The sequence below is a fragment of the Rhineura floridana genome, chromosome 1 (assembly GCF_030035675.1).
Source record: "Rhineura floridana isolate rRhiFlo1 chromosome 1, rRhiFlo1.hap2, whole genome shotgun sequence".
Taxonomy (NCBI): domain Eukaryota; kingdom Metazoa; phylum Chordata; class Lepidosauria; order Squamata; family Rhineuridae; genus Rhineura; species Rhineura floridana.
In genome coordinates this window covers 27,062,698-27,206,876 of record NC_084480.1, presented here as the reverse complement: position 1 = coordinate 27,206,876, position 144,179 = coordinate 27,062,698, and the positions used below count along the sequence as shown (strand labels likewise).

The window sequence follows — 144,179 nt, the reverse complement described above, 5'->3', positions numbered from 1 at the left end:
TACATATGTGTATCATGTGATTTATGCACACCTGTCCTGGTTTGCACATGAATATATATAAATACTTGATATTACAACACTTCTTTACTGTGTACACTCGATCACTGGGAGCTGAACATGTGAACTGAATCCATTAAGAACGGCATAAAATACTATTTGTAGTGCCATATCTGCAACACAGGACGTTGAAGTCATCAAGTGATTGGCTGCCACTTGCAGAGGGTGAGGAAACACACAACACTATAATACCCAGAGCCAAGTAATCTATCTTAAATGGCATAAAGAGGAAAGAGGGAATTAAATGCAAGGCAGACATGTTTTGGAAAGGCTTTATGAGTTGGTTTTTATTTTATTAGTAGACGGCAACTAACACAAATGTATAAGGAGCTTTAAGCCCATTGCTCCTTCTAGCAGATACAATCTAGCCCTAGTTGGACCAGGTCTCCAAAGTCTATGAAAGCTTTTTAACTACAGATGCTAGGAACTAGACTTGTTGGGCCTTCTATATAGAACACATGGGTTCAGCCACAAGGCTATGGTTCTTCCCTGTGGCACAGTCCTGGGGACTGAACTGAAATAGTGCGGTGGAGGAATTACATGAGCCACTTCACTACACATGCAATGGTACCAGCAGCAGCACCAATACTTTGGAACTCTTGCTTGGCGGGGGGGAGGTTGATTGCTCTGTTAGAAATGTGACAAGAGCAATTCTCATTTGGTCCTCTTTGCTTGGGGAGAGAGATAGAAATATAGTCCTCCTGGCTGGCTAGACTGCCACTGACCTGTGCTCATCTTTTCTGTCTGTCCTTCTTCCATGTAAACAGATATGTCTTGGGGAGTGTTCTAACCTCTGACTCATCTTCCTGTTTTTCTCTTCTCTGTAGACCACCAGAGGAGAAGGAGCCATGCTTTCTTTGTCTTCTCTCCTCTAGCATGAGGGGCAATGCCCAAACTCTTTTTGGCTTTCCAATCTCAGTTTAAGGAAGTTTGATTTTAGAGGGCTTTGGGGGATTCTATGGGGCTGAAGGGGTTTTCTTCTGGAAATTTTGTTTGAGTTATGCCAAGCCAATATTTGTTCAAATATTCTATCACGTTTGTTTGTTTGTCCTTGTCTTTCTCCTATTGGCTTGCTCGCTTGTCATTTTAATTAAGGTGATTGGTTATTGATTTTATGTACTGTTTTTAATATTGGTTCTGTGGGGCATGGGCCAAAAGGGCAGGCTACAAATGTTTTAAATAAATAAGTCAGACACCCTGCATGAGCATCCCACTCACACGGCAACCAAGTTCACATTATCTTCCCTTGGGATGCATGAATCTGTCAATTTCCGTGTCTCTCAGTTTCTCATTCTTCCAGTTTCAAATTCAGTTCTCCACATTTCTGCATGGGTTTATGATTTTTTTAAAAACAAAGTCCTCATAAAAATTCATCAGCATTTTACTGCAAATAGATATTTTAGTACGCTATTTTGACTAATAGACACATTTTTGCAAGCAATTTTGCAATGTTATATTTCATATGATGCATTTTTCTATGTTATTTTCACTAATATATGCATTTTACGTATACCTTTCCCAAATATATGCATTTTTGTACATGTACATATTGTTTGGTTAGAGAACAGAATCTCAAAATTTGGAGGAGTGTGAATTTTTAAAGATAGCTGTGTTTCGGTTTATGGATTGATTTGAGAAGTGCAGATTAAGTTTCTCATTAAAATGCAAAAAATATATATTCTCACCCATCCCTGATCTTCCCCTCACATGGTAGTGGTGGGAATGATATGAAACTGGGCCTTTGTCCAATCGTTGCACTTAATGCACTTAATGTAACATTTAGTTCCAACCTCAGAAGAGTCTCTTCGGAGAACTAGAGAAACTAACTGAGAAATAACAAAGAAGACTGAAGTAGGAGGGACTCTAGTTCAGTGGTCAAGGGCATACTTTGCATACAGAAAGCCCAAGGTCAGTTCCTGGCATCTTCACTTCAACGATCAGGTAGCAAGTGATGGAGGAAGATCTTTTCCTGAGACTAGGAATGGAGAAGAAATTCCATTTGGTTCACATTTAAGAGTGAAATGACCTAATTTGCACTTTCTGAAGCAATACAAGAACCGAATCCCAGCCGTCCTTTGAAATTTGCACTTCTCCGAATATTGCAGTGCAGTTCTCCAGCCAAGTATGTATATAAAGATGCATATAGTGAGATATGACATACATACATACATATTATATTAGGGGAAATTGCTCTGCAAAAATGTGTATATTAGGCAATTCTTCATACAAATACATGTATATTAGGAGAAAATTGCACTAAAATGGACTTGTTTTTTAAAAATGCAAATTGTTGTGGAAATGTGGAGAAGAGAACTTAAGACTAGAAAAATTAAAAACCAAGATAACCAAAAATGGACAAATTTGCCCATCCGCTGATTCATAGGGTCGCCATAGGTCGTAATCGACTTGAAGGCACATAACACATACACACCTGGGAACCTTAAGAGCTGTTGCTTCTAATCAGAACAGACAACACTGGGGTAGATGGACAAATAATGTGACCTGCTATAGGGCAGCTTCCTACACTCCTATACATATGTCAACAGCAGAGGGAACCTTAGGATTTGAAGTGGATGAATTGGAAAGAAGAAGCCAAGCTACAACCTGCGATTCAAATTAAATTCCTTAGGGGTTTTTTATATATAAAGTCCACAATGTCTCATGTTGTTACTGAAATTCACTCTTCTTTGTCTCTTGACAGCATGGGTGAGTACCAAAAACAATGGCATTGGGATAAAGCTACACATTTCCCACATTTGTTTTAATGGAACTTTATATCCAGACCTCTAATGACAGCTGTAGCAATATCAACAATGTCAACAGTGTTGTTGGCTATTGAAAGTGCCATATTCTGCAGAGCCAAATAAGTGCACTTACTCAGTGCAACTAGATATACCCAGCTTGTCCTGACATCCCGTTCATTTGAATGGGGGCTTTGTGTGAAATTGCTACCTGAATGCACAGAGGATTCCGACAGCAGCAAAGACAGACAGACTACAGTCTGGGACAGCTGGATCTGGTTTTATCTCTGGGGAAAAGTTCCATTGCTTTACCTGAGGTCATGAGGCAAGGCAGAGCTAGAGCAGGAGAATGAAATTAAAAGAGTGATTATTCCTCCCTAGGCCTGCTTTCAACCTATCATGTCATGAAGTGAGCATATTTATGCATCACTTGACCACCTCAAATTACAGTCCTTAATTGGTGGAATTTTCCACCTAAATCTGTTTTTAATATTAATCAGCTCAGTGAGTTTTCACCTAGCTTCTGCTGAAACTGGCATGTAGATATTTATTTTTATCAATGTTATTATTAGAGACTAGATGCTTTTACTTCTACTGGTCTTTTTTGCTCCTCTTTTGTAAATACACATTTACTGTGGGCAGCAGACAAAAGTGAGACAGTGGCTGTGACTGGTATGACGATGGAACCATATATTTAAAAGTGCCTGACATATTTTTTATCTCCATATGTGGGAAATGCAAATAAATGAATTAGAGGCACCCGCTAATAGCAAACTAGGGTGGTTAAATGCCAACAGGACTGGAGCCAAACAGCACTACTTAGAAACAACAGAGAGGTATCAACATCCTCAGGTGATCCTGAGGGATGCAGAAGTATAAAAGTATTTATTTTAAAAACCTGAAAGGGGGCCAGCCCTCCTCCACAATTATTATTATTATTATTATTAGAGGAGGAGGAGGAGGAGGAGGAGGAGGAGGAGGAGTGTTATTAGAATTATTAATATTATTACCCACCCTTCATCTGAAGTTCCCAGGGCAGGTCACAACAAAGTAAAATACAACATTAAAAACAGTTTAAAACAAATTACAGTCACAACCAGAGTGGATCCTAAATATATATATATATATCTGAATTGTCAAAAGTGTCAAGAATGTGGATAAGGGTGACCCAGTATACATTGTGTACTTGGACTTTCAAAAAGCCTTTGCTAAAGTATCTCACCAAAGACTCCTGAGTAATTTCAGCAATCATGGGACAAGAGGTCCTCTTATGGATCAACAACTGGTTAGAGAACAGGAAAGAGAGGGTTGGAATAAATGGGCAGTTCTCACAATGGAGACATGTAACAAGAAGCTCTTGCTGCACTGAAAACTTGGATAAAGATTTCCTTCTGGCAGTTTCTGTTCCACAGAGTGTTGCAGCATTTACTTACGCCTTTGGGATGGAGCTGCCAAATGTATTCATTTGATTGTGCTTCATGTTCCAGCACATGGCAAGAGCCGTTTCTCTTGATACAAACTTCATACGAGTTCTACCTAGCGTTGCCCATTGCTGGTAGGGATGTTGGAGAATTCTGATGAAAACAGAAATGTAATAGAAATTACTACTGCTCACTTCTTCATCACATGTCCTAACAGAAATTAATCCAGTGTATATGAATGGTATTTGCAGTTGTTTCTTTCAGTCCACATACAATACATAATTGATTACATTTTCCCCTATTTGCATTGTGTTTCCTTTGAACTGAAATGAATCAGGTGGAACAGCATAATGACAGCTTAATTTACATAATTAATTACACAAATTACATAAATTACATAATTTCACCACAGCAGACAGTGGGACAAATTCTGTAGTTTTTGTCAAAAGACAAACTGCAGTGGAGTAGAAACAGCACTGCATGTGATGAATATGGCATGGAATGGAAAATGGTGCCTTCTTACATCCCTAATGACTGGTGCATAATCTGAGAACAGATTCAGCTACCAACCACTTCCACTGTTTGGGCCCCTCTAATGCTTCTGGCTTTATCATTTAAGGATAAATTGAACTTGCATTCTCGGGCATTTTTAGGACAATCTTTCTTCAGTTAATAATGTACTGCTCAAGGTCATTGATGACATTTTGCTGTCTTGGCAGTCTGTTTTGTAGAATGTTTTATGATTGACAATGTCCTTAACATTGGCCAGGGTAGCTCTGCTTGTAGTAAGCTTAATTATGCTCACTCAGAAATGGATGGTCAGCTCAAGAGTGAAAGTGACCTTATCCAAAGATGTGCTTGTGATCCTACTACAAAAGACAATAGCTGACTCAGGCTCTCCTGATGTTTTCCAGGTGATGTTCCATCTTGCAACATTTCATAGAATCATAGATTCATAGAGTTGGAAGGGGCCTATAAGGCCATTGAGTCTAACACCCTGCTCAATGCAGGAATCCAAATTAAAGCATACCTGACAGGTGGCTGTTCAGCTGCCTCTTCAATGCCTCCAGTGTTGGAGAGCTCACCATATCCCTAGGTAATTGGTCCCATTGTCATACCGCTCTAACAGTTAGGAAGTTTTTCCTGATGTTCAGTTGAAATCTGACTTCCTGCAACTTGAGCCCATTATTCTGTGTCCTGCAATCTGGGATGATCGAGAAGAATTTCCTTGGCTTTAAGCTGCCTTCCCCATTCCTGTGCCTTCTAGATATTTTGGATCACAATTTCCATCTTTCAACATCATTGGCTGGAGCTTGTAGGAGTTGCAGTCCAAAACATATGGAGGGTACCAGCTTGGGGAAGGCTGCCGTAGGGCAAGGATAACAAAAAGTCAGAAGGACTGAAGGTAGAGGGACTGAAGGTAGAGCCTGACACTGATTTTATGTCTTTTACATTAAATTTTACGTTTGTAGTCCCTTTAGTACCAATCCCTATATATATGTATATATGTGTGTGTGTATATATATATATTGTATTTTATGTATATATTGTATTTTATGTATGTTAATTTATTTTAATGTTTTTGTGATTTTGCTGCTTACAATTTTATTATGTACATGTCTGATTTTATTTTTGTAAGCCGCCCTGAGTGCCCCATTATACAGTAGAAGGGCGGGATAGAAATGTTTTAAATAAATAAATAAAATTTTTAAAAAGGTAAGGGTAGGGTGGGCAATAAGGGCCAAACCAGATATGATGGTAAACAAAACTACTTTAGGGTGTTTTAAAAATTTAATAGCAAGCATAGGGGGCAATTTTCATCAGGACTGCAAGGCACAAGGAGAGAAGTTTAACCCTAACTTCCCAGCCACAGTCCTAACAAAAATCCCCTCCCTGCACTGCTATTACCCTTAGGGGAAAGTTTCCATTGATAATGGAGATAACTTTTAGGAAAAAGTCACAAAGCTGTCCAGGGGCCAATTTCTTGCCAGGATCATGACCAGGAAGGGAAGGATTAAACCTCCTCTCCCTGCATGCTGATGTCCTGATGAAAATTAAATACACACATGCAAATGCTATTAAATTTTTAAAAAACTGATGTGATTTCTGATGATGTATTTAGTATCCTGTCCAGTTTGCCATAACTGGTCAGTGCCAAAGGTCTTGGCAGAAGCAGAAGTTATTCTAATGAACCTTGACACAGTAGCTGATTCACATCCACACGTATATATATTAGTTAGTATTTTATCACTCATTGACTTGTAAATGAATATATGAACTGCATTCCCTGGAAAGCATTACGTTGCAATGTTGTAGGGTGATATGAAAGCCTTGTTTGTTGTGTTTGTGCAACCCACTTTCTAATGGTGTGATCCATTTGGGTGTGAGTGTTGCAGGGCCAATCTAGTGTGTGCTCCAGGTTTGAGAGGGGCCTCTGCAAAGTGTCTTCTCGTAGGCTTCCTCTTACATCCCCAGGTGCCCTCCTATGTGGATGAGCCCTAGATGACCTAGTAGCAGTGGCCCTAGCATCTGTGTTTCAATTAGTGCTAGCTGGTGAGCTGCCATTTTGATTTCCCACAATGACCCAGAGTGATGGTACATTGCACTAAAACAGCTACTACAAGACCCAGACACCTGGTGCTGGTTGGGGTGCCTATTTCTTTTAAAGCGTGGGGGGAAGGACTAAGCTAGGCGTCAGCAATGAATACTGCTAGGACCATTTATGTGACTCTTTCCTACCTAATTATTGGTCTTTTTCCTGATAGAGCATTATACTCGTGTGTGTGTGTGTGTGTGTGTGTGTGTGTGTGTGTGTGTGTGTGTGTGTGTGTGTGTGTGTGTGTGTGTGTGTGTGTGTGTAAGACAGAGTGAGAATGGACCATTATATACATGTTCATGTGATACCAGTGAAGATATACTAGAGGTCTGTGGCCATCTTTTATGGTTATACAACAGCACCAATCCTCTTCTTGGGGCAATGATAATGGCATAGAAAGTTACCTCATGATCAAGTAACCCACAGCAATTGGATCTTGCATATGTTACCACTGCAATAGGGACCCCAACCATACAGAATCAGTTTTTCAGTGGCAACCATGTTGCTTAAGTAATGCATGAATTGGGCCAAAGTGTCAGGATAATGGTGATGTTCTGTAATTGGAAACATGATGTAAGGAGGTATAAAGCTGCTTGACTGAAAAGACAGCTCACATGCCTGCCCTGAGTTACAATCTGAAAAGCATAAAGAGAGGTGAGCAGCTGAAACATTATAAGGATACAGTAAAGGCCACCCTAAAGTCCACTAGAATTATCACCTTGCAAGGCATACTTACTGATGGGCTAAAGGCCTCATGCTTGTCGAGCTGCGAGGCGCCGGGCATATAAGATACCTTATGCCTTCCTCTCCTGTAGTTGCAACAGCATCTGCGACTGCACATATGCATCCAGAACTGGGGCTTTCTCTCATCTGCATGCCCATAAAAGCAAGTAGGATTCATCCATCACACTGACAGGAGGCACCATCAACATCACTGCTGAGTGAGAAGTTATTCCAAGGATGGTGCCATCATAGAACAGGAAGCTGCAGTACACATATTGGCTAAGGATTGCTGGTGAGTACTCATGCCAAGTTCAAATGTCTCTATTCGTACAATGAAAAGAAAGGTAGACTCAATGACAATTACCTAATCACATGTTTAATTTTACATAAGGTCTCCTCCTCTATTTTAGCCTTTTCCTACCAAAAGGACTTAGGGTTGTTTTCAGCATAGCACTAAGCAGATTGTTCCATCAGCACAAGGATTTCTCCTTGTGCAAATGAATAATTTCCCTCTCTCCTTCCCCAACACTTAAATCTGTTCTGGGGGTTCTCCCAAACCTCTAGAGCAGATTTGGGGATAAGGGAGGAGAGAGGAAACTCCTGTTGCACTAGTGCAAACTTTGGGTTAGCACAACGTTTTAGTTGAATACCACCCTTACATCACAGGCATGTATAAGGGAGAAAGAAAAGGGAGAAAATTAAGATAAATGAAGCTCTATCCTCAACTGCCCATCTACTGCCCATCTAAAGCCATCTATGGGAGGCTATTGTATGGCACCATGGGGACTGTTTAGCAGGCTTCAGTCTTGTCCCCCATGCTGTTTAACATCTATATGAAGCCACTGGGAGCTGTCATCAGTAGATTTCGAGAGAGGTGCCATCAATATGTGGATGACACCCAGCTCTGCCTGTCTGTTCCATCTGAATCAGGAGAGGCAATTGAGGTATTGAACCAGGGCTTGGAGGTGGTGATGGGCTGGATGTGGGCCAATAAATTGAGGCTGAATTCTGATATGTGTGATATGTGGTGATATGTGTCTAGAGGTGATATGTATCTAGAGTTCTCATGTCTGAGAGGAGGGGAAACAGCCTGTTCTGGATAGGATTGCTCTTGCCTGGAATGAGTAGGTCTGCAGTTTGAGACTCCTCCTGGATTTAGTTGGCCTCAGTGGCTAGGAGTGCCTTTTTCCAGCACTGGTTGGCTCACTAGCTTAGACCCCTTTTGGAGAGAGATTATTTGGCCACAGTACTCCATGCTCTGGTAACTTCCAGACTGGATTATTACAATGCGCTCTATGTGGGGCTGTCCTTGAAGATGACTCAGAAACTTCAACTGGTCCAAAACATAGCTGTCAGATTATTGACTGGGGTTCCCTTTAAAACGTATAAAACCCCTGTTTTAAAACAACTGCATTGGTTGCCAGTTCATTCCAAATGTAAGGTTCTCACGTTAGTGTTTAAAGCCCTAAATGACTTAGGTCCCAAATATCTGAAAGACTGCCTCCTTCCCTACAGACACTCTTGAGATCAGCAGAAGGGGCCCTTTTGGTAGTTCTAATACACTCAGAAGCTTGGGGGGGTTGCCCAGGAGAGGGCATTCTATGTGGCAGCCCTTAAGTTGTGGAACTCCCTCCCCACAGAGGTGTGTCTGGCACCATCACTGTACAGTTTTTGGTGAATGCTGGAGACACACCTCTTTCCCCATTAGGACCCACCCTAATTTTTGTAATGTGATTTTAGGTTGCTTTTAATTGTTTTTAATGATGTATTTTAAAACTGTTGTGATTTGCCCTGGGACCTTTGGGTGAAGGGTGGGCAATAATAATAATAATACATTCTGGAAAGATGTTTGTCTGTTGTCTATGTATTTGGGCACCTCTTAAGATATGACAACCAAATCTTACATGATGATTCCTGAGATCAAGGAGCAGATTTTTGTTTATGTTTGGTTACAATTGGATGCCATTTTGAATCAAGATGGAAGACTGAATCTTTTCAAAATTGCACTTTTAACCACTGATTTCTAAACTGCACTGCTTTTTTTATTTCTTAGAATTCCCAAGCAATGCCAGGTATGAGGCTTTTAGTCACAGATATGTTACTGATCCAAGAAAGAAAGATTTGGCTGAATGTGCATGTTAAAGGATGTTTATTTCTTGATGAAATTATTTATCAATACAGAACTTTCCCTAAGCACTTCACATATATTTTTTCACCAATCCTTACAGCAAAGATAGGCCAGTGCCAGAGCTTGGAAGTAACTCGTTATTTTTAATGAGTTACTTGTAATTCGTTACAATTTTAAATAACGAGTGGGTAATTCCATTACATTTGGCAAGTAACGGAACGACTAGTAATTTCCCTACTTTTCAGCTGCAACTTTAACGTTTCCACGTTAGGTTGGACGTTACTTGGGGGCGGGAACAAGGGGAAGTCAGCTCCTGGCTGTGATTGGTTAACACAAGACATGTGCCTCACACTGATTGGACCTCTGCACAGACTCTCTCTTCCCTCGTGATCTGTGTTAGGAGGCACGAGGGAAGAGGTGAATAGGCAGGGCCTGCTAGCATCTGAGAGGAAAAAATGGACACCGGAGGAAAAAGCCAGGGCAAGGACAACGGAGGAGAAGGCAGCAGCAGAATGGCGAAGAGCTGTGGAGGTGAGTGACAATGATTTGTGTGTGTGTGTGTGTGCCCCCCATGGCACCGTCTGCCCCCCCGCCCCCCCGGCACCTGCCCCCCCACTGCCTTTTTTGCCTCACTGCCACCCCCTCCATCAATCACAAGGCACTTCTGAAACTTCGGCCTACATCAGAGCTTGGAAAAGTTACTTTTTTGAACTACAACTCCCATCAGCCCTAGGCAACATGGCCACTGGATTAGGCTGATGGGAGCTGTAGTTCAAAAAAGTAACTTTTCCAAGCTCTGGCCTACTTCTCTTCCTCCCCCCCTTTTTGTACTCTTCCCCTTGTTCCCATGCATACCTGTGTGCTGTATTTATCCAGACAGAGCACTCCTGCCTTTTAAAATGCCGGCTAGCTTTTTATTGTATATTTATTTGAACTCCATCTTTCTTTTTATTTGTATTTTTGTCCTGTTTAATCACAAGACTGAATTGTATGTGGGACAAAAACTGTCTCAGTAATAATAATAATAATAATAATAATAATAATAATAATAATAATAATAAATCATTAGGCGTATAATAAATGGCTTAAGGCTGATTTTTTTGTTCTTGGCAGAGATGAGGTGAGAAGTAGGGTCCTCGCAGCTCCTCCTCTCAGTCCCCCAGCTCTCAAACTCATGTTCTGTGAGAAAGAGAGAGATTCCCAGTCCCAGAGAGAGACAACTCCTGTAAACCCCATTCTCTCCAACAGCATCCCCAGGCGGGGTACCTGTGAAGTTCACCTCTTGTTGAAAAAAATCCATTTATTGCAGCTGAATATCTGGGCAATGTAAAATTAAAATGTTTAACTGATTAATCCTCTCCCTTTCAATAAACTGATCAATTACATTTCAATTGATTTGCTTATCACCAAGACTTCAAATCTATGAGAATTTCCAGAATATAATAATTAAAAGGAGTGCAAGACAATGAAGAATTCAATACAGAAGCTCTAGGGCACACAGTTAAAAAAAAATCAAGGCTGATCTTTGTTATTGTTTCATGCATTCCCCAGTACAGTAACACACAAAATTACTCTAAAAACAACGTGTCTCATATTAAAACTCATTCTTACCAATAAAAATAGGCCCCACTGATTAATCAACTCTCCTTTTAGTTAATTAATCTGCTGAAAATTAAAGCTTGTAGCCCTAGAGTTGGGTTTTTTTAAAAAAAAAAATCATTTGACCAGGAAGACAAGTACCGTTCAGTTCGCATACAGTGAATTTCAGAGTTCAGATTAATCTGTTCTCATCACAGCCCAGGCTTGTGTATTTATGTGCAAGCCCTTTCTTGATGACATTGCCATGTGGTGACCAAAGCAAGGAGGAGAGAAGTCTCAGGCTGTGTGGTGCAGTCTCTGCAACACAATTGCTGTCTAGAAAAGAATGTGCAGGTGCAAAAAGCAGAAGCTCAAGTAAGCTTCAATAAGATGAACAGTGCCAAAGCTGCACAGGCTGCAATAGGCAATGTTGAGGGGTTTCATCATTACTGCTTTTTAGGAAGTGAAGGTCAACCACTGTCAGTGCCGCCCTGGGCTCCTACTGCGAGGAAGGGCAGGATATATATAAATATATATATATATACAGAAAGAAAGAAAGGAGAGATGTAAAGGGGAGTATTTCTTTAGATGTTACCCTACTTTCCATTTTTGCTTTCTATTTGCTTCTAGCCCTATTCTGTCACTCTCCAGTACACATGAAGAAGGGGCAGTGAGGGCAACTCCCAAACCTGGGTGTTGCGCCTCCAAGTTAGTTACTTAGAACTAGGTATGCCTTTCCTATCTACGATGTATTTCTATAAATGAAATAGCTTTTCTTATTTTCCTAAGTCTTAAGTCTCAGTGATCTCAGTGCAGGGTAAAAGCCTGCCACAAATACACACATTGGCACACACAAGCATCATAGACTGTTGACAATCTCTGCTAATATCTATACAAATGTACATAACATGCATCACCTGAACTCACATGATCTAGAGTTACCTTAGATCTTGCAAGATTTGCAAATGAGAAGCAATAGGGTTTTATATTAGTTCTGATTGTCTATTGGGCTATCATAGGTTATATGTTTTTTTCATTTTCTATGGCAAAAACTCCAACTTCAGTGGAATTTATGTGATGTGTTCTAATCATTTGAATTTGGCTAATGAATGCTTTATTCTTTCATCAGAACTTTAGCAGTAGTACTAAAATATTAATAAAAAAGAAAAGGGAAAGAAAAAATACTTTACATACATCATTCAGCTGTATTGCTAATTATAGATATAGATATAAAAGATAAACGGCATTTTGTCAAAAGTATTTTTGTCTACATTTTATACCTCATCCTTGGTTTTCCAAGCTTGGCATGGAATGCTTCTCATACAGAATTAATTTGAAATGCTGCATATTTATTATCATAATCATCATATTCAAAATAAAAAATATATGTACCGCCTTCAAGTTGATTCCAACTTATGGTGACCCTATGAATAGGGTTTTCATGAGGCTGAGAGGCAGTGACTGGCCCAAGGTCACTCAGTGAGCTTCATGGCTATGTGGGGATTTGAACCCTAGTCTCATTTTGTTCTCACAACAACCCTGTGAGATAGTAGGTTAGACTGGCCCAGGCAGGGTTATTCAGTGAGCAAAAATGAGGCAAATAGGATCTCTTTTAATTGTGCTATCGAACTGCTTACTTCCACTCTGACTGGGGGATCTTGCAGCATGGGGAAGAGATGGGGGCACATCACAGCTGAAGTTCACCCATATAGGAGCATTATCTCTTGTTTATTACAGAGACGCCTGTTGCAGGTTTTGCTGCTGAGAGCAGCAGTCAGTTAGTGCGGCCACTTGAGTCACAGCTTGTTGATCCTGAGGAGGCAAAACTAGAAAGTGAGGTTCAGAAAGGAGGCCCTGTGCACGAGGAGGAGGAGGGCATGAAGCAGTGCCAGTTGCCCACAGCCACATCTGCAAAACAGCAAGTACCATGGTTTGGCTTTGAGAAAGCTTGTACATTTGTGAGCCAGAGTGGGAAAAATGTTGTTGTACGATGCAATTACTGCCTTCCAAGGATCAAACATCTGAGATCAGCTGTTTCCTCCTCATCCAATGTGAAGAAACATTTTGAGGTAAGCCTTTGTCATGCTGGTCCTCAAAGAGTGTCCATTGTCTGTTTATGTTTAAATTGTGAAGTTCCTCTTCCATTTTTTCTTGGATTCATGCTTTGTTCTTCTTCCTCAGAGGGCACACCCTGAGAAGCTGAGAGCAATTGAAGAAGCAATAAAGGCAAGGAGACGTGGCCTTCCTGAACCAATGCATGACACCCCTCCTCCCAAAATGCTGAAGCAGCAGCAGGCAACCCTTGAGAGGTGGGGATCTGGCAGGGAGCCTGTCACCCAGAGCAATCTCGACAGGAGAATCATTGATTTACATAAGAACATAAGAACATAAGAAGAGCCTGCTGGATCAGGCCAGTGGCCCATCTAGTCCAGCATCCTGTTCTCACAGTGGCCAACCAGGTGCATGGGGAAAGCCCGCAAGCAGGACCCGAGTGCAAGAACACTCTCCCCTCCTGAGGCTTCCGGCAACTGGTTTTCAGAAGCATGCTGCCTCTGACTAGGGTGGCAGAGCACAGCCATCACGGCTAGTAGCCATTGATAGCCCTGTCCTCCATGAATTTGTCTAATCTTCTTTTAAAGCCATCCAAGCTGGTGGCCATTACTGCATCTTGTGGGAGCAAATTCCATAGTTTAACTATGCGCTGAGTAAAGAAGTACTTCCTTTTGTCTGTCCTGAATCTTCCAACATTCAGCTTCTTTGAATGTCCACGAGTTCTAGTATTATGAGAGAGGGAGAAGAACTTTTCTCTATCCACTTTCTCAATGCCATGCATAATTTTATACACTTCTATCATGTCTCCTCTGACCCGCCTTTTCTCTAAACTAAAAAGCCCCAAATGCTGCAACCTTTCCTCGTAAGGGAGTCGCTCCATCCCCTTGATCATTCTGGTTGCCCTCTTCTGAACCTTTTCCAACTCTATAATATCCTTTTTGAGATGAGGCGACCAGAACTGTACACAGTATTCCAAATGCGGCCGCACCATAGATTTATACAACGGCATTATGATATCGGCTGTTTTATTTTCAATACCTTTCCTAATTATCGCTAGCATGGAATTTGCCTTTTTCACAGCTGCTGCACACTGGGTCGACATTTTCATCATGCTGTCCACTACAACCCCGAGGTCTCTCTCCTGGTCGGTCACCGCCATTTCAGACCCCATGAGCGTATATGTGAAATTAAGATTTTTTGCTCCAATATGCATAATTTTACACTTGTTTATATTGAATTGCATTTGCCATTTTTCTGCCCATTCACTCAGTTTGGAGAGGTCTTTTTGGAGCTCTTCGCAATCCCTTTTTGTTTTAACAACTCTGAACAATTTAGTGTCGTCAGCAAACTTGGCCACTTCACTGCTCACTCCTAATTCTAGGTCATTAATGAACAAGTTGAAAAGTACAGGTCCCAATACCGATCCTTGAGGGACTCCACTTTCTACAGCCCTCCATTGGGAGAACTGTCCGTTTATTCCTACTCTCTGCTTTCTGCTTCTTAACCAATTTCTTATCCACAAGAGGACCTCTCCTCTTATTCCATGACTGCTAAGCTTCCTCAGAAGTCTTTGGTGAGGTACCTTGTCAAACGCTTTTTGAAAGTCTAAGTACACTATGTCCACTGGATCACCTCTATCTATATGCTTGTTGACACTCTCAAAGAATTCTAATAGGTTACCGAGACAGGACTTTCCCTTGCAGAAGCCATGCTGGCTCTGCTTCAGCAAGGCTTGTTCTTCTATGTGCTTAGTTAATCTAGCTTCAATAATACTTTCTACCAGTTTTCCAGGGACAGAAGTTAAGCTAACTGGCCTGTAATTTCCGGGATCCCCTCTGGATCCCTTTTTGAATATTGGCGTTACATTTGCCACTTTCCAGTCCTCAGGCACGGAGGAGGACCCGAGGGACAAGTTACATATTTTAGTTAGCAGATCAGCAATTTCACCTTTGAGTTCTTTGAGAACTCTCGGGTGGATGCCATCTGGGCCCGGTGATTTGTCAGTTTTTATATTGTCCATTAAGCCTAGAACTTCCTCTCTCGTTACCACTATTTGTCTCAGTTCCTCAGAATCCCTTCCTGCAAATGTTAGTTCAGGTTCAGGGATCTGCCCTAAATCTTCCACTGTGAAGACAGATGCAAAGAATTCATTTAGCTTCTCTGCAATCTCCTTATCGTTCTTTAGTACACCTTTGACTCCCTTATCATCCAAGGGTCCAATCGCCTCCCTAGATGGTCTCCTGCTTTGAATGTATTTATAGAATTTTTTGTTGTTGGTTTTTATGTTCTTAGCAATGTGCTCCTCAAATTCTTTTTTAGCATCCCTTATTGTCTTCTTGCATTTCTTTTGCCAGGGTTTGTGTTCTTTTTTATTTTCTTCATTCGGACAAGACTTCCATTTTCTGAAGGAAGACTTTTTGCCTCTAAGAGCTTCCTTGACTTTGCTCGTTAACCATGCTGGCATCTTCTTGGCCCTGGCGGTACCTTTTCTGATCTGCGGTATGCACTCCAGTTGAGCTTCTAATATAGTGTTTTTAAACAACTTCCAAGCATTTTCGAGTGATGTGACCCTCTGGACTTTGTTTTTCAGCTTTCTTTTTACCAATCCCCTCATTTTTGTGACGTTTCCTCTAGTCAAATGTGACCGTGTTGGATTTTCTTGGCAATTGGCCAGTTACATGTATGTTTAATTTAATAGCACTGTGATCACTGCTCCCAATCGGTTCGACAACACTTACATCTCGCACCAGGTCCCGGTCCCCACTGAGGATTAAGTCCAGGGTTGCCGTCCCTCTGGTCGGTTCCATGACCAACTGGTCTAGGGAATAGTCATTTAGAATATCTAGAAACTTTGCTTCTTTGTCATGACTGGAACACATATGCGGCCAGTCTATGTCCGGGTAGTTGAAGTCACCCATTACTACCACATTTCCTAGTTTGGATGCTTCCTCAATTTCATATCTCATCTCAAGGTCTCCCTGAGCATTTTGATCAGGGGGACGATAGATCGTTCCCAGTATTAAGTCCCTCCTGGGGCATGGTATCACCACCCACAACGATTCTGTGGAGGAGTCTGCCTCTTTTGGGGTTTCGAGCTTGCTGGATTCAATGCCTTCTTTCACGTATAGAGCGACTCCGCCACCAATACGTCCTTCCCTGTCCTTCCGATATAGTTTATATCCAGGGATAACCGTATCCCACTGGTTTTCTCCATTCCACCAGGTCTCCGTTATGCTCACTATATCAATGCTCTTCTCTAAGACCAAGCACTCCAGTTCTCCCATCTTGGTTCGGAGGCTCCTAGCATTAGCGTACAGGCACTTGTAAGCAGTGTCTCTCTTCAAGTGTCTTTGGCACTTGTGGTTAGGCCTGTGGTAATTTTGCTCTTCTGAATTTATATCCTGTGCCCCTGCTCTCACAATGCCTACTTCTAGGCCTACCCCTTTTAAAATTCCATCATTTCTTTGGTTTTTATCCCAGGGGGGAGGTTTATTCCGAACCGGACCTTTCTCAGCTCCTGTCGGGTTTCCCCCCTCAGTCAGTTTAAAAGCTGCTCTGCCACCTTTTTAATTTTAAGTGCCAGCAGTCTGGTTCCATTCTGGTTCAAGTGGAGCCCGTCCCTTTTGTACAGACCCGGCTTGTCCCAAAATGTTCCCCAGTGCCTAACAAATCCAAACCCTTCCACCCGACACCATCGTCTCATCCACGCATTGAGACTGCGAAGCTGGGCCTGTCTGGCTTGTCCTGCGTGTGGAACCGGTAGCATTTCAGAGAAAGCCACCTTGGAGGTCCTGACTTTCAGCATCCTACCTAGCAACCTAAATTTTGCTTCCAGGACCTCACGGCTGCATTTCCCCATGTCGTTGGTGCCAACGTGCACCACGACCACTGACTCCTTCCCAGCACTGTCTACCAAACTATCTAAACGACGGGCGATATCCGCAACCTTCGCACCAGGCAGGCAAAACACCTTGCGGTCTACACGCCCATCACACACCCCACTGTCTATGTTCCTAATGATCGAATCACCCACTACAAGGATCCCTCCACCCCCTGGAGATATATCCTCGGCACGAGAGGATAGCTGCTCATCCCCCAAGGAATGGGTCCCTTCTAAGGGATCGTTTCCCTCTTCCTCAGCTGGATGCTCTCCTTCCCCGAGACCATCGTTCTCCATGATAGCAGGAGAGCTATCATCGCTGGAGTGGGACACAGCTATAACGTCCCTGAAGGCCTCCTCCACACACCTCTCTGCCTCTCTCAGCTTTTCCAGGTCTGCCACCTTGGCCTCAAGGAAATGAAGTCGTTCCCGGATTTCATTGTAGAGGAGACATTACCACTTCAGACTGTGGACAAACCATCATTCATTAATCTGGTTCGCATTGGACTCCCCAAAGATCTCACCATCATATGTGCCAAGACTCTGAGAGACAGAATTGAGAAGAGAGCATGCCACATGAGAGAAACTCTTGCAAACCGAATGGGTGCTGTGGCATATATAGCAACCACTGCAGATTGTTGGACCAATGGCAAGAAGAGTTACTTTGGGGTAACAGCCCACTGGATCAACCCAACTACCCTGAAACGTGAGGTCGGGGCCTTGGCTTATAAGCGTCTGAAGGGGCGCCATAAATATGATGTCCTTTCAAAAGCACTGCATGATGTACATGTGCAGTACAGGATCCACAACAAAGTTATGTGCACTACTACAGACAATGGCTCCAACTTTGTGAAAGCGTTCAGAGTTTTCATGGCCAAAGAACCAGTGGAAGCTGCAGGCACCAGTGACGATGATGGTGATAACCAGGAGGAGGAGGAGGCTGAGGTGGAGTTTGTGCCTATCTGTGAGATCCTGGACACAGGACCTGAGGCAGAGGAAGAAGCTGCAGACTCAGGAGAGGATTTTGTTTTACCACCACACCAGAGATGTGCTAGCCACACCCTCAACCTTGTGGCAACACAAGACATAGAGGCCATGCTTTCTGACTCCTCCAAAAGTAGTCTTCTTGGTCCTTTCAAGAAACAGTTTCGTTCCTTGATGGGAAAGTGCAGCAAGTTGTGGTCCAAGCAGAACCAGTCAGCCCAGATTGCTGAGTATATCCGTGCGCAATGTGGTGTGTATCTGAAGGTACCGAATAAGACCGGGTGGAATTCCACCTTTGATGCGTTGAAGCAACTACATGAGCTCCTGTCAACTGTGCCACTAAAAATGCATGCCATAATGGACCGCTGCTCCTTGTCCAGGATCACAGCTGCTGAGATTGAAGTGGTACAGGAATACACAGAGATTATGGAGCCACTACCCCAGTCCCTAGATATCCTGCAATGGGAGAACGGCATGTTCATGGGGTATTTGCTACCAACGCTCTGCAATCTGGACCGCAAGTTAGAAGGACTGGAAAACAAACCTGAGAGGTACACATACTGTTTTCAGCTGCTGAGAGGTGTGCGCGAAGCCCTAAGAAAGCGGTTTGCAGCTATCTGGGAGGACAAGAGGCTTCTTCTGGCAGCCTGCCTACACCCTCGCTTCAAACTAGATTGGCTGGAATCGTGTCAGGCCACCACCCATACCAACAAGTAAGAACATTAGGGAAGCCCTTTGGGTGGATTACTCCAAGGGAAATGTTGTCCCAAGGGAGGCATCAGAGGGCTTAAGGTGGTAGGCCAGGGCTGGGCCTTTTCTTCCTGGGGCTCCTCATCACAACCTTGGGTTGCTGCAGGTAATCCTTAGGGGTCTGCTGTGCTGCCCCATGAGTGTGGTGACTTGGTCACCTTCCTACCTTCCATGTCATCATCCACAGGCTCAGGCTGGACCCTGAACCAGGGGACATGACAAGCATCAGGAAATGAAGAGCAGATGATGGTTTCCTAACATATATGTGTTAACATATCCTCTCTCTTTCTTAGATACACAATGGAAGCCTTGTTGAAAGCTGAAATAAAGATGGGTGTACTTAATGAGGACAGTGATCAGTCTTCAGATAAAGACCAGGAAGGAGATGACTTAGAAGATGACTTCTTTAACTTTCTGCCCCAGGGCAAGTAGTCAGCAGTGGACACTGCTGAGGAGGAACTGGTGAGGTACCTGAGGTCTCCCAGCAGGGAAGTGTCATCACTCCATGGCTTTCCACGTGTGCTGCGGTGTTTTTTGCAGCACAACACAGGCATGCCTTCAAGCGCCGCGGTAGAACGCCTGTTCAGTACTGGTGGCAACGTAATGACTGTAAAAAGACATTTCTTGTCTGACATGCTCTTTGAGCATCTTGTTCTTTTGAGACATAACAGAAACATATAATAAAAGCATTTCAAGTGTAAAATTTGATTTCAAGAGTTGGGATATCCTCATTGCTTGGGGGGATGTGAGATTCTGTTATGCCATTATGTTAATCTTATGGATATTTTTTTTATTCTACTACCCCCTGTGTGTGTGTGTTTATTTTTAATATTGTTTTAGGCTTCTTAGATGTGCAGCAGCCAAGGCCAGCACCTTGTAGGAATTTTTTTAAAAAAGTAACTGAAATGTAATTGTAGTGATTACTTTTGAGAAAAAGTAAAGTAATCAGTTACTTTCAGAGCAATTGTAATTGTAACGGTAATTACTACTTTTTGGGCCAAGTAATTGTAACTGGAATTTATTACTTTTTAAAAGTAATCTTCCAAGCTCTGGCCAGTGCCAGTATTTACATCCCTTCCAATAGTACACATTATTGAAGGCTCTTCACTACCTGATACATGCTGTTTCCATTTACTCTACAATTCTGGCACCAATTTAAAAGCCAAGAGAGCATTTGTTCTTTAGGTGAAAGATGCACTAGAAAATTATAACATATTATCAACAGTTCAAAATATACCTCAGCTGATGCAATGTTCAAAATGGCAAATTGTGTATTGTGTTCCTTGGGGTTCATATGCCTGTGCAGCATGCAGCACCCTTGGGCAACTACTGGGACTGAGCACCCTCAAAGGATTTACCACTGATGTCTGCCCTGGCACCCAGCACGCCTTAAAAAAATTGCTGGATCTAGGCAAGCCTTTCCCAACCTTTGTGTCCCCAAATGTTGCTGGGCTACATTTCCTATGATTCCTGACCATTGGACATGCTGGCTAGGGCTGATGGGAGTTGTAGTCCAGCAACATCTGGGGACCCAAGGTTTGGGAAGGTTGGTCTGGGAGACACTATTTTAATTTCTCATTATGCTCCTGATGTAGAGTTGCCCCAGGGTATTGTGGGGAATTAAAATGGTGGATACAAGGCCCAGTAGGCTGGCACTGGCAGAACATTAATGTGGTTTGTTGCTGCTACCACCAAGGCCCCTTAACAAAGACTGGGACACTTTGTTGAGTGCCCTTTTAAACCTGGCACTGGCCCTGCATTCACATGCATTAACCTACCTACCCATGCATTTCAGACAAGCTGCATCCATCCACCCACTTGGAGTTTTGACTTCTAAACACCTTGGGGTAAGGGATGCACCTTGCAGAAGGACAACTCTAGCAACTTACACTACCATTTTTTTATAGCAAGGAATCTCCAGAAAGCACAAACAGGGCTATATTAGGTGCAGCGATTAACCAGAGGCAGGGACCAGGCAGTTGGTACTGTCCCTGGCAGCTGGTACCCAGGAACTGTTGGTGCATAAGTCCTATTCGGTCATTCATTTCACCACAATTAATATCACAGAGGGGAGCCACGCATGCTGGCTCTAGGGATGGGGAAATCTGTCCGTTTTAGTTTGTCTGTGTTTCTCATATTTTCAATCTTGCATCCAGTTCTCCACATTTCCACATCAGTTTGCAATCTGTAAAAAAAAAATCCTTATGAAAATTCAACAGCATTTTAGTGTAAATTTCTCCTAATATACACATTCTGTACACAATTTTGCCTCATACACACATTTTTGCAGAGCATATTTTTCCCCAACATAATGCATGTTTGTGTTATTTCCAATAATACAGTATATACATACTTCACCTTAGTATATGCATTTTTGTACATATTACTTGGCTGAAGAACGGCATTGCAAAATTCAGAGGAGTGCAAATTTTGAAGGATGGCTGTGTTTCAGTTGGCATATTATCTTAGAAAGTGCAAATTAGGTAGATTCACCTTTAAATGCAAACTGAATTGGATTATTTCTCCCTCATTCCTAGCTGGCCCTGCCAAAGCTGTTATGTTCCTCTCTGTCAGCATACTTAAGGCATATCTGCAGAGCAGAAGCTTGCCAAACATGCAAAGGCTGTCCTTGTGAGCCAGAACCCTGCACGATCAAGGTCCCAGCTAGCCTACGTGTGGTTGCCAAATTTCCTCTCTGCAGACATGCCCTCAATGCAAGGATACCATGGAAGTGGCAGGAAAAACAGGGACAGGGACGGCACATGGGGCTCCCCTCTCTGTCTCCATGTGAGAGAAAGATGAAAGTCCAAAGAGAGCTACTGTGACTTAATGCCCCCAAAGCCATCCAGCCTGCACAGACAAGCTCAAATATGAACCACAAATAATCAGCTCATGCTCTCAAAGCAACAAATTACACCAGCAACAGCTGATTGTGTGAGTCTAACCGTGGTGGCTGGTGCCCACTGGATTTGATAGGGCAGAAGGCAGGGAGCCCAACAGTAGGTGGAGCCAGAGCCAATGGCAGGCAAACTAAACTAATTTTGCTGTTGTCCCCCTCCATCTCTGCTGAGTTCTACAGGGGCAACACTGAGACTAAGGAGGAAGCTGATATGCAGTCCCACCCCCTGGACTGGATGTAAGTAACAAGACAGGCTGGTAATGCTGACTGGGAGGCAGACTGAGATTGGTGGGGTTGCCCTAATGGACCAGTCTCCACTGGAATCGATATTTAACAGATAAACCTTTGCAGAGCCAGGCTTGGCATTGGTGGAAAATGATCCCTAAGAAGAACTGTTCCAAATACCCAGAGAGCTGAGCTATTATTTCCAAAACTACAGCTGCCACTCCCATGTAGGACATGGAAGACATGGCAGGCAGTGGAAGGGATTGAGCTGCAAAGGCCTAAAGAGCCAAACTACACATTATGTCAGACAAATCATTATCAGGATCCCATATGACCAGGACCCTGCAGAAACCTTGACAGAGTTAGAAGTGTGGGACCCTAAAGGTCCTGGGCCCAATCCCTAGCATCTCCAGGTAGGGCTAGGGGAAGACTTTCTGTCTGATACCCCAGAGAGCTGCTTCTAGTCAGTGCAGAGACAATACTGAGCTAGATGGATGAATGGTCTGGCTCAATATAAGGGAACTTCCTATATTTCTAACTGAATGAAAACTACCCATCAACAATGGTGTTAAGCAAGGATGGGAAGCTGCCTTAGACCATTAGTCCATCTAGCTCAGTATTGTCTACACTGACTGGCAGCGACTCTCTAGGATTCTAGACTGGGTACATTCCCAGCCCAACCTGCAGATGCCAGGGACTGAACCTGGGACCTTTTGCATGCAAAGCAGATGCTCTACCACTGAGCTATGATGTGGGAGCTGTCTCCAATCAGCTTCCCAGATCTCCAGGTTGGTGCAAAATGGGAAGTGTCCAAGCCAACCCTGAGGCAAATGATGAGATGATGCCTTCGGTTTGGCAGTTAGATCGTACTTCAACACTGGTGATAGGACAATATCCTCCACCATACCTGAGAGCAGCAAGCTAGGTTAGGGGGCAAAGTGTAGGTTGCATGGTGTACACAGCTCTCTCCCCAATGCCTTGCTCCCTGCCTTCCAGCATCTGCCACCTTAGGTGGCCACCTCATTCTCCCTAATGGTAAGATCGGCCAACGTGGGTTTTGATATGTCCTTCTGGAGTGTGGGTTGTGATAGATGTGCCATTGGTTTTATATCCCCTGGAACAATTAGGGTGCACAACACATGGAAGTGGATGTGCACTAAGGAGTGCGTCAGAGTGCCTCCCCAAAACTGTACACACACCCTTCATTTATTCCACAGGTTTTAGAGCTGCCAAATCATGAGCCAGACCTTTTTATGTGGACAAACATGCAGAGGGAGGGAAGGAGTCATCCATTCTAGAAGCAGGGGCAGAGACCTGCCAGTATCCTGTTATGTCTACCTCTCTCTATTTTTAATTTTAACGTCTGTGAGGAAACTGGCTGAGTATGAAGACAATGGCCTGACAGCCATTCTCCAGAGAGCCAGCAAAAGTAGCAAGTATGTCGAAGGCTCCTATGTCAAGGTTAATGGGTGCTAAGTGGAAAGTGCAGCCTCGTGAAATATGCCCATCCTTCATTTAGTAATTCAGAGACAAAAAAATATTGTAAAATGTTAAAATGGACTGAGCAGAGTACTAGAGTTTCAGTACAATAAGTGGAACTGGTCATTGCCGTATATAAAAAATAATTTAATGGAGGTGAATCAACAGAACACTATCAGAAACTTTTGGCTCTTTTTCTGAAAGTCAAAGGGAATCCTGGGGAATGGAGAAAAAAAGAGGTCTGGGGGAAAATGTTATTATAAGACAAGTTTCTTACATTTTAAATAATGAAATTCAGAATATGCTATCCAACATTTCATTTTAAAAACAACAGCAAATTACATGCAAATTACTCAGTTGACATTAAGAGAGCCATTTGATAACTAATTCCCTGGATAACCAGTGCAAGAGCATTAAGGGCTTCCCATAATGTGAAAGTTCTATGAGAGGCAATGTGATGTAGTGGTTAGGGTGACAGGCTAGTTGTACAGAACTTGAAATTCAAATCCCCATGGAACGATGAAACTGGGTACTCACTTGGTGACCTGGTTAGGCCTCATCTTGAGTACTGTGTCCAGTGCTGGACACCACACTTTAAGAAGGATGCAGACAAACTGGAACAGGTTCAGAGGAGGGCCACGAGAATGATCAGGGGACTGGAAACAAAGCCCTATGAGAAGAAACTGAAAGAACTGGGCATGTTTAACCTTGAGAAGAGAAGACTGAGGGGAGATATCATAGCACTCTTGAAGTACTTGAAAGGTTGTCACACAGAGGATCTCTTCTCAATCGTCCCAGAGTGCAGGACACAGAATAATGGACTCAACTTACAAGAAGCCATATTTCAACTGAACATCAGGAAAAACATCCTTACTGTTAGAGTAGTACGACACTGGAATCAATTACCTAGGGAGGTGGTGGGCTCTCCAACACTGCAGGCATTCAAGAGGCAGCTGGACAGCTACCTGTCAGGTATAGTTTAATTTGGATTCCTGCATTTAGCAGGAGGTTGGACTCAATGGCCATACAGGCCTCTTCCAACTCTATGATTCTGTTCTATGATTCTGTGACCTTGAGCCAATTACACTCACTCACTTTTAGTCTAACCCACCTTACAGGGCCCTTGTGAAGACGAAGGGGGAGAACCAGATACACCATCCTGAGCTCCTAAGACGAAAGGTGGGATCTTGGTGCAATAAAGAAACAAAAGTGGAGGAATAGGCAAGGCAAGTGTGTTGGCAAGGGGAATGGGGGTGCCTGCATGGGTGGCTAGGGTGGGGTGAAGAGGGGAGTTGGCAGAGGAGTTGGTGAGTTGGCAGAGGAGCGAGTGGGGGTTGGTGAGTGGAGTGAACAGGGCACAGCCCCTACTCCCACATATTGGTGGAAGAGAAGTGCAATCCCTTCCCTCAGTCACCAAACTTATTTTGTCACATTTTTTAAAAATCTCTTCGGTTAATATCCAACTTAGTAAACCCATTAAAATCAATGGAATTCTGAGTATGACTAATACTGGATATCACTGTTTGGAAATTTCTTCGGTAGACAAGAGGAATTGGCTGAAGTCTTGTTCGTATAAGAGCCCATGTCTCCATTAAAATCCCTTTCTATTAAAAGCCCACCTTTCCTGAATCCATCTAACACTTCTAATAAATGTGAAAAGAATGCTAGAGATTGATATAGAGTTAGGAGCATAAATGCATGCCATAATTGCTTTCTTCCTTTTCATCTCATTTACACGTAACAGGTATTATGGTCACCTGACGAATTTGTATACAAAAGGGATGGGGGAGAAATTTGATTCAGTTTGCATTTAAAGCCAAATTTATCAAATTCATATCTTCCGAAACAATAGAAGAGCTGAAACATTGCCATCCTTGGAAATTCGCACTTCTCCAAATTTTGTGATGCATTTCTCCAACCAAGCAATGTTTACAAAAATGCATATATCAGGAGGAAATGTGCACAAAATGAATATATTGGTAAAAATAACATACAAAAATGCATTATATTAGGATAATTGCTCATAAAAATGTACATTAGACAAAACTGCATACAAAAATGTATTTATTGGGAGAAATTTGCATTAAAATGCTGAAAATTTTTCATGAGCTTTTTTTTTTTTTACAAAAAATCACAAATTGCTGCAGAACTGAATGTAAGATCAGAAAAATTAGAAACTAAGAGAACCAAAATTGAGAGATCATTCCATCCCTAGTATACAATAACATTTATTCTGTTATGGGCTGAGAAATCCTAAACTGAGAGTAGCAGAAGATCCCATGGTGGAAGAACAAACACTTTCTTAGCCCTGCCAACTTGTCACACCCAAAGCAGGAGCGTGAGGGAGGACAGCATTTAGGGATAGGCAAATCTCTAATTTTGGTTTCACTCAGTTTCTCATTCTTCCAGTCTTAAATTCATTTCTCCACATTTCCAAATCTATTTGTGATTTTTTTTAAAAAGTCCTCATGAAAGTGCACAGCAAATTTCTCTAAATATACACATTTGTATGCACGTTTGCCTAATATACACATTTCTGCAAAGCACTCTCCCCTAGTATAATGCACTTTAATGTTATATATCTCCCATGCCTAAAATGTCCCACTTGCATATGACATTTTATGCACCACTCAAGACAGCCTTGGTGTGGGATGGTATAATAAATAAAATAGTGATAATCTTGCAAATAAACTGGTAAATTAAGATACAGATGCAAAAAGTCTTTTAAGCTTAATGTTTTTGGATTGGGCTGTCCATTTTGCAAGGCAGGGATCCAGACCTGGGGCTTTCAGTTGTCATTGGACAACAACTCAAATTATCCCTGACCATCAGCCATATTGGCTGGGGCTGATGGGAGCTGGAGTCCAACAACATCTGGAAGGCCACAGGTTCACCATCTCTGCTGTAGAGGAAGCTAATATATGAAGAAATCCACCAATCCAGGTAGGGGCCACACCAGGTTAGACGCATGTAATAGTGATCTCATGTTTCAGTGACAGTTCTAAGTTTTTGTTTGTTTGTTTAATATATTTATACCCCAGTTTCTTGCAAGGCAGCTTTAAAAAGTTCAAAGTGATTGAAACAGCACAGGAATCAATAAAATTGCAACCAAACATTAAATGTTTTGAAGCTGAAACATAAAACAGTGCAGCTAAAACATCTTCATAAAAATTACATTAGCACATCCAGATTAAAAAGTTTTCAGGTGGCATCCAACTAATCATACTCAGAATTAGACACATGGAAATCAATGGACTTAACTAATGTAAGTTCTCTGATTTCAGTGGGTCTACTCTATGGTATAGTAAGATACCACCCTCAGTAGATAAATGTACAAGATGTCTTTCCAGTAACTTAAAAGGGTCCAGTAACTTTTAAGTTTGTAGTAACTTAAAAATAATTCATGCAAAAGATGGGTTGGGTGAGGAGACTACTGGAATGAGATATAGTCCATCGGTCGGTCGGTCTATTTATCCTGTGTGTGTGTGTGTGTGTGTGTGTGTGTGTGTGTGTGTGTGTGTGTGTGTGTGTGTGTAATTTCCCTCCCAGAAGACAGATAAAAAGGGATAGAAGGAATGGGTGCTTCCACACTGGGACTTAATACTGTAAACAGGTATTGAGACATCACAAACGGGTCACTGGCAACAGGTTTGTTTTTTTAAAAAAGCTATGGATTTTCCTTGGAAAGGGCAAATCTGGATTATAGGGCAGGGAGGAATAGGTGCTGGCATTTTAATGACAATGACATTGTGTGGATACTGGAAAAAACTTGCATGGATGAGGTGCATCGATCCCACAACAAACTCTAGAAGCACCTCGAGGAAGCTCAAATGTTCTTGCATATCCCACTGGTTTATGAACAGAGATCCTGGTCAAGATATCAGAACTGAGGGTGGTTTTCAACTCTTATCCTATTCAGATTTGACCCACTGTTAATGGACAGGACTCACTTAGGTTTATTAATTTCAGTGGGTCTATTCTGAGTAGGGCTTAGTTGAATACAACCCTGAATGAAAAGCCACATATATAGTTTATACCATATGAAGGAGCAGGGCCAGTCTACCATTCAACTCGCCAATGCTGAAGTCCGATTCACCTGCCAGTCCAAAGCAACTGGAGAGGATTAAACCTTCTGCATGTCGAGGAGGAGGGAGGCACGGTTTTGTCCTTTGCCTGAGCACTAACTCCCACATTAAGGGAGACTTTCAGGAGAAATTGAAAAGTTAAGAGATACTGGTCATGGCAACCTTGAAATTAACAACTGTGAGAGTATGTGATTGCTTCAAATGTTTTTAGAGAGTTTTTAATTTTTGAATGTTTTAAATACATTTTCATTTTATTTTAAATTGTATTTTTAAAAAACATTGTGATGTTTCCTGCCTGGGGCTCCTTTGGAAGGAAGGGTGAGATAGAAATTGAATGAATAAATAAAATATTTTGTGACAAGAAAACAAAAATAAGATTCTGAAGGTTCCTTTTTCTGCCAGCTTGGCTTATTTAACCTCAGAGAAAACCGTTATAAGAAATTCTAGGCCTTTCCCAATCTGTCAAGCAAGCTTTTATATTCTGTCATGTGATGAGTTTTTAATTGTCTCAGTCAAATCTCATTCTATCTTCTCTTCTGAGGCTACCTTTAAAAATGGCAACAAACCTAGAAATATGTTTTCCACCAAGGTTCCATTAACATCTTGCCATTTCCTTATTGTTTAGTTATTTGTCTCCATCCCATCTTTCTATCTGCTGGGTTATGGAAGGCAGCTTACAACAGAAGTTACACCCAGAAAAGCAATGACCTCTAGACTTCACTATCAAACCCAAAACATACATATCCTAACCATAAAGGGTAGTACAGTTCAGTTAGTGCAAGAATAAGATGAGATTTTCTTTAGTTGAGGAAATAGCTGAATATGTTTCCTTCACTTGGGCATTGATGGCTAGAAGATGAGTGCTCCAAAAAGACTTGATGGCTGGTGGCTGCAAGTTGCTGAAACAGTGATACACCCCACCATCTTTGGCAACTGGAACATACTGGCTAGGACAAGCCTGAGTTTTGCAGCTGGCTGTCTGCAATGTGGTTTGCACCCGGCAAACTCTTGTTGCTTGCTCTTGGGGAACTGATGGTAGTGATTCTCTGGATCCTTGCTGGCTTCCCCTGTACTCAATTTGACAAACAATAAAACAGGTATTTTGAAACCACAATAAGTTTCCAGTACTCTCTTCTCTCAAGGAAACTGACCCCTTAAAATGTTTCTCTTGGAAATTCCTCCCTCTCCAGTAACTGGCAGAGCACAGGATAATATTTTTCTATTCAAGCCCAGACCTCAGCTTCTTGCTGTCTAGGTCCAGATAACCAGAATATCTTCTAGTTTATGGAGAAGCACATGTCTGTTATCAGGACGGCACACGGTTTAGTAATTTCTTTCACCAGCATTACAAAATTAATCCCAAGACCAGATAGGTCACCTTCAAAATGCAACAACAGAAACCCAGAGATCCTTTTGATGAGACGGTCATAAAGTTGGTGCCTCAAAGCTCTGACACGCCCAGCATCAGTTGGAATCCAGGAGGGCTGCCTGGGGCAGTCTGACAGGAGTCCAGCAGCTCTACAGCTATTAAACAGAGATATCTGTGGCATGGGGCAGGAGCTTAAGTTAAATCTGTTGCGTGTCACAACAGACATTTTTCTCTTTGGGGGTTTCCATCCGTAGGCCTAAATCAGTTTCTCCTCCTATCGTCCCATGCCAGAACAGTAGCCGTAGTAATCAGTGCTGGCCTTTTCATAGAGCACTGGAACAAACTGCTCTTTCTGGCAAATCTCTTGGCATCCAACTGCATAGTTTAAATATCCAGCAAGATATTAAGCAAAATGACAAACAAACTTTGACCTGAAGAGATATCATTTCTAATTCCACACCTCTCTTTTGCCTTCTTTGTCTCTGTCTAAGGCGCAGAGGTTAAATCCACATTGATTTCTTGTGTAGGCTGTTGACCTGTAGATGGTAGGGATGATGATGGTGGTGGTTTATAGATCAGCTTTACAGGCAATTATGTCTATTAAAGCCATTCACGATAATTAAAACATCCTGAACAAACTGAAATACTACAAAGTTAAAGCTCACATCAAACAATCCATGCCCTGAGTGCAAATAAAAATACAACATGCAGAGGAAAATTCCATTCCTAGTCTTTACTGGGTGTGAATTTGCTACACACCCCTTCTGGGGAGAAGACTTGAGTTGGTCTCTCCCAGGGAAGAGGGCCTTGGGAATCCAATGGGCTGGAGTGCACAATAGGAAGGGGGCAATCAAACTGCTATTTAAGCCTGCTCTGCCACCTCCACTTCCTCCTTCCCTTTAATTTTTATTTATTTCTTTGATTTATATCCCACTCTTTCTCCCAGTAGGAGCCCAGGGCTGCAAACAAAAGCACTAAAAACACTTTAAAAATCATAAAAACAGACTTTAAAATATATTAGAACAAAACATCTTTAAAAACATTTTTAAAAGCTTTAAAAACATCTTTTTTAAAAAAAGAAAAAAGGAAAAGGTTTCAAAACATATTTAAAAGCAATTCCAAAACAGATGCAAACTGGGATAAGGTTTCTACTTAAAAGACTTCTTGAAAGAGGAAGGTCTTCAGTAGACACCAAAAAGATAACGGAGATGGTGCCTGTCTAATATTTAAGGAGAAGGAATTCCAAATTGTAGGTACCACTACGTTAATGATCCGTTTCCTATGTCATACAGAATGGACCTCCTGATAACATGGTATCTGCAGGAGGCCCTCACTTGCAGAGCACAGTGATCACCTGGGTATATAAGGGGTCTTTCAGGTATCCTGGTCCCAAGCTGTATAAGGCATTGTACACCAAAACTAGAACCTTGAACTTAGCCCGATAGCTATTAGGTAGCCAGTGCAATTCTTTCAGCAGTGGGGTGACATGTTGGCAATACCCTGCCCCAGTGAGCAGTCTCGCTGCCACATTTTGCATCAGCAAGGGTAGCCCCACATAGAGCACATTACAGTAATCCAGCTTGGAGGTTACCAGTGCATGGACAACACTGGTCAGGCTATCCTGGTCCAGAAACGGCCACAGCTGTCTTACCAGCCAAAGCTGGTAAAAGCACTCCTAGCCACTGAGGTCACCTGGGCCTCTAGTGACAAAGATGGAGCACCCCCAGACTGCAGACGTGCTCTTTCAGAGGGAGTACGACCCCATCCAAAGCAGGCAACTGATCAATTATCTGAACTCAGGAACTACCAACCCACAGTATATCTGTCTTGCTAGGATTCAGACTCAGTTTATTGGCCCTCATCCAGCCCCATTACAGAGTCCAAGCAGTGGTCTAGGGCTTGCACAGCCTCTCCCAATTCAGATGTTACCGAGTAATAAAGCTGGGTAACATCAACGTGCTGCTGACACCTCGCCTCAAATCTCCTGATGACCTCTCCCAAGGGCTTCATAAAGATGTTAAACAGCATGAGGGACAAGATGGTACCCTGCAGCACCCCACAGCACAACTGTCAGGGGGCCGAAAGATAATCACCCAATGCTATTCTCTGAAAACAACCCTTGAAATAGGATTGGAACCACTGTAAAAATCAGTGCCTCCAATACTCATCTCACCAGGTCGGCCCAGAAGGATACCATGGCCAATGGTATCAAAAGCCACCAAGAGATCAAATAAGAATAACAGGGTCACACTCCCCCTGTCCTTCTCCTGTCTATTCAGAAGTAAGTCTCTTTGTGTTTGACAGTGTAGGCTTTGGTTTAGGATTGGCATTGGGGAAAACAGGGTTCTTGTGCCTTTAACAGCTGTATCTCAACAATCAGGACCAGTGAGACACAGCTGACTTCCCATGGTAAACATGAAGTTGTTGGGGGCGGGGCAATTACGGGACTCTTTCTAATTTTGTGTTATGCCACACACCCATGGCAGCCATTTTGTGCCTAGCGCCCTCAGTACTCTCTCAAAATTCAAAAGGTGTCCTCTGGTCAAAAAAGGTTGGTGATCACTGATATGGTCCCAGGCTATGGTCTGAAGGCGCATGAGGCCAGCACCCTGCTGAAGCTAAGCAGGATCAGGTCTGGTCAATGCCTAGATGGGAGACCGCTTGGGAACCATATGTAAGCCACCTTGGATTTCTATCATAAAAAGAAAGGCAGGGTATAAATGTATTAAATTAATAAACAAATAATACACTGTTCAGAAGTTATTCAGTGTTTTCATATGCAAAGTTAATAATTTCAGAAATAATCACAACATAGAATAGAATCAATATATCTACCATATTTAGTAATAGCAGTAGTAATAGTAAGTAGTATTTATTAAATATATGAGTTGCCTCACCTATGCTGAAGCCTCTAGGTGATTTAAAATAACAATTAATTAATTAAATCAAAACACAAATACCACCAATAAAGTAAATACCTCATGATCACTCTTAATAAACCAACAGACTAAAACAGTGGTCTCAGTCTTTTTGCTCAGGAATACATTGTGAAATCTAATAAACTCTTATGAACACCACAAAATATGAATTTCAGAGAATAAATATTGGCACTGCTCAGAAACCTGCTCCCCCCAAACAGGCAAACACCTACATCCTCCCCAAAAAACAAATAAAACATAGGCATAAAAAACCAGTAAACATCTCAACCAAACAACAAGAACAAAAGCCTCAAACCTCAATTTTAAAACATTGAGAAGGATTGGGGACTTTGTCAGGTGCTATGGGGATGCCTAAGGGTTCTGTGGTGCCAATAGGTGCCATGTTGGGATCCCCAGGATCTAAATAAAAGAATCCTCTCCTCAAGCTCAAGCACAAGCACCATCAATTGAACAAACCCAGTAGACAATGCTAAAAGCACTGACTCATAAAAGAATTTAACACTGGTGCAAAAAAGGTGGCCTACCAAGCTATTTATAATAGCATGACAGTCTGGGAAGAAGCTCACCATTATTTCCATTTTAAAGATAAGAAGCTGAAACTGAGAGACAGGCTCCAGCTCTTTATGGGACTTCCATGCAAAAGACCTGCTTTGGACCACAACTACCATCCAGACAAATGCCCTGAGTCTTGGAAAGCAGGACCGGAGTGTAACAGCATTTTCCCCACTTGTGATTCACAGAAACTGGCATTCAGAGCCATATTGCTGCTGACACTCTCTTTTAATTCCCCTCATCTCAGTGTCCTGAGCGGTGGGAGAGAAATAAGGAAGATGGGCCAGGGAACCATCAAGAGGCTGACCCAGTGGAACATTCACTCTTCCTGCTGCTCAAGGCAGCTCAAACTTGCCAGGATCTTCTGTTAGCCATGAAAAAGAGTGATTTGTTTCCACTGAATTAGGTCCTTTCGGTTCAAATATTAAGTTCCAGCTATGCTTTGGCACCTGTTCAGGCAAATAGTACACAAACTCCATGCAGGAAAGGAATGGAAAATAATGCATGTCAAAGTATCCAGTGCAGCCCTTGGTACTAAGAAGTCCCTTCTTCCAACTATTTGCTAGACAATTGCTGGTTTCCCTTCTTCCTTGCCTTCTCTGCTGAGATCACAATATACTAACATCCCAACATATCCTCATCCATGTTTGTTTCATCCTATGAATTATATTCTTCTGCGAGTGATGCCTGGTGGGCACATCAAAATTCCTAGTAGTACGTGCTGTGCATGTCACATATGTAGGCTGTTACATCCCATCCTGACTTGCCTCTAATTTTTTTAAAAAAATTCTCACTATCAAATAATACCAAAGCAATAACAAGCTTTGTTTCCCCTTAGTATCATCTTCAGTTGTTCACCCAGGAAACTTTTTCTACAGTTGAAGGATTTTCTTCAACTAGTAATAAAACCTTGAATGACAATATTACTAAAATGTGTGGTCAGGACACTTTACAGACACAACATAAGCAAGTTAACACAGGAGTGCCCTCTTCTGCCATTAGATTTGAGATACCATTAAGGACAATAGAGTGTTCCCCACCTACTCTGTCTCATACACACACAGCCACAAATATCCATCTATCCACACATAAACATCTGTGCACACTCATGCATGCATTCATGCACATACAGGTACACACCCACAGAATCTATTCTCACATCTGACACACACCATGCATGCACACATGCATTCTCACATATAAACACACCCATACCCATTCATTCACACTCACTCTCACTCACAACTCTAACACTAACAGTCCAATCTTACAACACTTATCTGGAGTAAATCCATGGGATTTATTCAGTGTATAGAATTGTGCCATAAATCTGCTTCAAATTCCTAATCACAAAAAACAGACTAATAAAAACACAAATATTAAGCATGCCGTCACATGTTTCTTGAATGTTTTCACACTTATGTTGAATAACATGGAGGAGGAAATGGAGCTGTGAGGGATTCCATCCAGTACAAGGGAGGATATACCGATTTATTTCCATCCAGTCATTTTGGTACAACTCAGACCACCTCAGAATCTCTCCAGAACCATATTGGCTTGGACAAAGGTTCCTTTCAGTTTCCCCTCTAATTATCACTTGATCTACTTGTCATGAAAAGCACCAGTACAGAATATAGACAAGAACTTTATTGTCTCTCTTAATCAAGAACATAGTAACAGTAAGATACTCCTGATGCCACCTAGACACAACAAAGTCCAGTGGCACCTACTGACTAAACCATAAAATGACATTATCCATACTATTCAACGTCCATACCAAAGGGTTCCAAGACTGGTTTTGACTCTGTCCTAAAAAGACATTAAATTGGTAGTGTCTTCAAACATATTTTGCCACTTCCATTATGATTGTCCAAGCCTTTTACCCATTCTTGCAAAGAGTGCCAAATAGTATCCTGCCATGTGTCCTTGCCATGTTCTAATTTATACATTGTTGCAGTCTCAACCCCAATCTGATCATCCCTTTTTGATAGGTCCAATTAAGGTCTATTTCAGGAATATTTTCTGTGCCCGACTGGGAGCCAGCCATACAATGCACACATATAGATGCTTTGGACCAATTTGGACAGAAGCACCATTTGTGTGAACTGGTACCACCAAATGGGGGTTGCCATATAATGTGTGTGATTGCAACTGCTCAAGAAACTTCCTTTTCAAAACGGTCAAGTGTTCAGGCCCAAAGACAGGCAGTAGGCAGGCAGAAACCAAGTGGAAAATGAAAAAAATGAAATGGACTGCCTTCAAGTCGATTCCGACTTATGGGCGACCCTATGAATAGGGTTTTCATGGTAAGCAGTATTCAGAGGTGGTTTATAATTGCCTTCCTCTGAGGCTAAGAGGCAGTAACTGGGCTAAGGTCACCCAGTGAGCTTCATGGCTGTGTGGGGATTCGAACCCTGGTCTCCCAGGTTGTAGTCCAACACCTTAACCACTACACCACACTGGAAAATAAGTAGGTGAAATACCAGAAATCTGGCAGCTCAGGGAGGACCTGGTAGCCTCCTTCAGCAAGAAGTTGTCCATTCTGAAAAAGGCAACAGATCAAAAAGTTCTGTTTCAGAGAATGGTACTGAGTTGGCCATCTAATGTCACCTGGACCAGGAGGATTCTGGGATTTTATGCAAATGTTCCAACTGGATCTGCCTGCAGTTGCCTCCTTCAACTAGACTTCATGTTTGCAGGAAAGAGCTGTTCCTGTTACTGTTCTCAGAGTTGTTTAACAATGGGTCCCTTTTTCTAGAGAACTGCCGCTCTATGAGGGGAATAGGGGTCTCTCCTAGCAACACTCAGTGACCTTAACATACTGCAGTTAAACTCACCCCATGTCAGGAGCTGCTGGATCTCTGTGCAGCTCCCCCTTTTGGTAAACTGCCAAATTGTGAATGGCGGCTTCTCAGAGCTGGCCTTTGGAGCTTCCTTAGCAAGGTGGAAAATAAAGAATTTTTTGTTACAGTGGGATCTTGCTTGAACAACGGAGCCTTCCTGAGCCCTAGCGAGTTCCTATATCTTTGGTTATTCTTCTGTCCAGCCTTCTGTTTGCCTTTTGGTCCTGATGGTTGGCTTGCTCTTTGAACCTGCCTCCTGCTTTGGCTTTTGGGCCCACGTGGGCTCTTCGGTCCTGGCTTCCGGCTTGTCCCATAGGTTCTGGTTCCTGGCTCCTGGGTGACCTCAGACTGCTACCCATAGCCCAGCACTCACACTGTGCCAGTGGTGGAAAGCTCCTTGAAAGTTCAGGCTAAAACCTGGAGCTAATTCCACTGCTGTACTGGCATGGAGCCACCAGCCTTCATTGCATTGTATCCTTTTGCAATTGTACTTGTCTCAGCATCAGTTCCATCAGACATTTGCCTTTTTTTTTAACTTCTGTTTGGAACTTCTGTTTTGTGGGGTTTTAACTGTTCTTCATTCTCACTTGACCTCTCTCTCTCTCTTTAACTCTTATTCAGTCTACTATAATTACAGCTAGAAGACTACTCCATCACTTCATGGGAAGTCATATAATTATCTATTATATTCACTTAGTGAAAATGATAGTTTGAGACTAAGAAATGGATTCTGATCTACATTAATCTGCTGTAAATTCCATTGCCTTCCAGGAAATTACTCTAGATTTATGCCGGCGTAACAGAAATAAAAGTCTAATAACCCAGAAAGTTCCTTTTCTTCACTCTGCCTTTCGACTCCCACACGGTTCTGGCTGCCAATAACTTGACTACTTCTAAAGTGCAGGGTTTTTAAACAAAGCCTTGAATTCCCTGTATGTTTTCAGCCACAGACCAATAGCTGGCTACCACAGGAAGCTTCTATTTATTAACAGAACAACAACTCTCAGGCCCACTGCCATTCAAAAAGTAAAAACATTTTGCTGCTACTTTGATTACTATCTCAGTCAAATCAGAAAAGTTCTATATGTGCACCAAAAGCTTTATATTCAGCAAAACACTGATCACATCATCGGGGCTGACAATTACAGCGGGGTGGTTTGGCCACCCTCTGATAGTATCAAGACAGACTTAAATGGAGGAAGCCACAAAATTGCAGCTGGAACTCTGCTGGCGGCTTTGTAGGGTGGCAATGTGTTCTGCTTTACAGAAGACAGTCCTCTGTTTGAGAGCTATCAGAGGACAGCCTTCTGTTTGAAGGCATTCTGTTTGAAGGGTTGTCTGGTCCAAGTCCAGTTGAAATATAAAGAATGCTAAGGTGAAGTTGTTCATCAATAGTGAGCACCTGGACAGCAGACTGAGCGGGCATACCTCTGATACAAGGGATGCAAAGGAGAAGGGGGGAGGTTTGAAAGGGCTTTGCAATCCTCCCTGTGCTTCTCCTTTGCATCTACAACATTGGAAGTGCAGGTTGAAAGGATCAGCGTGGGACAAACTTTGCAAGCTCCCCCTTTCAACCTCCAATGTCAGGATTTGGGCAGGTGGGCAGGGCAACCCAAATGTCAATCATACGACATCACAATGGCACTGTATGATTGACAGGTTAGGTTATCCCACCCACCTGTCAAAGTCGGCCCACAGGGTAGCCCTGATCCCCACTCCTGGTCTACACTAAGTGGCAGCAGCTTTTCAGGGTTTCAGACATTCCCAGCCCTATCTGGATCTGCCAGGGATTGAATCTGGGACCTTCTGATTGCAAAGCAGATATTCTACCAGTGAGCTACAGTCCTTCTTCATGGCTGGTGTGTGATAGCCAACAACTTCAGGAAAAAAATGAATTGCACCTAAGAATGGCTATACAGACATCACTACATAATATGCATTAAAGCACACTCCTTACCATTTGCCAGGATGCTAGAGACTGCCAGTGTGCCAAATAATAACATGCACACCATGAGAAAGTCGCCTTATGGGAAATGGTCATTCACATTCCCTTTCGCTTTATGTTCCAGTGAAATCCGTGGGACTTAATTGAACCTGAAGGAATGCTCTTGTATCCGTTTGCAGCTGGGCTGAGGTCAACTTCAGAGGCTCTGATCAAGGTACCCCCACCAGCTTAGGTAAGGTAGGAGGAATCAGAAAGAAAGCATCCTCAATAATGGCACAGCACTTACCATTACTTGCCTGGCACCAACCGTACTTTCTTTTTGGTGCAACAGAAAAACACTTTGATTCTCCCAGGACATTTAAAGTTCTAATGCTGGTTGTTGCTTTTTGCTGCTGCTAGTGTAATTTTTCATTATATTCTTGTTATTTGTATTTTCTACTTCATTTTCTTATTCTGTTTTCTTTCTATTTATTTGAAAGCATGGCCAAATGGTAGTATATCGATTTAAAAATACACACACACGCAAACGGGTTTAAAACAAATATTGCTCAAAAATTTACTTTCAGATGTGTATCTAAAACCTACATTGGTAAGAATACTCATTTGCCTTGTTTTCCACACTGTCAACAACCAGACGTCAACATTAATGTGCTGAACCGCTGCCTGGCCGCGATAATGGACTGGATGAGAGCTAATAAACTGAGGCTCAATCCTGACAAGACTGAGACACTGTTGGTGAGTGCCTTCTCTGACCAGATGGTGGATGTTCAACCTGTTCTAGATGGGGTTACACTCCCCCTGAAGGAACAGGTTCGTAGCTTGGGGGTTCTTTTCGATCCATTCCTGTCTCTTGAGGCGCAGGTGGCCTCAGTGGCACGGAGTGCGTTCTACCACCTTCGGTTGGTAGCCCAGCTACGTCCCTATCTGGAAAGCGACGACCTCGCCTCAGTTGTGCATGCTCTGGTAACCTATAGATTGGATTACTGCAATGCACTCTATGTGGGGCTGCCTTTGAAGACAGTTCGGAAACTACAGCTAGTGCAAAACGCAGCTGCTAGACTGCTGACGAGGACTAGGCGGTCTGCACATATAACACCTGTTCTGGCTCGTTTGCACTGGCTACCTATTTGTTTCCGGGCTAAATTCAAAGTGCTAGTTTTGACTTATAAAGCCTTACACGGAGCGGGACCACAATACCTAGCGGAACGCCTCTCCCGATATGAACCTACCCATTCTCTACGTTCAACATCTAAGGCCCTCCTCCGAGTTCCGACTCACAGAGAAGCTCGGAGGGTCGTAACAAGATCTAGGGCCTTTTCAGTGGCTGCCCCCGAATTATGGAACAGTCTGCCCGATGAGGTCCGTCTGGCGCCTACACTTTTATCTTTTCTGCGCCAGGTGAAAACCTTTTTATTCTCCCAGGCATTTTAATCTATTTTTTAAGCTTTTAATGTATATTAGGCTGTTTATTGTTTAATATTTATGCTCTACTGTTTTTGTGATTTTATTGTATTTTATCCTATGTTGCACACCGCCCTGAGAGCCTTCGGGCTGTGGGCGGTATATAAATCGAATAAAATAATAATAAAAATAATAAATAGCACACGAGATGTTCAGTATCAGTTAAAGCCTCATATGTAAAAACTGTCTAAACTCCATTCCAGTGCTCTGAAAGGGTCTCGGGCTGCAATCCTATTTCAGAGTAAGCCCTACTGAACTCTGGGTGGCGGTGGCCAGGGGTTTTTTGCTCACCTTCAGCTGTTGTACCAGCTGCAGCCCTATATTGGACGCTCAGATCTGACCACCCTCACCTTGCATTTGGATTACTGTAAGTGCTGTACATGGGGCTGCCTTTGAAGACTACTTGGAAACTTCAGCTGGTTCAAAATGTGGCTGCCAGGATAGTAGGCCAGGATAACTAGAAACAGCCTCTTTGAGCACGTTACACCTGTGCTAAAAGAGCTACACTGGCTCCCAATTTGCTTCCTAGTACAATTCAAGGTGCTGGTTTTGACCTTTAAAGCCCAAAACACTTTGGGACCTAGTTATCTGTCTGCCCCCCTTCCCCTCATTAGTCATGCCCATTGCACAAGAGACAGGGAAGAGGGCCTGTTATGAGTGCCTACTATATCTGAAGCCCGACTGGAGAGTACTCACAACAGAGCCTTCTCAGTTGTGGCCCCTAGACTATGGAATGTCCTTCCCTTTGAGGTAACATCAGTTCCCTCTCTTTCTGTGTTTGCACAGCTGCTGAAGACCCATCTTTTAAAGCAAGCATTTGGTTACATTTTTACTCTTTATGTTATTGTACTGATGTTTTTAAGGATTTTGTGGATTTGTTTATGTATGATATGTGGGGTTTTTTTGTATGTTATTGTATTTTTAAATCTCTGTATGGTTTTATTTTATGCTTTGTATTTTTAAGTCAATATAATCCGCCTTGGGACCTGCATTCCAGATAGGTGGTTAACAAAAGTAGTAGTAGTAGTAGTAGTAGTGCTACTATTTCCCAAGAAGACATACATAAGCTTGAGCTCTTACAAGTCCTGACCAACTACTGGCTCTTGCTTTTTCCATTTCATTAAAATAATGCTGTAATTCAATGCTTGTCAATTAAATGATCAGTTCCTACACATTGCAAAGCTTTATTTCATCTGTCCTTTACACGCTTTTTACAATCAAACCATTTTTACACTGTGAGAAATTAATCTTGTCTGTTGTTAATATGGGAAAGAAGGGAAGTGCTATAGTTTATAACAATGTAATTTACTCCAGCAGATGTGTTTGTCTGCAGCTAGATCAATCAGTGCATGGGTATCAAGTTTAATTTTTCAGTTTTTGCCTCGGGGCTCATAACTGACATTTGGTTACATGGGGTATTGTACTACAGCATATGCCAAAGTTTAAACCACAGGCAGAAAGGGCCAATAGATTACAAAAGAAGCTGCTTACAGACATTTAGAGTGCCTTATTATCTGGGTATGATCATGTTGACTAAAAATTAAGCACAGGCTTCACTCCATAATGAGGCCAATTGAGGACACAATGGAAGCCTTATGTCTTCTGGTTCACGGTGGGGGTCTTCCACACTCCAAAGGAAGCTTCTCAGCTGCTGTCTCTACAGCTCCAGCACCATCCCATGTTCCCAGTTCACCGAGGGTACATCTATGGAAGATTCTCACACTCCTGGTCTGGCACTTCAGTAGTAAACAGCATGGCAGGTTCACATGCATATGTATACATACATCACTTGATTGATCTACACAAGATGTCTGTGCATTTGAAGATTGGCTGATGAATGTATGAACTAATCCCATAGAAAAACATTCTGTTTGTAAAGATACAAGATATATTTATATTGTTGCGCGCCTCCCCAATCTCCGAGCGATGAGATTTCAGGGGTCCCTGCACTCGCCCTGGGCTTGGTTTCCTTGGGAAGAAGGTCAGCGGGGACTGTGGTGTCTTTACGAAATATGGTTTATTTAGTTACACACATTCCAACCTGAGCTTAGGATGGAGGGGTTCAAGGCATCAGCAGTCCAATATCCAGCTTTTCCAACAGGGTTGCAGGAGGCATCCTACAGCCATGGTGCAGAGAGCCAGCCTCTCTGCCTGCCTCCAGTTCCCAGGCATTCACAGACAACTCTAAACACACTCAAAGCACAAACCTCTGCTAGCCGCCGGGGGAGGGGGGAGGGGGAAGGCTCTCCTGAAGAGTTTCAGTGACAAAAGGATCTTCCTGGCCCATTCACCAGTTGCTGGGCACCTGAAAGACCCATTAGCAAACTGGCCACTCTATTAGCTTAACAAAAGAAACTCATCTGGCCAGCAGAGCCAGCCCCTCACCCCAGGCACAGGATTCCAAAACAGAGGGTGGAAGGGGACTCACAGGGATCATCCATTCCAACCCCCAAACTCACAACAATATTTTGGTTCCTTACATTTATATTCTTCCTTTCTTCCATCCTGGAACACAGGGCAGCATGCATGTGATTCCCCAGTGGTCACCCCTCAGGGCACTGACCAGACACAGAGCTGTTTACCGTCAGCAAGGTGCCATCCTCCAGTGCCTTCAGACCATATCTTGGGGCTAATATAAAAGTGCAAACTGTGGTGTTTGTTATTTGATGGTCAGTCTCAGGACTGGTACCAGACTTCAGCAGGCTCTTGGTATGGTGCTGCCAATGGGTCCCTGGCCAGTGACAACCTAGCCCTCAGAGCTCCCAGTGCCCCCAGCCCCATACTATTGCGGCAGGTGCTGCTACCCCCAGTCACTTCAATGTTCAGCTAATTGTAAATACATTCAGTGTGGGGAGGCTGGAGCTACAGACAGTGAGGGTGACACCCACACCCCTCACCTCCTCCACAGATACAATTTAAGTGACCATAGTGCTATTAAATTAAACATACATGTAAATGGCCAATTGCCAAGAAAATCCAACACGGTCACATTGACTTCAAAAGAGGAAACTTCACAAAAATGAGGGGATTTGTAAAAAGAAAGCTGAAAAACAAAGTCCAGAGGGTCACATCACTCGAAAATGCTTGGAAGTTGTTTAAAAACACTATATTAGAAGCTCAACTGGAGTGCATACCACAGATCAGAAAAGGTACCGCCAGGGCCAAGAAGATGCCAGCATGGTTAACGAGCAAAGTCAAGGAAGCTCTTAGAGGCAAAAAGTCTTCCTTCAGAAAATGGAAGTCTTGTCCGAATGAAGAAAATAAAAAAGAACACAAACCCTGGCAAAAGAAATGCAAGAAGACAATAAGGGATGCTAAAAAAGAATTTGAGGAGCACATTGCTAAGAACATAAAAACCAACAACAAAAAATTCTATAAATACATTCAAAGCAGGAGAACATCTAGGGAGACGATTGGACCCTTGGATGATAAGGGTGTCAAAGGTGTACTAAAGAACGATAAGGAGATTGCAGAGAAGCTAAATGAATTCTTTGCATCTGTCTTCACAGTGGAAGATATAGGGCAGATCCCTGAACCTGAACTAACATTTGCAGGAAGGGATTCTGAGGAACTGAGACAAATAGTGGTAACGAGAGAGGAAGTTCTAGGCTTAATGGACAATATAAAAACTGACAAATCACCGGGCCCAGATGGCATCCACCCGAGAGTTCTCAAAGAACTCAAAGGTGAAATTGCTGATCTGCTAACTAAAATATGTAACTTGTCCCTCAGGTCCTCCTCCGTGTCTGAGGACTGGAAAGTGGCAAATGTAACGCCAATCTTCAAAAAGGGATCCAGAGGGGATCCCGGAAATTACAGGCCAGTTAGCTTAACTTCTGTCCCTGGAAAACTGGTAGATAGTATTATTAAAGCTAGATTAACTAAGCACATAGAAGAACAAGCCTTGCTGAAGCAGAGCCAGCATGGCTTCTGCAAGGGAAAGTCCTGCCTCAGTAACCTATTAGAATTCTTTGAGAGTGTCAACAAGCATATAGATAGAGGTGATCCAGTGGACATAGTGTACTTAGACTTTCAAAAAGCATTTGACAAGGTACCTCACCAAAGACTTCTGAGGAAGCTTAGCAGTCATGGAATAAGAGGAGAGGTCCTCTTGTGGATAAGAAATTGGTTAAGAAGCAGAAAGCAGAGAGTAGGAATAAACGGACAGTTCTCCCAATGGAGGGCTGTAGAAAGTGGAGTCCCTCAAGGATCGGTATTGGGACCTGTACTTTTCAACTTGTTCATTAATGACCTAGAATTAGGAGTGAGCAGTGAAGTGGCCAAGTTTGCTGACGACACTAAATTGTTCAGAGTTGTTAAAACAAAAAGGGATTGCGAAGAGCTCCAAAAAGACCTCTCCAAACTGAGTGAATGGGCGGAAAAATGGCAAATGCAATTCAATATAAACAAGTGTAAAATTATGCATATTGGAGCAAAAAATCTGAATTTCACATATACGCTCATGGGGTCTGAACTGGCGGTGACCCACCAGGAGAGAGACCTTGGGGTTGTAGTGGACAGCACAATGAAAATGTCGACCCAGTGTGCGGCAGCTGTGAAAAAGGCAAATTCCATGCTAGCGATAATTAGGAAAGGTATTGAAAATAAAACAGCCGATATCATAATGCCGTTGTATAAATCTATGGTGAGACCGCATTTGGAATACTGTGCACAGTTCTGGTCGCCTCATCTCAAAAAGGATATTATAGAGTTGGAAAAGGTTCAGAAGAGGGCAACCAGAATGATCAAGGGGATGGAGCGACTCCCTTACGAGGAAAGGTTGCAGCATTTGGGGCTTTTTAGTTTAGAGAAAAGGCGGGTCAGAGGAGACATGATAGAAGTGTATAAAATTATGCATGGCATTGAGAAAGTGGATAGAGAAAAGTTCTTCTCCCTCTCTCATAATACTAGAACTCGTGGACATTCAAAGAAGCTGAATGTTGGAAGATTCAGGACAGACAAAAGGAAGTACTTCTTTACTCAGCGCATAGTTAAACTATGGAATTTGCTCCCACAAGATGCAGTAATGGCCACCAGCTTGGACGGCTTTAAAAGAAGATTAGACAAATTCATGGAGGACAGGGCTATCAATGGCTACTAGCCATGATGGCTGTGCTCTGCCACCCTAGTCAGAGGCAGCATGCTTCTGAAAACCAGTTGCTGGAAGCCTCAGGAGGGGAGAGTGTTCTTGCACTCGGGTCCTGCTTGCGGGCTTCCCCCAGGCACCTGGTTGGCCACTGTGAGAACAGGATGCTGGACTAGATGGGCCACTGGCCTGATCCAGCAGGCTCTTCTTATGTTCTTATGTTTGTTTGTTTGGGCGGGAAGTTCTAATATTTAGCTCTTCAAGGGTCATGTTGTCATACAGCCTGGCTTTTTTTGCAGGATCATTTAGGTAATTATAGGGTGATTGTGATCATGAAACGTCCACCCTCAGTCAGGGAAATCTTGAGTGAGCAGACTTTTGGGGGCTCTTCCAGATGAGGCTTTTGTTGTGCACTAGCCCTGCATTATTCACTTAAGGTCCTATTCTTAAATTGCTCCTGTTCTTAAAACAAACTGCCATTCTTTAAATGGAGACTATCATTATCTGTCATAAATTAAAAAGACTTTTTAAAAAAATCACTAGGTAGGAGTGAAGCACAGCTCTAGTGGGGGCAGTGCATCTATTTGCCCCACCTTGACAACTAGGCTGCTTTGAAAGTGCCAGGCGGGCTAAACCCTGCACACTACCTCCAAACGCTCAAAGAAATCTCTCCTTCCACCTTGAAGAAGGCCATAATTCCCTTCCCATTTTTTTTTTGCTGAGAGAAAGAGAGAGAGAGAGGCCTCACAAAATGGGGAAGTAGTTTTAGCCCATCTCTAGCATCAGAATGCTCAGGGAGCTTAAAAATTTGCAGAAGTCAGAGGCAGCATGCTTCTGAAAACCAGTTGCTGGAAGCCTCAGGAGGGGAGAGTGTTCCTGCACTCGGGTCCTGCTTGCGGGCTTCCCCCAGGCACCTGGTTGGCCACTGTGAGAACAGGATGCTGGACTAGATGGGCCACTGGCCTGATCCAGCAGGCTCTTCTTATGTTCTTATGTTCTTAAGAATGACTTAATAGAGTGCTTATATTAGTCTCCCTTTACTTCTGCTCTCTGCCTCAGAAGGAACATGTGTCTTCCACCTGATACTAAAGATGTGAGTAACTGCTTTTAAAAAACTGGAGGATCTGCCATCATTGTTTCTTTGTCCCAGCCAGCAGTCCTTGATGCAGTCTGAAATCAGTTTTGCCCCTAGTCGAATCTAATCCAGTCAAATCCACTTAACACCTCCCTCACTCCATTTTAAGACTATTACAAACTGCAAACATTTGGTTTTCAACATGGGGTATTGTTTTTTCTCTTCTCTTCTCCCCTTTTCCTCAATATCTAGCATGAAGAAAAGGTCTGGAAAATTCCCACGCTTGCTTATTATCTTATAAGGACATGAGCCATAGCTCAGTGGTAGAGCAGAGCACAAGTTTTGCATGCAGAAGGTTACAGGTTTAATTCCAGCATCTTCAGGTAGGGCTAGTAAAGACTCCTGTCGGAGATCCCTGAACAGCCACTGCCAGACAGTGTAGAATTGTAGATAATTCACTAATAGGCAAAAAATGTTGCGGCTTAGGAATGTACCTATAGCCAACAGATATTTCTATCAAACTTTAAAAAGCAGGGAGATTGGGCAGCCATAGTGAATGTACCAGGGGAGCAGGAGACCTGAACTCCTCTCTGAGATATTGGACTGCCCTACAAATTTGTCAAAATGCAAACACAATTTGGGTTGGTCTTTCACAGTCCAATCCACTTCCTGTGGAGCTTGAAAGAATTTGGTAACGTACCTCTGAGCATATGGTGAGTGGTGGCAACACCTGCAGTCAGCCCAAATAACAGAAACAAGACATGTGCTGTGATGATCTTGTTTTAGCAGGGAGGAAGCTCCCTGGTGCATTCACTATAGCTGCCCAATTTCCCTGCTTTTTAAAGTTTGATAGAAATATCTGTTGGCTATAGGTACATTCTTAAACCACAAGGGTTTTTTTGGCCTATTAATGAATTTCCCTGCTTTTTAGTCCAGGAGGTAAGAAATGGGATTCTGTGCAAGTTTGCTGAGAACACAGTGATCATTTGCATGTTTATTGACTCCCATGCAATAATGCTTAGGATTGGTAAAACTGACCATGCGGAGGGAAGCCTGGAGTGGGCAGGGGAGGAGGAAGAAATAAGAGGGGAGGAGATGAAGAAGGGAGAGGAAAGGGGAAGGAGGAGAAAGGTGGGTCTGATCATTTGCATGCTTATTGAATTCAATGGGATTTACTCCAGTGCAATCATGGCTTGGTTAGGTAAAACTGACCATGTAGGAGGAGGAGGGGGAGGGGAGAGTAGAAGGAAGGAAGAAGGAGGGAGAGGGGAGCAGGAGTGGGAGGGGGAAGGAGGGGAGTGGAAGGGTAGGGGAAGGGAGGGGAAGGGAGGTGGCAAAAGGGAGGTGATGGGGGGAGGAGGAGGGGAGGGCAGGTTTGATCATTTGCATACTCATTGAGTTCAATGGGATTTACTCCTGTGCAATCATGCTTGAAAATGAAATGCCTTCAAGGCAATTCCGACTTATGGTGACCCTATGAATAGGGTTTTCATGGTACGCAGTATTCAGAGGTGATTTACCATTGCCTTCCTCTGAGGCTGAGAGGCAGTGTCTGACTCAAGGTCACCCAGTGAGCTTCATGGCTGTGTGGGGATTTGAACCCTGGTCTCCCAGGTCATAGTCCTAGGATAGGTAAAAAAGACCATGGGGAAGGAGGGTGGGAGGGCGGGGGGATGATGTGGAGGAGAAGGAGGGGATTGGAAGGGGATGCGAGAGGGGAAGGGAGGGGTGAAGGAAGGGAGATGGAAGGGGCAGAAGGGAGGGGATAGGAGGGAAGAGGAGGGAAGAGGAGGGGAAGGCAGGTTTGATAATTTACATGCTTTCTGAGTTCAGTTGGATTTACTCCTGTGCAATCATGCTTAGGATAGGTAAAACTGACCTGGGGGAGGGGCAGGGGGGGAGGGCAGGAAGGGGGAGGGGGAGGGAGGGGAAGAGATTGGGTGGGTGGGCATTAAGTAGAGGGGAAGCCCCTTTCCTTTCCAAAAGGAAAACATTGTGAACAGTATCATTCTTTTTCAGGGTTTCCCCCAACTTTTTTTTTCTACAGCAGGCACATGTAGCTTCCCACCCAAATTTAAACCAAAGCTGTCCCTGGCCACATCAACACCAGACTGTTATTTCACTTTAGGCAGTCATGGCTTCTCCCAAAGAATCATGGGAAGTGTAGTTAATGAAGGGTGCTGAGAGTTGCTAGAAGATGCCCTGTTCCACTCACAGAGCTTCAGTCAGACTGGCTGCCTGTTAAACCACTCTGGCCACTGGAGCTCTGTCAGGGGAATAGGAGTCTCCTCTCAGCACCCTTCACAAACTACACTTCCCATAATTCTTTGGGGGAAGCCATGACTGTCTCAAGTGAAATAAAGGTCTGGCGTGGGTGTGGCCCCCTGATTAGCCAAGCCAAGCCGCTGTGAGTCTGGCTTTTAGAACACTGACAGTTGGTTCTTACTGAGCATGCCTGAGCTTATCATTTACTTTAGTGCTAAATTTCTTAAATTAATTAAATATCAACCAGGCATTTTTTTTTAACTTTTAAACTCCAGAAGATGAAGGTCAGAGTATGGGGAAAGGTCAGTAATAGGATTACAGGTACTCTGTGAACATGGCTGATTTTTAATTAATTTCAACAGATTATGAGAACTCTGACAAAAAAAAGTCCAAAAGGGGTCTGGTTTTTTTCTCTTTTTACATTTTGAACTGTCTATTCTCTCTGACTGTTTTGTGTATCACCATGAAAATGTAGAGGGTTGTTAAGCAAGCGTTTTTGAGTTCAGGACTATAAGTTTTGTAAGCTTTTGTTTTGAAATGAGCTTATGGGAAGCTTCAGAACGGTCTGGGGGTATTTTCCATTTAACATTGCGGAATGCGAAAAATCCACGAGGGTGGCTGTATAATAGTAAGTCAGATGGACCAACAAGTCTGACTTAGTGGCCTTTTTAACATGTCACATTAAACCATAGTTTAAAATAAACAATGGTTTATTGTGAAACATTCCGGTGATGCTCCTCTACTGCTCCTGCTGCCGCCGAGCCACAAACAACATAAGCCAGAGTCAGACTTGTCATGTCATCCAATCCCAGGGTCATGGTTTGTGTCTTCCAAACAAACCACAAGCAGTAACCAAGGTTTGTTCTTGGCTTACCACTCAAGGTTTGTTTGGAGGAAACAAACCAAGAGCCCAGATTTGGATGACATGACAAGCCAAACTCTGCACAGCAGCAGTGGGGGTGGGGGAGTGCCATAGGAACTTGTTCACATTAAACTATAGTTTAATATGATGTGCAAATGGGCCATTATAAGACCCTAGTGCAGGTTTTAAGGAATTTGGATTGTTTTCTAATAGACCAGCACAGCTGCCTATGTATTTTATGTATTTTGGAGAATGTATGCAATCAGGAAACCTAAATTAGCAAAGCACACTGAGATGCTTCTTTTCATTTTTGTTATACTGCATCCTTCCACAATACGCACACACACACACACACACACACCTAGAACATTCCTTGACACTTACTGTAATCCCTGTTTCTCATGCTTTACAATACAGATGTAGCAGAAACTATATCACGAGTGATCGCCAAACCATGGACACTGTCATCAGAGCTTCCCACTGTCTAATTTCCATATTATGGTTAGTCTCACAGCAGTTTACTTGTAATCAGTAAAATATAGGGTTTATAAAGTCACGGAAGAGAGTGCTTCTTCTTTTTCCTCTTATTGTTCAAAATTATGCTCCTTGTTTATTGCTTGCTAAATCTTGTATATAAGTACTCCTTTTTTTGCCTACATTAAGGTCAGCTTGAGGTTAAATGGTTGGCATGTAAGGAAATAAAAATGGCTCAACTGCATGACCAAAACTATGTAGTCTTGTGATTTGGATCTTTCTCTCTTCCTTTATTAATTCTAGGATTGAGGAAGAGCAGCTCCAAATTTAGAAGGTAAGTCCAAACTCTGCCCAAACATTGGTGGGGAATACAGTACAGGCAAAAGCACTTCTGCCTTTTACCATCATTAGCAGTCAAGCCTCTGTGTACCAAATGAAAGTCCATGTTTAATGCCAAAGAAGTTCACATTTTGGACTCAGCACTAATTATGCAGATTTTCCTCAGCAGCGGTCTGATTTTCCTTTCTGCCAAATGCAGCTGTTTATAAGCTGACTTGGTCCTCTTGAGCAGGTTAATGTTAACAATGTCTGTGCAGAGCTAGCCATCCCATGAAGCGACATGAAGGAGCAGAGGCCTGACTCAGTAAAATAACCCAACCACAATGTAATATATAAATGGGCTGTTTTGGATCAACCATTGCTTAGAATTATAGACGAAGAAATTAAATACACAATCAGTGGCTTCATGTGGTATATCTGTTGCTGGACTGGACAATTTCAGACAGCAGCTAAGGAGAATCAAATGTTTGAACACTCCCCTCAGAACAATAAGCCACCCTCAGAACATGTTGAAGGACAGGGTATGAATCCCTTAAATCAAGAGTGGAGAACCAATGGCCTTCCAGATGTTGCTGGACTACAGCTCACATCATTCCTAACCATTGGGCATGCTAGCTAAGGCTGATGGAATCTAACAACATCTGGAGAGCAGTGCTTGGAATGAACTAATTCAGTTTAACAAAGTTCACTGAATTAGTTTAAAAGCCTCTGAACTATGCCTGACAATAGTTCTCATCATTGCTGGGTGAACGGAATGTGAATTACATTCACTTTGGGGTAGAACTTTGAATGTTATGTAGTTCACCTTCATTCTCTTTCATGAGTTGTTTACTCTTTAGACTCTTTGCTCCTTTCAGCTGAAAGGTCATAATTGTTTGTTTGTTTTTTCAATTAATTTTTATTCAAATTTTCAAAACCAAAACAATACAAAAAGAAAAAACACAAATCAATAACTAATACAATAAAAAAAGAAAAAAATATATAAAAATATTGACTTCCGATTTGTCGTAGTTCAGCTATAAATCTATAATATATAACAAGCCTGTCTCTTAATAGATTATAAAATCACCTTCCTCCAGCGATCTTAATTGGTTTCAAATCTCATTAACATCATATCATTTTATTCTTCCACAAAAAGTCAAAGAGAGTTTCCAATCCTTGAGATATATGTCCATCAATTTTTTTTCTAGATAAACATGTCAATTAATCCAACTCATCAAGTCTATTAAGTCCAGTAATTTCAAATCGCTCTTCTTCCATTATCCGTATTGGTTCCATCTTCCATCTTTACGCACCCAATAATCTTGCTGTCATAGAGTCTGATAGGAATTTCCTTTATCACAGATATTTTCTTGCCATCAATTCCGAACGTATCACTGAAGTATTGTTGCAAAGCCGCATCTCTGTTCCTCTTTTTTATATGATACACTAGCACATCTCTTGAAGATTTTTCCATTGACACAAAACAGGGATTAATTCTGTTAACTTTCTCCATTTCAAGTTCCATCAAATCCTTCCAGTCCAGGAATTTTTTTGAACCAATAATATCTTTATCTCCAATCTCTTCAATTCCTTCAGGGACAGCGCTGAGTTCCAAACCGTAATATTTGTCTCCAGGATCCATCACAGCCAGGAAATCCAAATCTTTTTCCATATCCATATTTAATCCAATCTCCATAGTTTGAACCTTGCCTTTAATTTCTCTTTCATCCTTTTTTGGTTTTCCAGATCTATCTTTATTCTCCTTTCTCATAGAATCCTGAATTTCTTTCAGCTCCTGTCTCATTTCGTCAAATTCAATTCTCAACGCTTGACTATTATTTCTCAGTTCTTGTTTTATTGACTTAATCCCATTCATTATTTTCTGAAACATGTCTAAAGATAAAGTCCCTTCTTGTACATCCATGATCTTCTTAATTGTCATTCTTAAAGCCAAAGGAACAAAACTCCTTCAATTTTCAATGTCCCAAGCAAAGAGCAGTTTATTTCTTTATCCAGTTACAAAGGAGTTAATCTTTCAAACCAACTGGCGTCACACTCTAGACAGCCCTTATCTCTTATATGCCCAGAAGTGCAAAAACAGCTTTAGTTCACAGCGTCCAAATAACTAGTAGCAGAAAGAATGAGCAGATTCGTCAAAAAAAAGTAGATCAGAAAAAATAGTCCCAGACATATATTACACAAAAGTCTTATAAATCAAAAAGATTTTTCTTTTCTCTTCCAATCAGAAACCCCTCATCCGTTGTAATCTTTATAATGCTATTTTCCATGTCAGCTTTTTGCAATAAAAAAAAGATAGGCTATTTTTAGTTCCATGAGTAAAAAACAAGGAAAGTTTTGACTCACCCAGGTTTTCTTAATTGCTGGTTCTTTGACAAATCTCTTTAGCTGTATAGATAAGAAAGTAATAAGCGTAGACAGGAGAATGCTTGCCTGTTAGTCCGTTTTTCTTTAAAGAAAAAAAAAAGGGTCACTTATTCAGCTGAGCTAGCTAGAAATCCTCGCTCCATCCGAGCTGCTGGAAGACCTTCTTTCACAGACAATTCTGACGAATTCCAGTCTCCAACAATCACAACAAAGCTGTGTGGGAAATCTCACGTTTCTTCCTTATCCGGAAGAAATTATCCCCAGTCAAAAAAGACCCTTCTGACTGGATTTAAAACTGAAAAAGTTTCATCCAAGACAGGAGCCCGTCTCAGAGACTGCACAGGCGGAGGGATCCTCCTGGGAAGTCCATAATTGTTTGGAAAAATAAATCAGACAATTCACATTCCACCATGTGTGTGTTTTGATGTTTTTTTTAGTCCTCTTAAGTACACTTATAGTTTAGCACAGCAGCCGGTAACAATCTGAATGCTGGAAAAAAATTGCCGAAGATCATTTAGATGAACTTGAACTGTGAACTGAATGTGAACCAAACTAGTTCATTTTGTAAAGGGGTGAACATGATCTGGAAAGAGCTGCCAATTTGCATGGCTTTAAAAGAGATTTAGACAGATTCATAAAGAATAAGGCTATCAGCGGCTACTAACACTGATGGATATGTTCCATCTCCATTGTCGAAGGCAGCATGCTTCTGAATACCAGTTGCTGGAAACCACAGAGAGGAGAGAGCACTGTCATACTCAGGTCCTGCTTTCAGGCTTTCCGAGGCATCTAGTTGGTCACTGTAATAACAGGGTATAGGACTAGATAGACCAGTGGCCTGACCCAGCAGGTTCTTCTTCTGTTCTTAACTAGAACAAGTTTCTTTTAAAAATGAACTTTCCAAGCGTTGCTGGAAGGCCACAGGTTCCTCCCACCCCTGCCTTAAATAAGTCAATACTTACACCTACATCAATATCCCATCTTCCATGGGAAACCCACAAGCTAGACCTGAGCACAACAGCACTCTCTTCTCTTGTGAGTCTGACTGGTATTGCTCTAACAATGCCTCTAACAATGGAGGGAGAACACAGCCATTGTGGCTCGTAGCTATTCCTATCCTTTTCCTCCATGAATGTGTCTAATTCTCTTTCAAAGCCATCCAAGTTGACAACCATCACCATCTTTTACAGGAGCAAACTAGAGAATTCTGTGCACTGTGTGAAGAAATGTTTCCTCTTGTCTGTCCCGATTGTGAATCTTCCAACATACAACTTAATTGGCCCTCAGTTTAAAATTATGAGAGAGGGTGAAAACCTCTCCCAACCCCCTTTCTCCATGCCAAGCATAATTTTATATACCTCTATCCATCCCTACTTACTTTTTTCCTAAACTAAAAAGCCTCAAATGTTGTAACCTTTCTTCATAGGGAAGTTGCTCCAACCCTTGATTATTTTGGTTGCTCCTTTCTGAATGTGTATACAAGGTTAGCAGGTTTGTTGGACTATTGACCATTTTTGCTGTTTTTGGGTTCTTATTGTGATACTTCAAGTCTTGTGGCAAACCCCAGGTTTCAAATACACGAGAGGAAAGAACAGATGCAAGCAGATTGTCCAATGTTTGCGCTTGGCCTGCTGTGTTAGATGAACCAAGCAACACGGCAAATTGCTGAAAGCTTTCATACATAGAAAAACAGAAGGTGGATCTTGGTGTTTTAGCAAAGGAGACAAGAAGTCTGCTGATGGAGGCTGCCATAACAGCAGACAGAAAAACAGAGAATTTCAAAAGATCAGGAACTTTGCCACAAAGAGCAACAGTTGTTGAACAATAGAGTAAACTCTCTTCTAGTGATTATTAGAAGAACCTCTGAAGAACATGTATGAGCAGCTCAGGAATGTGATAGACACACCATGACCAGTATGATCAGTAATGACAAGAATTCCACAACAGTTCAGTGCCAAATGAGAGAGACATGATTGCCAAGAGTAGCAAAGAGTTATGGGAAATGCACTGACATCTTTGTTTTCAAACAGTATGGCTTCTGATAAAGGATGTATCATCCAAGAAACAAGGACACAAGAAGGACCCTACTGGATCAGACCAAAGGCCTGTCCAGTCTGGCATCCTGTTCTGCACAGAGACCAACCAGATGCCCAAATGATAAACCTCAAAGCAGGCCAGGTGCTCAGTAGCCCATTCCTTCTGTTGTTCCCCAACAACAGTTCCTATGTATGAAATTGTTATGATTGTTTTTATATACAAACTTATTTTATATATGTTTTAATAGTTTGTATTGATAAATTCCTTTGAGATACTACATAAGAAGCAATTCGTAAATGGAAACAAACAATTGGTATTCAGAGGCATAGTACCTTTGATCCTGGAGGTAGCATGTTGTAACTATGACTAGTAGTCCTTGTTAGTCTTATCCTCCATAAATTTGTCTAATCTGGTTTGAAAGCAATCCAAGCTAGTGGGCACTACATTTGTGGTGCAGAAGTCCATAGTTTAACTATGTGCTGTCTCTATGTGAAGTCATCTGTCCTCTTGTCTGTCCTGAATCTCCCACCATTCATCTTCATTGGATGACCTCACATTCTAGTGTTATGAGAGAGTGAGCAACACTCTCTATCCATTTTCTCCACACCATGCAAATCGTCTATGTAAAAATAACTGATGGAAAGGGATAGGGGAGACATTTGTCTCAGTTTGCATTTATAGCCAAACTGACCAAATTTGCGCTTTTTGAAACAATATGAGAACCAAAACACAGTCATCCTTCAAAAGTCACACATTAGAATTTTGTGATACAGTTCTCCAGGTATTGTTTACAAAAATGCATGTATTAGGGAGAAATGTGCATTAAAAATGAATATATTAGTGAAAATAACATACAAGAATGCATTCTATTAGGAGAAACTGCATACAAAAATGTGTTTATTAGGAGAAATTTGCACTAAAATGCTGAGGAATTTTCATAAGGCTTTTTATTTAAAAATAGTGAAAATTCACAGAAATGTGGAGAATTGAATATAAGATTGGAAAAATGAGAAACAGAGAGAACTGAAATGGAAAGAGCCTTCCATCCCTACTCATGGGCACTATGGAGCTGTAAGGGAAAGATTTCAGAGAGTTGTAGAATCATTGGCTATTAAGCAACATCTAAGGAAAGGCCCATCAGTGCAAGCAGTTCTCTTTAGGGGTTATTTATTACATTTGTATCCAGCCTTTCCTCCAAGGAGCTCAAAGCAGCACACATAGTTCTTCCCCTCTTTTTATTCTTATAACAATCCCTGTGAAGTAGGTTAGGCTGAGAGATACTGAATGGCCCAACATCACCAATGAGCTTCATAGCCAGCTGGGAATTTAAACCAGTCCTAATCAAACGCTAACTGCTACACCACACTGGATATTAAATTGGTTCTATCAGAAATAGAGCTAAGAATTCACCTAATTATTATGGGCAAAAAGACTCAAACCAATGGGTTTTTTATTATTATTAGAGGCCCCTCCAACCTGTTTTATTGAGGGTATATTCTGGAACATATCCTTGATGTTATAATAGAGGATTCATAGTGGATTTATTCCGCTTCAGTTTGTTCTGCTGTTATAGTTCTACTTGTTCTGTTTCTTCCTCTTGTTCTGCTGTTATTGCTGGACAGAGGGGCTATAGTGAACAAAGGCAGGACAAAAATAAACCAGAACACCTGTGGTATAAAAAGTTATAGGATTTCAGCAAGAAGTTATGGGATGTGCACTGATTGGAAAGGAATCAGTGTGACCAGCCCAAAGTATTTGCAGTGGGATCGTGTATGACTGTCCCAATAGCATCATGAGCACAAATCATTGTGAATGCACAATAAAAAGGAGATCTGGAAGGGCCCATGGTGAAATGTATAAAATCAACAATCCAGCAAAGAGTTAAACACATTTGTCGCAACAGGAATTAAACACACACACACTTATATATGCTATATAGTATTTCCCAAGGCACTCTGTTTCACCATTAAACAACCCTTACTGTTAAAAAGTTTCTCCTAATGTTAATAATATTTTATTACTAGGTAAATAATAATAAATATATATCTTGTGTGTGTGGTATTTAAAGATATAGCAGCTTGAGATATATATTGCTTTAGCTAAATGCATTAAAATCAAGATCAAGGGTGGTATTCAACATTAGTCCTACTCAGAGTAGACCCATAGAAGTTAATGGATATGACTAACTTTGATTCATTCATGTCAATGGGTCTATTCTGAGTGGGACTTAGTTGAATACAACCCTATCATTGTGTTTATCCAAATGAAGAGCTGTGCACTCAATTTCTGTTACATTATACTTCTGTATAAAGTAAAGGTCCAACTTCTGTATAAAGGTCCTTCTTTTGTCCACAGCTACTGTTTTTCTGCTTGACAGGTCTAAATCAGGCTCACAAATAGGCAATATTGAAGGTCATTTTTTACACCTGTGTTTTTAAGCCAGGGAATGATCATATGACAAATCCTATCACTGACTATTCTGAATGAAGATGCTTTAATAGGCCAGCTATTTAGAACCAGCTATTTCTGTTTAACCAGCATCACCTCATTCTGGCTTAAAGACCATGCATGAGGAGATGCTCCCGAGGCCAAGCAGTCGCATGTTATGGTGTGATAGGTCATTAAAGACCCTCTGACGCCCCATGGGCTGGAGAATTTGGAAAGCCAGCTTCCTCAGATGACACATTGCTTATGGGAGCATGTACTCAAACCACACGGCCACATAAATGGTTTTTCAAATTTTCTTTTAGTATGCAAGAATCATTTCTCATTATACATTTCTGTTCAGGCAAATCTAAATTCATTTACAAGGAACAATCCATTTCTGCAATGTTTCTGCTTCATTAGAAAACCGCACTGCCTGTGGTTGCAAACCACATCCAACATTTATATACTGCTCTATAGAGGCCTCAGAGTGCTTCACATACATGATCACCGTAATGGTTATAACAATCATGGACGTACTGTAGGTCAGTGTTACCAGTACGCTGATGATACCCAACTCTATTTCTCCATTACATCTGAGTCAGGAGAGGCTGTGCAAGCCCTGAACTGGTGCCTGGATGCAGTGCTGGACTGGATGAGGGTCAATAAACTGAGCTGGAAAACTGGAAAGACCAAGGGTATGTGGGTGGATGGTTCCCGTGTCCAGGATATAGGTCAGTTCAGTTGCCTGTTCTTGACAAGATTGCACTCCCTCTGAAGGAGTAGGTATGCAGTCTGGTGCTACTCCTTGACCTATCTCTATCACTAGAGACCAAGTGACCTCTGTGGCCAGGAGTGCTTTACACCAGCTCTGGCTGGTATGCCAACTGTGACCTTTCATGGACTGCAACACCCTAACCATAGTGGTCCATACATTAGTAACCTCAAGTTTTGATTACTGTAATGTGCTTTATGTGGGACTGCCCTTGTATCTGGTCCAGAGGAGTCAACTAGTGTAGAATGCAGCAGCCAGACTGCTCACAGGAGCAGTTTACTGGCAACATGTCACTCCACTGCTGAGAGAGATGCTCTGGTTACCAATTTACTCCCAGGCCAGGTTCAAGGTACTTGTGTTAATTCACAAAGTCCTAAACAACTTGGACCCAAAGTGCCTTAAAGCAGGAGTGTAGTAATCCAGGGTCGGGGGGAGGCTCTTAGACGGCTTACTTTTTTGGGGGCCTGGTCCTGGCAGGGTCTCTATGTCTCCAGCATCCTATGAGCCAATCAGCATGAAAGGGGAGTGTGTTAGCCACTGAAAAGAGTCTTCTGACTTGCTTCCTTGTCCTTCCCTGCTGACTGGAGTCAACCAGAGTGAACAGAGGTGATTCAGTGGCTAACACACTACCTTTCATGCTGATTTGCTTATAGGGACATCTGTTGTTGTGGGAGAAGGTGCACACAGGAAGGACTGACGAATATGGAGATGATAATGGAGAGCAAGCGGTGACAGAATTTGCAGAGGAGAAGGGTGGATGCAACTAGGACGATGGGAGACAAGAGAAAGTGGGAAAGGTGGTGCGGGGGAAAACTTGGGCTGAAGAAGTCTCTTTGCTCTACATCCTCCAGTTTGTTTGTTATCAAGGACCTCATTCTCAACTCAGCAGCAAAAAAGTAGGGTGGGAAAGATGTATTGTTTTGTTCCAGCCCAAAGCCAGGAATAGAAGAGGAAGAAAAGAAAGAAAAAATACATTCAAGGATGTGCGTGTGTGTGTGTGTGTGTGTGTGTGTGAGTGTGAGAGAGAGAGGGGGGGATGGTGTTTCAGCTTTTATTTATGTTGTATATATCTGTGGCATGTTGTATATATTTATGGTGAAATGCAAATGAATATGGCTAAGAATATGTGTGTATGTGGTGCAGCCAATACCCCAAGACAGGATCAGGAATATCCAGGCTTAAGTTTCCTCCTAAAACTCATAAGCTCGCCAAAATACAGTTACTCTGAGTCTTAGTATGGCACCCAAGAAGAGAAAGCAAAGGAAATTCCTTACTTTACAACATGATTATGATGATAACAATGATGATGATGATGATGAAAAATTGCCTGAATGCGCTAAAGCACTCTAGGGGCTCATCCAGACGACTGTAATATGTGTGACATGATCGCTTTGTGTTTTCATTATTTTTCGGTCGTCCATATAACACCATGCGCTTTTGTGCATTTTCACATGGTTAAATCCGCTCCTGCAATACCGCAAATCGTGTGATTTGCTTCTTTAAACCAGGAATCATCCGCTGTACCTTCAGGCGCTCGGATGCAATACCACGGACTTTACAGCTGTGGGCATTTGTTGGGAAGTTCTTGAGCAGTTCCCCATATCCCTTCCCTCATTCTCAGCCAATCACGTATTTCCACTGTTGCGCATGTGCGCGAATGTCTGGGGAAAGCCAGGGAAAAAGGAACCTATCAGAGCAATGGTGTGGTGTTGGCCCCCCCCCTGCAACTTCTACTGCACAGATGTAAAAAAGCGCATTTGCACAGAAGCAGCAACAGCGGTTAATTTTTAGCCAGCCTGCAAACTGGGCAGCCGCTCAGGGTGAGATCTGCAATTGTGGTTGTTTGTAACTTTTTCAAGGGAGAAAATATTTATCTTTGCCTAACCTCCACCTCCCACCCCTCACCCCCCGCATCAAATGCCCTTCTTGAACGTATTGGTCTTTGCTTCCAGGCATCCAGAGTCGAGGGAGAGGGAGGGAGAAGAGAAATAGAGGCTTTCCTCTTGGATTACAGACACTCATGCACCCTTAGTCAATTTCGCTTTCCTGCCTGCAAGGCTACTCTCTTTGAGTCTTGTCAATTTCAACCACAGTCTGGAGGTTCTCTGCAGCCCAGCTGAGCTGAAAAGCATACAGTGGCTTTTGCGAAATATCGCAAATACAAGCAAAAAACCCACAGGAATGATTGGCATATAAGTGGTTTGCTAGAGCGTCTCAGCCACCCGCAACCATAGAGACTGGTGATCTACCTTCCTAGACGTGACACATCATTACTTGCTGTTCTGGAGAAATAAGTGGAATTGCAATCATGTGTATCTCCAGAAACGTTAAAGGTAGAAAAGCATGCAGTCAGTTTTGCGAAATATCGCAAATACAAACAAACAAAAATACAGGAATTATAGGCATATAAGTGGTTTGCATGTTTATCAGAGGGAACACTGCAAAGCCTGTGCTGGTCACTTCAGCACAGATTAACACAGCAGCACGTGGGGCTGTTTGCCTGCATTCCCTGCCCAAGCCAAGAGCGGCCACCCATGGGGGGGGCTGTTTGCTTCCCTCAGGGGCAGCATTCCTGCCGCCGAGCTGCAGTGAATGAGCCCAAGGATTATGGGGGGGGGATTCGCCCGGTGATTACAAGCGCTGATCCCTTGCACTGCCCACAATCCCCCTGGATGGTCAGGAGCACCTGGAGACACACACCCCGGCCGGCACTGCTCCAGAGTGGTGAACGACAAGGAACTACATTACCATCAGGAAATTCAAACTTTTGTGCTCGTACGTTCAAGCGCATGTGCCTTGTTGTGCTTTGTTGCAAAGGGGGAGAGGAGCATACGTCATATTTTTGCGGACCAATTGACCAATTGGGTGGAGTTGGGAAAAAGTGAGAAGAAGTACGGGTCCTCTCGCTGCGTGTGTGGGCGCAAAAAAAGCAGGATTTTTTATTGGAAAAGAGTGAACAAACAGGCAAAGTGAGGACTGTCAGATGATGAACTGGATATGGAAAACGTGGATTATCCCGCTCCGTTTGGAGGAGCCCTAGGTATGTGTGGAAGGATGAGGGGTGACACAGGGTGATAGGAGAAGGGGATGGGGAACTTTCTTCCTGCCTTCTAGAAGATGGCAAAGATCAAAAGGTCACAAATTCCTATTCAAAATAAGTGGCCTGCTTAGAGAGTATGATTTCTTTCATTTAGGAAAAATAGCCTTTTTCTTAACCCAGCAGCAAAAAAGCCCCCAAAGAAAGAGAGTGAGGGTGTGCTTTATTGCTGTAGGGCTCTCTGAGTCAGTTATGCAGGCCCCAATGAGTGTCAACTGCAAGCAAGCCTTTATTAGTTCCTACTGTTGTGGAGAGTGAGAGTTCTGTAACTGCAGAAGAGACAGTGAATCCTGATTATAGCATCCCATCTTCATCATCAAGCAATTTGATACCAGCAGAAGATAAACATGTAGACACTGAATTCAGTAATTCAAGCAAAACCTCTGACAGTGAGACAGGACGGTCAAATGATGACAGTGATAGAGAAGCAGAAAACAGCATTCAAACCTGGGCAGATTATTCTATAATCTTAGAAGGTTATATAATCTTAGAAGGGGGCATGGCTGTGAAGGGCATGGCTGTGACTATTATGAAGGGACCCTGCACTTCTGAATTTGCCACTACACTACCACTTAAGAGCTGTCTGATTCCTTATGTTCCAACTTGATCGCTGAGATCTTCTGATGGGGCACTCTTGGTGGTTCCCAATGCCCGTGAGATTTGGTTTGCCTTCATCAGGGACTGAGCCTTTAGTGTGGCAGGCCCTGCCTTGTGGAACTCCCTGTCAGTAGAGGTTCAGCAGGAACCATCTCTCCTTTCTTTCAGATGCCTTGTGAAAACTCTATTGTTTTGACAGGCCTTTGCAATTTGATTTTTTCTTCTTCTTAGCCTATCTTCATTTATTGATGATTTTATGGTTGTTTTTATGGGAGTTCCAAAACCTAGGCATAACCATGGAGGACCGAACTACATGTCTGTGATGTTTATCTCATAGTTTGCTCTCCAGTGCAAGCTTCTTCTTTCTTAAATTGCTGCGGGGAGGGAGGAGGTGAACCAGATTGAGCTTCTGATGTGGTGGGTAGTGGGGTCTTAATTCTTTGCCCTCCCTGCTATGGCCCCAGTCCAGGTTGTGGCTCTGAACCTTCAATGTGCATGGGGGGCGGAACGCCATCTGCAGGAGGATAACTTTAAACATACAAGAGAAATGTAATATGTGACTCAGGAGGAACAAACTAGACAACTTGCAAGTGTCTGTTATTTCATTATTCAGCTACGTCCCTACCTGAGTAAGGAGGATCTTACATCAGTAGTACATGCTCTGGTAACCTCACGTTTGGATTACTGTAATGCGCTCTACGTAGGGCTACCTCTGAAGACGGTTCGGAAGCTACAGCTGGTGCAAAATGCGGCGGCCAGACTGCTAACAAGAACGAAGCGGTCTGACCATATAACACCTGTTTTGGCCCACTTGCACTGGTTTCCAATACGCTTCCGGGCCAAATTCAAAGTGTTGGTATTAACCTATAAAGCCTTATACGGTGCGGGACCTCAATATCTGTCGGAACGCCTCTCCCGCTATGAACCGGCTCGTACACTACGGTCTGCTACGAAGGCCCTCCTCCGGGTCCCGACTCATAGGGAGGCCCGGAGGGCAGTGACAAGATCAAGGGCCTTCTCAGTGGTGGCCCCCGAACTATGGAATAGTCTCCCCGAGGAGGTTCGCCTGGCGCCAACACTATCATCCTTTCAGCGCCAGGTTAAAACCTTTCTCTACTCCGAGGCATTTTAATTTTTTGTTAATGATTGTAATGTTTGTAATTTGATTTTAGCCTTTGCTGTTTTTAGATTGTGAAATTTGATTTTAGACTGATGTTTTTGTATTATATTGTATTTTATTGTATCTATGTTCACCGCCCAGAGAGCCATTGCTAGTCGGGCGGTATATAAGTTTTAAAAAATAAATAAAATAAAAATAAAAATTTAAAAATCAATGGGGGGCATCAGGATTGGAACCACACTGCATGAGGGGCTAACTCTTTCCCCCTCCACCCACTTCCAATAAAAATTGCACCCTGAATTTAGCACAGGGGGACAGGATTGCTGAGAAGGAGGTACATCTGAACCTGGCCCAGATAACACGGCACAGGTTTCCCATTCCTGATCTCATCCAATACTGTCTAGTAGTCCAACTGACAGCATCTTTCAACTGGAGATGCTAAGGACTGAACCTGGGTCCTTCTGCGTCCAAAGCAAGTGCTCTACCACTGGGTTATGTCCTTTCAAATGAACTTTGATGCAGCTAATAGAATGTCTTGTCCATTCCAAGTGAAGAAGCCTCACCTCATTTTATTCTACATGCTCATCCCTTCTGGCATCTCATCATTTCAGCTGCTACCACAGAAGTGTAAAATTTGTTTTCTGAATACACACAGGAAAATATCTCAGAGCCAAAGGTCAAACTCCTCACAGTAAAAAGAAGACTCCACAAATAAGTCACTAGTATGTAGTACAATAATGCTTTCTACTCAGTGGGGGAAATACCACACACACTTACCACACACACACACGCCAGAGATCAAACAGCATTTTAAAGAATTCCATGCAAAGTTGTTCACATTAATTTAATTGTAAGTTTCATTCTACCTAAGCCATGTAGGCCACCTGGACTAGGGATAGGTGAGAATTTCAATTCAGTTCACATTTCAAGCAGAATTTATCAAATTTGCAATTTCTGAAATAATATGAGAACCAAAACACAGCCATCCTTCAAAATTCGCATTTATTAGAATTTTGGGATGCAGTTCGCCAACTAAACAACTTTTACAAAAATGCATATATTAGGGGAAAGTGTGTATAAAAATGAATGAGTGAAAATAACATGCAAAACAGCATGAAATGATGAGAAATGGCTTGCAAAAATGTGTACCTTTGTCAAAACTGCCTACAAAGATGTGTTTGTTTGGAGAAATTCACACAAAAATGGTGGAGAATTTTCATCAGGATTTTTTTTTTTAAAAAAATTGCAGATCGCTGTAGAAATGTAACTGAATTTAACATAGCAAAAATAAGAAACTGAAAGAACTGAAACAGACAGATCTTTCCATCCCTACCACAGGGCTGGGAAATTGGTCAACTTTGGTTTCTCTAAGTTTCTCATTTTTCCAATCTTTAATTCAGTTTTCCACAAACCTGTATCAGTTTGCAATTTTATAAAAAAAATCTCCTTATGAAAATTCATCAATGAATTAATTTCTCCTAATATACACATTTATATGTTATTTTGCCTAAGTTACACATTTTTGTAAACCAATTCCCTCTAGTATAATGTATTTTAATGTTATTTTCACTAATATGCATTTTTGTGCACACTTTCCTCTAATATATGCATTTTGTGCCCCCTTTTTAGCCAGAGAACTGCATCACAAAATTCAGAAACATGCAAATTTCAAAAGATAGCTGTGTTTTGATTCACATATTGTTTTGGACAGTGCAAATCTGCTAGGTTTGCCTTTAAATGTGAACTAAATTGAATTTCTCCCACATTCCTACTCCCACAGGCAAAGGTTACACTTCTTTATAATATCTTGCAAATGTAATAAAATAGATAATAGTAAAACAATTTTAAAAAGACCACACAGGTAGTAGATAAAGCAAATAAATTGATGAGAGATTAAAAATTAAGAACTCAGTAGGCTAAACACCTGCCAGAAAATACCATCTTTGCATAACAGCAGAAGGCCATGAAAAATGGGCTGTATTTGTAATCATGTGTGTTTGTAAGGAATATTTATTGATAAATGTAATATCCCACCTTTCAGTCCCATTTGTAATTCTCAGGAGAGCTAACACTTACGGAATGACGTGCTTATATATTGTAAGATACTAAACACCACTCCTTGTCAGCTATAAAATCCTGCCAAATGTGGAAATTAGCAGTGCTATCCAATCCATGTCTACTTTAATGGAAGTTGCATCAAGGTCAATGGTTCTTATTCCCAGGTATGTGAGTCTAGGATTGCATAGTGTATTATGTAAAATACAGGCATCAAATGGTCAACATATTTTTCTACAAATATTAGAGCACTCAGAGAACATCGGGAAAATCTTTAACATTAAAATGTACAGAGGAGGAGGCTTTTTGGGAGCTCTAGGCCTGAGTGACATGGGAGATTACCTGTATTCCATGGAATGGTGCTTCAGAGGCACTTTTCTTTGGCTTTGCCTGATCAGTCAAACTGCAAATTTCTGACCGTTTCCATAGGATGAGAACAGTATAAAAATGATTTCATATCTTGCGAGGGGTCTTTTGTTTGGTTTATCTGTCTGCAACCACTGTGCTCTCCTGAACAGCTCAAATTATCTTTCAGCTTCCTTGATTCAAATGCCATTTAAACTTTTCCCCAGGGCCAGAAATGAATCACCTCTACTGTCTTATGGCAGCCTTGTAATTAAGCACTAGCCTGGTAGCCACAGGTAGCAAGTGCAGGCGAATGAGTGGACATGATGGACAGATTGCTGTCCCTTCTCTGTGCCCAACACAGAAAGCAAGCAGGCTACCAGAGGAGAGAAGCTTCCTCCTCCACACTCAGCACAGAAATGCAACAGGCTGCTGAAGGAGGAAGGGCACTCTCTGTCCCTCCTGTGCCAACTCCAAGCAGATTGGTGCACTTTTTGCAGACTGGTGATTGAGCTTCTTTACAAGGCTTCCTTTCAGTACCCCATCTCTATATGTTGAGCTGTATCCAGACAATTATCATTCTGAAGATTGGGTGGGCCTTTCCAGTGCTTCCATTCTCTATAGATTTGAAAGGCTGTTCATTCTCACATTATTACTGTACCCCATATTTTCTCCAGGAATTTCAGAGCAGATTACCTGGGGGTTTCCCCATTTAATCCTCCCAATATGCCTGGGAGGCAGGTTAAGCTGGGAGACTGTGAATGGCCCAAGAGTACCCAATGAATGCCATGAATGGGCAGGGTTTAGAGTACATGTGTCTCCAGTCAGCCTAACAACCCAATGTACCACAAAATCTAACATTCTCGTACACCACAGACTGGCCCTCAAGAATGCTTCAGCATGTCTCCACTAGTTCAGTCACACACTGCTGTTTTCCTTGAAATATTTTTACACCACACTGCATCACCAAGCAATCCCATAGCAGTGTACAATAATGTGGATTTGACAGAGACTTGCTCTGTACCAGAGTTATCAAGTATAATTGCCTGCTCCCCACAGTGAGGTCACAGAATGCTACCTACCTTTCTTTGAAACATTCCCACATTTTGGGCTGAGCACTGGGGACTCAGTAGGGAACACAATTATTAGCTGCCATCAGGACACCATGGGCACAGTCTATTCGTTTTGTTTGTTTATATACCACCTTTCCTCCAAGGAGCTCAAGATGGCATACATAGTTTGCCCCCTCTCCATTTTATCCTCACAACAATCCTGTGAGACAGTTCAAAGTAAGACACAGTAACTGGCATGAGGTCACACAGTGAGTTCCTGGCTGAGTGGAGATTTGAACCCTGCTCTCCCAAGTCCGAGTCCAACACTCTAATCACTACACCATGCTGACTCTCTGCTAAATTTAGGGATAACAGAAGGTCCATCTTCCTCCTGTCCCACGGTGCTGATCACATGACCAGCTCACTCAGAGTGGCTATTGTTCTAAATAGTTGCTAGTTACTGGGAGTGCATACCAAACCCACACATCCCTTTGCATTAGAAAGATTAATATTTGATCTTCATTGACAATATTGCTAAAGATATTATAAGATATAAAAATAACGTCAAGAAACATTCATAAACACACTGGTTATTTACAAATGAATATTGCCAAAAGGAGGCCTTTAAACTGCTGAGAATCTCCCTTTTCTCCCCCAAATCCCTTTGCCGCCACCCCCTTCCACTGAAATCTGTCATTGTGTACCCCTTCTGGACACATCCGCATTCATGGACAGAAAACTTGGCTAGACAGACTTCTAGTTGTTCTTAGGCAAACCAGCAACAATACCTCACATTTATCCTAAGCAAGCAAAGGAAGCTCCATGTGTGCAACTGTTATATGTATGCACTCAGCTGTGCATGCCATAGCACGAAATATGAGCACTGTAGGATTGCCAGGTTTGACCCAAAGTTACACATTTCAACCTCCTTTCATTCTCAGGGTCTACAGGAGTGAGGGCTGCCATCTCCCACACTCACTCATTCACTCACTCATACATATACATACCATGCCTCTGCCCTGGAATGCCACTACACCCTGACATAGTATCATTTATTTATTTTATTTATATCCCACCTTTCCTCCAATGAGCTCAAGATGGTGTCAAACATGGTTCTCCCCCTCCCAGTTTTATCCTCACAACAACCCAATGAGGTAGGTTAGGCTGAGAGATTGTGACTTGCCCAAGGTCATCCAACAGGCTTCATGCCTGAGTCGAGATTTGAACCCTGGTCTCCCAGGTCCCAGTCCAGCACTCTAACCACTACACCACACTGGCTCTGGTTTAAACCAGGGGCGTGGAAACTTTTTCAGCCTGAGGGCCACATTTCCTTCTGAGCAAACTTCCAAGGACCACGTGCCAGTGATGGGCAGGGCCAGAGACAAAAGTGGGTGGAGCAACGAATGTAAATTTTAACTTTCTACACTAGACTACTTTCTATGGGTGCTTACATGCCTCTTTCTATGCTCTATCCAGACAAGCACAAGGCATTATCATAGGTCAAAGAGACATTCCAGTCAGGCAAAAACACCTGGAGTTCGCAGCAAGGCCAAGAAGGAGTGTGGTCTGGAGACGGGGTGTGGTCTGGGGAGAGTTGCAAGAGCCAGATAGTGAGGCCTGGGAGGCCGCATTTGGTCCCCAGGCCTGAGGTTCCCCACACCTGGTTTAAACAGAAGCCATGTGAGGAAAATATGCTGTCCCACAGGTCTGGACCCCGAACACACACACACACACACTTTTTCTTCTTACAGTTGTGTTCAGAGGGCCTCGGTATTCATAAAATAGTAACCTGGACACAAACTAAACTTAACAGATGCAGAGTTGAACGTTCTGGTTCCTTCCTCACATACGGCCACAAGAAGTCTTTGTTTGATTGTTTGTTGACTTATTTATAAGACCTCTTAATTGCCTGTCACCACAAGGTCCCAGGGTAGGTTACAACGACAATATACAACAGATAAAATTTTACAATTTTAAAACATGTAAAACCCTTCCAAATGGAATAGAACAGTATACATTCAGTGAAAGAGGTGGTTCCCACAAAACAAAGGGTTGCATCCTATGTTAGTTCTGCTCAGAGTGACCCACTGAAATTAATGTACCTTATGTACCAAGAGTAATACTGGACCAGGTTCAAGGTGTTACAATTCTTATAATCAAGCCCTTAACAGCTTGAGACCAGTTCACTTGTGGGATGCCCTTATCTCATATCTCAACTACTTCGATCGGTGGAACTGGCCCTGTTACAGGTGCCGCATAATACTTGTTCCACGCTTGCAAGAAATTATTCTTTAGTGTGTCAGCATCTACACTTTAGAACTTCGCTGTATTCTTTTTGCCATCTGCTTAAAACATTTCTGTTTAGGCAAGCCTATCCTGACACGCAGATGTTGATGTGTTTTAATCTCTTTTTAGTTTACTGCTGATTTGAATGGTCTTTTAAATGTTTTTAAATATGTGTTTTTTATCTGTTTTTATTGATAATTTTAATATTTCTTGTAAACTGCTTAGAGGTTTTGTTGCAATCAAGCAGTATATACACTTTGTTAAATAAATAAATAATTTAGTCATATCTATTGATTTCAGTGAGTCTACATTGAGGATGATACAACCCAAAATACCTTAAGGCCAGGGTAAAGAGGTCTTCTTCTGTTCAGTCTTGTATAGGTCCAGGGACTGACTAGCCTGGGCTTAAACCAATAATTCTGAAATATTTGCCTGGATCCCAGGCATACATCAGCCTGCGATGGCCAGATGCAAAAGAGGTCAGTGCTCTTGCGCCTTTAATAGTCATGAAGGGATGAGGAAATCTGTCAGTGTTGGTTTCTGTTAATTTCTCATTTTCCCAATCTTAAGTTTTGTTGTTGTTATATGCCTCCAAGTCGACTACGACTTATGGTGACCCTATGAATCAGCAACCTCCAAGAGCATCTGTCATGAACCACCCTGCTCAGATCTTGTCAGTTCAGGTCTGTGGCTTCCTTTATGAAATCAATCCATCTCTTGTTTGGCCTTCCTCTTTTTCTACTTCCTTCTGTTTTTCCAAGCATTATTATCTTTTCTAATGAATCATGTCTTCTCATGATGTGTCCAAAGTATGATAACCTCAGTTTCATCATTTTAGCTTCTAGTGATAGTTCTGGTTTAATTTGTTCTAACACCCAATTATTTGTCTTTTTTGCAGTCCATGGTATCTGCAAAGCTCTTCTCCAACACCACATTTCAAATGCGTTGATTTTTCTCTTATCAGCTTTATTCACTGTCCAACGTTCACATCCATACATAGAGATCGGAAATACCATGGTCTGAATGATCCTGACTTTAGTGTTCAGTGAAACATCTTTACATTTGAGGACCTTTTCTAGTTCTCTCACAGCTGCCCTCCCCCATCCTAGCCTTTTTCTGATTTCTTGACTATTGTCTCCATTTTGGTTAATGATTGTGCCAAGGTACTGATAATCCTTGACAAGTTCAATGTCCTCATTGTCAACTGTAAAGTTGCATAAATCTTCTGTTGTCATTACTTTAGTCTTTTTGACGTTCAGCTGTAGTCCTGCTTTTGTGCTTTCCTCTTTAACTTTCATCAGCATTTGTTTCAAATCATTAGTGGTTTCTGCTAGTAGTATGGTATCATCTGCATATCTTAAATTATTGATATTTCTCCCTCCAATTTTCACACCTTCATTTTGGTCCAATCCCACTTTCCGTATGATATGTTCTGTGTATAGATTAAACAAATAGGGTGATAAAATACACCCCTGTCTCATACCCTTTCTGATTGGGAACCAATCAGTTTTTAAATATTCTGTCCTTACAGTTGCCTCTTGTCCAGAGTATAGGTTGTGCATCAGGACCAATCTTCTTGGTCCAATCCTGCTTCCGTATGATATGTTCTGCATATAAGTTAAATAAATAGGCTGATAAAATACGCCCCTGTCTCACATCCTTTCCGATGGGGAACCAATCGGTTTCTCCATATTCTGTCCTTATAGTAGCCTTATAGATGCGGTGGCACCCCCATATCTTTTAAACCATTCCATAGTTTTTCATGATCTACACAGTCAAAGGCTTTGCTGTAATCTATAAAGCACAGGGTGATTTTCTTCTGAAGTTCTTTGGTCCATTCCATTATCCAACACATGTTTGCGATATGATCTCTGGTACTTCTTCCCTTTCTAAATCCAGCTTGGATGCCTGGCATTTCTCGCTCCATATATGGCAACAGCCTTTGTTGTAGAATCTTGAGCATTACTTTACTTGCATGGGATATTAAGGCAATAGTTCGATACTGCATTCCCTGGGATCCCCTTTCTTTGGAATTGGCATGTATATGGAACGCTTCCAGTCTGTGGGCCATTGTTTAGTTTTCCATATTTGTTGACAGATTTTAGTCAAAATTTGGACTGATTCAGTCTCCGTAGCTTGTTGCAACTCTATTGGTATGCCATCTATTCCTGGTGATTTGTTTCATCATATGGTTCCTCCGTGAATGACTCTGTCATCCTTGCATCTCTTTTATAGAGTTCTTCAGTGTATTGCTTCCATCTTCCTTTTATTTCATCTTGGTCAGTCAGTGTGTTCCCCTATTGATTATTCAACATTCCTTGTGGGTTAAATTTCCCTTTCACTTCTCTAATCTTTTGAACAGGGCTCTTGTTCTACCCTTTTTTTTGTCCTCTTCTATTTCTATACAGTAACTATTGAAATAGTTCTCTTTGTCCCTATGTACTAGTCGCTGTATTGTTGCATTTAGGGTTCTGACTGTGTTTCTATCTCCTTTTGCTTTTGCTTTCCTTCTCTCTTTAACCATTTGAAGAGTTTCTTCAGTCATCCATTGGGGTCTTTCTCTCTTTTTAACTAGAGGTATTGTCTTGTTGCATTCTTCCCTGATAATGTCTCTGACTTCATTCCATAGTTCTTCTGGTTCTCTGTCAACTAAGTTTAAAGTCTCAAACCTGTTTCTTATTTGAACTTTATATGCTTCTGGGATATTATTTCAATTGTATTTTGGCATTATGATTGTTTTGTTGGTCTTCTTTAGCTTTACTCTGATTTTCGATACAACCAGTTCATGATCTGTACCGCAGTCTGCTCCTAGTCTTGTTTTTGCAGAAAGTATGGAACTTCTCCATCTTCTGCTACCAATTATATAATCAATTTGATTCCTATATTGACCATTTGGTGATGTCCATGTGTATAGTCATCTTTTTGGTTGTTCAAAAAATTGGTTCGCAAGAAACAAATTATTGGCTTCACAGAATTCAATAAGTCTTTCTCCTGCTTCGTTTCGGTCTCCTAGGCCCCATTTCCCCACAATTCCTAATTTTTCTCTGTTCCCTACTTTTGCATTCCAATCCCCCATGATTATCAGCACATCTTGTTTTGGTGTGTGACCAATTTCTTCCTGTATTTCTGCGTAAAATCTCTCCAATTCCTCTTCTTCTGCGTTTGCCATCGGAGCATAGACTTGGATGATGGTTATGTTGATAGGTTTCCCATTTAATCTCATTGATATCACTCGCTCAGACCTTGCGTTGTAGCTCCTAATTGCTCTTGCTACATCACTTCTCACTATTAAAGCAACCCCATTTCTTCTTAATTTCTCATTTCCTGCATAAAATATTTTGTAGTTGCCTGATTGGAAATGTCCCATTCCCATCCATTTTAGTTCGCTCACACCAAGTATTGTAATGTTAATGCGTTCCATTTCTTGCTTGACAATTTCTAACTTTCCCTGGTTCATGCTTCTCCCATTCCATGTTCCTATTGTGTGCGTCGTACAACTCTGGACTCTCCTTTCACATCTGTGTGTATCAGCCTCTGGGCTTCCTTTCGGCTTTGACCCAGCTGCGTCATTAGTCACAGTGCTACTCGTACTTGTCCTTTGTTCTTCCCCAGTAGCTTGGTGAGTGCCTTCTGACCTGGGGGACTCATCTTCCAGCACTATCTTGTGTTGCATTTTGGATACTCTGTTCATAGGGTTTTCGTGGTAAGAGATATTCAGAGGTGGTTTACCATTGCCTTCCTCTGAGTTTGGATGCATCTTAGTCTGGTGTTTCAGCTTTGACTATTCCACCTTGGGTGCCCCTGCTAGGAGTCTAGCCTCTTGATCTAGACTCCTGACGGCATTGCTCTCGGCTTCTTCAACCCACTCAACCCCCCTCACCACGTTAAGGTGTGCATCCGAAGAGGAGGAATCTTAAGTTTAGCTCTTTGCATTTCTGCAGCAGTTTTTGATTGTTATTTGTTTTACAGTCCAAAACTTAATCAGCATTTTAGGGGCAAATTTCTCCTAACATATACATTTGTATATTCAATTTTGCCTAATGTACACATTTTTGCAAGCACCATTCTGTAACATAATGCAGTTTTGTATGCTATTTTCACTAACATATGCATTTGTATGCGCACTTTCCCCTAATATATGCACTTTCATACACTTTTTTTGTGCTGAAATACTTTTATCACAAAATTCAGAAATGAGCGCATTTCAAAGGTTAGCAGCATTTTGATTTACATCTTGTTTGGGGCAGTGCAAATTAGGTATGTGTCTGCATTAAAATCCAAACCAGACCAATTTCCCCCCACATAAGTTGTGACAGCAAGTGTAGCTCATCTACACAAGCATTAAAAGAGCCCTCTTGCATCTGGTCACTCTAGATCTGCCACAAACATTACACTTACCATTCCATCTCACCCCGTGTCAGGCCCAGGATGTGACTCAGGAACCAGACCAGAGGTTGTAGTTAATTCGTGTTTTATTAGAGTAATGTCCAACAAAGACTGCGCTTTCTCATGAAGCAATACAGGGATACAGGTCCTGCGACATTGGGAGAAAGTTGACAGAGCAAGGGGCTGCTTCCCGCCTGTTCTTTAAGAAGGGGCTAAATGGGCGCGCAACCTTTCGCTCCTCCTTAACTCCCCCTCAGGTACTGCCCGCCTTCCCCCCCTTCTCTCCTGTCTTTTCAACCGTCTGCGTGTGCGTGGTGAGGGGGGAGGCATCACCTCCTCCTCTTCTGAAGTGTCCGATTCCCCTATGGGTGATAAAGGAGGAGCTGAGGGTAAACCATCTCTCCGCCTTTCTGCTGTGATCAGCCCTCCCTCTTGCTCTGAGCTGCGGAGAAGGGAGGGCCTGGGAATGTCTGGGGGGGATTCTAAAACTTCAAGGCTCTCAGGCTCCCCGTTGCTAGGCGACCCTATCTCTGGCATGTCCTCTGTTTCGGCTTCGCTCCACAGAGGGTAAGTTCCTCCCTCCTCCCTCTGCCAGCCATTTGAATCCTCTTCTGACAACCCCCCAGGAGCCCAGCTCATCCTCCCGACACCATCCCCCTTCTCAAGCTGTGCCCCCCTCCCCCTGTCTGGCTTGGGGCGGTGAGGAAAACGTTGATGGAAAAGTTTTACTAACTCTGGAGCATGCACATCATCTGCATTTTCCCATGATCTGTCAGACACTCCATAGCCCTTCCAGTGAATCAAATACTGCAGCTTGTGGCGTCTGATCCTGGAATCCAAGATTTCCTCGACTTCAAACTCAAGCTGCTCATTTATCAGGAGTGGGGACCCAGGAGGCTCCTCCGGCCGCAGCTCACTGGGAGGGGCAGCTTTCGTCAAGAGGGATCGATGAAACACAGGATGTATTTTAAACGTGTCAGGTAGCTTCAGCCGGTACGCCACGGGATTAATTTGAGTTTCTATTTCAAAAGGACCCACCCTTTTGTCTTGTAATTTTCTACATTTGCCCGGCATCTGGAGGAAACGGGTGGACAGCCATACCTGGTCTCCTGGTTGAAGGGGGGGGCCCTCCTTCCTGTGCAGGTCAGCAACTCGCTTGTACTCTGTTTTGGCTTCGTTTAACTGCTGTTTCAGTGTTTGTTGCGCCGCTTGCAATTCTTTTAGGAAGTCCTCAGCTGCCGGTACCAGCATTCCTTCTGAGCTGCTTGGAAAGACTTTAGGATGGAATCCATAATTCGCGAAGAATGGGGTTTGTTGAGTGCTGGAGTGTAGAGAATTGTTGTAGGCAAACTCTGCAAAATGCAAATATGATACCCAGTCAGTCTGTTGATAGGACACATAACTTCTTAAATATCTTTCCAAAATGGCGTTCAAGCGTTCCGTTTGCCCATCTGTCTGGGGGTGATGGGCGGAGGAGAGTTTTAATTCCGTCTGCAACTGTCTGCTCTCCAAAATTTGGCTGTGAACTGAGTTCCTCGGTCTGAGACTACACTGTTTGGCAACCCATGCAGTCGGTAGACTTCTTTGATGAATAACTTGGCCGTTTCCTTAGCCTCTAAGGCCCCTGCACAAGGGAGGAAATGCGCCATTTTGGTGAGTAGATCTACCACGACTAAAACGGCTGTCATTCCTTGGGATTTGGGTAGATCAGTTATAAAATCCATGGAGAGATCCTTCCAGGGTTCATGTGGGACAGGTAGCGGTTGTAACAGTCCTGCTGGTTTTCCTGTTTGTGTTTTTGTCCGCAGACAGACAGAACAGGACTTTACATAGCTTTCAATATCCCTACGCATTTTAGGCCACCAGAAGTCCTTGGCCACGTTCTGAATGGTCTTGTAAATCCCAAAGTGTCCCACTGTGATGGAATCATGGCACTGGCGTAGGATTCTGAGCCTTAATTCTCCTTCTGGCACATATCTGGCTGTTTTGAACCATAATAGTCCATTCCTCCAGTGAAAGGTTACTTCTGAGTCTTGACTTTGTCCCGTCTCCTGCCCATATTTTAGTACGTCTGCATCTTCTTGTTGTGCCTTTTTGAGTTCCTCTTCCCACGAAGACTGGCATGATCCCAACATTAATTTCTCTGACGGGATCACGTACTGAGGCTGGTCCTCGGATTCACTTTCTTTGTACTGTGGCTGTCTGGATAAGGCATCAGCTCTCTGGTTTTTGGCTTGGGCTTGGTAAGTGATCTTGAAGTTAAACCTGGTGAAGAACTGGGACCATCTTATTTGTCTCTGGTTCAGCTTTCTGGCAGTTTGGAGGCTTTCCGGGTTCTTGTGGTCGGAGCGCACTTCGATCTGATGAGGGGCCCCCTCTAGGTATTGTCTCCAGTTTTCAAAAGAGTCCTTGATGGCCAGCAGCTCCTTCTCCCAAACTGTGTAATTCTTCTCTGCAGGCTTTAACTTCCGAGAGAAGTACGCACAGGGGTGCAGCTCCTTCCCTTCTTGGTCTAATTGCAGAAGGACCCCCCCGATAGCAAAATCTGAAGCATCTGCTTCCACAATGAAAGGGCGGGTCGGGTCAGCAAAGTGCAGAATGGGCTCGGAAGCGAACCTTCTCTTCAGTTCCTCAAAGGCTTGGGTGGCATTCTCTGTCCATTGAAACTTCTTCTTTCCCCTTAAACAGTCAGTCAGAGGAGCTGTCAATTTGGAAAACCCTGGAATGAACTTTCTGTAATAATTGGCAAACCCCAAAAACCGTTGTATATCCTTTTTGGTGACAGGTTGGCCCCAGTCCAATATACAGCTTACTTTCCCTGGGTCCATCTCCACGCCTTCCGCTGAGATTCGATATCCAAGGAAGTCTAGAGACTTGAGGTCAAATCCACATTTCTCTAATTTAGCATACAGGTGATTTTCTCTCAGTCTCTTCAACACCGTCTTCACATGCTGGTCGTGGTCTTCCTGGTTCTTTGAGAACACCAGGATATCATCTAAGTAACAGATTACATATGTGTCCAACAAGTCTCTAAACACGTCGTTCATGAATTTTTGAAAAATTCCTGGACTTCCACAAAGTCCGAACGGCATGACCAGGTATTCATACTGTCCGTAAGCGGTCAAGAACCCTGTTTTCCATTCATCTCCCTGCTTCATCCTGATCAGATTGTACGCTCCTCTCAAATCCAACTTCGTGAAGATTTTTGCAGAGCGCAGTCGGTCCAACAACTCTGAGATCAGGGGCAGCGGGTAGCTGTTGGGGATGGTGATCTGGTTCAATGCGCGATAGTCGTTACAGGGTCTGAGTTCCCCCCCTTCTTTTTCACAAACAATAGTGGCGCTCCAGCAGGGGATTGTGAGGGGCGTATGAATCCTCGTCTCAGGTTTTTATCCAGGAATTCCTTCAGGGCCTCCCTCTCAATCTCTGTGAGAGAGTAGATTCTCCCTGATGGAATGCTGGCTCCTGGCACTAGATCAATCGCACAGTCGTAAGGGCGGTGGGGGGGTAAAGTCTCTGCCTCCTTTTCATCAAACACATCTTTGAATTCTTCATACTTTGGCGGCAGGGTCACTTGCTCGATCTCTTGCACTGCCCCCGCTAAGGTGTTCTTGATTCCTTCAGGTTGACAGTTCTCCTGGCAATACTGTGAGGTGAACCACACCACCGCCTCCTTCCAACTTATTTTGGGTTCATGCTTTGCTAGCCAGGGCATTCCCAGAATCACCTCAAAGTTCGAGAGATCTGACACGTATAGCGAAATGAACTCTTCGTGCCCGGGGATGTGAAGTTTCACTTCCTCCGTGGCTTGTGTCACCCCTCCTGACTTCAGGGGTCTCCCATCGATAGTCTCCACAGCTAGGGGAGCGTTCAGTTTCCACCGGGAAATTCCATGACACTTGACTAACTTTACATCAATAAAATTTGTGGAGGCTCCACTGTCAATTAAGGCAGTGGAATTAAACACCACTCCTCTGGAAGTTGTAATCCGAATAGGCAAGACCAACACCCCCTTTGAGGGAGGTTGGATCGTTGGGGGGCCTTTATACAACGCTGCCCCCAGTCCACCGGCCTGCACGTGGACTGGGTGTTCTAGTTTCCCGACGGCTCAGCTTTCCCCCCTTTCAGTCCACAGTCTCTGGCCACGTGGCCCGGCTTTGAACAATAAAAGCATAAACGTTCCCGGCGGCGTCTTTCCTTTTCTTCTTCCGACAGTCTTGGCCTAGCCCCTCCCTGTCCCTCAGCTGCATTACCTGCCATTCCTGCAGAGGGAAGGGTCTTGCTGCGAGATGCCGAGGCTGAGTATCTCAGGACCTCCTGCTTCCTTTCCAGGCGCCTTCCTTCCATCCGGTGATCTATCTGTAGGCATAGCCGGATGAGCCCTGGTAGGTCAGCGGGGGGGGAGGTCCTGGCCAACTCATCCAGGATTTCAGCATTTAATCCACTCCGGTACATAAACATCAGGGCGGCGTCATTGTAACCAGTTTCCTGGGACAGAATTTTAAAAGCGTTAGTGTACTCGGAAACAGTCCCTTTAGCTTGCTTCAGAGCGCCTAGTTGCCGCGCTACTGTTTCAGCTCTTTGCGGGTCTTGGAACATCTCGGTCATCTCCTGTATAAATCCTCTGTACCTTCTTAAGACAGTATCTTTTCTCACGAGATACGGAGTCACCCATTTTGCAGCTTCTCCCTCCAGGAGGCTAATCACGAAGGCCACTTTAGCCCCATCATCTGGAAACTCCATGTGCCTGACATCCAGATATAACTCACATTGAGCCACGAAAGTTGCCAACTGATCACTTTGTCCCGCGTATTTTGGGGGCAATCCAATGGGAACCTTTACTGCGGCAGCTGGAGGGGCTGTTTGCATCTGGTCTATCGTGGCCTTCAAGGTTTGATTATCCGTCTTCAGCGCCTTGACTGCTGCTAGCAGGGCTTGGACATCCGTCTGCAATTCAGCTACCTTAGTCCTCAAGAGTTTCACTTCTTCCGTCTCAGAAGTGGGGTTCGTCCCCCCCGCTGCTCCCTTTGACATCTTGTCCCAGTCAAGTGAAGAGAGCGTTGAGGGTGATTTAGGTGGCTCTGTCAAGCTGTCAGGCCCAGGATGCGACTCAGGAACCAGACCAGAGGTTGTAGTTAATTCGTGTTTTATTAGAGTAATGTCCAACAAAGACTGCGCTTTCTCATGAAGCAATACAGGGATACAGGTCCTGCGACATTGGGAGAAAGTTGACAGAGCAAGGGGCTGCTTCCCGCCTGTTCTTTAAGAAGGGGCTAAACGGGCGCGCAACCTTTCGCTCCTCCTTAACTCCCCCTCAGGTACTGCCCGCCTTCCCCCCCTTCTCTCCTGTCTTTTCAACCGTCTGCGTGTGCGTGGTGAGGGGGGAGGCATCACCTCCTCCTCTTCTGAAGTGTCCGATTCCCCTATGGGTGATAAAGGAGGAGCTGAGGGTAAACCATCTCTCCGCCTTTCTGCTGTGATCAGCCCTCCCTCTTGCTCTGAGCTGCGGAGAAGGGAGGGCCTGGGAATGTCTGGGGGGGATTCTAAAACTTCAAGGCTCTCAGGCTCCCCGTTGCTAGGCGACCCTATCTCTGGCATGTCCTCTGTTTCGGCTTCGCTCCACAGAGGGTAAGTTCCTCCCTCCTCCCTCTGCCAGCCATTTGAATCCTCTTCTGACAACCCCCCAGGAGCCCAGCTCATCCTCCCGACACCCCGTGAAACAGTATGTGTGGGTGTGTGAACGTTTCAGTTCAATTCCAGTTGTAACCCTAAGCATACTAAACTGGAAGTAAATTTCACTGCAAGAAATGGAATGCGCTGCACTCACTGAAGTAGCCTCTGGGCTGCAGATTGAGAAGGAAACCAAGTTGACCTGAGTTGTGGGTGATTTACAGACAAGTAAGAACTGCCAACTCATTTTTTAAAAAATGTCATGATGGTGTATAATAAAATCAAAACACCATAAAACTCTGAAATCATAAAATACAGAACAAAGGACCAACACTGAATCAAATTAATTCTCTAAAACATTTGGCTAAAAAAAAGTTTTCAGCAGGCGACAAAATGACAACAATGTTGGTGGCTTTCTGATTTCAGGAACAGTGTTCCATGGTATTGGTGCCACTATGGTAAAAGCTTTAATTCGCATGGAAGCTTAACAAATATGTGATAACTCTGGGATAGTCAGGAGTACTTCTCCAGATGACCACATTGATCTGGCTAGCATAAAAGGAGCAAGGAGATCCTTCATGAAATTAACTCCCTAAATGACCTAGGAACAGATTTCATTTCACCTTGTTCCTTTTATACTAGCCAAATCAATGTGGTCATCTGGAGTTATCTCATATTTATTTAGTTTCTATGTGAACACCTTGATTTTAGGATCAGTTTGATCTGGTTCCCCATCCCTGCCTTAGTGGCTTTAATTTTACATGTTCATCTGTGCTAATCAGTGCTCCCATTTTAACCTGAGTTTGAAGTGAGTTTGGAACCTTGGGCCATTTCAGGCTGATAAGAAAATGAGGAAGGAATTCACGCTGGGCTTGGAGAGGAGGATGGAGTGGAGACGGAAGCCCCTAGCCCACTCCCAGACTTGCCACCATGATTCATATCAGAATTATGCCTGCACAAGACTCTACAATTATACAAGATCATGAATGAGAGTAAATGTCTTTTTCTTTATTGTCTGTGAGGATACTGGGGGCTTGTGCTAGAGGTCTTTCAAAGAAACCAAATGCCATTTTTTACATGACTGTGGTTGACACTTGCATAACAAGACTGCTGATTATTTCACAATTCAGACAGCATTGTTTGCTGTCTTCCTCTTTAAAAATAGCAGGGGATCTTTCAGCTGAAGTAGGACTTGGGAACCTCTGACACCTCCAAATGTCATTGCCTCCAACTCCCATCAGCTCCAACTAACATGGCTCATGGTCAGGGATGATGGGAATTGTAATCCAGCTTCATCTGGAGGTCCACCGGTTCCTCATCCCCGACTTACATTTTCCATACAAAATACAGCATGTATTAGAAAGAGTATGAACTCCTTTCTTTGCTGCTTCCTTTTGTTTCCATCTTGGTTGATGGCAGGCATGCGCGCACAGTGCACATGTCATTTACAGGGATGATAAAGGTAGATGGGGTGTGCAGACATGTTTATTAGCCCTGCACCGCTTGTATGGAGGGGTTGGGCTATGGCACTGTGGGCCTGGGGCAGGCTGTGGTCCCAGCCATGCCTGGTGCCAGCCCTGTTGCTGGACTCCATCTTCTGTCAGCTCCAGCCAGCATAGCCAATTATCAAGGATGATGTGAGTTGTAGTCCAGCAATATCTAGAGGGCCACAAGTTTTCCCACCCTTGAATTAGGAACTAGGTATTCTGCCCTGTTTAAGATAGGCTTGGATAGCTGGAAGCAAGGGATAGATTTTTAGTACAATCCTGTGTATGTCTACTCAGAAGAAAGTCCTATTGAGTTAAACTGAGTTTATTCCCAGGTAAGTGTGCATAGGACTGCAGCCTTAAAAGGCTCCTGTAAGCACATGAAAAAGAAGAAATCTACAGCTGATGACTACTTCAAGGGTGGGGAACTAGTGGCCCTCCAGATGTTACTGTTGAACCATAAACCTCAGCCAACATGGGTAATTGTGAATGATGATGGGAATTGGAGATCAGGAGCATCTGGTAAGCTACAGGTTCCCCACCTCTGGACTATGTGACTAAACTAAGCATTACCACCTCTGCTTTTCCAAATTTCCAAATGGTTGTAGAGGACTTGCGCAGGAGTGTTGGACTGAAAACAACAGAATGAAATTTAACAGAGATAAATACAAAGTTCTACAACTTGGAAAAAGAAACCAAATGCACAGTTTTAAGATGGGAGATACTTGGCTCAGCAATACTACATGTGAGAAGGATCTTGGAATTGTTGTTGATCACAAGCTGAATATGAGCCAACAGTGCGATGCGGCTGCAAAAAAAGGTAAATGCTATTTTAGGCTGCATTAACAGAAGTATGGTTTCCAAACTGGGTAAAATACTAGTTCCCCTCTATTCGCCACTAGTTAGGCCTCATCTTGAGTAATGTGTCCAGTTCTGGACACCACACTTTAAGAAGGCTGCAGACAAACTGAAACAGTTTCAGAGTTGGGCAAAGAGGATGATCAGGGGACTGGAAACAAAGCCTTATGAGGAGAGACTGACAGAACAAGGCATATTTAGCCTGGAGAAGACTGAGGGGAGATATGATAGCACTCTTCGAGTATTTGAAAGGTTGTCACACAGAGGAGGAACAGGATCTCTTCTTGATCATCCCAGAGTGCAGGACACGGAATAATGGGCTCAATTTCTAGGAAGCTAGATTTTGACTGAACATCAGGAAAAACTTCCTAACTGTTAGTACAACAATGGAACCAATTACCTAGGGAGGTATTGGGCTCTCCAACACTGGAGGCATTCAAGAGGCAGCTGGACAGCCACCTGTCAGGTATGCTTTAAGCTGGATTCTTGCATTGAGCAGGGGGTTAGACTCAATAGCCTTATAGGCCCTTTCTAACTCTGCTATTCTGTGATACTATGACTTAACATCACCAGGCACTTACCAGGCATTAAACCTTCCAATCCAACCTTAGTAATGACCTGGAGAAGGTTCTGTTCATTCACACTCCATGTCCCTCAAAACTTCACTCCATTCAGGGTCTGTCTGGATAATAGGTTTTTTTTCCAGAGAATTGAAAGTGGTATGGTAGAGGCATCATTGCTCATAAGTGTGTACAGTCATATATTTTGTCTCACTCTTGTTTGTCTCTAGTCACATCAAGTGCCCTAGTTTAAGATCTACATTCCCTGATGCTTTTTCCTCTGGTGCCATTTGGGACAGTACAATTTTTAGGAGTAGACATGGATAGACCTAAAAGTGTCAAGAATGAATTCTGGCCACGTACACACCATACATTTATTCCACTATTCTTCCACTTTATTATTCCCTCAAAGAATCCCGGGAAGGGTAGTTTGTGAAGGGTGGTGAGAGTTTTTAGAAGACTCCTATTCCCCTCACAGAGCTGCAATTCTCAGTGTGGTTTAACAGTTAATCTCTCTTCCCAGAGAACTCTGACAATTGTAGGGGATCTCCTAACAAGTCTCACCACTCTTCACAAACTACCCTTCCCGGGATTCTTTGGGGGAATAATAAAGTGGAAGAATAGTGGAATAAATGTATGGTGTGTATGTGGCCTCTGTCAAACAAACAAGTACACTAACCAAGCAGTAGCTGACCAGGGTTAGATTCCTGTAATGTGTGAAATAGCTCATACTCAATAGAACAATCTTCCCACTTGGTGCCCTCCAGCTGTTGTTGGACTACAACTCCCAGCATGGCCAATGGTTAAGGATTATAGGAGTTGCTGCCCAAAGCATCTGGAGGGCTCCAGGCTGGGGAAGGCTGCAGCAGAGTGACTCTGCCTGACAAAGCTTAAGTCTTTGTAATCAACTTCTGAGCAGCATCCTTTAAGTGATATTACGATATAATAATCACCCAAATCATGGATTCTAGTGAAACATGAGCTGATTCCATGCATTTCCATTGTCCCTTTGTATACTTCCTACTCTCTTTGGGCCCATCCAAACCTAACCTCAAAACCCACATTTTCCATATTTGGTTAGTGGCCTCGAGATCCTTGCATATTCTGTTTGTGCTTGGATTTATTTTTTAAAATCTGAATTTTCACATCTATGTCAGTGGGTGTTAATTTTTTTTGTCTAATTTGCTCCTGCATTAGTCACACCCCTAAGTCCACCCCTTTATGGTGATTCATCTAGAACTGTACTTTGTTTTTCCTGTGCTTTTCTGGAAGAGCGCAAAAACGTATATCTGGTGCAAAAACGTATATCTGACTTTTTGAATTAACACCCATGTGCAGGTTTGCTATCCTTTCAATGAAGTCTATTGGCCTTTGTTTGCTTAATATCTGAATTAGGATACCTAAAAGATCATCTTACCCCTTATATATACTCACTACACTCTGCAGGCGAGGGCCTCCTGCAGGCGTCATCTTATCAGGAGGTCCATTCCACACAACATAGGAAGTGGACCTTTAGTGTAGTGGCACCTGCCCTTTGGAATTCCCTCCCCTTAAATATTAGACAAGCACCATCTCTGTTGAATGAATGAACTGTAAGAAAGAAGGATGAGGCATGGACAGAGGGTGGGATCTAACATCATCCACCCATAATACAAAAAAGCGGGGAAAGTCGTCCTCACTACAAAGGTTAGAGCTGTCAATAACTGGGACAGAAAAAATAATCAGTTTATAGCAGGGTAGGAGAAGTACAGATTTAACTAGGAGAAAGTCCAAAATGGTGGGGAATGTCATATGGATGCCAGCGAATTAATGGACACACAAGGGGGTTAGATCGCAGATGAAAAGGAGGTATGGATGGGCCCTTTGTGAACTGTGTGTAGTAACAAATATCCCCCAAGCTTCTGTGCGATGGGATCATTACAGCTACCCTGTGGGAGGGGTTGTGATGAATTCTGAGTTTACAGCAAATGTGCCAAAATCCCCATGAAGTTCGAGGCAGCATCAAAAAGGCAAGGATGTGGCAGAGGCAAATGTCAATCACAACAGTAGCAACATGTGGCAGCTGTTCACAATTACATTCAATTAGCCGCTTTTAAACATCCTTTGAGTAAGAAGCACTTTGAAGTGTGTGACTGGAATAAGCAGCCTGCTTCTCCAAACGTTTTATTCACAGCATGGCATAATGATTTACGGTGCAATCCTAAGCATGTCAACAAGGCTTACTCCCAGGTAAGTGCTATAGGATTAAGCTTTAGGTAGTTTAAAAAGACAAAACTGTGCAGATGCTCAGTGGTAGAGCATCATGCAGAAGGTTCCAGGGTTCAATTCCTGGCATTTCCAGGTAGGGTTACAAATGCCCCCTGTCTGGAACTTTTGTGAACTGCTGCCAGTCAGCAGAGACAATACTGAACTAGGTAGACTAATGGTCTGACTCAGTATAAAGCGGCTTCTTCTGTTCCTCAGAACATGCAATGTCCTCAGTGGGCTGAAGGTTATTTCAGAAGTGATCCAAGTTTTTAAATGATGATGAAGAGTCTTGTGGCTCCCTAAAGACTGGCAGATTTATTGTGATTTATTTATTGTGATTGGCAGACTTATTAGCCGTTTGTGGGCTAGAGCCTGTTTCTTTGGATGTATGATGCATGCCTTCATTCGGTAGACTGTATATGGGCAAATATATGCAAAACAGGCATGTGCTCTCAGGTAAGTGGGGGTGGGTGGGGAACAAACAGTGGAGGCAACAGGCCATGAAATTGTTAGGAGACTCCTATTTCCCTCACAGAGATACAATTTCCCGAGTGGTTTAACAATAAATCCCTCTTGCAGGAACGCTGAAAATTGTTGCTCTGTGAGGAGATGAGGAGTCTCCTAACAGCTCTTAGCACCCTTAACAAACCTCAGTTCCTAGGATTCTTTCGGGGAATCCATGCCTGTATAAAGGGGTAGGATGCTGCTTTAAATCAGGAAAAACTTCCTAACTGTTAGAGCCATACGACAATGGAACCAATTACCATTGGGAGGTGGTGGGCTCTCTGACACTGGAGGCATTCAAGAGGCAGCTGGCCAGCCATCTGTTGGGAATGCTTTGATTTGGATTCCTGCATTGAGCAGGGGGTTGGATTCGATGGCCTTATAGGCCCCTTCCAACTCTACTGTTCTATGATTCTATGAAATGTATGTTGCAGATAGAATTGAACCATTGGTCCATCTATTATTCTTGGCACTGACAGAGAGCAGCTCCCCAAGATGTCAGGCAGAAGTTTTTTCTCATCCCTACCTGGAGAAATTGGAGCAAGGCCCTTCAGTATGCAAAGCATGTGCTCTGCCACCATGCTATAGCCCTTTCCCTCGACTCCTCTTGCCAGCATGGTGGCGCTGGGGTGGAAATGTGTCACATGATGAGGAAGTACAAAGTGGGTTGTTGGGACCAAGAGCTACAACAACAATGAACATCAGACTCCTTTGTCTGCTTATACACTGTTTTTTGTGCTTCATGATCAAGGGATGCAGCCCTATTGTTTCACCATAGGCTGTCAGAGCAGTGGTGGCTGGTGGCTCCATGTCAGTGGGGCAGTGGAATCTGCTCTGAGTTTTAGTCTGAACTTTCAAGGAGCTGCCCAAGGTGCTGAAGCTACTTGAAAGCTCAGACTAAAACCTGGAGCAGAATCCATTGCTCCACTGACATGGAGCCACTAGCTGCCACTGCACCAGGGCAATAGCAGTTTATAGGACAGATGCCAGGTAACTTTGCAAGTAATAGCCAGGTGTTTGATCTGATTGAGCGAGACTTGTCCTTCCTTCCCAGTCATCTCCCCAATGTAAACATGAATGGGTTAGCCTCTTCATTTAGTTTCAGATTATCTCAATCTATGCTTAGCTGTGCACACAAAACAGTGTGCAAATCCAAAGGTGCTTTCAAACATCCTGGGTAGAAGCGCTCAAAATCTCCCACGGGATGGGGCTAAATGGACTTTTCTTTTTCCTTAGCCCACAGGCTAGCTGTAATGCCTCTGAGCACGTGCAGACAGCAACTCGCCCAGAGGTTTACCATCTGCGGTTGGGGGCGGGACTTCCTGCCCTTGGGCGGGGCTTTGCAGAGAAATTTAAGCCTGGACACTTTCTCGTTTTACAACTTCACCTGTCTCGCCTGTTCTCTCTGTTTATCTCTGTGTTAACTCATGCAACGAACAATAACATTTTCAAGTGGGCGAGGAGCCGCAATTTTGGAAAGGAAGGGGCACCGCTCCGGGTGGAACGGCTGCTGAAAGTGATCGCAGCTGGGCCACAGCCTCCTGTGACCTGTCCCTTTAGAAATGATGCGAGCGCTTTGGAATTGGGGACAGAGCCGCGCTGGGCAGGGAGGGAGGGGAGCGTTTCAACATGCCCTGCGGGCGGCTTCCACCAAAGTGTGGTATTAGGTTACATCAGCAAGAAAATCTGAGCCGAAGACGCCGGGCCAACTTCAGAAGCCTTCTTCGTTGCTTGCCATGTAATACGCACGATATGTCGAGCCGCTGACTTCAGCCAAGAGATATTTGCTGGATCTTATAGTGTTGTTTGATGGTGAAGGAGGAGGAGAGAGCGAGCGAAAGAAAGGAGAAGCGCTCGTGTGTGTGTGTGTGTGTGTGTGTGCCTGTGCGCGCGTGTATTTAGGTCTGCAAGCGAATCAGCGGCAGCGACCGAGGGCGCGTCACCGAGCGCCCACCCTATAAAGGCATCTCCAGCGCCCTTTCCCCCTGGCAAAGAAACCGCCGGGCGTGTGGTTTGGACAGCTTGAGTGCGCCCAACTCTGCCCCCTGGTGTGATAGCTTAGCTATACCTCCTGCGGCAGGAGTCTTTCGTCGTGTTCTCCCTTTGCCCTCCCCACGTCGACTCCTGAGGATTTTACAGTTACCTGGTGGGGGAGGAGGAGGAGGCGGCGGCAGAGCGGGTAGGGCGGGAAAGACTCGATCGCCCTCCTAGCGGCCTTTGGGATTTTGCTGGAGCCGCCGATCGCCTCTTGTGGCGCGTCGCATCATTCCACCTGGATCTATCTCTCCCCTCTGACTTGCCCTCGGGGCTCCCCTCTGCTGGAGCGAGCGGCGCTGCGCCGGCTTCCAAGGTCCCAGCAGCCTCCCTCCCCCTTTCATCCCTTGGGGGGGTGCGTCCCGCGCCCCGCCCCCTTCTTCCTTGGCCAGCTGGCGTCGCAGGAGACCCCCGATGTCTTCGCTGGACTCCCCGCTGCCGTTGATTGGGTGTCTCTCTCCGGCGTCCAGCCAGGGACTTCAGAACGGTAGGATCCAGGGTCAGTGCCTACTGACGGGCGGCGCACTCTGCGACCAGGCGAGCTTCTCCCGCCCTCTCCCTTGAAGCTCGGGAGTGTGGATCGGCCGCTGGGGCGCCCAGGGACGGCACAGAGCCCCCCCCCCGGCTGCACCTGCGGGGCCGCTGCTGGGGGAGGGCGCGGAGCAGCGGCGGCGGCTGCGGCAGCTCCCTCCCCCGCCTGGATTGTGAACTCCAAACTCTGCCAAAGCTCTCTCTCTCTTGCACCCGCTCCCCAGCCACCCGGTCCCGCGCGCCTTCAGCCGCAATCGCCCACCCACTTCGAGGATCTCTGCGCCCCGGGCTCAGTATGCATCTTTGAGCCGGAGAAGTGGGGGGTTGGGGTTGGCGTTCATGTCCCCCTTGGGTCTGAAGAGACCAAATCAAAGGTAAGGAGGAGAGGAGGAGGAGGAGGTCTCGACGAAGAAACCGCCCCTCTGGGCTCGCGCAGGCGGCGGGAGACGCGGAGAGGTGGACTGGGCATCTGGGTGGTTCAGTGTCAATGGGGGGGGGGCTAGGCTAATCTGCCTACAGGACAGGAGTTTTGGGGTGGGCGATAAATGCCGCCGCCTTCCCCACCACCACCACCACCGGTGGTGAAAACTCTGCCCTTGCTGTTCTGGATCCGCAGCTTGTAGTCGTGGAAAGCCAGCGGAGTTGGGGGGTAAAACTTCAGGCGTACCGCCAGCGAATCGGGCTGGGTGTTGCAAAAGGCGAGGGGGCTTCTTTCTCTCCAGTAGTCGCGCGTTAATTAAGCGGGATACTTTGTTGGGGGTGAAGGGGGAATCCCCAGGGAGGTTTATGGAATGAGCTAGTTTTGGAAGTACAGAATCATCACCGCGAGTCTCCGATCTTTGAAAAGGGCTTCTCGGAGGGGGGAGGGGAGTTCAAGGTGATGAGCGACTAACCGCCCGGGAGGCCGAGGGAGGCAGGTACTTCGGATCGAGCAGTCTTGAGATAAAAGGCTTGCGTGTCCTAAACGGGAACGAACACGCACACCCCCTGCACTCCGTGACTCCCTATCTCTCCAAAGGCGCTCCTCCGGCTCGCAGTCTTTGCTATGAGCCGCAACCCCGTCCCAGATCGAAATTGCTGTGGCTGGATTCATCTGAACCCCGATCCTATGCGTGTTGACCCCAAAGGAAGCCCCAGTATGTTCAGTGGGGCTTACTTCCCCAGGTCAGTGTATACAGGACTGCAACTTGACCCCTCCTCTGAACATTGTGCCCACAGCCTGTCCACCTGCCAAGAGGGTTCTTCTGGAAAGCGTCAAATGGGAGAATTATTGGTTTGTGGCGTTATCCTCCGGTGAGCCCAGGCGACATGCACGGTTTCCCCCCTCCCATTTCATCCTCACAACAGCCTCCTGTGGGGAAGGATAGGCTGAGAGATGGTGACTGGCCCAGGGAGAGCTTCATGGCTGAGTGGGGATTTGACCTCTGGTCTCCCACGTCCTAGACCTAGTCGGATACCCTCTCCGTTAGGCCCAAGGTTTGATTCAGGTTCAAGAGTGGAAAGCGATTCTCCCATCGACCTCTGTCCTCGCATCCCGGATTAATAGCGCAAGCCTGTGCATTTTTACTCAGAAGTAAGACCCGCTGAATTCAATGGGAGTTACTCCCAGGTAAATCTGCCTAAGACTGCAGCCTAAGCTGTTCATGCGCCAGGTTCTTCCATCCTTGCTCTCTGGAGATTTTCTAGGGTTTTGCTCCTATGTAAGGGGTGTAAAGTGACCCGCTTAAGGGCATGGGTCCTGGAGACCCGTAAAACGGGACTTTTAAAGTAACTAAGGTGATTAAACGAGACTTTTAAAGTGAAGGGTTGCGGAAAGGCGAGTGGAAAAACCGTGCGATCCGCAAAGCCCTTAAACCGCAGACCAGTTTAGTCTGGCCGGTCAAGAGGGCTAGAAGCTTATAAGGTCCGTGGAAGGGCGCCTAAACTTTCCCTTAGATGTCAGAGCCGCAGTCTCGCCGTGGACTGCCTTTCCCCTTAAACTAGCGGCCTCCGCCGATACAGAGAAAGGAAACGAGAGCGCTTAGAAAAGTCAGTTTGACGGGTTTTCCCAAGGCGTGACTTAACCGCGTGGACTGCGAATCAAGAACCAAACTTCTTTCCCTCCCTTCTGTTCTCCGGAGACCCAGAGCTTCCTTGCCCTTCTATACTCGGACTGGGACGGCAACGCCAGCCCTGCTGAGCAAGGGCCAAATATTCCGCCTAGAGACGTGTCGGAACAAGCCCTTTTCGGTCGCGCTGGCTTCGATCACTCTCTTCTCCAAATAATTATGGGGAACACACCCACTGCCGCGTTACATCAATACAGGGTCCCGCTCACATGTCCCCGGAGGAGCCACATGCAAAGTTTGTTGCGTGAAAATGTGGACCGGCCCTGTGAGCGTCAAAATCCGAAGGGAAAGGGGACTTCGGCTGCAATTGACGATTGCAATGGACGAGCCCCTTGCTTCCCTAAACACTTCCCTGGGTTTCGTAGGTGGTAGCAGGAACCTTCGCGACCGACACAGACGCGACAAGCATTTCGGGGAGGTGTGACCCTGCGCAGCTGATCTTGCGCGGAATGGGTGGCGGCTATAAGAAGGGGCAGGATTCTCTTTCAGAATAAAAAGTGGTTTATTAGATGGATCAATCCGGAGAGGAGTTCATGCATCTCCGAAGCAGTTTGGCGAGGATCTTGCCGAGGCCCGGGAATAACCACGATACGGCTGGCGGGTAGGGAAAGTCCAATTTGAACCAGCAGGCAACTGGGCCCCATCGGCTTCAGGGACTTCGCACTGATTTCAGCCAGGGATGGTCTAGGGGAGAGCCAGTGACAGGTGGGGGGTTCCATTTCGGTTTCAGGCTTGGTGGGGTGGGGAGAGACCTAAAGCTCGCACGCATGTTTACTCGGAAGTAAGTTTCTCTGAATTCAACAGCGGTGACTCCCTGTTAAATACAAGCCTAATATTATTATTTATTTATTGAGAGCCAGTGTGGTGTAGGGGTTAGAGTGTTGGACTAGGTCCTGGGAGACCAGGGTTCGAATGCCCACACAGCCATGAAGCTCACTGGGTGACCTTGGGCCAGTCACTGCCTCTCAGCCTCAGAGGAAGGCAATGGTAAACCACTTACCATGAAACCCCTATTCATAGAGTCACCATAAGTCGGATCGACTTGAAGGCAGTCGGTTTGCATTTTTCATTTATTTATTACATTTATACCCTGCCTTTATTTTCATGTTAGAAAACCCACGGCAGCTTGCATATAGTTCCCAGGTGGTCTCCCATCCAGGCACTGACCAGACCTGACCCTGCTTAGCTTGAGCAGGGTGCTGGCCTCATGTGCCTTCAGACCATAGCCTGGGACCTACGAGAATACAAACAAACCAAAAACAAGGTCTGCTGGCATCTTAGAGACTGAATATATTTTAATATGGCATAAGCTTTCGTGGACTTGCCTCCACTTCACCAGATGCACCTGATGGACGACAGAAACTTATGTTTATACATGAAATTCATCTCTAAGGTGCCACACAAGACTTTCTAGACTCCTTTTTCCTGCATCAGACTCACACGGCTACCTGTCTGGAAAATGCATAAGACAGCAGCATTGGCCTGACCGATATGTTGGCTGGAAAGAAGAGCCATTTATAAAAATGGGTTTCTGTGAGATGATTGCATGGGTTTTATTTATTAATTTATGACCTGCTTGTCATTTGAGTTCAGAAGTGGCCGAGAGCATCTCTCCCCTCCCGCACACACACCCATGTTGAAATATTTGCATGTGCAAAACAGCCTTGTAATAATTTGGGTAGGATTTTTTTTTATTAAAAGGTGGTATCCATGGTGATGAGGCAGCCTGGCTTCTCAAAGTGGTATTAGGGGAGGGGCAGGGACATCCCTGTGAAAATAAGGAAGAAAGGGAAGGGGCCGGATGCTGTAACAGAAGCAAGCTGTTTGCACTGCCCTCTAGCAACAGGTTCATAATTGGAACTTCGCTTAAAGTACTAACCGAAATGCTAAAACAATTTGTGACCCATCCAAGGAGAACACAGACAGTTCATGTATGGTGGCCCACCAGGGACTCCATAAATCTCTTGACTGTGCTGCCTGTCTGAGGCTGGACAAACAGGGGAGTTATCAAGCACGTTGTAGCTACAGGAGACAGCTGCATTTGGTTTGGTGGGTTACAAGGTTACAAGGCCTGTTCTGAGAGTTATTGAGTTACCCAGCATGAGCAAATGCAATTCAGTGTAAACAAGTGTAAAGTTGGGGCAAAAAAAATCTTAATTTCACATATACGCTCATGGGATCTGAACTGGCGGTGGCTGACCAGGAATGAGATCTTGGGGTGGTAGTTGATAGTTTGATGAAGATGTCAACCCAGTGTGCGGCAGCTGTGAAAAAAGCAAATCCATGGTAGGGATCATTAGGAAAGGTATTGAAAATAAAACTGCCAATATCATGATGCCATTATATACATCTATGCTGCAGCCATATTTGGAATAGTGTGCACAGTTCTGGTTGCCTCACCTCAAAAAGGATATTGTAGAGCTGGAAAAGGTTCAGAAAAGGGCAACCAAAATGATCAAGGTGATGGAGCGACTCCCCAACCCCTATGAGGAAAGGTTGCAGCATTTGGGGCTTTTTAGTTTAGAGAAAGATGAGGAAGAGGTGACATACTAGAAGCGCATAAAATCATGCATGGCATAGAGAAAGTGGACAGAGAAAAACTTTTCTCCCTCTCAGTACTAGAACTTGTGAATATTTAATGAAGCTGAACATTGGAAGATTCAGGACAGACAAAAGAAAGTACTTCTTCACTCAAACTATGGAATTCACTCCCACAAGAGGCTGTGATGGCACCTACCCTTTGGAATTCCTTCTCCTTAAATATTAGACAGGCGCCATCTCTGTTATCTTTTCAGTGCTTACTGAAGACCTTCCTCTTTCAACAAGCCTTTTAAATGGTGACCTTATCCCAGTCTGTGTTGGAATCGCTTTTTAAGATGTTTTTTAACCTTTTTTTAAAAAATGGTTTTAAATATGTTTTGTTTCAATGTTTTTAATGATGTTTTTGTTTTAATATATTTTAAAGTCTTTTTTATGATGGTTTAAAGTGTTTTAGTGCTTTTGGTTGCCGCCCTAGGCTCCTACTGGGAGGAAAGGTGGGATATAAATTTAATAAATAAATAATAATAAATAAGCAACTTGGATGGATTTAAAAGAGAATTAGACAAATTCATGGAGGAAAAGGCTAACAATGGCTGGAAACAGCAGGAGGGGAGAATGTTTTTATTTTTATTTATTTATTTATTTATGAGATTTGTTAGACGCCCATCTGGCAGAGGTTAATCTGCCACTCTGGGCGACTTACAACCAAACACAAGTACATTCCATATAGACATAATTAAAATCCTAAAAATTAGAGATTAAAAATTAAAAGCTTTAACTATAAATTTCTACAAAACAGTCTATGATTGGATATTAGTAATGGTGAGAAATGTCTGAAAGAGAAAGGGAAATAGAACAAAATCACATTATCATCTTTTCACAAATCAGTTACAAACACAGAATACAAAAGGATAATAAATTAAAGGGTATAAACTGTAATGCTAACATCTGTATCCTCAAATACTTCATCAAGCATTGTTGAAACTTTACTCCAATTCAGGAGGTCAAGTCCACACCCAATCTTCGGCATAGAAATACAAGTTACAGCATTATTAAGGAATGTTCTTTGTACTCAGATCCTGCTTGCAGGTTACCCATGGGCAACTGGTTGGCCACTGTGAGAACATGATGCTGGACTAGGTGGGCCATTGGCCTGATACAGCAGGCTTTTCTAATGTTCTTTTGCTAGCCCTGCCATTATGAACAGTTAATGCGATGGATGTGCTGTCTCCCATCACCAACCATGAAGCCACAGACACACTGTGGACCACTTGAATGAAGCTGGTGGACCACCATTTGGGAACTCCTGCTTTGGCAAATGGTTGCTGCTGCCTCTGTGGTTGCTTACAATGAAATTGTGGGGAACTGAAGAGCAGTTCACATGTCATGCACTGAGGAAATGTTGCATATGTGAGCCTATGCTCACACTCAAGGTACACAGTACATTTCTTGAACACATCATGTTTCAAACCAAACGTCTTAAAAATGTAATGTGCCAAGAAGTGGCATTTGAACTTCTCTTAGAAGAACTTCTCTTAGAAGTTCTTCATTCCTTGACCAACGGACTCTTCCATCCAATATCTACTGACAGCCTTGTCCTCTGACATATGTTTATTTTCAGATGACTCTTTGTTCCTTTTTTTGAAACAATTTAGGGAACCAACTAAATAATTTGCTTTCCAAATAAAAATAGTAGGGGGGAGGATACCAGGGAAAATGGCAGAGGACACACTTTCCTAGGAAGGTCTCCTCTGCGAGACTGTGCCAGAGAGCATTGGTCAAATGCTAGCCATGTCAACATTTCATCAGTGGGCTTCATGGGAGGATTGGACTGGGTATCCTAACTATGCAAACTATTGAATAATGGGACCAGTTGCCCAGGAAAGTTATGGCATTGCATTCTGTTGACATTTCAGGCTGAGAAATCCTGAACAATGCAAAGAACTAAACTAGCTTATTGGTGAGTTTTATGGTGTAGCATTCTAATGACATATCAGGCTACACAATCCTGAACAATGCAAAGAAGTAGACTAGCTCATCACTGAGTTTTCTGCTACTTTTTTGCACGAACCAGTTAAATACAAGTACTTTGATTTAAACTGTTATAGGCTCTTGTCCTAAAGGTTTGTTTCCACAAAATTATTTTAGGGCAGAGCAGCCCTCTTATTAGGCAGGATGAGGCCTCTACTTCAGGCTGCAGACACTTAGGGGCAGCAACCAGTTGCTATTGGACAGAGTCATGTGTAGGAACATAAGACCATAAGGATCAGGCCAGTGGCCCATCTAGTCCAGCATCCTGTTCTCATAGTGGCCAACCAGATGCCTATGGAAAGCCTACAAGCAGGACCTGAACGAAATAGCACTTTCCCCACTTATGACTTCCAGCAACTGACATTGTGCCACATGCCCTGCCCTTCACTCTCTTAAGCTAGCCTCCTACTCTCAAGTGCAGTGGAGGACACTGCCCCATCACCAGCACTGAAGTAAAATGCAAGTGCCAGTCCAATCAGCTTCTGTCCATGGAATGGGGAGCACCATCTTGTCCTTCACCTGCAGTAATGAAATGTTTTGGGCCTGCCCTGTTTTAGGGTTCAGATGCAGTCAATTAAACGTATGGGCTTATCCTAAGACATTTATACTTAGAATGGCTATATGTACCTTCCTCTGATTCACCAGCACTCCTAAAATGCATGCCCTTGCCGTTTTTTCATTATAGTTTAATCCACGGTGGTGATTGTGAGTATAAAGATCAAGGGATCGGTTGTTATTCCAGATTAAATAATGTGAAATGCAAAAAAGTGATGTTAGGCATGCACCGTGAAGTGATTCTCCAGGTCATTTACTCCCAAGTAGATTCACTGATTTCAACAGGATTTCGCATGTAATGGGTTAAAAGATGTCCCTTTCTTGTTTTTGGATCCTAAACACATCACTTGGAAATGGAGGACTTCTTCCTAATGGTGTGTTGGTAAGGATGTCTGGCATCTTAATCCAAGCAGATTAAGGCAATACAATAGAAAGGGTGGGGGAATCTTTAAAAATGCAGGAATTTTTATCAGGGGAAAGGCCAAGCTATACCCCATTACAGAAGGTCCCAAGTGCAATTGGTGACACCCCCAAATAAATGCACAAGTAGCAGGTAGTGGAAAGAGCCTCTACCAGTCAGAGCAAACAAAACTGAGCTAGATAGACTAATGATCTGATCTGATATAAGGCAGCATCCCATGTTTATCAGTATGTGCACTTTGGCCTCCATTATACTATCATTGGAGCTGCTTAAGCATTGCCACCTGCTGGGTAACAAGTCAACTGCATCATTGGTGAAGAGTCAACAAGTGCAGCTTCCATCATCACTGTCTTGAAACTAAGTAAAGCTGCAATTTGCTGGGGGGGTATCTGTCCTTGCAGAACTTTTTTAGGAAACACATGATCTCATTGACTTTGGTAGGGCAGATGGCTTTTTTATAATAATTCCTACAAACTGCAGTTTGGCGAGTGAGGATTAAGGAATGTTAATGAAGAATTCTCAGCAATCCACCAGACTACAGGATTCTTGGGTGCAGACATGATGGTTAAATGGGTATAAGGCAGATATTATATTTTAGGAGTGTACATGTATCAAACAACCCATTTCACTAACCACGTAAGAAAAAATGAAAACGTAACTTAATTTTGAACAGGTTTAGGGCTTAATTAATTAATTAATTAATTAATTAAAAATATTTCTATCCCACCCTTCTACCCTACAATAGGGCACTCAGGGCAGCTACAATAAAATTCCAATTCCAGTTCCAGCTATGGCCTGGAAATAGACTGCATTCAAGTCGATCCCGACTTATGGCAACCCTATGAATAGGATTTTCATGGTAAGCGGTATTCAGAGGTGGTTTACCATTGCCTCCCTCTGAGGCTGAGAGGCAATGACTGGCCCAAGGTCACCCACTGGCTGTGTGGGGATTCAAACCCTGGTCTCCCAGGTCATAGTCCAACACTCTAACCACTATGCCACACTGGCTCTCACAATAAAATAGCACACATATATAATAAAATACACAATAAAAACACAAACATTATAGTAAATTAGAATGCATAAAATACTATTAAAATACATAAAATGCATTATGCATACACATACCAACATACATACATGTGTATATGTGCATACACATATAAACGAGTGAGAATAAAAGAACTTAAAAGATAAAAATATCAGGATCATTTGTCCAGGGTGGGCCAGTCCTACCATTGGAGAGAGTGAAACAGCTATCTCTAGTAGCTTGAGTGTCCTGAAAGAGCAACAGATTGTTGGTGATATCGTTTATAATTGTAGTTTTGTTCCCAGGGAGAGGTGTTTGTGGGGATTTTCTGTGTCAGGTGCCAAAATAATTGGGCCAGTCTTGGGTACTCTTCACCTTGACTTGTGGGGCATGGGGTGTGTGCTGTTCTGCATCAGGCAGCTATATTACTTGGGTTGGTCCTGAATGTATGAGAGTCTCTCAGATCATGGTTCAAAGGTAATAGCATAATGTTTGCTTTCTGCCTAACCAATGGGGTGTGTGGAGAAATAGCCCTCTTGCTGCTAAATAATGTACATTTCAAGAAACATGAGAGAGAAGCAGAAGTGATCCTAGTGAGAGTCAAACCTGACTAGTCTCCCTCGTTCTCAAAAACAGCAGAAGGCATGGCAGACCTGTTTTTGGACTGCACTGTTTTAGACTGCAGAAGGCTATATGCTCACCTGTTCAAAAACATAAAGAAATCCTTGCACTTAGCAAAGTCGCACATCAGGGAGAGTGCTAGATTAGAATGCTTCTCCCTCATATGCTAGTTTTCTAGGTGCAGGGATGTTTCGCTTAATTGTGTGGAGGAGTCTTAAATGGGTTTGTAGTACATGACTTTACCTATTTATTTATTTCAACAGTTTATATACTGCTTAACAGTGTGGTCTACAATGAGTGGAATGTAGTTATGATCTTGGCTAGACTATATGCTGTTTATTTTCTGTATTCTGTTTCATATTCCTTAATCGCAAATAGCATGAAAGGGATGCAAATACTCTTTTTAAAGCATGACACATGTGAAAATGGCATTTGTGCTGAGAACCCCCTTGTCCTGGGATCGCCAATGTGTTGCCTGTGCAGAATTCGCTTGACCTGAAAAGCCTCTGAGCGAATCCACCTCCTACCCACTGCACTCTTTGTAAAAAGATGGCAACAGTGGTTACCTCCTTTGCCTCAAAAAGCACATAAAACTGCAAGCCATGAAAAGCACATAGAAGTAGGAAATGTGCTGCTCTATCACACTTCCTTTTTCAGCTCTTTCAAACTCAGGTCCTGTATGCTGTTTATGCTGTTCATATATTATTTATTTATTTATTTATTAAATTTATATCCCACCCTTCTTCCAAGAAGGAGCCCAGGGCGGCAAACAAAATACTAAAAACCAGAGCTTGGAAAAGTTACTTTTTTTGAACTACAACTCCCATCAGCCCCAGCCAGCATGGCTACTGGATTGGGCTGATGGGAGTTGTAGTTCAAAAAAGTAACTTTTCCAGGCTCTGCTAAAAACAGACTTATATATAATGTATTAAAACAAGACATCTTTAACAACATATTAACAGCTCTGCATTTTATCTCCTAATTGGTACTTTTTGAAGGCCAAACATCTATTCCACTTGGTTATTTATTCGCCCTTATCTCCCCTAGAGGCTTTTGAGATATTTTTTATTTATTTATAGACTTTTTTGAGACGCTGCTGATCTTAGGAGTGTAGGGGGTCAAAAGGAACTTACCGGAAGAGAGAACTGCCGTTACTGACAACATATTTTGTGAGTAGGCAAATTATTCTCTAAGCGAAATTCTACTTTCAGACGGAGGGAGAAGTTATTTATTTTTGCAAGTTCATTATCTTAACCTTGCTGGAACTTTGCTGGAATCCTGGCCTTGAAAAGTAGATGAGAATGGCTGAGAGCTAGAAATTTAAAGTGACGGCACCAACTATATGGAGAACTGCAGCAATTTAATATTAAAATTAATAGTTAAAACTAAAGAAAGATGAATAAGACTATTTTCTAATTAAAATATAACAGCTGTCTTCCCTCTAACTGTGGTCTACCTATTGACTAAAGGAGTTTCAAATATAACACTTAATGATGCTAACTAGAAAGAAGTGCAAAGAATTGGGCATAACACCATATGGAGGAGACGAGCCTCTTAGCTCACAACAAATGAAGATTACTCAGTTCTTCCCACCCAAGCAAGATGGTCTTTACACCTCAGAGATATCACAAGAGCCTGTAGTACATCCTGAATCTCCCCTGGACTGGTCATTGGATTATAAATCAGGAATATATTGCTTGTGTGAAAATCCCTTATCCCAAAATTTAGCTAGGGAATTACAAGAAGTGGATTTTCACACCCCATCATATCCAGTTGGGGATATACTACCACAAGCGATGGAGACCTTGGGGGAAATGCAAGTGCCAGAACCATCACATCCTGAACACGGACTCTTTGCAGATAATCAGCCTATAAATGATGTGTCTAATTCCTCTTCTACCCCCGGAAATTATGTCCATCCCTTGGGCTGGACTCTTTTAATACTTGAAGAACTTGATTTGGTGAAAAAGTTTATCTCCGAATGCAATAATTTACTGCATACCTTGGTGAGCGCTGTCAATTCGATCATTCAGAGTAAGGAGGATAAAACTAGGGAGATGAGTCCCCCCTCCAGTGATGGGAGACAGTTGATTACATCGGTTCCCAAATGTAAAAGAAAGAAGGCTGTTAGAAGGATATAAGTAAAAAAATCTAAAAACTTCAAAAATCAAAAACCACTTCGATATAAAAAAATGAACTATAAACCCCTTTTTAAAATTTTGGATACACTTGTCCGCCTGCAGACTGCTCCTTCGTCTACTGCGGGACCTTCTAAGATGATCCAAAGGGGCGGGTCGGAGTTGGAACTAGAACCTTCTTCAATGTTTTCCACCGTTCCATCATTGTGTGAGCCTGAATTAACTCCCTCAGCATCTGACCTTTCTCCAAGACAACTCCAAACTGACTGTCATTGTGATACTGGTGACTTCTCAGAAATACTAACACAGCGTCCCTATGAGACTGGTGGCCCAGCTGAAATACAATCACAGCCTCATCTGGTTGCACATAAGGAGGAGAGGACTTTTAAGAAGACATCTAATAAAGCCTCTAGTTTGCTTCCTATTGCTTTTGAGACACCTATAACACCTCTTATAGCTTCGCCTCCCGTGGGTGCTAACAATCAGCTGGTTTCTCCCACCAGGACCTCCTTAAGAAAGGATGATGCAGAGTACTACTCCCTACGACTTAGTTGGAATAAGATAGTTCTATCCCATTTCCCATGCTATAATAACAGTGGTCAATATCTCAATTGGAAAATTTATATTTTCGAGGCTTTACGATCCCTGAATGTAGTCCCAATTAAATTTGAAGATATAGTTAAGGCAGTTATTCTTACCAAGAATTCTTTTGATATGGTGGTATTATTAACTTTTAGATCTTATGGAATGGTTAATACTTTTTTGGCAAATAGACCTTTTTTGTTGACGTTTGGAATCCAAGTGCGAAGACATTTTGTTAATTTAGGAAGACCACGCCCTCTTTGTGTAAATTGGCATCGGCCTGACCTAATAGCCCAAACTCAATTATCAGTTATGGGGAAGTATCCTCAGGATAATTATACATCTATGGCATACCCCCATTTTAACCTCACGAGTAGCGACTTTGTTGTGCTGGATAGTTATAACGATTCCACCAGCTCCTTACTTATGAGTAGTCCAGTTCAATCTCTATTACAGTCACCCATTCAGGGAGACCATGAGGATAAACTGACTGCCTCCTTCTGTGATGGATCAGATGAGCTATTATCCAACTTTACTAGTTTCTCTGACAATGCCCAACAGGATATTATTAATAACTTACAGAAACTTCTTCAAAACTTACTGAGCAAGAGATTATCCTCTAGATCCTGTAAGGATCTTGATTTGGATGCGCGCTATAAAGCTCAGACCTTAAAAATACCGTTCAACTCTTGTTCTGCCAGTCTTACCAGAATTGGATGCTATGTGTGACACTTTACAAAGTATAGCCTTAGTCCCGCAAGAGGAATCAAAATTCCCTTGATGCCATACGACTCAGCCAACTAATCTATCCTTCTTACCTGCTACGATACCACTTAATGTTGAGGTGGGTACGCTAAAGCCCTTAAAGGACCTTATTTTCGGAGAACCTATAACAACTCTATGTGGGAGGGGGAGATATGATATGAAGAAATTCTCCTATCACATCAAGAGAAGTCGACCTCATCGTTGGTTATCAACTCCTATACGACGACCTCGGCCAAATAGACAGGTGTACTTGGATGACAATTCTCCCGGTTTACTAGTCATGCTTTTTAACGCCTGGTCGGTAAATCAGAAAACCACGATCATTCAGGACCTTATCCTGGATGAACATGCCGACTTGACGTGTATTAGAGAAACCTGGTTGGATGAATTAGGCGGGGTTAACCTCGCTGGTCTTTGTCCTCCAGGTTTCTGTGTACATCAGCAGGCTAGACCGGGGGGACGGGGTGGGGGAGTTGCAGTGGTCTATCATGATTCCATCTCTATGACCAGGTGCCCTCTACCGCAATTTGCTGGATTTGAGTGTCTTTACTTAAAACTCTGTGGGCGGGACAAAATAGCGATTCTGCTGGTGTATCGTCCTCCCCGCTGTCCAGCAGTCCCCTTATCCGGGCTCTCCAAGCTGATCTCCGGGCTGATGTTGGAGTCTCCCAGGGTGTTAGTTTTGGGTGACTTCAATATCCACGCGGAGTCCCCACTTCATGGAGATGCCCGAGACTTTATGGCAGCCATGACAACTATGGGAATGTCTCAACTAATAACAGGCCCTACTCATACAGCTGGTCACACCCTCGATCTTGCTTTCTATGCGGGATAGGATGATAATGATCCAGGAGTGGTAGATTTTTCTATAGCTCCATTGTCATGGACGGATCATTACCTGGTCAGCTTTAGACTAACTGCAACTCATACCCACCGTGGGGAGAAGGGACCCATTAGAATGGTCCGCCCCAGGAGACTGATGGATCCGGTTGGTTTCCTATCAGCTCTTGGGGAATTCCCTGTCTCCCAAGTAAGTGATTCTGTAGACACCCTGGTCAAATTCTGGAACAGTTCAATGACCAGGGCTGTTGACACAATCGCTCCTGAGCGTCCCCTTGTGCGTTCCAGAGCAAAACCGGCCCCATGGTTTTCCAACAAGCTGATGGCGATGAAACGCACTCGTCGGGGTCTAGAGCGACGGTGGCGGAAAACTCAGAACGAATCTGACCGACTTGTTAAAGAATTTTCGAAAACCTATTCGATTACAAGACGATCTACGCAAAAGGCCTTTTTTACGGCTTCTATTTCATCAGCCGTTAATCAGCCGGCTGAACTATTCCGAGTGGTTAAAAATTTGCTTAACCCTATTCATCCTGAGGACAACATGGATTTGTCTCCAACCCGTTGTCAAGAATTTGCCTTTTATTTTGCGAATAAGGTCGATCAGGAAGCCAATTTTGATGCAGTCTCTAAGGATGTACCTTTGGCCTCTGTCTGTTCAATTAAGATGGATTCCTTTCAACTTGCTCAACCTGGAGATATAGACAGCCTCCTTGGAGGAATGAGACCTACCACCTGTCCGCTTGATCCTTGTCCCTCCTGGATCATTAAACAAGAGGGGGCCTGGCTGAATGGGTCTGTGGAGTAGTCAATGCCTCTCTTCAACAAGGCTTCCTGCCGGGATGCCTGAAAGAGGCGTTTGTGAGACCATTACTGAAAAAACCCTCCTTAGACCCATTATGTTTGGGTAATTATCGACCAGTATCCAACTTACCTTTCTTAAGTAAAATAGTGGAGCGGGTGGTGACTAGTCAACTTCAACGGTTCCTAGTGGAAACGGATTATCTCGATCCATTCCAATCTGGTTTCAGACCTGGCCACGGGACTGAAACAGCTTTGGTCGCCTTGGTGGATGACCTTCGAAGGGAATTAGACAGGGGGAGTGTGTCCCTGTTGGTTCTCCTAGATCTCTCGGCGGCCTTTGATACCATCGACCATGGTATCCTTCTGGATCGCCTATCTAGGATGGGGCTTCAGGGTACTGTTTTATGTTGGCTCCGCTCCTTCCTGGAGGGTCGAACCCAGAAGGTAATACTCGGAGACTGCTGCTCAGCCCCCTGGCCTTTGACCTGCAGGGTTCCACAGGGTTCTATTTTGTCTCCTTTGTTATTTAACATCTATATGAAGCCGCTGGGTGAGGTCATCCGGAGGTTTGGAGTTCGTTACCATCAATATGCAGATGACACCCAGCTTTACTTCTCCTTTCCTCCTGATGCCAAGGAAGCCGTTCGACCCCTGAACCAGTGCCTGTCCTCAGTGATGGATTGGATGAAGGTGAACAAGTTGAAATTAAATCCAGACAAGACAGAAATGCTCTTCGTCAGTCGTGGGGCCAAACTAGAAACGTGGAATGTACCTGTGTTAGACAGGGTTACACTCCCCCTGAAGACTCAAGTCCGCAGCTTGGGTGTGCTTCTGGACTCGGCTTTGAACCTGGAAGCTCAGGTTTCTGCTGTGTCCAGGAGCGCTTTTGCCCAGTTAAGACTGGTTCGCCAGCTGCGCCCGTTTTTAGAGATGTCTGATCTGACGAAGGTAACTCATGCCTTAGTTACATCCCGGCTTGACTACTGCAACGCACTCTACGTGGGGCTGCCTTTGAAGACAGTTCGGAAGCTTAAATTGGTTCAACGTGCAGCAGTAAGAATGCTGACAGGGGCTGACATTCGTGCCCATACAACCCCCCTGTTGCAACAGCTCCACTGGTTGCCAATTTGCTTCCGGACTCAATTCAAGGTGCTGGTGTTGTCCTTTAAAGCCCTTCATGGCTTGGGCCCTGTCTATCTGTCCGATCGGTTGTCTTCTTATGAACCCCCCCCGTTCTCTCAGGTCCTCCGATAATTCGCTCCTTAGGATACCCTCAACCTCACAAGTTCATCTTTCAGGAACCAGAGATAGGGCATTCTCTGTTATCGCCTCTAGACTCTGGAATTCCCTGCCAATAGAGGTCCGGTCGGCCTCCTCGCTTCAGGCATTCTGTCGCCAGGTCAAGACGTTCCTTTTCCGTCTTGCATTTAACCTGGACTGAGGAATAGGAAATCTCTTGACCATGAGAGATTATGGAGTAATTATGTGTTTATCGTATTGTATACAGTTTTTACTATTTTAATCTTATCTTATAAGTTTGTATCTATGGTGTATGTCTTGCTTTTATAAGGTATTCTCGGTCTATGTTCTTTTATTATAGAGTTGTCCGCCGCTCTGAGCTTTCCAGGAAGATAGAGTGGCATAGAAATGTTTTAAATAAATAAATAAATAAACATATTAATTAAAACACCTTTAAAAACATTTTTAAAGAGCTTTAAAAACATCTTAAAAAGCAATTCCAACACAGACGCCTCTGAAGAAACAGTGCCTTTGAAGAAAGGATCTTCCAAAATGCACTGGACTAATAAACAACATTTCTAGCACTTGGACGTTCTCCCCTCACCCGCCCCCATCAGATGAGCAGCTGAGCAGAAAGTGAAGTGACCAAGAGGGTAGGAGGGGAGGGAAGGAATCTGGAGTCTGGCATGAGGAAAATGGGGGAGGAGGAGAAAGTGGGGTGCCACTAGAGCCAGGGGACAGAAAAGGGGGGAGTGCCAGAGAGAGAACTAGAAAAAGAAGATAGGCACACACAAACATCAGAGCCTCTTGAAAGGGCATTCTTCTTTTCCTCCACAAGTTTCACCCCCAAATCACAGTTCACATCTGCCTCCATTGATGGAATTGTACAAAGCAGGGATCCTGTGCTTTTCAGCACTTCCATGGCACACAAACATGGATCTGAAATCCCCTCAAGAAATCATAGGTCACCTCTATGACCACAGATATGTCAGTTTTGTTTTCATCCTCTGTAAATATCATGAAGAGCCATGAGGATCGTTGCCTTGGATGAGAATTATTTTTAAGTCCTGGCTGGCACTGGATATGTGGGGTTTTTTTACTGTGTAGCTTACCAATATAAACTTTAATTTGTTGGTGGATTTTTGGATACCCCGTACAAAATTCATGCAAATTGAAGAGGATCTGTTTTAATTCTATGTGATATAACTTTACCCAGACTGCATGGAAAAGTGATGTATATGTGTTTGTGTGTATATGCACTTTCTCACTGTCTTGGGGAGGGTGTGACATATGGGGGGGAGATATGCAAACTGTGAGGGTGGTGCCCATGGCACTCTCTCAGAATGACCAACATGACTATTGGTTGGCATCCCCTGCACGTGACTGTCAATTCAGCAAAGACACAAGGCAAAGTCTAAGGCAAGCTGCCAGGAGATACAATGTACAAGGCACCAACATTTTGCCTACAGACATGTTAGTTTCAATTGCTGGGTAAGGTCTCTTAGGGTTGCCAGACTGTGACCCAGAAATCCATGCTTTTACTTTAAATTCTTTAATGTAGGAGGAGACAAGGAAACCACAGCTTCTCCTTTTTGCCAGTCTTTACATTTGCCTCCCTTCGCACTCTGTGCCTGATGTGCAGTACAGCACAGCACACCTGGAACCTTCCTCACAACATCAGATGGAGAGGGGTAGATGAAAAGGACAGCCATGGAGCAGGTGAGCAAAGCTGTGGCTGCCTCATTTCCTGCTTCACTGAGGAGTTTAAAGCTATAGGTCAGCTCTCCTGAGTGCTGGTTGTCAAATGGCACTGTGGGCCAAACATCACAAGTGATGTCACTGGCATTATCCAATAGGTGCTCTTAACGCTCCTGCCCCCTACATTTAGGATGGCATGCAGATCACAATGGCTCAGCTAGCTGGGGACCATTGGAACACTAGGGAAATGTGATATCTCTACACATGAGGCTCAGTTGTGTGTAGTTTGTCCCTCCCCTCATACTTTTACTTTACAAAATGCAGCTGTAAAGGTTGCAGTCTAAATCAAAAGACCGACGCAGTGGGAAAAGTTTTTTATTATTATTATAATTATTATTAATTAAAAAGCTCTTTTTCCTTCCAACATTTTTCCCCAATAAAAATGTTCTCCATGCTGATTTTCCCCAGAGGGCAAGCAGAGGAAAGGCATTTTAGCAGAACTGCCGGAGGGGGGAGGGGGAAGGAGCACATCCTCGGTGTGGGTCTCCTACATTAGATTGTAACCTTGGCAGCTTGGCAGCTTCATGTTGCCGAAAATGGGGGAGGGGCACAAACTAAATTATACTGAGCATTACAGGTAGGCCCTGAAACTGAGAATGCAACCTACTTACTGGGGGGGGGGGACCCATTCAATACAATGACACTTATTTCTGATAAAAGATGCACAAGACTGAACTTGGACTTATATTGGAGTGTCAGTTACGTGAGAACAGATCCATTTTGTGCTATCTGTTGCCCCATTTGGCCAATGCACATCCTACGCATATAAATGCACCTATTCTGGCAATGTTACCTATTTAAAGATCCCAGGGCAGTTAGAATGCTTGGTAGGATTCTACCAAAATTAGCAAGCCTAATGACAGTAAACTGGCATTTGAAATCCCACAGGAGCGGAAGTTGCATTTATGTGCCATGCGTCATTTAGGCTGGTCTAATTAGTTCAGGATGTGCTGCTGATCAGGTTAAATCTAAACGTCTCATCTTCAATGGGTTGCAGATGAGGCTGTAATCCAGGTGAAATCCAGAGGTGTCAGATCTCTGGGTAGTTTAGGATATATTTGTGTACTTTGCCTTAGAAGCCCTAATCGGAGCTATGAGGATACTGCTTGTGGTTACTGAGTGGTGAGGTAAGGCACTCTGCACAAGTGCAATGACACTTTTTTGTTATTACAGAACTAAACCTTACAGAATTGACTGAAAACAAGCTGGCGAGGGGGGGGGCTACACACTGACTCAGTTTGAGCACCTGCAAGTGCTCTGGTTTCCTTCACCTATGACCTTAGATCAGCTTGCAGTGTCCAAATGGCAAAACTCTCCAAGAAAAAGGTCAAATGAGACAGAAATTCATCTCTGGTAGAGCTAACGTTTGAAATATTTACAATGGAATTTAAGGCAGTACACACACCAAACTGAAAGAATGGGAAATGCCTGATTGGTCCCAGATTGCCTGTTTGCAAGGCGGATAATAGGTTCAACTAGAATAGGAAAGCTCAGCCAAAAAAGAGTTACACGTCCTTACAGTTCTGCAGATGCCTCCCCGCCCCCTCACTTTACCAGGCACGACTGGTACCCATATAACATTTTATGACTGAAAGTTGCCAGATTGCCACTACTTTGATGTGAAAGCCAAAGTATCATACCTTCTGTAAAGTTTATGTACAAATTTTTCATTAAAAAAAAATACAGAACTTGGGGCTTATTTCAAGCCATGGAAATTGTTCTGAGTACCAGTGCTGATGCACAGGGCGCAACAGGCCACTTCTTTTACCGAGGTGGGACTGGTATACCTGCCCATTATTTGTATTGGTTGTGGGTTTTTTTGTCAGAGGTGTTTTTAGGTTTTATGGATTCTGTTGTTTTAATTGCTTATATAAGTTGCTTTGGGTCATCTGGTGAGAAAAGAAACAACAGCAACCTCTGAGCATGTGCAAATGGCTGTCCCATAACCACCCAACCGGTTCTCAGATCAGGAAATATCTTTTCCAAGTATATTTAAGCCCTGGACCCTCTGTGTTTCATCCAGTTTTAGTCATACTTAAAGGAGAACCATGGGAATTAATAATTATTTATTTATTACCTTTATACTCCACCTTTCTTTCATCAAGGAACCCAAGGCTGCATACATGTGTGGTTCCAAGGCAGTCTCCAATCCAGGCACTGACCAGACCCAGACCTGCTTAGCTTCAGTGAGGTGCTGTCCACATGTGCCTTCAGACCATAGCCTGTTACTCACTTAGACCTGTTAATGTTCATGGGTCTACTCTGAGTAAAACTTAATTAGATGCAACTCTTATTGGAAGTTGTATTGGCTACAGGGTAACCTTTTGTACAAAAGGACAGAACTCCTGTACCTTTGGATAGCTGTGGATCTTTTCATCTCTGCATGATGATCTGTGCCTTCCCTTGTCAAAGCAGCTGTCAAAGGTGAAGAAGCCATTTTGTTTTGTTTGTATCCCATCACCCTGCACTGGTACAGTTTGATACATGGTACCTACGCAGTTTCCCCCTGAACAAGCATCATGCTTAGTACAGATTTCCTTCTCCTTGGGAGTTCAGAGCCTTTCCACTGATTCTTTCCATTCTTCAGTTTTCAACTTTTTTTTTCTTGTTCACCACAGACTTGGAGACTTTTGGCTAAAGCCCTGAAACCACATATGTTGTTGCAACAGACTCATGTAGCCTGTCCCACAGCCAGGGATGGGGGAGAAGTTCATATTTATTTATTTAGTTAGTTATTGCATTTTAATGAGAAACTACCTCATTTGCACTTCTTGGACCAATATGTGAACCAAGACACAGGCATCCTTTGAAATTTGCACTTCTCCAAATTATGTGACACAGTTTTCCAACCAAACAGAGTGTACACAAATGCATCTATTAGAGGAAAGTGTGCTTTAAAAATGCATATGTTAGTGAAAATAACATACAAAAATGCATTATACTATAGAGAATTGCTTGCAAGAATATGTATATTAGTCAAAATGGCATACTAAAATGCTGATGAACTTTCACAAGGATTTCTTTCCTCAAAAAAAACAGAAATTGCTGCAGAAATGTGAACTGTATTTAAGACTTGAAAAATGAGAGACCTGGGAAAACAGAAATTATTATTTATTACATTTATACCCCGCCTTTTTATCATGGAAGGTCCCAAGAGGTCATAGAAGGTCCCAAGAGTTTTAAATTGTTTTAAATTTTTTAATTGTGTTTTAAATTGTTTTTAAAAGATGTGTTTTAAATTTGTATATTTGTTTTAATGTTTTTGGTTGCTGTAAACCGCCCAGAGAGCTTTGGCTATGGGGTGGTATATAAATACAATAAATAAATTAAATAAATAAATAAGAGGTCATAGAAAGTCCCAAGAGGTCTCCCATCCAGGCACTGACCAGACCTGACCCTGCTGGCCTCATGTGCCTTCAGACCATTGACAGATATGTCCCTCCCTATCCATGGGGGAAGGGGAAAGGTTAAGGACTATGACTTGTCATAGGACTGGAACATGTTTTTGAGTTTTCAAACTTATGGTGCTTAAATCTTGTTTGGTTCATCTGGAGTTGTGCTTCCAGTCCTATATAATCTGAAGTGTAGACTCAGCATGTATGTTTGATTTTTTTAATGGGTCTCTCCTGCTTTTGATCACAGCCATGTGTGTGCCTGAATGGACTGTGAGAGGCTCAAGTTTGCAGTTTTGCTCCAGGATAAATGGCTCGAAACATAGGAAGCTGTCTCATGGCAAGCCAGACCATTGGTCCATCTTGCTCAGCACTGTTTACACCAGTGGCAGGGAACCCCGGACCCAGGGGCCAAATGCAGCCCTTCAGGCCTCTGTATGTGGCCCTCTAAAATAGACGATCCCTAGGCCGCACCACCACTCCCCAGGTCATACGCTAGTCATACACATAGACCTATTCTGTGTTATGGACCACTTTTGCCTGGCTGGACTTGAACTATGATCATGCCTCTTGTATACCTTAATGAAGGATCGAGAAATATGTGGGTTTTCTGTGGCAGGATGGAACAGAGCCTTCTGCATAAAGGTAAGAGTCATATCCATTGCTCTGCCCACTTATGCCTCTGGTCCTCCCACCTACTTTTCACCTTTGGCTCTGCCCACTACTGGCATGTGGCCCGTGAAAGTTGCTCATGAAGGAATATGGCCCTCAGGCTGAAAAAGCCTCCCCACCCCTGAATAATAGAAGGCCTCCAAGGTTGTAAGCAAGGGTCTTTCCCAGCCAGACTTCGAGATGCTGGGAATTGAATCTGGGACCTTGTGCACGCAAAGCCTATGCTATCATACAGAGAGACTTCACTTCCTTTAAGTCGTGCCTTCTTTCCTTTTCTGCAAGGGCACCATCTGGCTTGTGTAGATCAGAAGCCACCTACAGCCATACCACCCTGAACACACCTGATCTCATAGGCTAAGCAGGTCCAGGCCTGGTTAGATCAGGAAACAAGGGACTATTTAGAATCCCACACCTATTTCAGACCCACCGTTGTTTAAAGCATATACTGAATGGAAGCTATAAGGGCTCTACAGCAGAGCTGTGAGCCAGTTCAAGATTTTTTAGCAGATTAATCAAATCATTTAGTTTATTTATGTATTTATTTATTTATTTGTATACTGCCCCATAGCCGAAGCTCTCTGGGCGGTTTACAGTAACTAAAAACATTAAAAACAAATATACAAATTTAAAACACATTTTTTAAAAACATTTAAATATCTGTGCATTATTCCAAAGTCTCAATATAGCTCAGGTGTGGTGAGCCTATGGTCTTCCAGATGTTGCTGAACTACAACTCCCATCATCCCTTGGCCATGTTTGCAGGGGCTGATGGGCGTTGTAGTTCAGCATCATCTGGAGGGTGAAAGATTATCCATTACTGGTACAGATTATCTGAGATATTGGCAGAAGTTGGGGGAGAGTGGGCAGAATTATAACTTAAACAAAATCTTCTATTGACATGCACTGATTGGAAATGAAGCGGTATGTCTGGCCCAAAACATTTGTAGGCACAAACAGTACTGAGATACCACCCCAATATCATCATGAGTTTAAATCTTCATGAATGCACAATTTAAAAGGTCATCTGGAGGGGCCCTCAAGCAGCAGAATGTCTTGGGCTGGCACTGGCCTGAGTAGACTGTGTATAGCGGTGAGAGAAGGATACTCTGAATGTACTCAATTATTCTTTGATAAAACTGAGCCCACACTCAACATAAGCCCCGCAGAAGGGTGTGTGTGGTTGTTGGGGGGGTTTAACGTGAAATTTACATTGGCTATTTTTTGTTTGCTTGCTTGCTCTTTGAATTTCCTGTGGCTGTAATGCCAGTGTACAACCTCAGTCGGCTGCAATGTACAGTCGGTTTTTTAAAAAAGGCAGTACTCGTATCACTTTTTGTCCTGTGCTAACACAGCAATCAGATACACAAGCAATTAGTGCGAGGGAGACAAAATGCAGGTTTAATGTCACATGTGAATGTGGTGGTGGTGGTGGTGGGGACATGCCCACACATTATTTGTGAATCACTTTCATTTATTTTATTTTAATTCTTGGGTTGCTATTCTGGTTCATTTTCAAATGGGCACACCCCTCTTGTGCACATAATTTCAGCTGGAGAAGGGACAGGGGTCGGGATCCTGATGGTGACTCTGAAGACTTCTTGGGATGCATGCATGCATGCAGGCCCGCATTGGCAACCCGTGAACTGGGGCTTTGAGAGAACATGAAGAGGGATGGCAGAAGAATGCTTCCAGTGGACACTGGCGCAAAATACCTAGGCAGAGGTTTCTATGGGCAGTGGCTAAGCGAGGGCTGGGCAGTGGCTAAGCGAGGGCTGGGCAGGGCATAGTAGAATGGCATCACCATTGGAAGTATGGCAAGAGCAACTCCTGTTTGGGTTCTTTTTGCATTCCAGAAGGAAGATAGAGTTAGGGTCCTCCAGCTGGCTAGGCTTGCATACCTTTACCTGTGCTTTTCTCTTCCTGACTTCCTTCCGTTGTAAACTGAAGGAGACTTCACTTCTGACCCTCCTTCCTGTTGACTGTTCTTCGACTGTCTGAGGAGAGAGGAAACATCTTTGTCTTTGTTCTCTCTCCTGAACTGTGAGGGGCAATGTCCAAGTCTGGGCATTGTGCCTCCAACTTAGCTAGAAATAGGTATGCCTTTCCTATCCGCTGTGTATTTCTATAAAATAGCTTTTCGTCATATTTTACTAAGTCTCAGTGATTTAGACAGAGGGTAAAAGCCTGCTTCTTAGGTAAATACACACACTGGCACACGCAACTCAGAACACTGAATTATTCTGCATACGGATAACAGACACCAGGATCACCTCCAGTTTTGAGGGGGTCCTGCTTAAAGTGCCTTTTGGTGGACCTCCTCTCTGTTAATGGGTCGTGTTGAGTTTCTGTGGCAGTGGTGGTGGGCAGAAGTGGCACTCTGAACAGCTCTAGCTACCCATTAGCTATCGTCGGGCTAAGTTCAAGGTGCTGGTTTGGTGTATAAAGCCCAAGCTTGGGACCAGGATACCTGAAATATTGTTTTATTCCTTATATACCCAGTTAATCACTGCACTCTGTATGTGAGGGCCTCCTGCAGATACCATCTCATCAGGTGGCCCATTCTGCACAACATAGGAAGTGGATCTTTACTGTTGTACCAGCCACACTTTGGGTTTCCCTCCCCTTAAATATTAGACAGGTGCCATCTCTGTTGTCTTTTCGGTGCCTAATGAAGACCTTCCTCTTTCAACAAGCCTTTTAAATAGAGACCTTATCCCAGTCTGCAGTGGTATTGGAATTGTTTTTAGGTGTTTTTTTAAAAAATATGTTTTAAAGATTTATTTTTTAAGGTTTAAAATGTTTTTAAAGATGTTTTGTTTTTAAGATGTTTCAGAGCTGTTTTTAGTGTTTTTGTTTGCCGCCCTGGGCTCCTTCTGGGAGGAGGGGCTGGACAGAAAATGTAGTAACAACAATAAATAGATGATTGGGTCTAGCTGCCATATTTATTTCCCACAATGCCCTGGAGTGATGCTACATTGGAGGCATTGTAGGAAATTTAAATGTTGGACACACCCTGCTACTTAGTGGGCCAAGGTAGGCAGGAGCAGTGGGCTCTTCCAGGGCGCTGGCAACTGCCCCAAGATGCCAGGTGCTTGTGCCAGACCTGGTCGCCACTCCTCTACAGCATCTGGAGCTGCTCCAGACAACCTGTTTAATATAGTATTTATCATAATTTGCTTGCACAAATCTTAAGTGCTGGCTAGACTATGTCCAGTCTTTATTGAGCATCCATTCTGATTTGATTATGGAGCAAGTTACATGACAAGGAGCGTTCATCTTGCATTCATTTGCTTGTGTGGTGTTTCCACATCTTCCTGTTATTCATTCATCCCACGCTTTTCAATGCATTTCGCCATCACTTTCCAAACTGCAAAGAGCCAGTGTCTTTTTAAAAGGGAGGGGGGGCTTGTTTTGCTAGGGCGACAGTGTGCTTTAACCCAGTTTCATTGTGCAACTCTAAAATTCCAGGAGGGGCTTGAATCCTTTTTGCAAAATATTCACTGTCTGGTGGCAGCCTTCAAGAAGACAGTGTTGGGTTCCCTTTAGCAGATTGTAAAGTAAGGGCCCAGCCGCTTTTATCCTTCCTGACCAGCAAGTGAGTCACAGAGCCAAGGCCAGTGAGACAAGTTATTACATACTACTAATAAACATAGTTTTAGCGCCAAGTTCTGTATTTGTTATTGTACAGAACATGAAGGGGGATAGAATAAGAAGCTGCCTTGTACTGAGTCAGGCCTCTGGTTTATCTAGCTCAGTATTGTCTACACTAGAAGACGGTTCGGAAACTTCAGCTAGTGCAAAATGCTGCGGCCAGAGTTCTCACTGGGACAAAGAAATTTGACCATATAACACCTGTCCTGGTGCAGCTGCACTGGCTACCGATATGTTTCCGGGCCAGATTCAAAGTGTTGGTTCTTACCTATAAAGCCCTAAACGGCATAGGACCACAATACCTGGTGGAACGCCTCTCTCGCTATGTACCTACCCGTTCACTACGCTCAACGTCGAAGGCCCTTCTCCGGGTCCCAACTCATAAAGAGGCCCGGAGATCAACAACTAGATCTAGGGCCTTCTCGGTGGTGGCCCCCGAACTATGGAATGCCCTCCCAGACGAGATACGCCTGGCGCCTTCTTTGTTATCTTTTCGGCGCCAGGTAAAAACCTACCTTTTCGCCCAGGCTTTTAAAACATTTTAAATTTAATTTTAAACCTAATATGGATTTTAATTTATAAACTCAATGGCAATTCTATTTCGGATTTTTATCATGTTATATTTTTCACACTTGCTCATATTTTAATTGTGATTTTATTTGTTGTACACCGCCCTGAGAGCTTTCTGCTATAGGGCGGTCTAGAAATGTAATTAAATAAATAAATAAATAAATAAATAGCTGGCAGTGGCTCTCCAGAGTTTCAGACAAGAAGTTTCTCCCTGCCCTAACTGGAGTTGTCGGGGATTGAACCTGGGACCTTCTGCATGCAAGGCAGATGCACTACCTCTGAGCTACAAGTTCTAGCCCCAGAGGACTTGGCCCTTTACAACAGACTGCTGAGATATGGAGATAGGAGAGAGGCCAGAGATTGGCACATAAGGAGCGTGGATGGAATTGAAAGAGAAGATGCCAATGCTAATGTCATGTCTCTCTCCTATTTGCCAGGGTCCTGTGCTGGAAGGAAATCTAAGATGAAGTTATGGGATGTGGTAGCTGTATGCATGGTGCTACTCAACACAATCTCCACCTTTCCTCTTCCCGCTGGTAAGACACCTCTCGAGAGGGACCGCTCAGTGCTAGAGGGGATTGAAGAAGATCACACCTCCAGCAGGCTGCCGACTCCTTACGCTGGCCAAATGGACTGTAAGAAAAAGTTCCCTTTCCTCGTTGCTGCTTCTTCCTCGTCTTACTACTGGAAATGCTTTTGGTTCTCCTAGTGCCATGTCTGGATATTTAACCAGCTGTCCTGCAAGGTTTCCTACTTTCCTAGCCCAGAGGCAAGAGAGAGCTATAAACCCAAAAGCAGATTATGTAGCAAGCATCATTGATGGCTCAGCCCCAGTTACACAGAAGCCATTGGAAATCAAGAGGACCAGTCTGACTCATTCACCGTGAAGCTGCAATCCCATTGGCCTCAGTGCAACTGAGGGTCAGTTCACTTCACGAATAGATAGCATTATGTTGTTATCATTGGGTGATTGTTATTGTTCAGAAGTTGGGAACTGTAGTTTGAAATTCCCTATGAGAGATCTCTAGCTAACTGCTCTGGGTACCCTGTGATGCTGAAAAGCAAGATATAATGCAAGAGTGGGGGATCTCCAGCCCATGGGTATAATTAGGCTTGCCACGTCTTCCATTTGGCCCACCAGGCCATTTTGGCAAACCACACCCATCAGGTGCAGGCAGTTAAGAAGATTGCTCAGCCGGGCCAAAAGCGGTTTCTGAACTGCTGCTGATCAGTGGGCTTCAGAAGTGCTGCATACCTGACTTCTGAAGCGCCACCAATCATCTCATTGTTAGGGCTTCAAAGCATAGCATAGGGCTTGCAAAGAGCCCTGCACTGTGCTTTAAACTCCCAGGACTTCAAAGCACTGCATCAGGTGACTGACAGGTGGGCATACACCTATCAAATTTGGCCGGGGAGGGTAGAGGGGATAAGGATCTGGCAGGATCCAGTTCCTCACCCTTGTAATGAATGTATAAAATAAACAAAATATGGAGCATATCTACACCCTAGGCTTAAATTGATTTAATAGTAGCCTACTTCCCCAGTGAACCCTGGGACCTGTAGGTTTTGAGACAGGCTACAGCATGGGTCACCAACCTTGTGGCCTCCAGATATTGCTGGACTACAACTCCCATCAGTCCCAGCCATCACAGCCAATGGTGAGGGGTGGTGGGAGTTGTAGCCCAACAGTTGCAGCAACATCTGGAGGGCACCACATTGGCTATCCTTGGCACTAGGGTTCTCTCACAGAGGATCCTCAGCAACTTCACCAGCTCCCAAGATTCTTTTGGAGAAGCCATGCAAGTCAAATAGCTATAAAACCAATATAATTCTGAGGTGTGCTCCTGTGGTGGCACCATCAGTTTTTTTACTTGCAGTCCTCATGCTTGCCCTTTCCCCTTCCTTCTGTGGAGGAAGTTGTGTGGGAACTGATTCCAAAGGAGTGCTGGGATTCCATAACCCTAGTGACTCCATCAACATTGTTGCAGTTGCAGTTGTAATCAGGTACATGTGTACTTTTCGTTTACTTGCGACTTCCTCTACACGATCATAAGGAAGTGCCATGTTTCTTTTCACATTTGGTGGCACTTCTGATGAAGTCAATGAGATGGCAGCTTTTATTCATGGAGAATGAGTCAGAATTCATCAAGAGGAAAAAGATACCAAGGGATGGAAGGGAAGAGCAGCATTGGTCTTAAATCAAAGTACATCAATTGACTGGGTTCAATTAGCCTGTGGCAAAGAATCCCACAGCATGCGCATATTGTAAGCTTGTGCAGATGCCTTGTGTTTTCAGTTCTAAAATTTTATTTATTATTGTATTTATATCCCACCGTTCTGCCAAGGAGCTCAAAGTGGTGTACATGTTTCTCCCCCTCCCCAGAGTATCCTCACAACAATTCTGTAAGATAGGTTAGGCTGAGAGGTCGTGAGTGGCCCAAGATCATAGTCTGATACTCTAACTACTTCACCACACTGACTCTCACACTGGTTCAATAAACAAACTGCGTATCTAGCACATTAATATGCCAGATTACCTAGAAGCACCAGCTACTAGAAACAGGGCTGCCACACATTATCAACACTTCCTCCTTCACATCCATAGAGCTAGATGTGTAGGATGCTAAAAGGACTAGCTGAGATCACATAACGATGACGACAATTTATTAAATGCTAAGTTGAAAGCTGGTCCTTAATGCACAACAGCCATTATAGCATCTTAATATCCTACAAAAGACTGTCATTTTTCAGGGTTCGTTTGCCAAGCAAAATGCATGATATTGCTCGGGAACACTTTGTTCTCATTAGGTTGTATTCAGTTGTCTCTTTAAGTTCATACAAGGTCCTCTGATCCAGTCTGTGAACCAAAGGGAGGGAGAGGAGATTTATTTATGTATTTATTTACTGCACTTACATACTACCTTTCTGCCAAGTCAGCAAAGGTGGCTTGCACTTTTAAAATACTAAAACAAATAAGTGGTATAAAATATAGAGCAATAAGAGTCTTCTCAGTCTGGCTGATGACACAAACTCCTTGGCCTGGGAACCCTCATTTCTGCATTCCCTCGGGCCATGCAAGTCATCAGTAGCTCCTGGGAAGGTGAGGGAGGGACAGCCCCAACAGTTCTCTAAGGACCTTGATGGTTCTGTCAGGAGCTGATAGTATCTGCTGCCTGACCCAGACTTCTTCCCTTTTGGCTGGTTCCCCTTCTCCCTGCAGCTTCTTAAAATCTGCTCCAAAGTGTTAGGGAACTCTCCATAGCATCATGGGAGGAAAGGAGAATGTGCAAAAACCAGCTCCCTCCCCTGTCAGTTCACGGAAACTCCCTTGGCTCAAAACACCTCAACAACATTGAATACAACTCATTGGGGTGAATGGGGAAGAAGCTGAAAGAGTACTTGCTTACCTTTATAGAAGCCCTTATTCGGCTTGATTTATTGAAACAGAAGACAGGATTGCCTGGAAGTGAGGCTGGATACATCATTCTGCTTTCATGAAAAATATGGGCAAACTTTGTCCATAATAAATTTTCTACATCTTATGGAAAGAACTCCTGAAATATGAACTACTCATCAAAGCTACGACACCTAACCCTTTAGATAGATACCTTTGTGTTTTCAAATGTGTATGTATGTGTATGTGAACGTAGGAAGCTGTCCTATACTGAATCAGACCATCCAGCTCAGTATTGTCAAAGATGACAGACAGCAGCTCTCCAGGATTTCAGGCAGGGTTCTTTCACAGCCCTACCTGGAGCTGCTAGGGATTGAACCTGAGACCTTTTGCACACAAAGCAGACGCTCTACTGCTGCTTTATGGCCTTTCCCTAAATGAATGGAGGAAGCAAGGAGGATTCATGGGATTCTATAAGACCTAGTGAATTTCCTTCTCTTCTTCACCGGCCAAATGTTCCTTGCAGCTACTATGGCAGATGTGACACAGTACTTTCTGGCTTCCACATTTGGGCCTGAGGAACTGTAAGCAGAATCTGCTGCAGAGGCAGAGAAATCACTGGGGCTGTAGGGCTTGGTAAATATTAAAAACTCATAGATTGTCTCCCTGATGGTGTAAACTTCTTGTCATATATTGCTACTGTTGCTTTACAACCAACTCCCAGAAGCCTCTTGCTCAACCTCCCTGCACTGGTGCTTTCCAGATGTTTTGGAAAACTCCTTTCATCGCTCACCTTTGGACATGCTGGTTGGGGCTGATGGAAGTTTGTTTGCTTGTTATTTGATTTATACCCTGCCCTTCCCCCCAGCAGGAGCCCAGCAAGTTATTGTCCAAAACATCTGGAGGGTACCAGGTTGGAGAAGGCTGAAAGGGGTCCAAGTTATATAACTAGAAACTGAGCAGGGCTTGGTGGAAGCCTGCTGTTAAGTTAGCTATCATTCTCCATATGAGAAATGCAGTTGTTTCTGTTATCCTGTCTTTGGGTTACTGATCTAAAGGGGCATTTTAGAAGGTTTCAAACACAATCCTGCTCTGAAATAGCAAGGATTGGAGACTTGCATGTAGATTAGACTCCAAACCCATTGGCTCCAAATCCACTCTGAAGTAGGCTTGCCACTTATGCATTGCCGAAAAAGAGAGAACTACTACTACTACTACTACTATTACTTTTATTATTATTATTATTATTTGTATCCCACCCTTCCTCACAGAGGAGGCCAGGGCAGCAAACAACAAGCAATAAAACAATAAAAACATCTTTAAAAGATCTTTAAAATATTACCAAAAATAGGACATAGATCTTCATGTAATTTGCAACAGTAATGTACATATAGTGATGCAAATCTGGCAATAATTACTGTAATTTAAATAGGAATATATCTTATCATAGTGAGGAAGACTGAGACCAGTTGACCTGTGTGTTTGGTCAGTCTGCTGTCAAGGTGCTCACTGTTGATGGGCAACTTGAAGGGTACCTGGTTTCCGTTTTTAGGGTTCTTTATTTTTTAAACTGGACTTGTACTGGACAATCCTTCAGATAATTGATTGTCCTCTGGAAAGTAGGACACATCTCCACCCTAGTCCAGAATATCCAAAATTTACCTTTACCAAGAAGACTACTTCAGAATAAAGGGCCTTTAAAATGCTATCATCAAAGCGAATGAGAGTAACTCTAAAGTAGAATGAGTTTGTAGCCAAAGCTACAAACCATATATTTTTGAAGAATTCTGATTTAAAGACTGTTGAAATCTGCAGTTTTCTTCCAAGATATCTCCAGCATAAATGAATTGTGGTTTGAAAGGCCAGACATCCTGAAGCCTGTTTATGGTGTGATTCCCCAATTGCAAAGGCTTGAATTCCAGTTTACTCAGACAACCTTTACACTTGAAGCCCTTTGTATTTAAGACAGCTTAGTCCTATGGACTTTGCTAGACCTAACTGGGCTGAAATCCAAGAATGTCACTTTTAGCTGGGTTGTTTATTGAGCTGACAGACGGTTTAAGTAGTCCGTGGATTTTAGCCATAATGCCATTTACTTTGATACTCTGTAAACTGACAAGTGTCACATTAAAGTATATTACAGCACACTAAACTGGAGTGTATAAAAAATTCAAATTAAAAAGTAATTGAGTGCTCCAATCTAGTTGTAACTCTGTAGAGGCTTCAGTTGCTGAGTTAGTGACTAAAATCCAGTAGTTGTTGGACAGAAATTGTAACCCAGATGCCATTGACTCCAGAAATCCCTTGATGGTTTCAATGGGACTGCTTCAGATTAAGGGGGTTGCAGATTGCAGCCATGGATCCCAATCCTATTAAGGTTTACTCAGAAGTCTAGAATTCTGTCCCACTGAGTTCCATCTGGCTTACTCAGAAATAACTGTGTATAAGAATGCAGCCTGAAACTGCAATCTCATTCGTATTTTCTTGAAAGTGAAGTCCCATTGAACTTAGCTGGGCTTTTAGTGATGTTGCATTGGTAGTGTAATTTTTCTGACTTTGAATGTTGTAGAGCCTTTCATTCACTTGCCCTCTACATATATTCTTATTGTTGTTAATATTATTTTATTTCATTTATTAATTGCCTCCTATGAAGTATCTTGAAGAGATTTCACAATACAATAAAAACATATATAGAACAATTGCATATATAAAACCAGTTAGAACAACTGAACACATTAAAAAATTACATATTGTAAAAACAATTTCAAATCAAATATAGAGAGCAACCGGGATAAAAATCTCCACTTAGAAGGCTTATTGAAAGAGGAAAGGCTCCAACAGATGCTGAACAGTCAATAAAGACAATGTCTCTCAGACATATAATGGGAGGGAGTTCCAAAGGGTAGCTGCCACCACACTAAACACCTGATTCTGACATTGTGTGGAACGGACCTCCTGATAAGGTGGTATCTGCAGGATACCCTCTCCTGAAGATTGCAGGGGATGAGGCAATCTTTTAGGTATCCAATGTGTGGAGGGGGGCTGTCCTTGCTGGTCCCACACCCAATGATCACCATGCCCCCTGGTGTCCATCTGTGCAGTAAAATGCTGAACGTGGGTACAGTTCTTCTGTGCAGTTGTAACACATTTCAGAGGGGTAGTCGTGTTAACCTGTTGCAGCCAAAACAACTCAAAGTCTCGCAGTGCTTTAAAACCTAACAGGTTTATTATGGCCAGTGAAGGCTAACAGCTCTGATATCAGTGGGGCAGTGAATCTGCTCCAGGTTTTAGTCTGAACTTTCATGGAGCCGTCCAAGTTTTTGAAAGTTTGGTGAAAACCTGGAGCGGATTCACAGCCCCACTGACATCGGAGCCACCAGCTTCCACTGATTATGGCATAAGCTTTCATAAACTGCAGTCCATGTCATCAGATTAACAGTGGCCATTCACAAAATTGTTAGTAAGGTATTTATCATTGTCTCTACTTTCTGCTTTTTTTTTTTTTTATCTGACCATACTGTTTACAACCACACACTCCAACCATATATGTATATACTTGCAACTCAGGATAACACTTCTTCTATATGATGAAGTGGAGTGTGGTTCAGTTGCTGGGGATTGTAAGCGAGAAAGTGCTGATGTGCACATGTTCTGCTGTGGGCTTCCCATAGCTACAGGTTGGCTGCTGTGAGAGCAAGCCTTTAACCTGGTCCAGCAGGGCTCTTCTTCTGAAAGCTTATGCTTTTTAAGGTGCCACAAGACTCTTTGTTGTTTCTGTGCAATTGGGAACCCTGATTAACCCATGGCTTCGGTTGGCATGGAGGAGACTACTGCTGAGAGGGAGGTATGCACATAGATCCCTTTCATGTGCGCTGCCGAATGCACAGATGACAGAACTGTAGCTACACATGCAAATGATGGAGCCAGTGGGTTCAGTCCTGCTTCTCAGCCCGCTCCCCACAATAATAATTATTGAATGTTTGAGAATAAACAAGTGAACGCTAGTAATAGGGGAGAAATTCTATTCAGTTTGCATTTAAACCCAATCCTACCTAATTTGCACTTTCCAAAACAATAAGTGAACCAAACCACTGCCATAGTTTGAAATTCGCACTTCTCTGAATTTTGCAATGCAGTTCTCCAACCAAGAAATGTGTACAAAACTGCGTACATTAGTTGAAATAACACAGAGAAATGCAATATATTAGGGAAGCCTGCTTTGTGAAAACATGTATATTAGTCAACATTCCTTTTTCAATATGCTTTCTAAGTGGATTTTTTTTATCCCAGTTGGCATCTGTATCACATCTGAATTGCTTTTATAAGTTGGAAAAATATCTTTGCAAAAATGTGCATATTTTGAGAAATGTGCTGCTGAATTTCCACAAGGACTTTTTTTTTAAAAGCAAACTGATGTGGAGAACTGAGCACGCTAGTGTCTGCCCTTGTTACTGTTATTACCAAAGCTGAGCACCTTATGACAAGACCATTTGATGCAACGTAGGGGAGTCGTGGCCACCATTTCTGGCAATAATGCCACAAGTCAAAGTTTTAAGTATGAGAGAGGGCCACTCTAGTGAGGGACTATGACTACTACATATATTGAGGTGAAGGACCTTTTTTGGCCCACAGGCCACATTTCCTTCTGGGCAGCCTTCCTGGGGCCACGTGCCAGCAGAGGATGGGGCCAGAAGGAAAAGTGGGCAGAGTAACAAATGTGGATTTTACCTTGGTACAGAAGGCTACTTTTAACCACACTCACACAACCCTGTCTACCCTCCATCCAGGCAATCAAGAAGCATTATCAGAGTTCACGGCCCATTCCAGCCTAGGGTTGCCAGGTCCATGGCCTGAGACTGATCCTGTCCTCTTTAGGAGAAGAGAAGGGCAGCCAAGTGCAGGTGTTCTTGCAACTCTGTAATGGGAAAAACCACAAGGTGGAATTCTCCCTTCCCCCTGCACAACTTTTAAAGATACAGAAGACCTCTTGGAGGCTGGGCCTGGCAACCAAGAGGTCTTCTGTATCTTTAAAAGTTGTGCAGGGGGAAGGGAGAATTCCACCTTGTGGTCTTTCTTATTACAGTGTTGCAAGAACACCTGCCCTTGGCTGACTTTCTCTTCTCCCAAAGATACAGGATCAGTCTCAGGCCCTGAACCTGGCAACCCTATTCCAGCCAGGCAGAAACATTATTTATTATGTATTTTATTTATTTATATTTCCATTTATAGACTGCTTACCATCTGAAAGATCTCAAAGTGGTTTACAATAGAGTACACAAGGTACAACAAAAAATATCAAATCAAATTTTCAAACATTTATAACATAGAAACATTCAGGGAGGTGCAAAGCAGGTCTGGAGAGGATGGGGCCTGGGGGAGTGTGTGACCTGGGAAGAATCCTCCTGATAGAGAGGTCTGGAGGGATGCATTTGGGCCCCAGGCCTGAAGTTTCCCCGTCTCTGACATATACAGGCTCAACTCTCTTGAGCAGGGGGAATGAGCACATAGGCGGCACAAGGGACAGAAAGAAGCAAGCAGGAGTATAAGTCTGATTGTGCCATAGTCAGGCTCATAGGCTCCTTTGTGCTTGTCTAGAATATGCCATATACGCCCATTCCTTGGGTCACAGGCCACCCATGCTCTTTGCAGTGCATAGGGCATTGTGCTCCCAGGGTTGTTTTTGTTGTTGCAAATTATACAGTCGTCTCCACTGTTGCTTTCCTGAGAGAGACGGATTCTCAAACCTCTTTTGCCTTTTCAGCATCTTCCCAGCAGATGCAAAACCACATCTGCATTCTTTCTCTTTCTGCCTTGTCTGTCCCTCCTTCTCTTTCTCTCTCTTCCCACTGGAATCTTTCCTAGGTTTCCCTCTTCACATTTTGGAAGGAAGCCACGTTTCCTTTCAAGGAATGATGCAAAGTGGGCCAAGTGACCAAACTGTCTCCATTCCCAGCTCCTTCCACCCCACTCACCCTCTGCCCAGGGCACAGATGATTATTTGGAGAGTATCTGTCTGTGTTGTGAAATCACTCTTCTTTTTCACATGCACTTGTGCGCACACACATAGACATACACAGTCTCTGTCTCACACACAGAGACATATAAACAGAAGGAGGTCCTCTGTAATCTCAGGTTCCTCCTCTTCCAGAAGCCAACTTGGGCAGCCATTTATGTATAAAAGTATTTTGTATACTGTCATCGCATGTGAAATATCAAGGCGACGTACAATAACATTTCCAAAGGCAATAAAATATAAAATGCCATAAAAACAAATTTAAAGATTGTTAAAATAACTAGCTGTAATCTTAAGAAAATAGAAACTGAATAGGCTTGCCAGCATAAAAAGGTATTAAGGAGACACTTGGAAGCCAATATTTATTTATGATTATGTATTTATTTATTAAATTATTTCATTTATTTATTTATTTATTTATTTATTTGATTTATATCCTGCCCTTCCTTCCAGAAAGAGACCAAAGTGGCAAACAAAAACACTAAAAGCACTTTTTAAAACATCTTAAAAACATATCAAAACAAAACATATTAAAACAAGTAATTTTTAAAACCATATTATCAAAATAACTTTAAAAAGAAAAACAGCTTTAAAAACAACTTAAAAAGCAATTCCAACACAGACGCAGACTGGGATAAGGTCGCAACTTAAAAGGCTTCTTGAAAGAGGAAGGTCTTTAGTAGGTGCCAAAAAGATAACAGAGATGGTGCCTGTCTAATATTTAAAGGGAGGGAATTCCAAAGGGTAGGTGCCATCACACTAAAGGTCTGTTTCCTATGTTGTGCGGAACGGACCTCCTGATAACATGGTATCTGTAGGAGGCCCTCACCTGCAGAGCGCAGTGATCAACTGGGTATATAATGGATAAGACGATCTTTCAGGTATCCTGGTCCCAAGCTATACAGGGCTTTGTACACCAAAACTAGGACCTTGAACATAGCCCGGTAGCTAATAGGTAGCCAGTACAATTATTTCATCAGCAGGATAACATGTTGGTGATAGCCTGCTCCAGTCAGCAGTCATGCCACCGCAGTTTGCACCACCTGCAGCTTCTGGACGAACCTCAAGGGCAGCCCCACACAGAGCACATTATAGTAATCCAGCCTGGAGGTTACCAGTGCATGGAAAACAGTAGGATATCCCAGTCCAGAAATGGCCGCAGCTGTCTTACTAGACGAAGCTGGTAAAAGGCACTCCTAGCCACTGAGGTCACCTGGGGCTCTACCAACAAAGATAGATCCAGGAGAACTCTCAGATAATGAACCTGCTTTTTCAGAGGGAGTGTGACCCCATCCAAAGCAGACAACTGACCAATTGACCAATAGCGAGGATGCCTGCTGAGTCTCTTCTAGGAGAGTATTCCCAGAGCTTGGAAGATTAATTTTAAAAAGTAATAAATTACAGTTACAGTTACATGGCCCCAAAAAAGTAGTAATTACCGTTACAATTACAATTGCTCTGAAAGTAACTGATTACTTTACTTTTACTCAAAAGTAATTGCTACAATTACATTTTAGTTACTTTAAAAAAATTGCCTACAAGGTGCTGGCCTTGGCTGCTGCACATCTAAGTAGCCTAAAACAACATTAAAAATAAGCACACACACAGAGAGGGTAGTAGAATATTTTTTTATCCATAAGATTAACAGAATGGCATAACAGAATCTTACATCCCCTCACCCCACCCCCAGCAATGATGATACCCCAACACACATTTTTTGTATATATATATTGCCTCCAGCTCTTTTCGCCTTCCACTCCTGTCAATTTTTAAACAATTGTTTTCTCCACGCTGTCTCGCTCTCCACCTCCTCCCTCGTTGCCTCCTAAGCACCCATAGAGCATGAAGGAAGAACAACGCTGCACAGAAGCCCAATTTGAAGCACATGATTTTTATTCACAAATCAGAGGAGCAGAAGACTTCCCCTGCTCCCCCCCCAAGTAATGCACAAAAGTAATGCTGGAAACATTACAATTACTCCTCAAAAGTAATGAAGTTACTACTCGTTCTATTACCAGCAAAATGTAATGAAGTTACCCACTCGTTACTCAAAAAAGTAATAAATTACAAGTAATTCGTTACTTGTAATTAGTTACTTCCAAGCTCTGAGTATTCCACAGTATGGGACTGGCACAACATGGGATTGTGGTGCAAAACACTAAATGGCCGATTTCTAGTTGGGCTTCTGTAGCATGGGGGACACCTAACAGTGCTCCTCCAAATGATCTCAGTCACTGAGCTGGGATATAAAGACTTAGGGATTATTTAAGGTATCCTGGGCCCAAGTTCTTCAGGGCTTTGCTTGTTAATACACCTGGCCCAGTAGCATATGGGCAGCGAGTGCAATATTTTAGCAAAGGTGTCACATGCTGTCAGCCATCTGCAGCCATCAGTTGCTCCATTATGCACTAGCTGGAGCTTCTGGATCAGGCCCAAGGGCAGCCCTCCTCCTTAGGAAAAAAATAGGACCAATGTGAAAAACTTTTGACAAATAAGCATTGGCAATAATATCTGAAATGCACAAAACTTATAATGCTCTGTTGTATGTCCAATTAATTAGAATCAGAGCAGTTCATTATTAATAATTTCATATGATAATGTCTTTTGTAATTCTGCCTCATTTCTTTATACGCCATCCTGGAAGCTAGGCTATGAAATAATGACATGCAAAGGGCCACACCAGTGAATTTTGTGGCTGACCAGATATTTGAACCTGTATGTGATGCTGTAAACTGTATTTCCCATGACCAAAGCAGGCTCTGTGTTCTCCCCACCATGCCCCTGTTCCCTCCCTGACTTTGGAACCTGGTCTTTCGAGAAGACTATATAGATACATATATAATGTCTGTGTGAGTGAGCATGAAATAGGTAACAATGTTAAAAGTTTAAAAAGGAATGACATCTGGATTAGGGATGGGGGAGAAGTTTGATTCAGTTTGCATTTCAAGCCAAATCTATCAAATTAACACTTTCCAAATCAGTAGGAAAACTGAAACACAGCCATCCGTCAAAATTCGCACACATCTGAATTTTGCGATGCGGTTCTCCAACCAGTGTTTACAAAATTGCCTATATTAAGGGAAAGCATGCAAAAATCAATATAGTCGTGAAAATAACATACAGAAATGCATTACATTAGGGGGAATTATTTGCAAAAATGTGTACATTAGTCAAAACTGCATGTAAAATGTGTTTATTAGGAGAAAATTGCACTAAAATGCTAAAGAATTTGAGGGTTGTTGTTTTTTAAAAAAGCAAATTATTGTAGAACTGAATCTAAGTTTGGAAAGTGAGAAATGGAGAGAACCAAAACTGACAGATCCTTCCATCCCTAGATTGATCTCTGTGGGTTGTAAATCTTGGATGAGTTACTACCTTTAAAGGTATTCCTGATGAGCCTTGAAGTTGTCTTCAGTCTGATAAACTCCTTCTTTTTTTGCTTGTTTTCCTTTGTTGTGTGAGCTTAGAAGGTGTGGTGCAAAGCAGTTTGGCTGCATACATACCATATGTTTAAAACACACACACACACCAAGAATCCTGGGAACTGTGGTTTACCCTTCATGGAGCTACAGTTCCCAGCACCCTTAAAAACTGCCATTCCTAGGATTCTTGGGGCGGGGGGGGTAAATGTGCTTTAAATGTATGGTGTGTATATAACCTTTGTTGGCTTGTCACTGTGCAATCAGCAGCGGCTGGCCAGAGTCCCATATCCGCCATTGTTTTCCAGCCCACAAGTTGCTGTGGCTTGACCAGAGCAGAAGAGTAGAACTATCACTTCCCACGATCTAAGCACCATGTGTTAATGCCTAAGATTGCATTAGCTTTTCAAAGATCCACATAGCTCTGCTTGTTCACATTCAGCTTGTGATCAACTAAGATAGCCTAGATCCTTTCCGCCCCTACTGCTGCCAAGCCACATGACCCCAGTCCTATCTTGGTGCCTTCGAATTGTGGTTAGGGATGGGCAAATCTGTCCATTTTTGTCTCTCTCTGTTTCTACTTTTTCCCCCAGCCATAAGCTCAGTTCACATCTCTACATCAGTTTGCCATTAAAAAAAGAAAAGCCCTCATGAAAATCATCAGTATTTTAGTGCAAATTTCTCCTAATATATGCATCTTTGTATGCATTTTTCCTGATATACAGATTCCTACAAAGCAATTTTCCCTGATAGAATGCATTTTTGTATGTTATTTTCACTAAACTATGCATTTTTATGCATTTTTTCTCTGTGCTATATGCATTTTGTACACATTGTGTGACTGGAGAAGTGCAGTGCAAAATTCAGAGAAGTGCAAATTTCAAAAGGTGGCTGTGTTTTGGTTCACATATTGTTCCAGAAAGTGCAAATTAGGTAGTATACCTTTAAATGCAAAATGAATTGAATTTCTCCCTCATTCCTACATGTTATAACTACAGGAATATAAAATACAGGACCTTCCATTTATTTATAACTAAATACAGGACTGTATGTTTATTTTTGCCCCCATGCCTCCAAAGAGAAGACTAGTGAGACATGCATTTGGTGTAAATATCACAGCTTTATGAACTAGTGCAAATGATCTGCTGCAAAGCAGAACAAGCAACAGTGGGCAAGGAATTGTTTAGCTAATGTGAAGGTCTCATTGCCAACTGACTATGAAGAGGAGCTGACTGGGGGGCCTGCTTTACCACTCTGCTCCCCTGTCCTGTGTTCAGTGGAGTAGTTCCATTATTTATTTTATTTTATTTATTTATTATTTGATTTATATCCTGCCCTTCCTCCTAGTAGGAGCCCAGGACGGCAAACAAAAGCACTAAAAACACTTCAAAACACCATAAAACAGACCTTAAAATACATTAAAACAAAACAACTTTAAAAACATTTTTTTTAATCTTTAAAAACTTCTTAAATAAAAAGGGTTTAAAAACATACTGTTTAGAGAAAAAAGTGTTTCAAAAAAAACCTATTAAAAAGCAATTCCAAACAGATGTAGACTGGGATAGGTCTCTACTTAAAAGGCTTGTTGAAAGAGGAAAGTCTTCCATAGGCACCAAAAAGATAACAGAGACGGCGCCTGCCTAATATTTAAATGGAGGAAATTCCACAGGGTAGGTGCCGCCACACTAAAGGTCCGTTCCAAAAGTTGTGCAGAACGGACCTCCTGATAAGATGGTATCTGCAGGAGGCTCTCACCTGCAATGTGCAGTGATTGGGCAAGACTGGGCAAGACGGTATTTCAGGTATCCTGGTCCCAAGCTGTATAGGGCTTTGTACACCAAAACTAGAACCTTGAACTTGGCCGCAAGACCAACTTTAGGTCGCAAGAATGACAGACCAAGCATCTCTTCAAGCCAGATGACAATGTGAGGTGGTTGGTAAGGTGCCCTTTATCTATGGGTGTTTTTCATCCAGATTAGATCCCATCCCACCCTAAATGCTAAATTGTGACAAAAGGACAGCCAAATGATCAACAAGCACCCCAAATCTGAACAGCTCAGAGTAGCCAAAAAAGGCACCCCAAAGCCAATTAGAGGTACCCAAAAAAATTCCTACTCAGCCCTCAAAGCAATGGGCAGGGATGGTGCCAGAGGGCGGTCAGGTTGAGCCCTGGCCAAGGGCCCTTGTGGCAATAAGCCTACACACATGCCCCACCTACTTCTCCCATCAGTGTGAATGCCATCACCCAAGATGGTGACGGGGGCTTCCCTAAGGGGCTGATGCTCCCATTGCTATCTTGGCTGATGGCAGGCATGCGTGCTGTGCATGCACATCATTCACACAACATGAGAGGTAGGTGGGGCATGCTGGCAGGCTTATTAGTCCCATGCCGCCTGTATTGGGGTGTGTGTTGGACTACGGCGCCTCAGGCCTGGGTCAGGCTGGTGCCCAAGGGCCCAGTCATGCCTGGCACCAGCCCTGGCAACTGGCTAATCCTGCACTGCTCATCAAGTGGGTCACTGCAAAGTCTTTGCAGGTGGAGCCTGAGGGTGGCGCCAACCTTACAAAGGGGAGCAGCCACCCTCAGGAAATTGTCCACCTCAGTGACATGATCCATCTCCCCACCATCCTTTCCCACACAGGTTGGGGGCCCAAGAGCCTTCCTCCATGTAAGAGGGGGATAGGATGGGGCAAATTCACTCCCTGCATAAATGACAGCAGAGCAGCCTTGTCGAAGTTCATCATGTTGGTTTTGTGCACCAGTCTGTGAAGATCATTTGGTATCTGTCTTCTCTGTGTTAGCTATCCCTCCCAGCTTTGTGTTGTTTGCAAATATGATCAGCACCCCCTTTATACTGTCATCCAAGTCATTTATAAAAAGGCTGAACAGCACAGGGTCTAGGACAGAGTCCTGTGGCACTCCACTCCAAGATCTGCCTCTAGGTTGTTGCAGAGCCATTAATGGCTCCTTGAAGCTAGCATTGCCTTCTGCTACTAACTTACTCTCTTTCACAAGATCAAGCCATTCATCTTCTGCGCCTTCCAGATACTCCTTTTACTGTTGGCAGACTGAGCAGAGCTTGGAAAAGTTACTTTTTAAAACTACAACACCCATCAGCCCCAGCCAGCATATCCACTGGATTGGGCTGATGGGAGTTGTAGTTCAAAAAAGTAACTTTTTCCAACCTCTGAGCATATGCTTATGTAAAATGGACATGTCTGCATGGCTTGTGTCAGTTATTCTGAAAGCAGAACTTTGGGTTTCATCTCAAAATTTGGTTGTTCATTTGTTGCAGAATCCTTCTTCTGTTGAACATTTATTTGACTCTCCTAAAGGCTTGCAAGGCATAGAGGTAGATAGATGACAGCATTTCTTCCAGCTCTTCATCAAAATCCTTTCCTGCGTGATGCAAACCGACATGCAATCCAGTGATTGCATGTTGAAGGGGGATAAAGCGTGCTCTGGGAGGAAGGAGCAGGCAACAGGTGAAGGCCCCCACCATCAGCAGATTCATGCAGCAGCCAAGGCTGTGTACAATGAAAGAACCACCCACAATCATGCCGATCAGCTGTTCAGCAGGCAGAAGCAGAATTAAATCCATGGCTTCCACTTCCCCCCTAATAGCTGAGTGGCATTATTGGTGCTTTCCTAACAGGTCTCTGTGCATGCAGTCTTGGCAACCAGATCAAGGGAAGGAACTGCATGTGCGGCATCTGCACCCGTTGAGGGATCATCCAACAAGAGATATATGCATCCACCTGTGTGTGTAGACCATAACTTGATTGGGCAGATATAAATACCCTCTCACTTCCTGAGATCCTGCTTCTGCTTCAAAAACAAAGACTCATAGCAGAGAGGGGATTTGGATGTTGGTTTCCTATGTCGAAATTCAGTATGCTGTATGTATTTTTGCTTAAACCCAGGTATGGTGCAGTGGAATATATGGGGAAGTGCAATTTTTAGAGCAAAGGGGGCAGGTCTGTTAGGAACATAGGAAGCTGCCTTGTACTGATTCAGACCACCTGTCCATCCAGCTCAATATTGTCTACACTGACATAGTGGCTCTCAGGGTTTCAGGCAGGGGTCTCTGCTAGCCCCATCTGAAGATGCTAGGGATTGAACCAGAGACCTTTTGCATGCCAAGTGTGTGCTCTACCAGTGAGCTACAACCCTTCCCAAAGCAATGTTAGGAGTGCTAGACCCTCTTCCACCTTACAGTCTCTTCCCCACTGTCACTTTCCCCCCTGTTGGACTTCCTGGATTCCTAGAGGCAAGTGAGGAGACTTCAGCTTCCTCTCAACTGGGGCCCTTTTCTAAAAATTGGACATCTGCACCATCATCACACGTCACTAGGGTCGACTCAGGTTTAAATGAAAGGGTCTGCTGTTGTTGAGACTGATGTATGTGAAAGATTCCAATAAGTATGAATCTTTGGATAGTGAAGGGCTAATCATTTATTTATTTATTTAAAATATTTCTATCCCGTCCTTCTACGCTATAATAGGGCACTCAGGGCGGCTTACAAAAACAACATATATATATATGGTCAATATAGGAATCAAATTGATTATATAATTCACAACAGAAGATGGAGAAGTTCCATACTTTCTGCAAAAACAAGACCAGGAGCAGACTGCGGTACAGATCATGAACTGGTCGTATCAAAAATCAGAGTAAAGCTAAAGAAGACCAACAAAGCAATCATAATGCCAAAATACAATTTAAATAACATCCCAGAAGAATATAAAGATCAAATAAGGAACAGATTTGAGGCTTTAAACTTAGTTGACAGAGAACCAGAAGAACTATGGAATGAAGTCAGGGACATTATCAGGAAAGAATGCAAAAAGACAATACCTCTGGTTAAAAAGAGAGAAAGACCTTAATGGATGACTGAAGAAACTCTTCAAATAGTTAAAGAGAGAAGGAAAGCAAAAGCAAAAGGAGATAGAAACACAGTCAGAACCCTAAATGCAACTATACAACGACTATTACAATAGTTATTGTGTAGAAATAGAAATGGACAACAAAATGGGAAGAACAAGAGCCCTATTCCAAAAGATTAGAGAAATGAAAGGGAAATTTAACCCACAAGGGATGTTGAATAATCAATAGGGGAACACACTGACTGACCGAGATGAAATAAAAGGAAGATGGAAGCAATACACTGAAGAACTCTATAAAAGAGATGCAAGGATGACAGAGTCATTCACGGAGGAACCATATGATGAAGAACCAGAAATTTTGGAATGTGAGGTGAAAGCTGCTCTTAAAATGCTTGGAAGAAACAAATCACCAGGAATAGATCGCATACCAATAGAGTTGCTACAAGCTACTGAGACTGAATCTGTCCAAATTTTGAAAAAAAATTGTCAAGAAATATGGAAAACTAAACAATGGCCACAGACTGGAAGCGTTCCATATACATCCCACTTCCAAAGAAAGGGGATCCCAGAGAATGCAGTAATTACCGAAGTATTGCCTTAATATCCCATGCAAGTAAAGTAATGCTCAAGATTCTACAACAAAGGCTCTTGCCATATATGGAGCGAGAAATGCCAGACGTCCAAGCTGGATTTAGAAAGGTAAGAGGCACCAGAGATCATATCGCAAACATACGTTGGATAATGGAACGGAGCAAGGAATTTCAGAAGAAAATCACCCTGTGCATTATAGACTACAGTAAAGCCTTTGACTGTGTAGATCATGAAAAACTATGGAATGCTTTGAAAGAAATGGGGGTGCCACAGCATCTGATTGTCCTGATGCGCAACCTATACTCTGCACAAGAGGCTACTGTAAGGACAGAATATGGAGAAACCGATTGGTTCCAAATAGAAAAGGGTGTGTGACAGGGGTGAATTTTATCACCCTATTTGTTTAATCTATACGCAGAACATATGATACAGAAAGCGGGATTGGACCAACATGAAGGAGGTGTGAAAATTGGAGGGAGAAACATCAATAATTTAAGATATGCAGACGATACCATACTCTTAGCAGAAAGCAGTAATGATTTGAAACGAATGCTGATGAAAGTTAAAGAGGAAAGCACAAAAGCAGGACTACAGGTGAACATCAAAAAGACTAAAGTAATGTCAACAGAAGATTTATGTAATTTTAAAGTTGACAATGAGGACATTGAACTTGTCAAAGATTATCAATACCTCGGCATAATCATTAACCAAAATGGAGACAATAGTCAAGAAATCAGAAGAAGGCTAGGACTGGGGAGGGCAGCTGTGAGAGAACTAGAAAAGGTCCTCAAATGCAATGATGTATCAGTGAACACCAAAGCCAGGATCATTCAGACCATGGTATTCCTGTTCTCTATATATGGATGTGAAAGTTGGACAGTGAAAAAGGCTGATAAGAGAAAAATCAACTCATTTGAAATGTTCTGCTGGAAGAGAGCTTTGCGCATACCATGGACTTGCGAAAAAGACAAATAATTGGGTGTTAGAACAAATTAAACCAGAACTCTCACTAGAAGCTAAAATGATGAAACTGAGGTTATCATACTTTGGACACAAAATGAGAAGACATGATTCACTAGAAAAGACAATAATGCTGGGAAAAACAGAAGGGAGTCAAAAAAGAGGAAGGCCAAACAAGAGATGGATTGATTCCATAAAGGAAGCCACACACACACACACACACACACACACACACACACACACAGGGAGTGGTACTAAAGGGGACTACAAGGGTAAAAATTAACATAGAGTGCATAAAATCAGTGTCAGGTTTTACCTTCAGTTCCTCCTAAAAGCTCTCCAGAACAAGGTCATTTCCAGAAGTCTCCGGAAAACCATCAGGGAGGGAGCAGAGCAGACTCACGCAGGATAATCATGCAGGATATACTGTTATTAATTTATATAGCACTTTTAAAGTGGACATGGCCACCCAGCCTTTATCACTACCAACAGCATGCAATATGTCCCTCCAGATGATGTTGTACTCCAGCTCCCATCAGCTCTGACTAACATGCCCAATGGTTAGGGATGATGGAGTTCTAAGTCCAACGACATCCAAAGGAGCACAGGTTCATCCCTGATCTAATGAGAGGCTACTGTTCTTTATTGTTGTTGTTGTTGTTGTTGTTGTTATTCATTGTCATCATCATTTATTTATGTAGTGCCTTTAGATGCACATGGCACTGTACATAAAATTAAACAATTTTAAAAAGTCTCTGCCCCAAAAGGTGTACAATCTAAATAAAATAAAATGAGGACAAAGGAGGACTTCAAATGCACATACTATAGGTATCCAAATTATAGAAAATTAAAAAAACCCTAAGCTGAAATTCCAAACGCTTTGGGGAAAAAGGAAGGTTTTTAACTGACTTAAAAACTGAAATGGAGGGAGCAGTCTGCAAGCGCTCCAGGAGACAATTCCAGGAATATGGAGCAGCAAGAGAAAATGAATGACATCGAGCTAATGAGCAAACAACCCTGGGACGGGTAAGAAGCACAGAGTTTGAGGAGCAGAGATCCCAAGCAGGGCTGTAATGATAAATACTTCTCTTTACCCTCCCCTTTGACATCTTTACCCTGCTCGTCTGATTTTAAACATTTTAAACTAACTTTTAATATTGTATTTTTATATTGTTGTAACCCACCCTGGGACCTTATGGTGAAGGGCAGGTAAGAAATCCAGGCTATTTGTGAAACTATGAGTTATGTGAGAGCATTACTTATATCTGGAGTTTAAAACCAGCCTGTTTTTGCCTCTCACTTGATTGGTCTTGAAGTCAACTGAAAGGAGATGCACCTGGAACCACAATAGGAAAAGAACCACTAAGCAGTTCTGAGGGGATATTTTTTCCCCAGTACTAGCTTTTTCCAGTCCTGCCATTCATGTAAGTGGATCTGGAATCAGATGCATCAGGACATTTAACACTTCACCTTGATAAGAGAGACAGAGAGAAAGAGAAATGACACCAGTGACAGTGTCAGATTTTGTGGGAATTCTGAGTTGGAGGAAGGATTACCCTCCTTTCTCTCGCTTGTGTGTTGGTGAACCAGAACACACCATTAATCATTTAAAGATGATTTGATCTCAGCATCTTTGATGTTATAGATCATTCATGAATGCCACTAGCAGGTTTCCGTTTCACCTAAGCCTCACACTTTTTCGTTATAAGAACATAAGAACAGTGGCCCATCTAGTCCAGCATCCTGTTCTCACAGTGGCCAACCAGGTGCCTGGGGGAAGCCCGCAAGCAGGACCCAAGTGCAAGAACACTCTCCCCTCCTCAGGCTTCCGGCAACTGGTTTTCAGAAGCATGCTGCCTCTGACTAGGGTGGCAGAGCACAGCCATCACGGCTAGTAGCCATTGATAGCCCTGTCCTCCATGAATTTGTCTAATCTTCTTTTAAAGCCATCCAAGCTGGTGGCCATTACTGCATCTTGTGGGAGCAAATTCCATAGTTTAACTATGCGCTGAGTAAAGAAGTACTTCCTTTTGTCTGTCCTGAATCTTCCAACATTCAGCTTCTTTGAATGTCCACGAGTTCTAGTATTATGAGAGAGGGAGAAGAACTTTTCTCTATCCACTTTCTCAATGCCATGCATAATTTTATACACTTCTATCATGTCTCCTCTGACCCGCCTTTTCTCTAAACTAAAAAGCCCCAAATGCTGCAACCTTTCCTCGTAAGGGAGTCGCTCCATCCCCTTGATCATTCTGGTTGCCCTCTTCTGAACCTTTTCCAACTCTATAATATCCTTTTTAAGATGAGGCGACCAGAACTGTACACAGTTATGAAGTCTCTTCTTAAAAATGAGAAGTTACTTTAATCGTTTCAGCTCTGTTAATGTTTCAGAATGCCAACAGAGGTGAATTTTGATAACCTCCATTACTGAAAAGGGTCTGCAATCCTAGCCCGCTACGTTTTCTTGTTTCAAGCCATGCTGTGGAAAGATCAAAAGATGAGGACAGCTCATTGATGGCATATGCTTTCACAGGCCAGCTGTTGGAGAACATCTAATTAAACTGGGGCCAGGGAGGACAGGCAGGATATTTATTTAGGGCAGGGTTGGGAAACTTTTTCAGCCTGAGAGCCGCTTTCCCCTCTGAATAATCTTCTGGGGCCACATACTAGTGGTGGGCAGGACCAAAGACAAAAATGGGCAGAGCAACGCATGTACATTTTGCCTTTGCACAGTACACTAGTTTCTACACACACTTTCGAACCCCTCTCTGTCCTCCTTCCAGGGAAGCAAGAAGCATTATCAGAGTACAAGGACACATTCTGGCCAGGCAGAAACACTCAAGGAGGGGGTGAAGCAGGGCCGGTGAAGGGATGTGCCTGGGGAGGGAGACTGGCTCCCCTCTCCTGATTTAGGTGCAGTCCACCAGAAAGTTCTCCTGCACAAACTCCACTGAAAAGAATGGGAGATATGCAAGAGCACTTTACATCACATGTAAAGGGATGATCTACAGCCATACTACCCTGAACGTGCCCGATCTCGTCTGATCTCGGAAGTTAAGCAGGGTCAGGCCTTGTTAGTACTTGGATGGGAGACCGCCTGGGAATACTGGGTGCCGTAGGCTTAGAGGAAGGCAATGGTAAACCATCTCTGAATACCTCCAGAGCTTGGGAAAGTTACTTTTTTGAACTACAACTCCCATCAGCCCAATCCAGTGGCCATGCAGGCTGGGGCTGATGGGAGTTGTAGTTTAAAAAAGTAACTTTTCCAAGCTCTGCTGTTACCATGAAAACCCTACAAATATATCCAAAAAAGATTCATAGGGTCACCATAAGTCATGGTCGACTTGAAGGCATATAACAACAACAAAGGGATGATAGGTTGGATCCAAGCACAACCTGCCAATAGATGACAAGTAGCACTGTTCATTCAGGAGGAGGCGGTGGAGACTGATGGCTCCAATGTCAGCTTTCAGAACATTGGACAGCTCCTTGAAAGGTAGGACTAAAACCCGGAGGGGATTCACTTCCCCACTGATATAGGAGCCACCAGTATCCACTGGGAGGAAGGGTGTTTAAGAAATGAAATTGCTACTAATTTCTGTATTAAATTACCTGATCTCCACTTCTTGCTCTAATGTGCAGATCTGAAGTGAGCTAGCTACCTACCTGATTTTATACTTCTCCAAATGTTGTAAATTAACACAGCTCTTAGTGGTTTAACAGTGTAATCCTATCCATTGTATGCAGTGAGGATAGTGTGCACAGGATTGCAACCCAAATGATCAAAACATGCATGTAAATAATATTTTGAGAGAAATTATGCTTTTGGAGAGAAAGAGAGAATACATATAAACCTAATGCATAGATAATGCCAATCTAACTTGGACAGCAAATACTCATTAATCCTATGACTAAATATTAATTAATAGTTAATACTCAGGGGCACCATTCAAACACGTTATTTATAGTGGTAATGTTCAGAACTTTACAACACAGCTGACAAACCATTGTACCAACTGCTTTTTAAAAATTGGAAGAAAAAAAGGCAAATAATTATCTGACTTTGTAATAGACAAGCCCTTTTAATTATTGTGAATTTTGAAAACACATCTATAAAAGATCAGCCTAAATCCTGAAATATTAAAACTGTGGAGGGTTGAATTTTGTAGGCCTAAGTGAATATAATTATTATTCCAAGGGGCCAATGCAACATTTAAATGAATTATTTCCAATACATAATCACCTGACAACTAATTTTCTTTCTGTCCTTTCAAAACAGCTAAAATTTCTGAGGATTACCCCAACCGGCTTGGTGATGTTATGGATTATATTCAAGCCACTATGAGAAGACTGAAGAGGTCACCAGATAAACCAGTTCCATATTTCTCTAAAAGGGAGAGAAACCGGCAAAATGCAGCAAAGAACACTAATAATTCCAGCAACAGAAAACGACAGAGAGGTCAAAGGGGAAGAAACCGGGATTGTGTTTTAACTGAGATACATTTAAATGTGACCGATTTGGGTTTGGGATACACCACCAAAGAAGAGCTGATTTTCCGGTATTGTAGTGGTTCATGCGAGTCTGCTGTATCCGTGTATGACCAAATTTTAAACAATTTAACCCAAAATAGAAAGTTGGTCAGTGACAAAATCAGACCACAGCCTTGTTGCAGACCCATTGCATATGACGATGATGTTTCATTTTTGGATGATGACCTATCAACTTACCATATACTAAGAAAACATTCCGCTAAAAAGTGTGGATGCATCTGACATCCTTTTGGGGTTTGAACAGTGCTATGATTTTGCATTCCTGCTAAATTGGCAAAGAAGGGTCCAAGGCTCCCAAGGAGATGGAATGATGGCTTCCGAGGAAGGCAGAGGACCAAGCGTACAGGAGAACAACAGCTGTGGGAGCCTGGTTGACTGAAATACGGCACAGGAATATTGGAGAAGATACAACCATTGGGGTGTTTTGTTCTACAGGAAGGCAAATAGGCATCAATGCTCAGGGGCAGAGATCCAGGATGGATGGAGGATACATGCATTTGCTTTAAGGTGATCCACCATTGGCAGAACACGGCTAGGCATGTGCTTAACAACACAACCTCTGTTGGATAACTTTCATTTTTCCAGTTATGGTGGAAGTAACAACCAATTACTGCTGGCCTTAACCCCAAAATATTGGAAAAAATTGACATTTGCATTTAAAAGAGTGGTTGCAATTAAGGGTTTTGTGGTTTACAGGCAGCTAGGCCATAGTACTGTGCCAGAAAGATCATTCAGAAAGGGAGTATGACAAAGGGTTGGCGATGATAAGATTACCTTTAAACAAAATTGCCTTCCTTCCCCCTATAGAGCCATCTTTGTAGGCTATCTGTTCTACCAAGGCACATGCCTCTGTTCCAGCCAAGTCTACCCATGAGCACTATATAGTTTTAATAGGTGCAATATCTAGCATTGATCACCAGGGCATTTACCACAGGGTACAGATGAGGACAGAGCAGGCAGGAACATGGAAAAAGGGCAGTAGCAGATACAGGGGGAGCATATTTAAAATAGGAGAATAGTCCATGTTTGGGTAGCAGGGAATGAGAAGACTAGCTTTACTGGATCTCCTATGTGCGTGTGCATGTGTGTGTGTATGTGCGCGCGTGCACACACACACAGATCTCCATGGGGTGTGATTACTTTAAAGGAGGGTGTTTCAAACTTCCTGCCCTCAGGCAATTCTTCCATGTCAACTTCTATGCCAAGTAACTATTTGGTTACTTTGCTGGTGTTATTATTTTAGGATTTCGTGGTATGAGCCATCTTAAGGATCCCTCTTGGGATGGAAGGAAGAGTGTGCTGCAGAGAGTTCTGGGGCATATTCTATGGTGTATTCTCAGTTTATCCAGATTGCTGGCCAGGCCGGTCTGGCCAACCTGGGACACCCCTACAGATGGGTGAGAAATGTGGTTCTGTTCACATTTTTAATACAAACCTACCTAATTTGCACTTCCAAAACAATAAGAATAAAAACACAGCTTTCCTTCAAAGTTTGCACTTTTCTGAACGTTCCAGTGCAGTTCCCCAAATAAACATCTGTACCAAAATGCATTATATTAGGGGAAAGTGTGCATAAAAATGCATATATGAGTGAAAGATAGTGTACAAAGATGCATATTAGGGAAAACTGATTATGAAAAATTGTGCATATTAAGAGAAATATGCACTAAAATGTGGTTTTCATAAGGACTTTTTTTAAAAAAATTACAAACTGATGAAGAAATGTGGCAAACTGAACACAATTGGAAAAATAAAAAACCAAAGTTCACAAATTCATCCATTTCTAATCACCCCATACAAATTGAGAATGCACCCTTGAATTCACTCACCACTCTTCTACAGCTGTGAATTTAAGACTGACAAAGGTGGGCAAACTGCCTTTTAGGGATGTTTGCTTACCATTTATAATTTTCTCATTGAGGAACCCCTGCTAAAATTCAAAGGAACCCCAAGGGGTTTAAATGGTTTGTGTCAGAATACATAACTCTTAAGCTCACTACTCAGCTTGCCCTGATGACATAGAAGCCGTTACAGCACCACTACTTTCTGTTACCATCAGGATAACATGAAAACCTTTCCTCCTTGTACTGCCAGAATAAGGGGGAAAGCTCCCAGATATGCTGTAGCTTAGATGTGGGGAAGCTTTAGCCCTCCAGATGATACTGAACTACAGTTCCTATCAGCCCCAGCAATGATAGCCAATGGCCAGGGATGATGGGAACTATAGTTCAGTAACATCTGGAGGGCCACAGGTTCCTCATACCTGTTGTTGCTTCTTTCCCACACCAGTACCAGACTTTGCAAAATTGGGTTGACATGAGTTTGGAGAGGAACTGCTGCACAGACTTTTCACATACAGGGCTTCGAACAGGAAGTGGTGACACTCCTGAAGTTCTCACACCCCTGGAGTGACATGAGTAGCAAAATTGCTATTCGACAATTTTGTTAGCAAAAATACATTTTGTTAGCAAAATACATTTAGACTACAATCCTATACCTGCATATGTAGGGGTACGGCCCACTAAACTCAATGGGATTTACTTTGGGGGAAACATGTATAGGATTTCACTGTTAGTATATTCGAGGACTTCCAGTTATCTAGCTCAAATTCCATGTGTCCTTGAAAAAGAATCCCAACAAAGCTCTTGCAACTGAAACATTTTTGGGGGAAATAAAGAGTTCTGTTCTCTTATTGCTGTTCTCTGTGAAGACAAGTTGTGTTTTTAATCACTTGCTTCTGCCTAGGCTACACCATGAAAAATACGTGGATCTTTTTTCTTTTTGGTTTACAAAAGGACTAAGGTCACTTACTTAAAGAACTACGTTTCTATTTGAGGTCGTCGTGAGTGAACAAAGACTACTTGGTGCAATGCATCCGATCAGAGACAAATCTAGAGAAAATATTTATTGAGATTTAAGTTATTATGATTATTATTTATTACAGTTCAGTCATGAGTTTCCTTTCCTTTATTTATTAAAGCTTCTTTCTTCAAAACAGGTGCCAAAGTTAACAATGAGACAGTGATGCTGGGGAACAAAGGTCCATGGTTGTTGTTCTTTAAAATATTAATAATGAATAACAGGAATACTTTTTTAAAAAAAATAACCTACTTTACCTTTTGAATAACAATCACAGAAGAACCTCGTATCTGATAGACCAGTTCTGTAGTACTTCCGAACACACACACAAGGCCAAGGATGTTACTAGATATATACTGAGGGCATAGGCCCAAGACACAAATTTGCATAAAGTTTGCATACACTAATTTATATGTATATATTCAGATTTAGGTCTTTGAGTAAATTAAGATGGTGGGTAGCTGGCAGCCCTGTAAGCAAAGTTTTAAAAAAATTAATTAGAAAGGTGGGAGGGAAGGGCCAGGAAATCTGGGAACCAGTGTAAAAGATCTGACTCAGGACCACTGTACATGGTGATGTGCTCCATCACTGAACTCATTCAACTACTTGCAAGTTTTATTGAAGTCAGTGACAGCCATCAGCCATCATTTGTAAGTGATGCCCACCTAAGTCTTTTGATGCATATTTGAATGAAAATCCACCCCCCACCCAGGGCAACAGACTGTTGCATCTGATTAGAGCAGAACTGGGTTCAGAGGCCATGTCTTCATAAATGCAGTTATTTAAAAAGTCATGTAATATTAGCTAGAATAAGGAGCAGGTGGGGTGTCCCGCTGAACTGGACAAGATGTGAAAGTGCTCAGTGTTTGGCCGAATGGGCCCCATCAGTGCTTCAGATGGAATTCCCCGTATGCTTTATAACAGTATACATGAAGCAGGTTTGCAGAGAGTTGATAGGTTGTCTTTTAAAAGGCTTTGTTATATTACCATAATGAAGAGCATAATATGGCTGGAAAAATTCCAGGGCATTTAAGCTTTCTACTTGTGCTGAGAAATTTGACAGATTTCTGCAGCCCTGCAAAAGGCTTTAAAATATGGTGTTAGCTGCTAAAAATGTTACTCTAAGAAACGGAGTAATTTAATATATTTTTCTAGTAGGGCTCTTTGTTTCTCTTCTCATTTTGATTGCATATTAAATACCTGTTACAATAGTGGGTTTTGCAGATATTGATATATTGCTGCTATTTCCCATCCCCACCCCCACCCTGGGCTCTTTTTAATCTTGTCTTCGTACAAAATTCAGAATTCACATGATCGTATGAAGCTGCCTTACATTGAATCCCCACCCCATCTTGTCCAGTATCGCCTGTTCTGATTGGCAGCACCTCTTCAAGCTCACAGGTAAAGATATTTCTAGAGTGAGTGTGTGCCCTACTTTACAGAGGACAGTCCTCTGCTTGAAGGAGACCTCTGTTTGATGGGGCTGCGTGGTCCAAGTCTGGTTTCAAGATAAAGAACCGAGAAGAAGGCTGAGCAAGGCCCTTAAAGTTGTCCATCAACACGTAGCCGACTGAGCCGATCACCGGGTCACAGTCTCTCCAACTGCAGTGAGATGTATTTCTGTTTAAATTATAGTAATTATTTCTAAATTTGCATCGATACATATAAATTAGCTTATGCAAATTTTATGCAAACCTGTCTCCTCTTTTACCCCCTTTTTGGTGTTAGATTTCGTCTCTCTCTTCTTCCCCCTTGGTAATGCGCAAGTTGCCACCCTAGGCATTTCCCAGTATTGTTACCCAATATCCTATAACTGGAAATGCCAGGGATTGAATCTGAGACGTTCTGCATGCAAAGCCTGTGTGCTACCACTGAGCTATGGGCAGCCCTTATGAATGTCAGCATTTTATTCTGGGTTATTCCTTAATGAGGCCTTCCTCGTCATCCTTTTGAGCGCTGCCTTTTTCAGGGTGTGCATACAGCAGCTTCCCAACACTTTTGCACTAAGCAGGTACCTTTTCTCTTGCTTGCAGGATCCATACATGCCAGTGCATTAACTGCTGCCCCCCCAACCTGCACAGGGTTGGGGAGCAGGGGCAATTGAGAGTCAAGCCACCAACATATTTACTTTGCCAGCATGGGTTGACTATGGAACTTGAGTAGGAAATGCATGTACATCCATGCTTTTCCTCACAAGTTAAAACTGCCATGCACACACTATCTGAAAAAGGAAAGCCTCCAAGTCTTACAGCATTCAGGGTGCATTCTAGTAAGCCAGGATGTATGATGGGCCCACAGTAAGGACCAACTTGTTCTATCTCTCTGGCAGAAATCCATACTTAGAATGCCCCTTTGTTGTGGCTAAAGCATATGTTTATTGGCCACTGCACAGCCCTGGAGAAAACAATCCCAACAGGATATTGAATCGCTTTCTCCTGTGTGTAATGAGATTAGTGGTCAAAGCAAAAGAAACTAGGATTCATCTGGTTCACTCAGAACTTGTGGCATATGAACCAGAGATGCATGAATTATCTAATATAGAACTAAAATACATCAAATGGCAGTTAGTCCTATAATGAAAGATATATGCAAACAGCATTGTATGGCAGAACTCAAAGTACTGAATTCTGCCCATTTCTACTCATGCAGGTTATTATGTTAACTTGTAGTTGTACTACATAGCTGGGACCACAATTAATTAGCTTAGAATGGGGGTGACTATAATAAGGTGCAATTTCTAATCCTTTTTTACGCTCCCCCAAGTTTTTACACTGCAGGTCTCCTATAATCATAAATGGCAGCAATCCATAGAAAGTTTACCACATTTACAGCTATAATCCTGTGCACCTTAACTTCAGAGTCAGTTTCACTGAACTCAGTGGATTAAACTTAGATTAAACTTGCATAGATTCATGTTGTCCTTTACATTGAAACCAAGTGATGCAAATTCAGCTGATTCCCTGGAATGTGCATTAGACCTGGTTTATACATGACTCTAGGCAGATTTTTGTTTTTTAAATTTGGCGGCAGCCTAGTGGATGGGACTTAAGCCAAAAGCTCAGTGTATATAGGATGCTGAGTGAGTGGAACATAAGAATGGGTTTTGAACATATTGAATGATGCATTTAAACTCAGCCCTAGGGGTATCTAGCTTTAGTGGTTTGCACTCCATGTCTCTAGTATATTACTCTGATGCTTGCCTTTTAAACCATTTCTTACCATATTGTTTTAGAGTTTTGTGCAGTCCATGTTCACTGGGAAGTAAGTCCCATTGAGTTGAACGGGAGTTTACTATCATGTCAATTTGCACAGGATTGCAACCCTACTCTGGATTAGATTAAATTATTAATGAAATAATTAAAGTATGCACACATGTTGCTGAATCTAAAATAACTTTCTTTGGTACACAAGGGGTGCATAATAATGAGAAAACCCAAAAAAAGCATGCTCAATACTTTCTATAGCAAGAGTTCTACATGTACTAAAAAAGACAATAAGAGTGCATCCTGGCCAGTACTTTTGTCACATTTCATTTCCTACCAGTTTTGCTTGTCTTTGCTATAGATCACATCTTTGATGTTTCTTGTCAAAGTCACACTAGTTTCAGTGAGTGGCATTTATGCAAATGCTTAATACTCCACTGAAATCAAGAGGTCATAATGAAGCTGAGGTGAATAATGAAGAATTTGATGATGAAGCTATAGTGGGGATAAAATGGCCACGAAGATGGACAGTGCACAGGATTCTGTCCACACTACTGATGAGGGACACAAACTTTTTGCAATCCAGACTCTGGGATGCAATATGGATTGTGCACACACACCCCTCTCTGCACAAGTAGTAGTAGCAGCCGATTGCATGAAAAACTATTGGTCTGGACACATCTTAAATTCTACTTGTTTTTAGCAAGTCAAGACTGTGTTGCCTCATGAGAGAAACCAGTAGAAATCTCAGATTCAGCTGTTTTTTTCCTATCAATTATCTACGTTTGGAATGTGTTGTGCTTAAATGACTTGTTCCCCTCAGTCAGCGTATCAGGATGCAACCCAAACGAACTCAGGTCGTTAGAGTGCAGTTTGAAATTGGTATGTGTGACATTAATAACAGTCATTTAGGCAGCATTTGGGTACTTCCAGACTGTTGGTTTTCAGTTGGATTCAGTCACACTCACATACCAGCAAATAAAGACTGTGAAATTATAGTTGATTGGAAGGTCTTGCATAACAAACATAAAAGATTTTACTTTTTGCGCTAAGTGAAAGGAAAATGCACTGGAAAGTATGGGCAACACTTGCTTTGATGCAATGTCATCTAACTTCTCTGCAAACAAATCAATATGAATGCTCAATAAATAGGTTGTCTGGAAGCACCCACTATGTAAGAATGTTGGTTCCTACTCTTATGTTCCACTGTACTCTAGCATGTTTTTACCACTTAGTATAGTCCTGGCTGCATAAAGTGTGGTCGCTGAGAAATACTGTTTGCTTAGATTAGCGTCTGGCACCTTAACAGGAGTCAGTTTAACATTTGCTGTTAGCCTTCATTAATGGTTGATAGTTTGCCCCATCAGCTTTTCTTCCAGACTCTCAACCTCTAATGACAGCCTAATGCTAACGTTCAAAAATTACAAAAAGGGTAAAGTTTGTGATCCCCCCCCCCACAGAAAAATCAAAATCAAAAACAGGAGAGCATTTTTCTTTGGGGATTTTAACTTCACCAACAAATTACGTCTCAGACATTTGTGTTAACCAACCAAAGTTCTCTACAGACTTTATTTTTGTACAATATGCATTTTATAAACTTTTTATGAAATAAAGCTCATTTCTATTGTTACATGGACCTTAATCTTTATTCCTGCACGGCCTTACTAATGACATTTCCTCTTCCCTTTTTTCAATCTGACGTGAGCAGAAAGTCACATTTAGGCAAATTCCTGGTCTGTCTTCTTCCACTACTTCCTTTCTGTTATGGTCATTCAGTAACAGAATAGCTAATCACAGTGATCACATCTATGTTAGCTGTGTGGATTTGCTCACATAGGTTATTTTATCACTTCTAAAGTAAGTAATGGAGCTAATGAAGTTAACACATTTTCACTACTCCCATACTTGTTTTCATTATGAATTGAGCACCCCTACAATAAATCCTTATTCGTTTCATAATGAACAAGAAGACATATTTATGGGGAACGGTCATAGCTACATAATAGAGCATCTGTTTTGCATGCAGAAGGTCCCAGGTTCATTCCCCAGCATCTCCAAGTAGGGCTGGGAGAGAACCATGCTTGAGATGCTGGACAGTTGCTGCCAGTCAGTGTAGACAGTACTGAGCTAAATGGATCAGTGGTCTGACTCAGTATAAGGCAGCTTTCTATGTTTCCATGCAAGTTACTATTCTGATTTTGCACCTTCATGGTAGCCATTCATCAGTAAAGGCCAGTGATGCCATAAACTGCTGGTGGTGCGTATCCAGAACTTCATTTCTTTAATCCTTTCCTCTGTCTCAGTGAGAAACTGTCCCTCATTCCTGATAGCTTCATTTTACTCAGCACCCCCAGTTCCACTCTTGGATCACCAAGTCCTATCACCCAACCCTGACATTCTCACTTCTGCTGTCACTTATTGGCATCAGTTTCTTTGAAGGTAAGGGTATGGCAAGGAGGACTAGAGGGACTGATGTGCAGCACTGGAACAAGCACCTACTCGATGGTGGCAGAGACACAATGTCTGGCAGATACAAGACTACCAATGATGCTGGACGTTCTGATGCCTTTTCCGCCTTAAAATGATACTGAAGAGTTCCAAAAGGATCTCTTTAAATGGGGGGAATGTGCTCTAAAAAGGCAAATACAATACAAAGTAGTTAAATGTAAAGTAAATGCTCATATATGCTTTTGGATTCTGAACTGGTGATGACTGGCCAGGAAAGAGATCTTGGCTCGACAAAAATGCCAACCTAGTGTGTGGCAGCTGTGAAAAACACAAATTCCATGTTACGAATCATAAGGAAAGGGATCCTTTGGGAGGAAGAGCAGGATGTAAATTTAAATAATAATAATAATAAACATCAAAAATAAAACTGCTGATATCACAATGCTGTTATGCAAATCTGTGGTGAGACCACTCTTGGAAATTCTCTTCATCACATCTCAACGCTGGAAATGGTACAGAACAGGGCAACCAACACTATCAGGAGTTTGGAGCAACTCCCCTATGAGGAAAGGTCTGTGGCTCTTTAGTTCAGAAAAAAAAGGTGAGTAAGGAGGGAGATGAATGATACAGGTGAATAAAAGCGTATGGAGAAAGTGGACTGGGAAAAGTTTTTCTTCATCTCTCATTGAACTAGAGCCGGGAGCCGTCACATGAAGGTGAATGTGGGAAATTCAGGACAGACAAGAGCTCGTACATCACAATGTGCAGTTAAACTATGGAAACCACTACCACAATAGTGGTGTGGTGATGACCCACCAACTTAGGTGGTTTTAAAAGTGGGTTTAGCAAATTAATGGGGATAAGGCTCTCTCTCAATGGCTGTTAGTCATGGTGAC

The 144,179-nt window shown here is 43.0% G+C and overlaps 1 protein-coding gene and 1 non-coding gene across 4 annotated transcripts; both read left to right on the top strand.

Annotated features, from left to right (window-relative positions):
- Positions 1-84,834: 84,834 nt before the first annotated feature.
- GDNF (glial cell derived neurotrophic factor) lies at positions 84,835-142,390 on the top strand. 3 transcript variants are annotated; one of them, XM_061616627.1, is made up of 3 exons: positions 84,835-85,614; positions 111,396-111,593; positions 134,502-142,390. In XM_061616627.1, exons 2-3 carry the CDS (start codon positions 111,422-111,424, stop codon positions 134,993-134,995), a joined length of 666 nt encoding a protein of 221 aa, XP_061472611.1. In that variant the 5' UTR covers positions 84,835-85,614; positions 111,396-111,421; the 3' UTR covers positions 134,996-142,390. The 3 variants fall into 3 exon arrangements, with proteins under 3 accessions (XP_061472611.1, XP_061472629.1, XP_061472619.1); XM_061616645.1 differs by lacking the exon at positions 84,835-85,614 and adding an exon at positions 87,884-87,949; XM_061616635.1 differs by lacking the exon at positions 84,835-85,614 and adding an exon at positions 95,521-95,716.
- On the top strand, positions 133,226-133,344 carry LOC133375863 (5S ribosomal RNA). The gene has a single exon (XR_009760328.1). It is a non-coding gene; the product is annotated as a 5S ribosomal RNA (ribosomal RNA).
- Positions 142,391-144,179: the final 1,789 nt, after the last annotated feature.

Coding starts and splice junctions, on each gene's coding strand:
- GDNF (XM_061616627.1), top strand. CDS start 111,422: ATGAAGTTATGGGATGTGGTAGCTGTATGCATGGTGCTACTCAACACA. Junction 111,594..134,501: donor TTACGCTGGCCAAATGGACT/GTAAGAAAAAGT, acceptor CTTTCAAAACAG/CTAAAATTTCTGAGGATTAC.